This window comes from Aotus nancymaae, unplaced genomic scaffold (assembly GCF_030222135.1).
Source record: "Aotus nancymaae isolate 86718 unplaced genomic scaffold, 86718_ANA_hifiasm-v0.15.2.pri h1tg000124l, whole genome shotgun sequence".
Taxonomy (NCBI): Eukaryota; Metazoa; Chordata; class Mammalia; order Primates; family Aotidae; genus Aotus; species Aotus nancymaae.
In genome coordinates, this window is record NW_026988539.1 from 623,499 (window position 1) to 753,492 (window position 129,994).

General features: G+C 57.6%; 4 protein-coding genes and 1 pseudogene across 8 annotated transcripts; 2 read left to right on the forward strand and 3 right to left on the reverse strand.

The window, feature by feature from the left end:
- Window positions 1-9,837: 9,837 nt before the first annotated feature.
- On the forward strand, window positions 9,838-33,752 carry BTBD2 (BTB domain containing 2). The gene is made up of 9 exons (XM_064371228.1): window positions 9,838-10,255; window positions 21,976-22,095; window positions 25,344-25,500; window positions 28,031-28,136; window positions 28,651-28,848; window positions 31,325-31,517; window positions 32,072-32,159; window positions 32,345-32,491; window positions 32,582-33,752. Exons 1-9 carry the CDS (start codon window positions 9,849-9,851, stop codon window positions 32,741-32,743), a joined length of 1,578 nt encoding a protein of 525 aa, XP_064227298.1. The 5' UTR covers window positions 9,838-9,848; the 3' UTR covers window positions 32,744-33,752.
- Window positions 33,753-36,989: 3,237 nt separating this feature from the next.
- Window positions 36,990-75,270, reverse strand: CSNK1G2 (casein kinase 1 gamma 2). 4 transcript variants are annotated; one of them, XM_021676699.2, is made up of 13 exons: window positions 75,023-75,270; window positions 50,935-51,385; window positions 43,347-43,387; window positions 43,182-43,251; window positions 42,943-43,091; window positions 42,567-42,801; window positions 42,412-42,497; window positions 42,260-42,344; window positions 42,028-42,176; window positions 41,833-41,916; window positions 41,651-41,757; window positions 39,715-41,326; window positions 36,990-39,469 (listed from the first exon to the last, which is right to left on the reverse strand). In XM_021676699.2, the coding sequence occupies exons 2-12, from the start codon at window positions 51,119-51,121 to the stop codon at window positions 41,272-41,274; spliced, it is 1,248 nt and encodes a 415-aa protein (XP_021532374.1). In that variant the 5' UTR covers window positions 51,122-51,385; window positions 75,023-75,270; the 3' UTR covers window positions 36,990-39,469; window positions 39,715-41,271. The 4 variants fall into 4 exon arrangements, with proteins under 4 accessions (XP_021532374.1, XP_064227299.1, XP_021532372.1 ...); XM_064371229.1 differs by lacking the exon at window positions 75,023-75,270 and adding an exon at window positions 73,890-74,137 and having other exon boundaries at window positions 42,943-43,251; XM_021676697.2 differs by lacking the exon at window positions 75,023-75,270 and adding an exon at window positions 73,890-74,137 and having other exon boundaries at window positions 36,990-41,326; window positions 42,943-43,251.
- Window positions 75,271-94,329: 19,059 nt separating this feature from the next.
- Window positions 94,330-105,414, reverse strand: SCAMP4 (secretory carrier membrane protein 4). The gene is made up of 6 exons (XM_012436374.3): window positions 105,366-105,414; window positions 102,294-102,422; window positions 101,852-102,008; window positions 100,867-100,968; window positions 96,858-96,975; window positions 94,330-96,116 (listed from the first exon to the last, which is right to left on the reverse strand). The coding sequence occupies exons 1-6, from the start codon at window positions 105,370-105,372 to the stop codon at window positions 95,940-95,942; spliced, it is 690 nt and encodes a 229-aa protein (XP_012291797.1). The 5' UTR covers window positions 105,373-105,414; the 3' UTR covers window positions 94,330-95,939.
- A 1,524-nt stretch (window positions 105,415-106,938) lies between these two features.
- ADAT3 (adenosine deaminase tRNA specific 3) lies at window positions 106,939-115,045 on the reverse strand. Of its 2 annotated transcripts, none has more exons than XM_021676729.2 (2): window positions 115,011-115,045; window positions 106,939-108,366 (listed from the first exon to the last, which is right to left on the reverse strand). In XM_021676729.2, exon 2 carries the CDS (start codon window positions 108,349-108,351, stop codon window positions 107,296-107,298), a length of 1,056 nt encoding a protein of 351 aa, XP_021532404.2. In that variant the 5' UTR covers window positions 108,352-108,366; window positions 115,011-115,045; the 3' UTR covers window positions 106,939-107,295. The 2 variants fall into 2 exon arrangements, with proteins under 2 accessions (XP_021532404.2, XP_012291796.2); XM_012436373.3 differs by having other exon boundaries at window positions 106,939-108,541.
- An 875-nt stretch (window positions 115,046-115,920) lies between these two features.
- LOC105705938 (glutathione S-transferase Mu 3-like) lies at window positions 115,921-116,639 on the forward strand (annotated as a pseudogene).
- The last annotated feature ends 13,355 nt before the right edge of the window (window positions 116,640-129,994 follow it).

Here is a 129,994-nt window from a genome sequence, read left to right on the forward strand (position 1 = left end):
TGGCTCATGCCTGTAATACCAGCATTTTGGGAGACTCAGACAGGTGGATCACCTGATGTCAGGAGTTCAAGACCAGGCTGGCCAACATGGTAAAACCCCGTCTCTACTAAAAAAATACAAAAATTGGCCAGGTGCAGTGGCTCACGCCTGTAATCCCAGCATTTTGGGAGGCTGAGGCAGGTGGATCACCTGAGGTCAGGAGTTCGAGACCAGCCTGGCCAATGTGGTAAAACCCTGTCTCTACTAAAAGTACAAAAATTAGCCAGGTGTGGTCGCAGGTGTCTGTAATCTCAGCTACTCAGGAGGCTGAGGCAGGAGAATCAATTGAACCTGGGGGCGGTTACAGTGAGCCCAGATCATACTGCTGCACCCAAGCCTGGGTGATAAAAGCGAGAATCTGTCTCAAAAAACTAACAAACGGCCAGGCGCTGTGGCTCATGCCTGTAATCCTAGCACTTTGGGAGGCCGAGGTGGGTAGATCACCTGAGGTCAGGAGTTCAAGACCAGCTTGGCCATCATGATGAAACCCCATCTTGGCTCACGGCAACCTCCGCCTCCTGGTTTCAAGCTATTCACCTGTCTCAGCCTCTTGAGTAGCTGGGATTACAGGTGCTGGCCATCACACCCAGCAAATTTTCTGTAGTAGGGACAGGTTTTCTCCATGTTGGCCAGGCTGATCTCGAACTGCTGACCTCAGGTGGTCCGGCCGCCTCAGCCTCCCAAAGTGCTGCGGTTACAGGCGTGAGCCACTGTGCCTGGCTCCAGCAGCCTTTCTGTATGTAAGAAGTGTGGCCAGCTCCAACCCCACAAAGTGAGGCATTGCTAGGGGCGCAAGGATTCTCTCTGTGCCCAGGGAATGTGGCCTCGCCACGGAAAGCAGAGCCGCTGTGGTGGGCCAGCTAAGTCGATTTTCCGGAAAAAGCTAAAACCACGAAGAAAATTGTGCTGAGGTGAACTGCCTTGAGGCCTGCTGCGGCGAGGGGTAAGCTTGACCTGGGAGGAGATAAGCCCAGAGTCCGAGAAAAGATCAACAGGCCCATCCCCAGCGTCATTTTTTTTTTTTTGAGACAGAGTCTCACTCTTGCCACCAGGCTGGAGTGTAGTGGTGACATCTCGGCTCACTGCAACCCCTGCCTCGCAGGTCCAAACGATTCTCTTCCTCAGCCTCCAGAGTAGCTGGGATTACAGGCGCCCGCCACCACGCCAGGCTAATTTTTATATTTTTAGTAGAGATGGGGTTTCGCCATGTTGGCCAGGCTGATCTCAAACTCCTGACCTCAGGTGATCTGCCCACTGTGACCTCCCAAAGTGCTGAAATTACAGATGTGAGCAACCACGCCCGGCCAGATAATAATTTTATTTAGGCTGGGTGCAATGGCTCACGCCTGTAATCACAAGACTTTGGAAGGCTGAGGTGGGAGGATTGCTTGAGCCCAGGAGTTCAAGACCACACTGGACAATATGGTGAGACCCCCCCCACACCATATCTAGAAAAACTACAAAAATTATTGAGGTGTGGTGGTGCATGCCTGCAGTTCCGGCTACTCGGGAGGTTGAGGCAGGAGGGTCACTTGAGCCCAGGAATTTGAGGGTGCAGTGAGCTGTGATCACACCACTGTCCTCCAGCCTGGGCAACAAAGTAAGACCCTGTCTCCATTAATAATAATAATTAATGGCCAGGCGCAGTGGTTCACGCCTGTAATTCCAACACTTTGGGAGGCTGAGGCCGGTGGATTGCTTGAAGCCAGGAGTTTGACACCAGCCTAGGCAACATCGTGAGACCCCCCATCTCTTAAAAACATAGCCAGTCGAGGTGGCTCATGCCTGTAATCCCAGCACTTTGGGAGGCCGAGGCGGGTGGATCACGAGGTCAAGAGATCGAGACCATCCTGGTCAACAAGGTGAAACCCCGTCTCTACTAAAAATACAAAAATTAGCTGGGCATGGTGGCGCGTGCCTGTAGTCCCAGCTACTCAGGAGGCTGAGGCAGGAGAATTGCTTGAACCCAGGAGGCGGAGGTTGCGGTGAGCCGAGATCGCGCCAGTGCACTCCAGCCTGGGTAACAAGAGCGAAACTCCGTCTCAAAAAATAAATAAATAAAATAAAATAAAAATAAATAAATAAAAATAATAATGCAAATGATGATAATGAATTAAAGAGTCAACAGGACCACGTCTGCATAGGGTCTGGTACACAGTAAGCGCTCAATAACTGTGTTAAGGATTCATGTATTGCCCCAGGGCGGGGAGGATGCCAGCAGGATGTTCCCCCCACCCAGCCTGGAGAGACTCACACGTCTTACTTCCTGCCATTGTCACTAATCACCACGGGGATCCCTCCGGCTGGATCAGCCCCTTTCATTCTGGCCTTTAATTGTCCCTTTGCCAAAGGAAACCCTGTGTCCTGTCCTGGTCTCTGACTCACCCTGAAGAATGGGAAACCTGTTTAAGGTGAAGTGTGATGGAATCAACTCAGACGTGAGGAAGGACCTGCCTGGTTGGTTGAGGCTGGGGGAGAGAGAAGGGGAGGGAGGGTGGGAAGGCCGGCTTCCTCTGTCGGGGTGCCGTGGGGTTTCTGTTACATTCATCCCACCACCCCAAGGGAGACTCAGTTTCCCCATGTGAAGTGTGAGTGCAACAGCTCCAGCTCTCCCCTGCCTCAGTTTCCCTTTTTTTGAGACAGAATCTCAAAAAAACAGGTGGCATGATCTTAGCTCACCGCAACCTCTGCCTCCCGAGTAGCTGGCTACAGGCACGTCCCACCACACCCGGCTAATATTTTTTTTCCAGACAGAGTTTTGCTTTTGTAGCTCAGGCTGGAGTGCAATTGTGGGATCTCAGCTCACCGCAACCTCCGCCTCCCGGGTTCAAGTGATTCTCCTGCCTCAGACTCCCGAGTAGCTGGGATTACAGGTACCTGCCATCGTGCCCAGATAAGTTTTGTATTTTTAGTAGAGATAGGGTTTCACCGTGTTGGTCAGGCTGGTCTTGAACTCCTGACCTCGTGATCCACCCGCCTCAGCCTCCCAAAGTGCTGGGATTACAGGCGTGAGCCACCGCACCCGGCCAATTTTTTGTATTTTAGTAGACATGGGGTTTTACCATACTGGCCAGGATGATCTGCCCACCTTGGCCTCCCAAAGTGCTGGCATTACAGGTGTGAGCCACTGCGCCTTTTTTGAGATGAGGTCTCATTCTGTTGCCCAGGCTGGAGTGCAGTGGTGCAGTCATGACTCACCGCAGCCGTGACCTCCCATGCTCAGGTCATCCTCCAACCTCAATATCCTGAGTAGGTGTGCCTGCAGGTGTGTGCCATCACGCCCAGCTAATTTTTGTATTTTTTTTTTGTATTAGTAGAGATGGGGTTTCACCATGTTGACCAGGATGGTCTCGATCTCTTGATCTCGTGATCCACCCGCCTTGGCCTCCCAAAGTGCTGGGATTACAGGCTTGAGCCACCGCGCCCGGCCTCATTTTGTATTTTTTTGTAGAGACAGCGTTTCACTATGTTGCCCAGGCTGTTCTGGAACTCCTGCCTCTTGTGAGTCCCTTTTGTGAAGTGGCAGAAGGTACAGACCCCAACAAAAAGAGCTTGTCTGGACCAGATGCGGCGGCTCACGCCTGTGATCCCAGCACTGTGGGAGACCGAGGTGGGCAGATCATGAGGTCAGGAGTTCAAGACTAGCCTGACCAATATGGTGAAACCCTGTCTCTACTAAAAATACAAAAATTAGCAGGGCACGGTGGCAGGCACCTGTAATCACAGCTACTTGGGAGGCTGAGGCAGGAGAATCGCTTGAATCCGGGAGGTAGAGGTTGCAGTGAGCCGAGATCGCACCACTGCACTCCAGCCTGGGAACAGAGCAGGACTCTGTCTCAAAAAAAAAAAAAAGAAAGAAAGAAAGAAAAAGAGCTTTATGAGTCTAACATCAGAGATCCTGTAATCGATTCTTTTTTTTTTCTTTTTGAGATAGGGTCTTGCTCTGTTGCCCAGGTTGGAGTGCAGTGGCCCACTCTTAGCTGACTGCAGTCTCAACCTCCCCAGCTCAAGCAATCCTCCCATCTCAGCTTCTGCAGTAGCTGAAACCACAGGTTCATGAAGCCATTTCCAGCTAAAGTTTTTAAATTATCTGTAAAGACAGGGGCTTGCTGTGCTGCCCAGGCTGGTCTGGAACATCTCGGCTCAAATGATCCTCCTGACTCAACCTCCCAAAGCACGGGGATTACAGGCATGAAAGCCACTGTGCCTGACCCCAAATCAGTTCTTAAACAGTCTTAGAGTCCTAACGTCAGAAATGCTTTCCACAGAACGACAGGATGCAGGTGCTCAGAATCCAGTGCTCCGTATCTCGTAGCACCAAGGAACTGGGCTAGCGTGCAGCCTGAGTCACGCTTACTTAGACCTGTGTTTCTGTCCAGAGCCTAGCATGCAATTTGTGTCCACCCCGTGGGGGTGGTTTCAAAAGCAGCCATTTTATTTTGCTCCGGATTTTGTAGGTCAGGAGTCTGGGAAGGGCTCAGCGGGGTGGTTCATCCCACCTAGGCAGTTTGTCTCAGATCCACGCAGCATTGACTGAGGCCTCCGGGAAGGAGGATCCACTCCAAGGTGGCTGCTTTTTGTTTGTATTTTTCTTGTTGTGGGTTTTCTTGAGACAGAGTCTTGCTCTGTTGCCCAGGCTGGAGTGCACTGGTGTGATCTTGGCTCACTGCAGCCTCTGCCTCCCAGGTTCAAATTATTCTCCTGCCTCAGCCTCCCGAGTAGGTGGGACTATAGGCATGTGCTACCACACCTGGCTATTTTTGTTTGTCGTTTGTTTATTTTTGAGGCAATGTCTCACTCTGTCACCCAGGCTGGAGTGCAGTGGCGTGATCTCAGCTCACTGCAGCCTCTGCCTCCTGGGTTCAAGTGATTCTCCTGCCTCAGCTTCCCGAGTAGCTGGGACTACAGGCACCCACCACCACACCTGGCTAATTTTTTGTATTTTTAGTAGAGATAGGGTTTTGCCACGTTGGCCAGGCTGGTCTCGAACTCCTGACCTCAAGTGACCCTCCTGCCTCAGCCTCCCAACAAAGGGGCTTCTTCACACACGTCTGACCCCTCTGTGCTCTCTGGCTTCTCCCTGTCTTCATGGCTGGCGTGTTCCATCCTCTGTGGCTTTTCACGCACAGTGAGGTGGTCACATCTCTTGCACGGCACCTGGCTTCCAGAAGCACTAGTGGCCCCAGGGAAAGGAAGCAGGAACTCTGAGGCTGAGGACTGGCCACATCCCCTCCATTGTCTTCTCTTGGTCAAAGCTAGCTCACGTTCAAGGAGCTGGAAGCATGAACTCCGCCTCCTGAGGGAAACTAGCTCCCGAGGGGTGTGTTGGGGCAGCGTCATTTAGACCTCAAGTGGGAGATGCCCACCTGGCATCTGGTCTGCCTGTGCACACCTTACCATCCCATGACCCTGGGGCTGGACACAGGGGCTCACGCCTGTAATCCCAACACTTTGGGAGGCCAAGGTGGGAGGATCCCTTGAGCTCAGTAGTTCAAGGCCAGCCTGGACAACATGGTGAAACCTCATCTCTACAAAAAATAAAAAAAATTTGCCGGGTGTGGGGGTGCGCACCTGTGGTCCCAGCTGCTTGAGAGGCTGAGGCAAGAGGATTGCTTGAGCCCGGGAGGTCGAGGCTGCAGTGAGTGAGCCATGATTGTACCATTGTACTCCAGACTGAGTGACAGAGCAAGGCCCTGTCATAGAAAATAAAGAAGAAAGAAGGGAAGGGAGGGAGGGAAGAAGGGGCTGGGCATGGTGGCTCATGGCTGTAATCCCAGCACTTTGGGAGGCCAAGGTGAGTGGATCTTTTGAGGTCAGGAGTTCGAGACCAGCCCGGCCAACATGGTGAAACCCCATCTCTATTAAAAATACAAAAATTAGCCAGGTGTGGTGGCAGGCGCCTGTAGTTCCAGCTACTCGAGAGGCTAAGGGAGGAGACTCCCTTGAACCCAGGAAGTGGAGGTTGCAGTGAGCCGAGATCATACCACTGTACTCTAGCCTGGGCGACTGAGCAAGACTCTGTTAACAAAACACACACACACACACACACAATTAGGCATAGTGGTGCATGCCTGTAGTCCCAGCTACTCAGGACGCTGAGGTGGGAGGATTGCTTGAAACCACTTTGAACCACTGCACTCTAGCCCTGGAAAACAGAGCAAGACTGTGTCTCAGAAAAAAAAAAAAAGAGGCTGCGCACGGTGGATCACGCTTGTAATCCCAGCACTTTGGGAGGCTGAGGCAGTCAGATCACCTGAGGTCGAGTTCGAGACTAGCCTGGTCAACCTGGGGAAACCCCGTCTCTACTAAAAATACAAAAAATAGCCAGGCGTGGTGATGTTCACCTGTAATCCCAGCTACTCGGGAGACTGAGGCAGGAGAATCTCTTGAGCCTGGGAGGCAGAGATTGCGGTGAGCCGAAATCATGCCATTGCCCTCCAGCCTGGGCAACAGAGTGAGACTCTGTCTCAAAAAAAAAAAAGTAAAGAAAAGAAAGAAGGCCGGGTGTGGCGGCTCACACCTGTAATCCCAGCACTTTGGGAGGCCAAGGCGGGTGGATCACGAGGTCGAGAGATCGAGACCATCCTGGTCAACATGGTGAAACCCCGTCTCTACTAAAAATACAAGAAATTAGCTGGACATGGTGGTGCGTGCCTGTAATCCCAGCTACTCAAGAGGCTGAGGCAGGAGAATTGCCTGAACCCAGGAGGCGGAGGTTGGGGTGAGCCGAGATCGCGCCATTGCACTCCAGCCTGGGTAACAAGAGCGAAACTCCGTCTCAAAAAAAAAAAAGAAAAGAAAAGAAAGAAAGCCTGAGTGTCCTGGAGTCCGAGGGGAGGAAAGAGGGCCGTGGAAGGGAAGAAAATGACCGCCCACCCTCCTGGTGAAGGATGGTTTTATGGGCACAGCACAAGTCTCTGGAAATGAATGAAAATCCAGCACTCAGCTTGGTGACGAGCGCCCTCTAGAGGCCACACCGCATAGACGGGGCTGGAGTTGGTTCCAGAACCACAGGGGAAAACTCAAAAACACTCAAAACGCACTGCCAGGGACCAGAAAAAAAACAGCAGTGACAAGTGACAAGAAGGCTCAGCAAGCTTTCCCGGCCACCCCTGCGGCTGGGGTGGACTCATGTTTCCACCTTCACAGATAATCTCCATCTATAACGTCTTTAGGTCCGTGAGCTTAATCGAGGTATGGGTTACCTTCAGTGAATGCACAAATCTTAAGCGTAGTTTGGTGAACGGAGGCAAATTCATGAACCTGTATCACTCACACGCCTCTCAAAATCTCCACGTGGGCCAGGGGTGGTGGCTGATGCCTGTAATTCTAGCACTTTGGGAGGTCAAGGCAAATGGATCACGAAACCCTGTCTCTGATAAAAACATAAAAATGTCCAGGCGTGGTGGCTCACGCCTGTAATCCCAGCACTTTGGGAGGCCGAGGCGGGTGGATCATGAGGTCAGGAGTTCGAGACCAGCCTAACCAACATGGTGAAACCCCGTCTCTACTAAAAATACAAAAATTAGCTGGGCGTTGTGGCACACGCCTGGAATCCCAGCTACTCAGGAGGCTGAGGCAGGAGAATTGCCTGAACCTAGGAGGCACAGGTTGCAGTGAGCCCAGATTGTGCCACTGCACTCCAGCCTGGGTGACAGAGCAAGACTCTGTCTTAAGAAAAGAAAGGGCAAGCATGGTGGCTCACGCCTGTAATTCAAGCACTTTGGAGGCCAAGGCGGGCGGATCATCTGAGGTTGGGAGTTCAAGACCAGCCTGACCAACATAGTGAAACCCCGTCTTTAAAAAAAAAATAATAATAATAAATATTTTTCAATAAATTTTAAATAAAGAAAAAGAAAAAAGAAAAGAAACAGAAACACCTTTATTGATGAATGCATTGGTCTCTTCCCTGGTCAGGCATGGAGGTCTGAGACGTTTAAAAAAAAACAAAAGGGCCGGGCATGGTGGCTCACACCTGTAATCCAAGCACTTTGAGAAGCCGAGGCAGGTGAGGAGTTCGAGATCAGCTGGACAACATGGTGAAACCCCATCTCTACCCAAAATATCTCTACTAAAAATATAAAAGATTAGCTGAGCGTGGTGGCAGGCACCTGTAATCTCAGCTACTCAGAAGCCTGAGGCAGGAGAATTGCTTGAACCTGGGAGGCGGAGGTTGTAGTGAGCTGAGATCCTGCCGCTGCACTCCAGCCGGCGACAGAGGGAGACTTTGTCTCAAAACAAACAAAACAATATCACATTATCGCTTTGTTTTTTTTTTTCATATCCAATTTTATTTTCCTTTTTCTTTCTTTCTTTCTTTGAGACAGGATCTTGTTCTGTTTCCCAGGCTGGAGTGCAGTGGTGGGATCATAGCTCATCAAAAGCTCAACCTCCCAGGTTCAAGTGATTCTCCTGCCTCAGCCTCCTGAGTAGCTGGGACAACAGGTGTGTCCACCATGCCTTGTTAGTTTTTTGTTTTTTTTTTTTGAGGCGGGATGCTCGTGTTGCCCAGGCTGGAGTACAATGGTGTGGTCTGGGTTCACTGCAACCTCTGCCACCTGGGTTCAAGCAATTCTTCTTCCTCAGGCTCCCAAGTAGCTGGGGTTACAGATGCCGGCCACCATGCCTAGCTAAGTTTTGTATTTTTAGTAGAGATGAGGTTTCATCGTGTTGGCCAGGCTGGTTGGTTGGTTTGTTTTTTGAGACAGAGTCTTGCTCTGTCACCCAGGCTGGAGTGCAGTGGCGTGATCTCGGCTCACTGCAACCTCCATCTCCTGGGTTCAAGCGATTCTGGTGCCTCAGCCTCCTGAGTAGCTGGATTACAGGCACCTGCCACCAGGCCTGGCTAATTTATGTATTTTTAGTAGAGACGGGGTTTTGCCATATCGGCCAGGCTGGTTTCAAACTCCTGACCTGAGATGATCCGCCTGCCTCCGCCTCCCAAAGTGCTGGGATTACAGGTGTGAGCCACCGCGCCCGGCCTGGTGCCTCAATCTCTGTGGCATTTGTCCAGCTTAAGAGTACGTGTGTAGTAAGCGTTTTGGGGGAGTCCCAGCTCCGTCCACGCTGACCCGCCCCACATCTGGCCTGGAGACGGTGCAGGTGTCTGCAGAGTGTGAGTGCCTGTTGCCTGCCCCCGACTCCTCATCCGCCGCCTCCCAACCTCGGGCTGTGTCTCGGTACAGTGGAGCCCGCGCCACGGGGCAGCCCCACCACCTGGGTCCAGGGTCTGCAGTTTGCGCTTGGTCTTTGGGTGGGGGTTCTGGGTCTGAGGTACGCGATATAGAATCCAGGGTCTCAAGTCTAGGGTTCAGAGTCTGGGGTTTGGGATCCAGGGTCCGAGGCCTGGCGTCCTGCACTGAGGCCTGTGCTCCGGGGTTTAGGGTCGGTCTCCGGTCTGGACTCTGGGGCCTGGGGCCTGCACCGCATATTCTGGACCTAGGCATGGAGTCTGGGCTTCAGGTGCATGTGCTTAGTTAGGGAATGGAGCAAGAGGTCTTCCACCAGCCCTGCCCTGTGCAGGGCCCTCCTCCTCTTCACTCTCCTGCCCCTGCCCTCCCTCCTTTCCCCTGCAACCCCCTCCCCTCCCCCCTGCCCCGCCCCTCCTCTCACCTCCCCTGCTTTCTCCCTCCGCTGCCCCTTTCCCTTCTGCCCTCCCCTCCCCTTTGCCCTCCCTCCACCCCTCCCCTCCCTCCACCCCTCCCCTCCCTCCTCTCCTGCCTCCTCCCCTTCTCTCCTCCCCTCTCTTCCCTCCCCTCCTCCCTCCTCCCCTCCGTCCTCCGCTCCCCCGCCCGCGCCGCAGCGACAAGATGGCGGCGGGTGGGAGCGGCGGGCGCGCGTCGTGCCCGCCGGGGGTCGGGGTCGGCCCGGGCTCAGGGGGCGGCCCCGGGCCCAGCGCCAACGCCGCCGCCGCCGCCGCCGCCGCCCCGGCCCCCGGCAACGCCGCCGCCGCGGCCGCCGCCGCCCCCGGCCCCGCCGCGCCCGCCCCGCCCGCCCCGCCGGGCCCCGGGACAGACGCGCAGGCCGCGGGCGCGGAGCGGGAGGAGGCGGCGGGCCCGGGGGCGGCGGCGCTGCAGCGCGAGCCCGTGTACAACTGGCAGGCCACCAAGCCCACCGTGCAGGAGCGCTTCGCCTTCCTCTTCAACAACGAGGTGCTGTGCGACGTGCACTTCCTGGTGGGCAAGGGGCTCAGCTCGCAGCGCATCCCGGCGCACAGGTGGGCGCCCCGACCCCGCCCGCTCCCGGGCCCCTGCGCCCCTCGGACCCCGGGACCCCACCCGACCCGCTCCCGGGCCCCTGCGCCCCGGACCCTGCGCCCCTCCAGCCCCGCGCCCCACCCGGCCTGCAGCCTGGGCCCTGCACCTGGGACCCTGCATTCCTCTGTTCCCAGGACCCCTGCACCCCAAATCCTGCGCCCCTCCAGCCCCAGGCCCCACCTGGCCTGCGCCCCAGCACCTGCACCCCTATGCACCGGCCTGCAGCCTGGGCCCTGCACCTAAGACCTTGCATTCCTCTGTCCCCAGGACCCCTGCACCCCAAATCCTGCGCCCCTCCAGCCCCAGGCCCCACCTGGCCCGCGCCCCAGCACCTGCACTCTGGGACCCTGCACCCCCAGGCCCTTCACCCCTCCATCCCCCGACTCCACCCAGCCTGTTCCCTGGGCTCTGCACCCCTCTGTTCCCGCAGTCCTGCACCTGTCTGTCCCCAGACCCGCCAGACCAGGCCAGCACCCTGGGCCAGTGCACCCCTCCATCCCCAGGACCCCCTGGATCTTCCACCCCTGGCTTGCACCCCCAGCCTGTTCCCAGGATCCTCGGCCCTGCACCCCTGCTTTCCTCCAGCCTCGGACCCACCCAACCTACACTCCCGGATCCTTCGTTCCTGGGACCCTCCACCCTCAGCCTGCACCTGGGTTCCTGGGCCCGTCCATCTTTGAACCTCACCCAGTGTGCACCCCAGGACCCCAATACCCGATCCTCAGGACCCTGCTCCCACCCCCCACCGCCTGCACTCCCAGACCCCTCCGTCCCTGGGACCCTCACCCTCCCTGCACCCCAGGTCCCCAGGCCCCTCTACCTCTGGCCTGAACCCCCAGCTGCACCCGGGCCCCTCCATCCCTGGACCCAACCCAGCCTGCAGCCCTGGGTCCCCTCCATGGCCTGGCCCTGCACCCCACCCACCATCCCTGGGACTCCTGGGACCCTCCACCCCTGGGACGTGTACCTACATCTGCTTCTCCATCCCCAGGACCCCAACCCACTGTACCCAGGACCCGTGACCTCACATGACTGTTGTGGGGTCATCGGAAGTTGTGACTCCTTCCCTGCACCCAGGACCCCCCCCATCTCCAGGCCCTGCACCCCTGCCTGCCGAGCCTCTCCCCCTGGGACCCCCACCACTGACCCCTCCGTCCCTGTGCCTGGGACCCTCCTTCCCCAGGTGCGTCACCCCTGCTCACCGCCCCTCCACTCCACTCCTGCGGCCCCTTCGACCCCACTACACTCAGGTGCGTCACCCCCTGCATCCCAGGGCGGCAAGACTCCACTCTCACCGAGACCCCCCCTTCCCCATTCCTCACCACCTCAGTCCGTAACCCCCAACCCATGACCCCTGAATTCCAGGACGCCTCCACCCGGGGTCCTGCTGTCTCTTCCACCCCCACCCATGACCCCCAAGATCCCTGCCTCTTCCCCCACCATCCAGGGACCCTGCCACTCCCATCTGCACCCCTGTGACCCCAAACTCCCGGCTTCCAACACTCCCTGCATCATCCCCGCTGCTCCAGGCCCCCCCACCCCGCCGACCCCTACCAGAGACTTCCAAGCTCAGCTCATGATCTCAATCAGAGACCCTCAAGCCATGCTGCTCCCCTCCAGGGATATCCCCTCCCCACCCTGCAGGACCACCCTCCACAGCCCCTCCCACCTCCGCCAGAGACCCTACTTCAGTGGCCCTGCACCCTGCAGGACCCTGCCTCCCTGGGCCTTGCCACCTCCTGTGCCCCATCCCATGACCCCCTGCCACCACCCTAGACCGCGCCCCCAGACTCCCAGCTGTGAGCCCTTCCAACCCACAGACCCCCCAGCCCCAGGCCTCTTTTCTGGGAAAGAAGCTGGTTCTGTTCAGGCCCTGTCTGCTGGTGTGCCCCCGACTCCCGGGTCCCTCTTACCTTGTTCTCTGTTGGTGGGGGGCAGGGGCCGGGTTTTCGCTGTGGGGCCTGCAGGGGTGTCCTGCCCTCCCTTCTGACCTGGGGGGCTGTGTTAACCTTTTCTGGCGTCTTTCTGGGTGTTGATGGCCAGCTGGGTCTCCTCCGGCGGGGTCCTGCCCTCCCTTCTGACCTGGGGGGCTGTGTTAACCTTTTCTGGCGTCTTTCTGGGTGTTGATGGCCAGCTGGGTCTCCTCTGGCGGGGTCCTGCCCTGGGTGGTACTTAGCAGAGCTTCCTGCCCCTGGAGGGTCGCGCCATCCCTGTCTCTGTCGTCCTCAGGTGCTGGGCCTCTCCCCCTAGCTCGGAGGTGGGGGGCGATGGGTGTGCTCCCTCCCCCTGGGTGGTCGCGGTGCTCTGGGGGAGGGGCGGGTCGGATGCGGCAAGTGACGGTGGGGAATCCAGGCTTTCTGTGTGAGGGGCAGGTGCAGCCCCGGCACCGGCCGGCCTTGGGATATGTGCTTGATTACACTGGAGAATGCGCTGGCTGGTGGCAGAGTGGGGAGGATGGGGGCAGGGCGAGGCCCCCCGGAGAGAAGCAGGCGAGGGGTCCAGTCCCCCTCAGGGCTCAGGAGAGGGCAGTGAGGGGCCCAGCGGGAGAAGGCGGTGAAGTCAGGTGGGCGGGCCTAGAACAGCGGACCCTCCACGTGTGGGGTTAGGGGTGAGGACCCCTGCTCAGGCTAAATCCGAGGACAGCTTTCGACTCCCAGGAACTAACTAGGAATGGCTTCTCGCCGACCGGAGGCCTGGTGAGGACACGCAGTCCATCACACCCACTTCGTGTTCCCACAATAACGGAAGCTGGGGACTGGAAAAGATCACTCGGGAAAGGGTAACGGGCCGGGTGCGGTGGTTCACGCCTGTCATCCCAGCACTTTGGGAGACCGAGGCTGGCGGATCACCTGAGGTCAGGAGTTCGAGACCAGCCTGGCCAAAGTGGTGAAACCCCGTCTCTAGTAAAATACAAAAACTAGCTGGGCGTGGTGGTGCACGCCTGTTATCCCAGCTACTCGGGAGGCTGAGGGAGAATCACTTGAACCAGGAGGCGGAGGTTGTAGTGAGCCGAGATCGCGCCACTGCACTCCAGCTGGAGACAGAGCAAGACTCTGTCTCAAAAAACAGAAAAAGGACAGGCTGGGCGCGGTGGCTCACGCCTGTCATCCCAGCACTTTGGGAGGCCCAGGCAGGCGGATCACGAGGTCAGGAGTTCAAGACCAGTGTGGCCAACATGGTGAAACCCCATCTCTACTAAAAATACAAAAATTAGCTGGGTGTGGTGGCGCGTGCCTGTAGTCCCAGCTACTGGGGAGGCTGGAGAATCACGTGAACGTGGGAGGCAGAGGTGCAGCAAGTCGGCTTCGCACCATTGCACTCCAGCCTGGGCGGCAGTGGGAGACTCTGTCTCAAAAAAAAAACGGGGTAAAATCTGTGTGCTCTTCACATGGCGGAAGTGGTCATCATGCAGGCCTCTGTGCTTGCGCTCACAGGAGGGCTGAGGAGGAGGACGGGGCGTGTCTTGTCCGGGTGGCAGAGGGGGAAGGGGAGGCAGGAGAGGCTGGCACCCTCGGGGCAGCCTGTATCGAAAACTTTGGTGCCTGAGTGGACCCGTGCAGTTAAACCTGCCTTGTTCAAAGGTCATCTGTATGTCCTTAGCATTTCAGGAGGGCATGGGGACTGGAAATGGAGAGGGGGCCACTGACCTGGTCCAGAGCGACCCCCTGAGCAAGTGATGCTGTCGGGTAAAGGAGTGCCCTGGTCCAGAGCGACCCCCTGAGCAAGTGATGCTGTCGGGTAAAGCAGTGCCCTAGGCTCAGGGACAGAAGGCCAGAGCCCAGAGGAGCGGGGCAGGTGGGAGCCACAGCAAAGCCGGAGCAGGAGTGAGGGAGGCCCCGTGGCCCAGCATGGCCAGATCCGCTTCGAGGATGGAATGAGCTGTGGAGGGCCCAGGAGCGAGGCTGGGGAGTAGCAGCTGCAGCCTCCAGGCAGGAGACAGTGTGGGGGGTGGGAGGGGCTCAGTGGGGATGGCAGAAAGCGGGGGTAGAGGATTCCGGTCCTCTTTGGAGGAGGCAAGTCCCTGTGGCCGGGAGAGGAGGCGGCTTGGCAGGTGAGGTCATGGGGGGCTGCGGCGGGGGTCCCCAGACTTCTGGCTGGAGCATCACAAGCCAGGACAGGCTTGGGAGGGACAGGTACTGGCTTGGATGCGTTCGTGGCACCTGGGCACGAGAGTTCAGGCAGAGCAGTGTGTCCCAAGCTCCCTGTGCCTCAGTTTCCATGCCTGTGAAATGGGGTCACTCAGACACATCTGCCCCAGGGCTGTGGGAACAAACAGACCCTGTGCGGGGCTGATAGCCCCAGTCCAAACAGCGGATGGAAAACAGTAGTTAAGGCCAGGTGCGGTGGCTCAGGCCTGTAATCCCGGCACCTTGGGAGGATGAGGTGGGCAGATCACGAGGTCAAGAGATCGAGACCATCCTGGCCAACATGGTGAAACCCCGTCTTGGGGAAAAAAAAAGAAAAAAGAAAAACAAAACAAAAAAAACATTAGCTGGGCGTGGTGGCGTGCACCTATAATCCCAGCTACTCAGAGGCTGAGGCACTTGAATCCGGGAGGCAGAGGTTGCAGTGAGCGGAGACTGCACCACTGCACTCCAGCCTGGGCAACAGAGCGAGACTCCATCTCAAAAAAAAAGGCGTGGGGGGTCATCGGGAAGAACTGGGGGTGATGGGATAAAGCCTGGACTTTACTGAGGAGCAGGGAGGGGCTGGGGCCGGGCAGGCTGGGAGGAGAGCAGGTGGCCTGGGCTTGGGCGTGGTCTCTGGCTGGGACAAAGTCTGGCTGCGGATTTCGGGTGCAGGGTGAGCTGAGACGTGGCAGAGAGGAACCTGCGAGCAGCCTCGGCAGTGGCTGGAGTGTCTAGGACGGTAGCAGAGGGGTTGGCATGTGTGCTGGGGAGGAGGCCAGGGGTTGCACGCGGCTTCTGGCTGTTCCCAGTCCTGTATGCGCACCCCTGCCATCTCACCGCCCCGAGGCCTTGCTCTGGAGCCTGGCATGCAGCGGGCACTCAGTGACTGCGTTGAATGGCCTGCGGGAATTAAGCGTCTCTTTCCTCACGGGGCTCAAAGCACTGACGGTCTTCAGGGTCGCACTGTGGTAGATGTGCACATCGGCTGGTCCCATAAAATTAGTATATACATTTCCTTTTTTGTTTTTTTTGAGATTGAGTCTTGCTCTGTTGCCCAGGCTGGAGTGCAGTGTTGAGATCTCCGCTCACTGTGACCTCTGCCTCCTAGATTCAAGTGATTCTGGTGCCTCCCACCAAGTAGGTGGGAGCCAGCATGCCTGGCTAAATTTTGCATTTTTAGTAGAGATGGTATTTCCGTCATGTTGCCCAGGGTAGCAGTGAACTCCTGAGCTCAGGTGACCTACCTGCTTCGGCCTCCCAAAGTGCTGGGATCATAGGCATGAGCTGCCGCGCCTGGCCTAAGATATCTTTATTCATTCTATCATTGAACTGTCAGCAACGTACAGAAGTCTAGAAGTGGAACAGGCGCAGTGGCTCACGCCTGTCATCCCAGCACCTCAGGAGGCCAAGGCGGGCGGATCACCTGAGGTCGGGAGTTCGAGACCAGCCTGACCAACGTGGAGAAACCCCGTCGCTACTAAAAATACAAAATTAGCTGGGCGTGGTGGCGGGTGCCTGTAATCCCAGCTACTCGGGAGGCTGAGGCAAGAGTATCTCTTGAACCCGGGAGGTGGAGGTTGCAGTGAGCCAAGATTGCACCACTGCACTCCAGTCTGGGCAAAAAGAGCAAAACTCTGTTTCAAAAAAAAAAAAAAAAAAAACACTTTCTCAGCTGGTCTCACACATTCTCTTTTGAAGAATCGGTCACCCATCCACCCATCTGTCCACGCTGCAGACACTCACTGAAATACAGCACTGGTTACAGGAGATGAACATGACAAAAACATCTCCTCCTTTATGGAACTTATATTCTGTGTTTTATTTTATTTATTCATTTATTTTTGAAACGAAGTCTCACCTTCTTGCCCAGGCTGGAGTGCAGTGGTGTGATCTCAGCTCACTGCAACCTCCACCTCTTGGGTTCAAGCGATTCTCCTGCCTCAGCTGGGATTACAGGCCCCCCCCACCACACCCAGCTAATTTTTTTGTATTTTTAGTAGAGATGGGGTTTCACCATGTTGGTCAGGCTGGTCTCGAACTCTTGCCCTTGTGATTCGCCCACCTCGGGCTCCCAAAGTGTTGGGATTACGGGAGCGAGCCACTGTGCCTGGCCTATTTTATTTATTTTTAGGAGACAGGGTCTCACATTGTTGCCCAGGCTGGGGTGCAGTGGTGTGATCACAGCCCATTGCAGCCTCGAAATTCTGGGTTTACGTGATTCTCCTGCCTCAGCCTCCCAAAGTGCTGGGACTACAGGCGTGAGCCACTGCGCCTGGCCTAAAGGAGTTGTTTTGACAGCCAAATTCCATGGAATGTGTGGAGCTCCCTTTGTTAAGGCACTCCCTGGCGGGTCCGGGGCTTTTCCGCTTCTGAGCTACTGTGAGTCAGGCTGCTCTGAGCATTCCTGCACGAGGCTGTGTGAGCCCATAGAGTCCCTCTCTCTTGGGGAAATGCCTCGGAGTGGAAGGAGTGACCCTGATATCTAACGTTTTCTTTTTTGAGACAGGGTCTCACTCTGTCACCCAGGCTGGGGTGCAGTGGTGCGATCACAGCTCACTGCATCCTTGACTTCCTGGGCTCCAGCGATCCTCCCACCTCAGCCTCCTGAGTACCTGGGACTAGGGTGCACACCACTACGTTTGGTTGTTTTTTTTTTTTGAGTCAGAGTCTTGTTCTGTCGCCAGGCACCAGGCTGGAGTGCAGTGGCGCAATCTCGGCTCACTGCAGCCTCTGCCTCCCGGGTTCAAGCAATTCTCCTGCCTCAGCCTCCAGAGTAGCTGGGACTACAGGCATGCACCACCATGCCTGGCTAATTTTCGTATTTTTAGTAGAGACGGGGTTTCATCATGTTGACCAGGCTGGTCTCAAACTCCTGACCTCAGGTGATCCTGCCTTAGCCTCCCAAAGTGCAGGGATTACAGGTGTGAGCCACCGTGGCCAGCCTCGACATGGCTAATTTTTTTTTTTTTTTTTTTTTTTTTTTGAGACAGAGTCTCACTCTTGTTACCCAGGCTGGAGTGCAATGGCGCGATCTCGGCTCACCGCAACCTCCGCCTCCTGGGTTCAGGCAATTCTCCTGCCTCAGCCTCCCGAGTAGCTGGGATTACAGGCACGCACCGCCATGCCCAGCTAATTTTTTGTATTTTTAGTAGAGACGGGGTTTCACCATGTTGACCAGGATGGTCTCGATCTCTTGACCTTGTGATCCACCCGCCTCGGCCTCCCAAAGTGCTGGGATTACAGGCGTGAGCCACCGCGCCCAGCGACATGGCTAATTTTTAAGCTTTTTGTAGAAAACAAGGCAAGGCGTGGTCTCGGCACGTTGCCCAGACTGGTCTTCAGCTCCTGAACTCAGGGGACCCTCCCGCCTCGGCCTCCCGAAGTGGCTGTTTCTGCTGGTGTGGGGTAGCCCCTCTGGCTCTCTCGTGGCTTCTGTTTGCATGTAAAGGGAAATCTGTTTCTATTCCTCACAGTACTTCTGGCACCAAGTGTGTGGGTTTCCACACCAAGTGCTTTCCTCGGTCTGTGGATACCAGCTGGGATTCCCACGTGTAACTCACCTCCCCACCCGGACTCAGCACAGACCCTGCAGTTACCGGCCGAGCCCCGTGTCCCCACTTCAGATGCCTGTCACAGGGACGAGGCCCCAGGGGCCCACACTTCTCTCTCACTAAAATCAGGGGCCCCACAGCCCCGTCCTCGAGTGAGTGTGGTGATTAGCTGTAACGGCTCACAGAACTTCAAGAAACAGTTACCAGTTTGCCCGTAACTGCAGCTCTTTGGGAGGCTGAACTGGGAGGATGTCTCGAGCCCAGGGGTTTGTGAACTGTCTGGACAACATAGCGAGACCCTGTCTGTACAAAAAATTTAAAAATTAGCCAGGCATTTTGGTGCGTACGTGTTCCTAGCTTACCAGGAGGCTGAGGCGGGGGAATGGCTGGAGCCCTGGAGCTTCAGTCTGCAGTGAGCTATGGTGGCGTGACCACACTCTGGCTTGGGTGACAGAATGAGACCACAGCTGTACAAAATAAAAATGAAATAAAAATAAATGGAAGATTTAATAAAGGACACCTGGGCCAGGTACGGTGGCTCACATGTAATCCCAGCACTTTAGGAGGCTGAGGCAGGCAGATCACCCGAGGTCAGGAGTTCAAGACCAGCCTGGCCAAAATGGTAAAACCCTATTTCTACTAAAAATACAAAAATTAGCCAGACATGATAGTGGGCGCCTGTAATCCCACCTACTTGGGAGGCTGAGGCAGGAGAATTGCTTGAAGCCGGGAGGTGGAGGTCGCAGTGAGCCGGGATCGCAACACCACACTCCAGCCTGGGCGACAGAGCCAGACTCCATTTGAAAAAAAAAGGCCATCTTGCAGTCAGATAAAGGGGTTCACAGGGCGTAGTTCAGAGGGTACTGGAACACTGGAACCTGTGTTCTGTGGGCTGGGGCTGGGCCACCCTCCCAGCCCGTGGAGGAGGCCACCACCTTGGAAGCTCTGAGCCCTGTGGTTAGAGCTTTTCATGGTGGTTCTATTGCATAGGTGTTTTTTTTTTCTTTTTTTTGAGACAGCATCTCACTCTGTCGCCCAAGCTGGAGTGCAATGGCGTGATCTCGGCTCACTGCAATCTCCGCCTCCCAGGTTCAAGTGATTCTCCTGCCTCAGCCTCCCGAGTAGCTGGGATTACAGGCGCACGCCACCACGCCTGGCTAATTTTTGTATTTTTAGTAGAAACGGGGTTTCACCATATTGGCCAGGCTGATCTCAAACTCCTGACCTTGTGATCTGCCAGGCTCGGCCTCCCAGAGTGCTGGGATTACAGGCGTGTGCCACCGCGCCCGGCCCCCACCCTCCTTCTGTCTGTGAATCTGAGGACTTAGGGACCTCCGGGGAGTGGATCACACAGGATTTGCCCTTCTGTGTCTGGTTTCTCTCGTTGAGCGCGACGTCCTCAAGGTGTGTCCCGCCGTGTACCGCGTCAGCCTCACGCCCGTCGTGGCTGGGTGGTGGTTCGTGTCTGTCGATGGGTGCTGGCTGTTTCCCCCCGTTCGGAGTTGGAAGTGGGGCTGCTGCGAGCAGTTGTGGGTGTTTCTTGTGTGGCCGCATGCTCTCGATTCTTTTGGAAGGTGAACAAGGGGTTACAGACAGGTGAAGGGGGGCCGGCCAGGAGTGGGACTGGGGGCTCACCGTGGGCAGAGGAGGCAGTAGTGGTGCCCGGGGGTCGGATCCTGAAGGCCTGTGTGGGGTGTCTCCAGGGAGGGGCTCGGTGTTGGAGGCGCCCCCCGCCTTAGAGACCGGCAGAGCTGCCTGGGGATGCGCCCGTGTCGGGGTCGGGGCTGTGATTCCAGCCTGTGCACGGACGGCCCACGCCGGGCCCCCTTCAGCGCCTCCTGCTTTCTGCTTTTGAATCCTTGTCAAAGGTTCTCCCCACAGGAGACCAAGATGCGTTTTTAAATTAAGAAAGAGAAGACCCACGCACAGGCATTCTATTTCTGGAACGTCGCGTGGGAGGGAATCGGGTGTGGGTGATGGCGCTGCAGGGCCCCGAGGGCTGGTCGCCACCCCACCCGAGGACGCGGCTAGGAGGGCAGATGGGTGGGCGGCAGTCACAGCGCCCACACACTGGGGGTCAAGCTCAGTGGCTTCATCCTCTGCCAGTCTGGGAGCCCGGGAACGTGGGTCAAGGCGTCCCAGGGCGGCGCTCCCTCTGGAGTCTCAAGGGAGGATCCTCCTGCCCCTCCCAGCTTCTGGCCGTACCGCTCCAGTCCCCGTGTGCATCTCTGTCCAGCTGCCCACTCTGTTTCTTTCTTTTTTTTTTTTTTTGAGATGGAGTCTCGCTCTGTCATCCAGGCTGGAGTGCATGGTGCAGTATCAGCTCACTGCAACCTCCGCCTCCCAGGTTCAAGCGATTCTCCTGCCTCAGCCTCCTGAGTAGCTGGGATTATAGGACTGATTTTTGTATTTTTAGTACAGACGGGGCTTCACCCTGTTGGTCAGGCTGGTCTCAAACTCCTGACCTCAGGTGATCCGCCCGCCTCGGCCTCCCAAAGTGCTGGAATTACAGGCGTGAGCCTCCACACCTGGCTTTTTTTTTTTTTTTTTCCAGACAGGGTCTTGTTCTGTCCCCCAGGCTGGAGTGCAGTGGCATAATCTTGGGGGAGGCTGTGCAGGCCCAGCGTTTGCTGTGCTGGGAGCCCTGGAAGGGACAGGCGGGGAAGAGGTGACACATGGACCCCAAAGTCTGAGGCAGGTGCTGTGCTGTGTGCAGGCCGAGTGTCTAGGAACCCCCGAACCTCGAGTGTCTATGAATCCCCCCAAGTGTCTGGGCTGTCCCCAACTGAGTGTCTGTGCTCCCACCAAGTGTCCGTGACCCCCCACACTGTGTGTGGTCTCAGCCCCCTGGGAGGCCGTCGTGGGGCAGGCCCTGGGGACCGCACATGGACAGCACAGGGTGGTGTCCTGAGCCTGGGAGCCGTGGAGTCCTCCCTGTCCCACACAAGCCTGGCCAAACGTGGGTTCATAGCCAGCTCTGGTGGAGGCCAGGGAGGCACCAGCAGCCTCTCTGTGCCCACCGCGCCCTCTGGCCTGTAGCGATACTGACAATCCGAGGCGCTGGGTGGGCCCCGCAGGCAGCCTGCGCCCCATACCTGGCAGAGCCTCCGCTTTCCCAGCTGGGGCTGTCCTGCTGCCTCCCAGTGCTCCTCCCACGCTCCTGCTGTTCCCTGGGCCTCCATGTCCTTCCCCATGGGCGTGGCCGGCTCAGGTGACCCCACAGGGCTTCCTGGGTCTTGTGTTCCCAGCAGGACCACGCTCCTCTCTCTCTTCCCTTGCTCACTGGGGGCTGTGCGGCCGCTCGATCCCTGTCTGCCTCCCTCAGGGAGGCCAGGCCCTGTGCCTGCAGCGCACTCCCTGGGGAAGCGTGTGCCAGTGAGGGAGTGCATGAGCAGGAAGGTGATGGAGAGTGGATGAGAGCGTGAGTGAGTGAATGAGACTGAATGAATGAGTGATGAGTGCCTGTGGGAATGAGTGGATACATTTATGTGTAGGAATGAATGAATGAATGAATGTGAATGAATGGTGAATGAATGAGCAAGTGAGTGTTCGATGAATGAATGAGAGTAAGTGAATAAGAGTGAGTGCATGCCCATGGGATGAATGAGTCAGTGAATGCATGTGAGGATGACGCTTGAGTGCATGTGGATGAATGAATGAATATGAAGGAATGAATGCATGCATGTGGGAATGAGTGAATGAGTGCGTGCCTGACACCTTGAAGGACAGAGGATGGTGGGGGCTGGCAGAGCGTGAGGCCCTGTGAATCCCAGGGCACGGCCCCCACGGCCCCACCTGGCGTTGCCAGGTCCATCTGCGTCGCCCTCCTGCTGTCCCAGGCCCCTTCCAGAAACCTCTGACATCGGGGGCCCTGGCACACGCCTGCTGGGGGCTGGCGGGAAGCCCTGCTGGGGCGGTCACCCAGGACACCGGCCAGGTCCTCCCTGCCGTCGGGTGGCAGTCATGGGGTTAACCAGGAGCCCCTCTCTTTCACGCCAGGTTCGTGCTGGCCGTGGGCAGCGCCGTCTTCGATGCCATGTTCAACGGGGGAATGGCCACGACGTCCACGGAGATAGAGCTGCCTGACGTGGAACCTGCCGCCTTCCTCGCCCTGCTCAAGTAAGGCTTCCGGATGCTTCCTGCGGGGAGCTGGGCCCTGGGAGGGACCTCAGAGAACGCAGACCCTGGCTGACGACTGCTCAGAGCCCTGGGTCAGTGCGGAATTCTAGAACGTTCATGCACCGTCAGGGGTTCCAGAGGCACCTGATTTAGTTTATTATTTTATTTTATTGACATGGAGTCTCACTCTGTTGCCCAGGCTGGAGGGCAGTGGCTTGATCTCAGCTTAGTGCAACCTCCACCTCCCAGGTTTAAGCGATTCTCCTGCCTCAGCCTCCAGAGTAGCTGGGATTACAGACATGCATCACCACGCCCGGCCCATTTTTGTATTTTTAGTAAAGACGGTGTTTCACCATGTTGATCAGGCTGGTCTAGAACTCCCGACCTCCACCAGCCTCAGCCTCCAAAGTACTGGGATTACAGGCATGAACCACCGTGCCTGGCCCCATCGCTACTAAAAGTTTAAAAAAAAAAAAATTAGCCAGGTGTGTTCGCACACACCTGTAGTCCCAGCTACTTGGGAGGCTGAGGGAGGAGGATCACTTGAGCCTGGGAGCTTGAGGCTGCAGTGAACCGTGATCACGCCACTGCACTCCATTCTGGGTGATGAGGTGAGACCAGGTCTCTAACGTAAATAACAAGTGTTGGTAAGGCCGTGGGGAGATGGGAGCTGGTCCCGGCTGGGGTGTAACCGCTGTGGAAGGGAGTCCGGCAGTTCCTCAAAAGGCTCAGCACAGAATCTCCATGGGACCAGCAGTCCCGCTCCTGGCTCTATACCCAAAGCACTAAAAGTATGGCGAGGTGTGGTGACTTGCGCCTGTCATTCCAGCACTTCGGGAGACTAAAGGAGGGAGGATTGCTTGAGCCAGCAGTTCAAGACCAGCCTGGGTAACACGGCTAAGCCGGCGTCACCATGAGTATCCGCACTGTCACATTTCAGGGTTCCCTCCTGGGCACTGTTGATGCTTGGGGTCTGATCGTTCTCCGGGGTGGGCCGTCCTGGGCACTGAGCAGCAGCATCCCTGGCCCCCACCCACTCCATGCCAGGAGCTCCCCGAGTTATGACAACCACAAATGTCCCCAGACATTGCCCAGTGTCCTCGGGGGGCCAGGCTGTCCCACATGTCCCACATATGAGACCCCCCGTGGGTTAGGGCTTCCACGAACCCCCAAGAGACTGCCTCCCATGATCCAGGAGGCTGCCCACGTTGAAATCCATACCCTGAGTGGGGAGGGAGAGAGGAGGTGAGTCCCAGGAGCCGGGGTCCCCTGGTTTACGCCGTCCGTACCATCGGGAGTTTATCCTGGTGTCTGGTGTGAGCAGGGGGCAGGCTTGATTTTTTTCTGCACATAAATCACTGGAGATCTTACCTCGGCCCTGTGGACACGGGGACTGGGTCATTCTCTGGGGTGGGCTGTCCCGGGCATTGCAGGGTACCGAGCGGCATTCCTGGCCTGTACCCCCTCCAGGCTGGGAGCACCCCCAGTCCTGGCAGCCACAGATGTCCTTGGACATCACCCAGTGTGCACTTGGGGGGCAGGACCGCTGCCCTGTTACAAACAGAAAACGAGAAACGTGCTGGCACAGAAGGCGCCCCTCAGACCCTCTGCAGAGCGCAGGGGGAGCCACGGTTTCACCTGGGGAAGAGCCTGGGCACTGTCGTTTTTGGCTTCCTCGTTTCTGTGTCACCGCCTGATCCAGCTCTCACCTCACTTCAGCTCTTTTTTTTTTTTTTTTTTTGAGACAGAGCCTCGCCAGGCTGCAGTGCAGTGGGTGGCATGATCTTGGCTCACTGCAACCTCCACCTCCCAGGTTCAAGCGATTCTGCTGCCTCAGCCTCCCGAGTAGCTGAGACTACAGGCATGTGCCACCATGCCCAGCTAATTTTTGTATTTTTTTAGTAGAGACGGGGTTTCACCATGTTGGCCAGGATGGTCTTTTTTTTTTTTTTGAGACGGAGTTTCGCTCCTGTTACCCAGGCTGGAGTGCACTGGCACGATCTCGGCTCACCGCAACCTCCGCCTCCTGGGTTCAAGCAATTCTCCCACCTCAGCCTCCTGAGTAGCTGGGATTACAGGCACGTGCCACCGTGCCCAGCTAATTTTTGTATTTTTAGTAGAGACGGGGTTTCACCATGTTGACCAGGATGGTCTCGATCTCTTGACCTCGTGATCCACCCACCTCGGCCTCCCAAAGTGCTGGGATTATAAGCATGAGCCACCGCGCCGGGCCCCAGGATGGTCTTGATCTCTTACCTTGTGATCCGCCCGCCTCGGCTTCCCAAAGTGCTGGGATTACAGATGTGAGCCACTGCACTCGGCCTAATTTTTATATTTTTAGTAGAGACAGGGTTTCACCATGTTGGTTAGGCTGGTCTCATTCTTTTGACTTCGTGATCCACCCACCTCAGCCTCCCAAAGTTGGGATTACACGGGTGAGCCACTGCACCCGGCCTGTGCTTCTATTTTTTTTTTTTTTTTTTTTTTTGAGACAGAGTCTTGCTCTGTCACCAGGCTGGAGTGCAGTGGTGCGATCCTGACTCACTGCAACTTCGGTTTTCCAGTTTCAAGCAATTCTCCTGCCTTAGCCTTCCGAGTAGCTGGGATTACAGGCACGTACCACCACGCCCGGCTAATTTTTTTTATATTTTTAACAGAGACGGGGTTTCACCATGTTGGCCAGGATGGTCTCAATCTCCTGACCTCCTGATCCATGCACCTCTGCCTCCCAAAGTGGGATTACAGGCGTGAGCCACTGCACCCAGCCTGTGCTTCTATTTTTGATCAGCCCAACTTCTGATCTGTATTCAGTATGGTGTGGACCACTCGGTGGCAGATGGTAATAACGTCCACAATTATCCACGGTCCTAGCTGGCGTGTTGGGTTCTGTGATCCACCCAGAAGTGGTTGACGTTTTTAGTGGGGCCCGAGGTGTGGAACCAAGAGTTTCTCATGGAAAAGGTGTCCAAGGAGGAGATACCCAGCCCCCAATGGCTTTTCCTGGGGCATCCCGGGCAGAACAAGGCCTGCAGTGTAGACGCTTCCGGGTGTGTGCTGTAGACGGGTTCAGCCTCTTGCTTGTTTTCATGGGTGACTGCATTGCCGAGTCGTGTCCCTAGGTCAGAGGTCAACCTACGGGCTAATTCTGGAAGGTTCCTCGGGGAAGCTGACGTGGGGTCTTCCCTGACGCTCTCCCCTGGGGCCTGTCATGGCGGTCCCATCTCACGGCCCCCGCGTTGTCACTGCAGGTTTCTGTACTCGGACGAGGTGCAGATCGGCCCGGAGACGGTGATGACCACGCTATACACCGCCAAGAAGTATGCGGTGCCGGCGCTCGAGGCCCACTGCGTGGAGTTCCTGAAGAAGAACCTGCGAGCAGACAACGCCTTCATGCTGCTCACGCAGGTGGGTGGGGCCGGGGGCGGGACCGGGCACAAGGGGGTGGGACCATGCCACGCTGGGGGCGGGGCCAGGCCAGACCGGAGGCGGGGAGGGGTGGGGCCAGGCTGGGGACAGGCCCGGGCTGGAGGTGGGGCCTGGGGCGGGGACAGGCCCGGGCTGGAGGTGGGGCCTGGGGCGGGGACAAGGCTGGAGGCGGGGCCGGGGCGGGTCCGGGAAGCAGCCGGATTCCGCGTGGTAGTAAAATGTTTTGGCTGGGTGCGGTGCTTCACGCCTGTAATCCCAGCGCATTGGGAGGGCAGATCACCTGAGGTCACAGAGTTCGAGACCAGCCTGGCTAACGTAGCGAAATCCTGTCTTTACTGAAAATACAAAAATTAGCCGGGCATGGTGGAGGGTGCCTGAATTCCCAGCTACTAGGGAGGCTGAAGCAAGAGAATTGCTTGAACCTGGGAGGCAGAGGTTGCAGTGAGCCGAGATCGTGCTGCTGCACTCCAGCCTGGGCGACAGAGCAAGACTCCACAGCAAAAAATAAATAAATAAATAAACGGGCCAGGCGCGGTGGCTCACGCTTGTAATCCCAGCGCGCTGGGAGGCCGAGGTGGGTGAATCACAAGGTCAGGAGTTGGAGACCAGCCTGGCCAACATGGTGAAACCCCGTCTCTACTAAAAGTACAAAAAGTGGCTGGGCATAGTGGTGGGCACCTGTAGTCCCAGCTACTTGGGAGGCTGAGGCAGGGGAATCGCTTGAACCCGGGAGGTGGAGGTTGCAGTGAGCTGAGATTTCACCATTGTACTCCAGCCTGGGTGACTGAGACTCTGTCCTAAAAAAATGTGTTTTGGACTTTTCTGTAATACTTTTATTATTGGGAGGGCACTTCGGCTAATACCCTGCCATTACTTTTTGGGGTCCTTTCCAATGGCTAACCCTGGAAAGGGCCACAGCACTTTGGGAGGATCACTTGAGGCCAGGAGTTTTAGACCAGCCTGGGCAACATAGGGAGACCCTGTTTTTTTTTTTCTACAAAAAAATGTAAAAAACATTCAGACTGGGCATGGTGGTTCATGCCTGTAATCCCAGCACTTTGGGAGGCTGAGGCAGGCAGATCATCAGCGGTCAGGCGTTCAAGACCAGCCTGGCCAACATGGTGAAACCCTGAGTCTACTAAAAAAAAAAAAAAAAAAAAAAAAATCATAAATTAGCCAGGCATGGTGGTGCATGCCTGTAATCCCAGCTACTTGGGGGACTGAAGCAGGGGGACTGACTGAGCCCAGGGGGTTGAGGCTTCAGTGAGCAGAGATCACGCCACTGCTTTCCAGCCTGGGTGACAGAGAGAGATCCTGTCTCTAAAAAAATGTAAAATAATTTTTTTTTTTTTTTTGAGACGGAGTTTCTCTTGTTGCCCAGGCTGGAGTGCACTGGCACCATCTCGGCTCACGGCAACCTCCGCCTCCAGGGTTGAAGCGATTCTCCTGCCTCAGCCTCCTGAGTAGCTGGGATTACAGGCGCCTGCCACCACGTCCGGCTAAAAAAAAAGTAAAATTATTTAAAAAAAAAAAAAAAAAAAAAAAAAAGAGTTTTCCTTCTCTGAGGAAGTGTCAGGTAGACAGAGTATGGCTGAGAGTCTCAGGGGACCCCCGTGGGGAGGTCGTGGAGTCTGGGGAGGTCGTGCCGGCCAGGGATGCTGAGAGGAGGGCATGGGGCCAGGACAGGTGGGTGGCCTGTGGGAGCCCTGAGCTCCTGGTTGGGAGTTGGGTGCACTCAGAGGGTACAGTGGTGCCGGTCCTTTGATGGGCTTCGGGGGTCCAGCACCCTGGAAAAGACCCAGAACCTTCTCCCTCTCCATCCTGGCAGGTCAGATGCAGGGGATCCCGGACCCCCAGAGGGAAGGGTTTCTTGTTGGGGTCATCTGTAGTCGCCTTGCCATAGAGGCCCCCGCCTGACCTGAGAGGAGGCCGGAGCTCAGTCCCCGGGGTCCATCTCACGGCTTCCTCTGCCTCCCTGCCCCTAAAACCACCTCCAGCCCACTTGAGAGATGTCTTCAGGGTGAGCCCTGCTGGCACAGGCTCTTACAGTGCCTTCCATCAACGCAGCCTCAGTTTCCCTAGAGCACAGGTGACCTCCAGCTTCGCCACCTGTCAGGAGTCGTCTTGTAGTCCGGGAGCATTACGGGGTTGACCCCAGCCGTCTCACCTCCTCCTGTCACTCGGGGTCGCAGGCCTGCTGCCCCCCAAGAGCAGCCACAGCGTCCCTTTTGCCTAAAGCAGCAGGGACCTGGGTGTCTATTTCTTCCTTCCTTCCTTGACCTCTGAGGTCCTGAGAGGGAACTCCCGGACTCTCCCACCCCAGGTCAGCGGTCACAGGGGGCCCGGGCCCACGGCAGGGCCAGCCTGGTGGCTGAGCCACGGGTGGCTCCCGGCCACGCCCAGGAAGGCATGGCGGTCAGGGCCATGTCGGAGCCGGCTCCGCGTGGGGGATCTGCCGCGGGCTGGGTGCCGATGCTCCCCCAATCCCCCACTCGATGTCTCCCGCCAGGCGAGACTGTTCGATGAGCCACAGCTGGCTAGCCTGTGCCTGGAGAACATCGACAAAAACACTGCGGACGCCATCACCGCGGAGGGCTTCACCGACATCGACCTGGGTGAGGGCCCAGGAGCCCGGGCGTGGGGATCCCAGCCGGGCCTCGGCGGGAGGGTCTGGGGATTGACAGCGGGAGCTTTTGGCCTGGGGGTCGCTGGGGGAGCTGCCCGGGTGAGCTGGGGCGGGAGCTGGGGGCCAGCACAGCCCCAGGGGAGTCTGGGGCCTTGGCAGGAGGGCTTGGCTGGAAGGCCACAGAGCAGATTCCATCATCCCAGCTGGTGGTGACCATCTCGTCCTCTGATGGTCCATGGTTTTGACTTTGTTGCTGAACAGCTTTTGTCAAAGCTACTCAACTCTGTCCTTGGGGCTTAAAAACCACCACAGCCTAGGAAAATGAAGGGGTGTGGTCGTGTGTCGATAAAGCTTTATTTACACACACAAGCGCAGGGCCAGGTTTGGGCCACGGGCCGTAGTTGCCAGTGCAGCTGTAACCACTGGTTCTTGTCAGTCTCCCTGCCTCCTGCGGGGTGGGCACGCGGGCGTCCTGTTCATGCGGCCCCTTCCCCACCCCGCAGACACGCTGGTGGCCGTCCTGGAGCGCGACACTCTGGGCATCCGTGAAGTGCGGCTGTTCAACGCCGTTGTGCGCTGGTCCGAGGCTGAGTGTCAGCGGCAGCAGCTGCAGGTGACGCCCGAGAACAGGCGGAAGGTTCTGGGCAAGGCCCTGGGCCTCATCCGCTTCCCACTGATGACCATCGAGGAGTTCGCTGCAGGTAACAGGGCTCAGGGGCCCACGGGCTGGCTCGGGAGAGCAGTGACACCTGGTGGCCCTGCTGGGAACACAGACGGGCTCCTTGGTGCCCAGGAGAGCAGCCTCCGAGGTCGCTGCAGGAAACCTGGCGGATGCCTGAGAGCACAGAGATGGGAAGAAACCTGGCTTGTGCGGCCTCCGCAGGGCCGTCTGTTAGCCCCGCCGTGCGCATTGCCAGCCCCCTCCCTCCCGTGTCCGTCCAGCTGTGTTTTGGTGGCTTCTGCCCAGGAGGGAAGGGACTCCCTGGCTCGGGCTCTTGTGCTACCTGCCAGTTCAGGTGCCAGTGTCTGAGGTGAGCCCATGAAGGCTCCGGCATGGCTGGGGCAGCTGTTGTGCGCCCATGGGTGGGCCTCGAGGTCCCCTGCTGCAGGGCCTGGCCTCCAGGGTGACATGAGGGGCAGCCGTAATGATGGCTCCTGCCCTCATGTGGCTGTTCACTTCCTGGGGCCATCCAGCTCTGGAGCAGAACAGGCCTGGAAGGTTCCAGAAGGGGCTGGGAGACAGTCCTGTGGCTGATGCACTCACTGTCCGTCCTTTCCGAGGTCCACGCAGCCCCTGCTCTCCTGACCAAAGGTCACCAGATTTAGCAGCAGGGTCTCACTCTGTCGCCCAGGCTGGAGTGCAGTGGTGCAGTGACAGCTCACTGCAGCCTCGACTTCCTGGGCTCAAGTGACCCTCCTGCTTCAGACCCTAGCGGGGACTACAGGCACCAGCACTCCAGGCTTATGTTTGTATTTTTGTAGGGATAGCGTCTTGCTGTGTTGCCTGGGCTGGTCATGAACTGGGCTCCAGCCATCCGCCCACCTCACCCTCTGTGCTGGGATTACAGGCATAAGCGACCACACCTGGCCGGATACATCCTTTTGTAAACTACAGTTGTTGACTGGGCGTGCTCACTGACACCTGTAATCCCAGCACTTGGGAGGCTGAGGTGGGGGAAATCACCTGAGGTCAGGAGTTCGAGACCAGCCTGACCAACATGGTGAAACCCCAACTGTACTAAAAATACAAAATTAGCTGGGCACAGTGGCTCATGCCTGTAATCCCAGCACTTTGGGAGGCTAAGGTGGGCAGATCACCTGAGGTCGGGAGTTTGAGATGAGCCTGGCCAACATGGAGAAACCCTGTCTCTACTAAAAATACAAAATTAGCCAGGCGTGGTGGCACATGCCTGTAATCCCAGCTACTCGGGAGGCTGAGGCCTCTGCCGGGAGGCAGGTGAGCAGAGATCACGCCACTGCACTCTAGCCTGGCAACAGAGCAAGACTGTCTCAAAAAAAAAAAGGAAAAAAAAAAAAAGACCTCTCTGCAGCCCAGACTCTAAAGGCGAGTATGGAGAGAGTCATTTAAAATACAAATTAGTGGGGCATGGTGGTGCACGCCTGTAACTCCAGCTACTTGGGAGGCTGAGGCGGGTGGTTCACCTGAGGTCAGGAGTTCAAGATCAGCCTGACCACGGAGAAACCCGGTCTCTACTGAAAATATAAAAATTAGCTGGGTGTGGTGGTGGGTGCCTGTAGTCCCAGCTACTCAGGAGGCTGAGGCAGGAGAATCACTGAGCCCAGGAGGCGGAGGTTGTGATGAGCAGCGATGGGGCCATTGTACTACAGCCTGGGCAGCAAGAGCAAAACTCGGTCTCAAAAAAAAAAAGAATTCCTAATTCGTTTAACCCATAATCCTTGTTTCTCATGTTACTGAACCGGCGTCTGCACTGGGCTGGCTCACAGTGAGCAATGCAGAATTGAGCCCACGCTGCTTGATGAGCGATTGTCTTAGGCGGGCAGCACCGGGGGCCGCTGTGATTAGAACAGAGGGTGGTTGCCGTGTCCTAGCACTCCTGGGGTGGATGGCGGACCCCTGTTGTGCCCCTCCCCGCCCAGAGCCCCTTCACGTCCCACGCAGGGTCCTTCCACCTGTCACATCTCTGCACCTGGATTAAGAGCCTGGCTCCCGGAGCCTGCCTGGGGCGAGCTGGCCATCGCCCCTGGGGTGTGCGTGCTTTGGTAGGGGGGTGCTCGGGCCCACCGTGGAGAGGAACCCCTGAGCCACTTCTACAAGCCGGGGCTGTGGCCCGGGAGGTGCAGGCCTAGTGCAGAGCTGCAGTGCCCCTCCTGGCCGACGGCCCTTAGAAAACAGGCAGTGGAGACCCACCCACCGTGAAGTGACGGACGGTCCCTGCAGCAGGGCCAGACCGAGACTTCGCCCCTGAGTGAGCGTATCTGTCAGCCTCTGGTCTGTGCCCTGGGACCCCTCCCCGAAAGCCTCGGAGGACTGAGCAGGGGCCACGGCTGGTGGCAGTTTCCGCAGGGGGGCTGCCTGGGTCCCTGCACCTTGAAAGTCGGACACGGACATCTTAGCAGGAAGGATCGTGTCCTCCTGGGCATTTGGGGTCTGGGGGGCAGCCCAGCCCTCCCCTCAATGCCCTCCCTGTGCCGCAGGCCCTGCACAGTCAGGCATTTTGGTGGATCGCGAGGTGGTCAGCCTCTTCCTGCACTTCACCGTCAACCCTAAGCCGCGAGTGGAGTTCATCGACCGGCCCCGCTGCTGCCTGCGTGGGAAGGAGTGCAGCATCAACCGTTTCCAGCAGGTGGAGAGTCGCTGGGGCTACAGCGGCACCAGTGACCGCATCAGGTGGGGCTCGGAGTCCAGTGTGGGAGGACTCAGGGATGATGGGGCCTGGCATTGAGGGGGAGGCTGGGCATGGGGCGTGGGAGGACTCAGGGATGATGGGGCCTGGCATTGAGGGGGAGGTTGGGCATGGGGCATGGGAGGACTCAGGGATAATAGGGGCCTGGCATTGTGGGGGAGGTTGGGCATGGGAGGACTCAGGAATGATGGGGTTTGGCATTGGGGGGGAGGCTGGGCATGGGGCGTGGGAGGACTCAGGGATGATAGGGGCCTGGCATTGGGGGGGAGGTTGGGCATGGGGTGTGGGAGGACTCAGGGATGATAGGGGCCTGGCATTCGGGGGGGAGGCTGGGCATGGGGCGTGGGAGGACTCAGGGATGATGGGGTCTGACATTGTGGGGGAGGTTGGGCATGGGGCGTGGGAGGACTCAGGGATGATGGGGTCTTGGCCTGGGTGGGAGGACTCAGGGATGATGGGGGTGCGGTGGTGGGCTGGTGCCAGCTCCCCTGGGGCTGTCCCTGGATGGCCACATGGTCTCCTGTCATCTGCCACACAGGTTCTCAGTCAACAAGCGTATCTTCGTGGTGGGATTTGGGCTGTACGGATCCATCCATGGGCCTACCGACTACCAAGTGAACATCCAGGTACCAGCCCCAGGCCTCGCCCCACAGCCTCCAGGCCCCACTCCCCGCCATGTCCTCTCCCATCCTCCATGGAACCCTGGCCGACCCCCAGCCCTGGTCCCTGCACTGCCCACCCTGGGCAGGTGGGCTGGGCCTCGTGGGGTCCCTGCCGGCCCTCCCAGGCCTGAGCCTCCCCCTCCCCGCAGATCATCCACACGGACAGCAACACTGTCCTGGGCCAGAACGACACAGGCTTCAGCTGCGACGGATCGGCCAGCACCTTCCGAGTCATGTTCAAGGAGCCGGTGGAAGTGCTACCCAACGTCAACTACACGGCCTGCGCGACGCTCAAGGTGTGCCGCGGGGGTGGGGCCGGGGCCCGAGGCCTCGGGGCGGCCCCCCTGGCCTAGTCCTTGAGCTCACTGTACCCCTACCCCCTACAGGGCCCAGACTCCCACTACGGCACCAAAGGCCTGCGCAAGGTGACACACGAGTCGCCCACCACGGGCGCCAAGACCTGCTTCACCTTCTGCTACGCGGCCGGGAACAACAATGGGACATCTGTGGAGGACGGCCAGATCCCTGAGGTCATCTTCTACACCTAGGCCGCCCCACACGGTCCTTCCTCCACGGGGACAGCCTTGGCCCCAGGCCCTCAGCCGCTGCTGGGCTGCCCTGCGTGGGGCACGGCCCCGTGTCCCCCCGGCCACTGTCCACTCCACGCCACCTTTCTCAGCATCAGGAAGGGGCTTCCCTGTGTTCACCACCACGAGTGCAGCTGCTGGTTCAGGGCAGCCGGGGAGGTGGCGGGGCCAGTGGCCAGGCCCTGTGGAGACAATCCCTCAGGACTGGGGACAGGGCTGTGCCGGCCTGGGCCAGGCCCTGTGGGCCCGCAGCTCAGGGCACCTGCCCAAGTCGCCTGACCACGGTATGCGGCGCGCCTTCCCCACGATTCCCTTCACTGCACATTACAATGCATCTGCGATTCCCGTTTCCCTGCTGGGGGCCGGCCTGGGTGGCGCCACTCCTAGAGCCGCAGGTTCCAGACCTGGCATTCATTTTGTTCCTCTGTTCCTCCGGACACTGGGGTCCCACCTGTCATGCGCCTGGGGCCACCCGACCCCAGCCTGCAGGGTGATGCCACTGCCTGGAGCTGGCCCGAGTTCCGAGAGGCTTCAGAGTGGGGTGGCCCCTGCGGGCTATGCCCTGGACCAGGTGGGCAGTAGATTGCGGCTCCCATCCTCATCCACTTGATGGGCATGGCCCAGGGCCACCTCTGTCCAGTCTCCCTGGATGGGACCCCGGGTGGGACCCAGAACCTGTGCCCCAGAGCTCCCCTGCTGCAGGATGGGGCCCCGGCCGGCCCAACTGGGTCCAGGGGCACTGCTCGTCGCCTGTACACACTATTGCCCCAACCTGCCAGGTGCCGCGGGAGCCCCCCAGGTGCTGGGGACATGCTCTCCCCGCCCCAGGCCATGCCCCCACCAACCCCTGCGTGTTTCTGCCCTGTGACTCCTGGAACCTGCCTCCTCCCCAAAGCCATGGGGAGTGGGTATCCTCCTCAGACCACGCCCCCAGATGATTTTTTTTAAATAAAGAAACAAACGCACCTGGCCCATGTGCATGCGGCTTCACTCCCCTTCACTCTCTGGCCTGCCGTGGGGGCCACAGTGGGCTGAGGATGTCCTGGGCCCCGAGTCTGGTCTGCCAGTGCCGTGAGACCCCCCCTCCTTAACCTGCATGTAAGCCTGGGAGGTTGAGAGTGGTGACGGCACCACCGCCCTCCCGCCTGGGCAACAGCAAGACCCTGACCCAGCACGCCCCCTCCTCCAAACCCAAAGGCAATGGAAGTCTGTGGGGAGGTCCTGCTGGCTGCTGCGCACCGTGGACATGAGGGATGGAGAGGAAGCAGGGAGTGCCCAGTTCTGGCCTTGATGGCAAAAACAAAGACTCACGCTATCAGCTGCATCCTCAGGTGCACACGTGCAGGGCAAGACGTCAGGAAACCACAGCAAGGCCGTGCATGGCAGCTCACACCTGTAAACCCCAGCTCTTTGGGAGGCTGAGGAAGGTGGATCACCTGAGGTCAGGAGTTCGAGACCAGCGTGACCAACATGGAGAAATCCCGTCTCTACTAAAAATACAAAAATTAGCCAGGCATGGTGGCGCATGCCTGTAATCCCAGCTACTCAGGAGGCTGAGGCAGGAGAATCGCTCGAACCTGAGAGGTGGAAGTTACAGTGAGCTGAGACTGTGCTCCAGCCTGGGCAACAGACCAAGATTCTGTAAAAAAAAACCCAGCAGACAGTAGCTCCCGAAGACTGAGCAGATTTGCACAGCCTGTGCTGCCGAGCAGGCCATGGAGATGGAGCCCTGTGGGTGGGGGCCTTGAACACCTGGGGCCAGGCACGGTGGCTCACAGGCAACCCCAGCACTTTTCGGGCTTGAGGCAGGACTGCTTGGGGCCAGGAGTTCAAGACCAGCCTGGGCAACACAGCGAGACGTCATCTCTACAAAAACACATTAAAAGGAAACACCCTGGGTTCCTAATTAAGACACCAGCGGGGCCACACACCAGCAGCTAGGGCAGCGCCCCTGGGGAGGACAGAGCTAAAGCAAGCCCTCATCACTCGGCAAACACAACCCCGCTAGGGTCTCCGTGGGCTGCTGATACTCTGGCCCTGGCCAAGATAAAACACAGCCCTGTGAAGACCGCACCAGCACGAGCTCCCACCACTGGTCATTCACAACGTCCAGCATCCATTCCAAACTTAAAGGCCGGGCGTGGTGGCTCCTACCTGTCATCCCAGCACTTTGGGAGGACAAGGTGGGCGGATCATGAGGTCAAGAGATCAAGACCATCCCGGCCAACATGGCGAAACCCTGTGTCTACTAAGAATAGAAAAATGAGCCAGGCGTGGTGGCGGGCGCCTGTAGTCCCAGCTACTCAGGAGGCTGAGGCAGGAGAATCGTTGGAATGGGGGAGGCGGAGCAGTGTGCCGAGATCGCACCACTGCTCTCCAGCCTGGGCAACAAGAGCGAAACTCCATCTAAAAAAACAGAAAAATACCCAAGGTGAAGCCCAAGAGTGAAAACAATGGAACAGAATGCCATGTGACCAAGTCAGAGGGTGCAGCGCATGTTGAGTGCAGTCCCAGAAGGAGACCAGGCAGAAGGAGACTCCAGCTACAGCTGAAGAGGGGACAGCCAAGGGTTTTCCAAAATGAATGAAAGACGCTGACCCACACATGTTAAGAAACAAAACTCTGTGACCCAAAGTCGGGTTGAAAAGCATCGTATAAGTCAGAAGTCACAGGAAGCCAAACTGCTGGAAAACAAATGGAAAAATACCTCTTTTTGAGATGGAGCCTTGCTCTGTCACTGAGGCTGGAATGCACTGCTGTGATCTCGGCTCACTGCAACCTCTGCCTCCCGGGTTCAAGCGATTCTCCTGTCTCAGCCTCCCAAGTAGCTGGGATTACAGGCGTGCGCCACCACGCCCCGCTAACTTTGGCACTTTTAGTAGAGATGGAGTTTCACCGTGTTCGTCAGAATGGTCTCAAACTCCTGACATCGTGATCTTCCCATCTCAGCCTCTCAAAATGCTGGGATTACAGGCGTGAGCCACCACACCCGGCCAGAAAAAAAAAACAACAAAAAAAAACTTAAAAGCAGGCCGGGCGCGGTGGCTCACGCCTGTAATCCCAGCACTTTGGGAGGCCAAGGCGGGTGGATCACGAGGTCAAGAGATCGAGACCATCCTGGTCAACATGGTGAAACCCCGTCTCTACTAATACAAAAAAAAAATTAGCTGGGCATGGTAGCGCGTGCCTGTAATCCCAGCTACTCAGGAGGCTGAGGCAGGAGAATTGCCTGAACCCAGGAGGCGGAGGTTGCGGTGAGCCGAGATCGCGCCATTGCACTCCAGCCTGGGTAACAAGAGCGAAACTCCGTCTCAAAAAAAAAACAAACTTAAAAGCAGCCAGGAGAAAGGACTACCACGACGATACTGTGCTCTTCAAAAATGAAAGGAAGATGGTAGACTTAAACTCAACTATGTCAACAAATCACATCAAGTGTAAACGGATTTAAATGCTCCGATGAAAAGACACAGATTGTCAGATTAGAACAGGAACAGGAAGTCTGACCTTTATCAAACACTGCCCGACATGTGCAGAACACATGTCCTTTTCAAGTGCACAGGAAGCAATGACCATGAAAGGCAATGTTATAAACCATGATGCAGTTCTAAAGAAGAATTTGTGCAGAGCATCTTCTGTGGCTACAGTGGAATCAAACAGAATCAACTCTAGGAAGAAAAAAAGTCCCCAGATGTTTAAGAAACACTTGTACATAAATACAGGCTAAAGAAGAAACCATGTGGAAATCCGGAAATACTCTGACCTGAGTGACACTGAAATTATACCAAAACTTGGGGATCTTGCTAGAGAAGGGTTGAGAGGGATTTTTTTATGCATAGATTAGAAAATAAGAAAGGCTTAGGGCTGGGCACGGTGGATCACATCTGTAATCCCAGCACTTTGGGAGGCCAAGGCAGGCAGATCATGTGGTCAGGAGTTCGAGACCAGCATGACCAACATGGAGAAACCCCATCTCTACTGAAAATACAAAATTAGCCAGATGTGGTGGCGAATGCCTATAATCCCAGCTACTGGGGAGGCTGAGGCAGGACAATCTTGAACCCAGGAGGCAGAGGTTGTGGTGAGCCAAGATCGCAGCATGGCACTCCAACCTGGGCAACAACTGTGAAACTCCAACTCAAAAAAAAAAAAAAGGTTTAAGACTGATGGTCTAAACTTGCATCTCAAGAAACTAGAAAATTCATAGCAATTTAAACCATAAAAACAGTGGCTGACACCTGTAATCCCAGCACACTGGGAGGCCGAGGCAGGAGGATCACTTGAGCCCAAACTGGGCAGCATGGTTAGACTCCATCTCTACAAAGAATGAGAAAATTAGCCAGGCGTGGTGAGTGCCTGTGGTCCCAGCTACTCAGGAGGCTGAGGTGGGAGGATCACTTGAGCCCAGGAGGCCGAGGTTGCTGTGAACTATGACCACACACTGCACTCCAGCCTCAGTGACAGAGTGAGACCCTGTTTCAAAAAAAAGAAAGGAAAACAACTAAAAACGAGAACAGAGTATCAGAGGCCTGGGGAATAATACGGAATGGTCATCTATACAGTAATTGTAGTCCTGGAGAACAGAGAAAATGAAACTGAAATGTTTGAAGAGGTAACAGCCAGAGAGTTTCCAAACCAATGAAAGACATCAACTCGCAGATCCAGTAAATTCAGTAAATCCCAAACAGGATAAATGCAAAGAAAGCCATAGTCAAGACACTTAAACCAAAGATAAAAAACCTCTGAAAGCAGCCAGACAAAAAAGGTACATTACTTCAAAGGGGAAGACAATGGCAACTAACCTCTCAACAGAAATAATGGAACAATATATTTAAAATGCTGAAAGGCAACAAACAGAAACATTTTAAAAACTCTGTTGGCCGGGCGCAGTGGCTCACGCCTGTGATCCTAGTACTTAGAGAGGCTGAGGCAGCGGATCACCTGAGGTCAGGAGTTCGAGACCAGCCTGGCCAACACGATGAAACTCCATCTCTACTAAAAATATAAATTATCCAGGCATGGTGGTGCATGCCTGTAATCCCAGCTACTCAGGAGGCTGAGGCAGAATTGCTTGACCTGGGAGGTGGAGGCTGCAGTGAGCCGAGGTCACACCACTGCACTCCAGCCTGGGTGACAGAGCGAGACTTGTCACAAACACATACTTTGTCAACCCAGAATTCCACTCCCAGCAAAAACATCCTTATTAAGAAAGGTGAAATAAATATTTTTTCAAGGAATGAAAAGCCGAGATCATCTATGATTTGTTACCAACAAAGCTGGATCCGGCCAGGGGTGGTGGCTCGCACTTCCAATCCCAGGATCATTTTCCCACCTCGTCCTCCTGAAGTGCCTGGACAGCAGCAGCCAGACAGGAAACCCTATCTCTACTTACAAAAACATTGAAGGAAGTTCTTCAGGCTGAAATTATCCCAGAGGTAATCTCTGATCAGTAGGAAGAAATGAAGAGCGTCACAAGAGGTTAACGTGGGTAAAAATAAACACACATTACGGGTGATCCTTCTCCCCAAGCTACTGCCGGGAAAACCACCAGTGAGCTCATCCGATTTCCCTCTGGCCACCTGATTTTCGGTTACATTATTTCCACTGCATCACGTTACACTGGTACCTTTAAAACATTTATTTTGAGATAGGGTCTTACCGTGCTGGCCAGGCTGGTCTCCAACTCCTGACCTCAGGTGATCCACCTACCTCAGCCTCCCGAAGTGCTGGGATAACAGGTGTGAGCCGCCGCGCCCGGCCACAACGCGGGGTTCTTTTGCGCTCTGCAGCCTCAGTTTCCTGTGCTCAAGCGATCCTCCTACCTCAGACACCCAAGTAAGCTGGGACTAAAAGCATGTGCCACCAAGCCCAACTAATTTTTGTCGTGTTTTGTAGAGATGGGGTCTCTGATGCCCAGGCTGGTCTTGAACTCCTGGCCTCAAGCAAGTGTCAGGCAAGACAGTACCCTAGGCTGTGTCTTAAAGTTGATTTTTTTTTAAGAGTCTTGCTCTGCCTCTCAGGCTGGAGTGCAATGGTGGGATCTTCACTGCAACCTCCACCTCCCAGGTTCAAGCCATTCTCCTATGTCAGCCTCCTAAATAGCTGGGATTATAGGCACCCGCCACCACGCTGGGCCAATTTTCATGTTTTTAGTAGATACGGGGTTTCACCATGTTGGCCAGGCTGGTCTTGAACTCTTGACCTCGTGATCCACCCGCCTCGGCCTCCCAAAGTGCTGGGATTACAGGTGTGAGCCACCGCGCCCGGCTGACTGCTCTGGTTTAATTTTCTCAGGTGCACGTTGAACGTGGAGATTCGGGTCTTTTTCTGAACAGCCGCCTTGGGCAAGGGTCTTACCTGCTTGCTCCATTTCCCTTCTTGGAAGACTTGAAGCCCAGCTTTTCTTGGCCCCTCTTAGGGATCTGGTGCCGTGTCCAGCAGTCTCTCGTTTCACCTCGTCATTACTGCCTTCAGTGCCTTTCCTCCCATTTTCATGGGGGTCTCGGGCATCTTGCGATTTATTCATTTCCAAAACGGGTTTTTCTCTTTCCGACGTTTCCTTCCCGAATCCAATTCATTGTCGGCGGTTTGTCCACTTCTGTGCTTCTGCGTCTGATTTGGGATGGTTTTCCGGTCTCCAGTGCTTCCTGGGAGGGACCTGCGTGTCCCCTTCAGTTCACGGTGACTCATCTGGGCAGGGTAGACTTCCTTGGCTGTGCGTGGAGGAGGGTGGGAGTTTCCCCGCCCCCAGCCGCTGCCCCCTGCTGCCTTCACTCCCCTCAGCCTTGCAGGAGGTCAGGGGGTGGAGACGGAGACCCCACCCAGCATTTGGGGATTTCTGCCTGTATGTCCCTTGCAAACGCAGCTGCGTGCGGCTGCCAGGCATCGGGCATTGTTCAGGGAGAAGGTGCGGGACGAGCCGCCACGGTCCTCACCTGCCTGCCGGAAATCCCTCTGCTTTGCCGGGAGCTACTGCCGATTCCTGCACTGTGCCATGGGACCCCGTGCAGATGCTTGCTTCCCTGCTGTGTGAACAGAGCGAGTGGGGAGGCCTTCCGCTGTGAGAGGCGGCCGGGACCACCCCACCTGGGCCCCGTCACTGAGGTTTTCCGGGCCTCTGTGCAGCTTTGGGGAACGGGAACCAGTCACACAGTTGCATGTTTGTGACTTCCCCTTTCCATGGTCGGTGAAAATCGTCTTCTGCCCTCTCCCCAGACAGAGCCCAGCTCTCCCCTCTGCTTCCGTCTTCCTTACCTTCCAATCCGCCGCCGTCGCTCCCCGACCTGTCCCCTCCCCTGGGGCAGGGCTGGGATGGAGGCACTGTCTGCTCCAGGCCAAGCTTCTTCGTATAAAGTCCAGACACAACACTTGGGTTTGATTTCATTTTTTTTATTTTTTTAAAAAAGCCCCTAAATTCTATGGCTTCAAGGGAGCGTCAGAGAAACGTGAATGCCATTTCTGTACACTTGGTAAAGCAAAACCTAGACTCCCAGCCACGGCCCAGGCATGGCCCCAAGCTGCCCCACTCTGCCTGGCAGCCTCCAGGAGACCCCGCTGGGGACCGCCTGCCAGTCCAGGGTGCCCCCAGGCCCCTGCGCGCACACCTGTGGGGCTGGGCCGGGGCTTTAAGGCGTTTTGTCTTGGCCGCTGGCCGGGTGACGGAGCACAGAGGCAGGAAGCCCCGTGCCCACGCCCCACGCAGCACGGCCTGGGGCTGAGCAGGGCGACACCAGCCAGCTATCCCGCCCCGGGTTCTGGGCATCGGGGCACAGCCTCTGGGAGCAGGTGCGTCGAGAAGGACCCGCCTGGCAGGGCCCACGTGCCCTCGCCGGGGCCAGGCTGGGAAGAGGCTGCAGTGGCCGTGCCCGCGGCGCCCAAGCTTTGGTGCAGCATTTTGGTTGGAGAGCCGGCTTCAGCTGCGGCTCCCCCCCGCCTTCCCCTTTGGTTTTGGGGAGGCCTGCAGCACGGCCTCACCCCTGGCAGCAATGCCTGTGCCCCTCCCAGGAGGGCATGGGCAAGACGGCCCCACAGCACCCCTCCAGGCCGGGCCGGGCCTGCCCTCCCCTCGAGAAAACGGCCTTTGGATCGAGGGAGACAAGCTGGACATTACGACGCTAACGGGGGCGGCTGGCGGGGCCGAGCCTCAGCCAAAGCCCCCAGATCACACTACTCACTTCAGCAAAGAAACGGAGGGGCAGGCGTGGGGGCAGGGCGGGCCTCTGTTTTTTCTTTTCCTTGTTTTAAATAGTTAATGCTCTTGGAGGGGAGGACTAGACACAGGTGTAGGAATTTCGCCAAAGTCTTACGTGAAGGGAGTGACCCACGTCCCGGGGTGGGGCCGCCAGCCCAGCCAGGGCGGCCCCTGCAGTCTGCATCCTGGCTTCCAGCCAGGGTCTGGCCCTGGGCCGCTGTGGGTGGGCCCCGAAGGCCTCACACAAGCTCGAGCCCCAGGGGGCTGCACGGAGAAGATTCAGGGGGCTGCATGCGCCCGGTCACTTGTGTCGCTGCAGCGATTTTCTCTTTCTCCTCTTGAAGAAGCAGCAGCATCTAGGGAGGGAGGCGGCCCGGGGTGAGAGGATTGGGGGAGGCGGGGACGGCCCAGGGTGAGACGACGGGGGCGGCCCAGGGTGAGAGGACAGGGGGAGGCCCGGGGTGGGAGGATGGGGGGAGAGGCGGAGGCAGCCCAGGGTGAGAAAACGGGGTTGGGGGGGAGGCGTGGGCGGCCTGGGGTGAGAGGACCGGGGCAGGGATGGGGGCAGCCCACGTGTGGACGGAGGGAACGATGGGGGCATCCCAGGCCTCAGGCTCCCCCATCCTCATCGGGACCCAGGCCCCCCCCACTACCTCCAGGAAGCTGTCCCAGAGCCTTACTTGGTTTCATCGGCGACCTCCACCTCTGCAGGTGCCGTGATGGGGGCATTGGAGTGGCCCGCCGTGGGGTCGTCAGCGTTCAGCTCCCCGTTGGTGGAGTTCAGCGCCTGGGGGAGGGCAGTGAGGGGTCACACTGGCAGCCTGCGCCCCTCCCTGGGGCATCGGTCCTGCCCGGGCCTCACCTGGTTTTTGCTGTGTGGCTGGGCTTTGTCCCGGAGCTGAGCCTGGGAGGGCAGGTCGGTGTGGACGGTGCCGATGGGGGTCGGCTGTGGGTGGGAGAGCTGGGGTCAGGATGGGCTGCAGCGCCGCCTCCCATCCCCCTCAGGGCGGTTTCCTGCTGCACCGCCCGCACACACACGCCGGGGCCCCCCACCTACCAGGGGCTTCCCGGCCCAGTCGTACTCATAGTCGAACACGAAGCCGCTGCGGTCGAAGAGGTCGGTGAAGAGCTTGCGCAGGTAGTCATAGTCAGGCTTCTCGAAGAAGTCCAGGCGCCGCACGTAGCGCAGGTACGTGGCCATCTCCTCTGCAGAGACAGCGCCAACCGGGCCTCGGCGGGGGTGGGGGCGCAGGGTGGGGGCGCGGGGCGGGGGCGCCGGGACCCCTTACCTGGGAAGTTCTCGCAGAGCACCTCAATGGGCGTGGCGCGTTTGGTGTCCCCGATCTTCTGGTACCGCTCCTTGAGCGTGTCGGCCTGCGGAGGTCTGCGGTCAGCCCTGCTCCTGCCCCGCGCCCCACCCGCCCGACCGGCCCGCGCGCACCTTGAGCCCCTGCCAGGGGAGGCTGCCGCGCAGGAAGTACATGAACATGTGGCCCAGCGCCTCCAGGTCGTCGCGGCGGCTCTGCTCTGCGGGGACAGGGGCGCAGCCTCAGCGGGGCCCGGGCGCCCGCCCCCCGCCGCGCGCACGCAGCTCACCCTTGCCCAGGTGCGTGTTGATGCTCATGTAGCGCGCCGTGCCCGTCAGGCTCTTGTGCTCGCGGTACGGGATGTGCTTCTTGGTCTCGGGGTCGATGTACTCCTTGGCCAGCCCGAAGTCGATGATGTGGATGGCGTGCTGCCGCTTGGTCCCCGGGCGGCCCACCAGGAAGTTCTCGGGCTTCACGTCCCGGTAGATGAGGCTCTTGGTGTGCACGTATTCCATGCGCGTGATCTGCAGGCGGCAAAGCGGTGTCCGCGGGCCTGTGCCCGGCCCCCGCCGGCCCGCGTGCTCCTCGCTGGGCCCCGCCCACCCTCCTCCCTCCCGGCCCCGCCCTGCCCACCCTCCTCCCTCCCGGCCCCGCCCACCACGCACCAGCTGGATGGCGATCATCAGCACCGTCTTGAGCGTGAAGGTCCGGTCGCACAGGTCGAACAGGTCTTCCAGGCTGGGCCCCAGCAGCTCCAGCACCATGGCGTTGTACTTCCCGCACGGGCCGAAGTAGTAGACCTGAGGGACGCCCTCTGCGGCGGAGGACAGACGCACGGGCGTGCGGCAGCGGCCCCCTCCCTGCCCCTGCGCAGCTCCCGCCCCACCCGCGGGCTGCCCGGTACCTGTGGCACTGAGCTGCTTGTAGAACCGGTACTCCAGGTGCAGCTGTGGGGCCCGGGACTTGATCGGCTCCTGGGGGCACAGGTTGCAGTCACTGGGGGCCCTGGTCGCTGCCCAGAAATCCCTGGGGGTGCGTCAGCAGGGATGGGGTGGAGGGGCCGACTCACCAATTTGATAGCCACGTATTCATTTGTATAGAGATTCTTTCCTGTGGGGACAGAGACCATCAGAACCTCTTGCCCTGGGCTACCCAACCCGCCCACCACCAGGGAGGAGGCAAAAGGGACCACCCTCCAAAGAACTACCCTCACCCTAAAAGTACACTCCTGCCCAGCAGCCAGGCCTGGGCCCAGCCTGCCCGTGCACTGCCCTGGGGCCTGCCAGGTCCTCCCCACACCAGCACCTGTCCTGGTTCACAGCACCACAGGCCGGGGTATCTGCCACCCTCCCCCACCGTCCCCACCCCTCCCTAGCTGGGGAGGTTTCTCACGGCCTGCAGGGAGCCTCAGGGGCTCCACACTCCTCTACCCCTTTCTCAAAGACGCCCCCAGGGCATGGCACCTCCTGCAGGGGGAGGCCCACACAGGGGAGGCCCACACTGGCCCCCAGGTGAGCCCAGCACAGCTGGACAGGGACCTGCGGGGCCACCAGCCACACTGGACTTCCAGGGCTCGGTCCCGTCCCAGGAAAGTGCAGAAGGCAGGAGGCTGTAACTTTTTTTATTTGAGAAAGGGTCTTGCTCTGTTGCCTAGGCTGGCATGCAGTGGTAAGATGACGGCTCACTGCAGCCTCTGTTTCCTGGGCTCAAGCCATCCTCCCGAGTAGCTAGGATTACAGGTGCACGCCACCACACCCAACTAATTTTTGTGTTTCTAGTAGAGATGGAGATGGGCTGCTCCAAGTTGCCCAGGCTGGTCTTGAACTGCTGAACTCAAGTGATCCACCTGCCTAAGCCTCCCACTGTGTCCGGATGACAGGCAGGAGCCCCTGTGCTGGCCCAAGGCACAGCTTTTAACTGTTACAGCTCCTGAGGAAGGAGAAGGTCAGCCCTTCAGGCAGGGGAGCTGTGAAGGGGCAGCTGTGCAAGCTGGCCTGGGAGGGGGGCATGGCCCCGCTCATCGGCCAATGGGCCCACATGGCACATGGCCTGGAGGGCTCCCCAAGGCAGCCAGGCCAGGCAACATGCACAAAAGTGGCCGGCACCCACGTGGCTCCAGCTGAGGATGGCATTGGGGCCACAGCCACTGTCTGCTGGGCGACCTGTCCCAAGGCACGACAAGGCACCACGTGGGGCAGCCCCATCTCTCAAGCACTGGCCAGCTGGGTTACCGCGCTGGGTCTGCCATCAGCTGCCTCTGCCTGAGCAGCATTCCCTGCAGAAAGAGGCCTCCGCTTCCTCCTGCCCTGCTGCAGCTGGACTGGCAGGGTGGCCTGGAGACCCTGCTAAGTGGATGCAAAACCCCAAAGCCAGTGGCTGAGCGGCACACAGTCAAGACCTCACAGTCTGAGACTGGGGGTCCCACCTGGGCCCTGAGAGCCTCTTCCCCCTGCTAGTGCCCAGTCTTGGGCATGCCCTGCAGCACGGGAATCGCTGGGGCTCCTTCCGGCATTGCCCTGTCCGTAGCACTGCCCGGCTCTAGTTCAACAGTTTTAATCAGCTTGTCAGTTTCTCCAAACAGCCTCAAGAAGGTGGCATCTTGAGCACACAGGATCGTGAGGATGCAGGATGGCCACACTGGTGACCGGGCACCTCCTTCCAAGACTGAGACAGGGACCAGGGCGCCCCCCTCCAATACTGAGCCAGGGACCAGGGCGCCCCCCTCCAATACTGAGCCAGGGACCAGGCGCCCCCTCCAGGACTGAGCCAGGGACCAGGGCGCCCCCCTCCAGGACTGAGCCAGGGACCAGGGCGCCCCCCTCCAATACTGAGCCAGGGACCAGGCGCCCCCTCCAGGACTGAGCCAGGGACCAGGGCGCCCCCCTCCAGGACTGAGCCAGGGACCAGGGCGCCCCCCTCCAATACTGAGCCAGGGACCAGGGCGCCCCCCCTCCAGGACTGAGCCAGGGACCAGGGCGCCCCACTCCAATACTGAGCCAGGGACCAGGCGCCCCCTCCAAAACTGAGCCAGGGACCAGGCGCCCCCCTCCAATACTGAGCCAGTGTCCAGGCGCCCCCTCCAGGACTGAGCCAGGGACCAGGGCTGCTCCCTGCATTTCCAGAACAAATGAGTTCGCCTCCCATGTTTTCCCCCAACGTAACAAGTTATTAGAAAACTTTCCTCGTAAAACAGAAGGAGCCGTGCCCTCAACACCCAACGCTCACTGCCAAGGCCCCAGAACTGAATCTGCCACAAGGTTCCATCTCACAGCTGCCGTCCACCCGTCCGTCTTAGTTTTAGATAGATTTCAAAGCTTTTTCTTGAGTGTTGCTCTGTCGCCCAGGCTGGAGTGCAGTGGCGCAATCTTGGCTCACCGCAACCTTCCCCTTATGGGTTCAAGAGATTCTCCTGCCTCAGCCTCCTGAGTAGCTGGGATTACAGAGGCACACACCACCACGCCCGGCAAATTTTTGTATTTTCAGTAGAGATGCTATTTCACCATGTTGGCCAGGCTGGTCTCAAACTCCTGACCTCAGGTGATCTGTCCGCCTTGGCCTCCCAAAGTGCTGGGATGACAGGCGTGCGCCACCACTCCCAGCCAGATTTCGAAGTTTTAGAGCTCAGGACGCTGCCCCCTAAACCTTCCACCTGCACGTTCTTTCAGCACTTGTGTGTCCTTCCTGCGCTGCCCGTCGGAGGTGGGGGGTCACAGTGGAATGCCCAGAGCCGTCTGGTGAGCGCTGGCAGCTGCCTGCTCCTGTATAGTCCTGGTCCTGTTGAGAGGAAGAGCCCACGGCCCCCTACCCATCTCCCCTTCCCCGCCTGAGAGGCCGCCCTTGCGGTGGGCTCCTCGCCCTGGTGCATGGTGTGTGCCTGGTTGGCACTGCGCCGCAGCTCACAAGATGGGAGTGGTTGCCCATCTGCCCTTGGGGGACGCCCTGCTGTCTACAGTCCTGACTCTCCAGAGCAGAGCTGCGGCGGACGCGGCTGTGTGGCTCGTCCTGCGGGCAGCTGCCCCCTTCTCCGGCAGAGCGCCCGCCTGTGTGCGACGCCATCCCTCTGACATCTGTGGATTTATCATCCAGCTGTGGCTCCCTGACGGTCAGGCAGACGCTTGCTCCCCAGCCTGGCTGGCCTCATGTGCTTGGCAGTATCTTGTCTCAATGAGCAGGCCTTTTAAGCTCTGATGCATCGATGGTGATGCGGTCTTTCCCGGCTCTTCCACTCCGCTCTGTGGAAGAAACCTTCTTTGCCTGACCCCTGCCACTGTGTGCAGCCGGCACGTCAGAGACCTGGGTGTGGGCTGGGCATGTGCAGCGGTGTCAGAGGCCTGTGGATCTGCAGACTCCTGGAGGAGGTTGGGTGCTCGGGGCTCTGGAAGCCGAACGGCGCCCCCGGCAGCACTCTCTGTGCACGTGGAGGGCAGCAGAGCCTGCGAGGCCTGGCAGAGAACAGCTCCAGAGAGGCTCACGAGGTTCCAGAGGACACACGGGCGGGAGGATGCCACAGCACCAACAGCTGGAGTGAGGGGTCCTCCCCAGATCCTGACTTCAGCTGAGAACCCAGAAGGTCCAGACCTTGGTGCAGGGCTCCCTGGCCCTGGAGTCCCTCATGTTACCCTCGGCCCTGCGCCAACAACCCTGAAGCCAACCCTGACAGAAGCAAAGTGAGCCACGGGACAAACGCAGAGCCCAGCCCAGGAGATCACACTCTGCACACTTGACGGCACACACCACGGCCACACCCAATGAGGCTGTCCCACAGGTAAGGGAGGAGTGACCGTGACAAGGAAGAGAGTCGGCAGCAGCCCACACGTCACTTCACACAGTGCTGTGGCTTCGATGCATCCCCCAAGGGTCACGTGTTGGAAACTCGATCCTCAATTCAGCTCGGCTGGGGCCAGGGCCCGGTAGGAGGACCCGGACTGCTGCCCTTGCAGATGGTCAATGCCTCAGCATGGAGTGGGTTCCTGATTAAAGGGCAAATCCGGCCCCTCCACCACGGTAAGACACAGGAGGAAGGTCCCTGCCAGACGCCGCCCTCAATCTGGGGCTCGCCAGCCTCCACAACTGTGAGCCCATCAATTTCTGTTCATCATAAACGGCCCAGTCTGTGGCAAAGCAGCGCAAAGCGGACTACAACAGCAGACGCGTTCAAAGACTTAAAGGAAAAGATGGCCAAAGCGAACGCGCACGTGGGAAGCCTCGGCGGAGAGACCCAACGGAGAATCGGACGGGCTGAGAAATGCCACAAGCAACGCAGTCACGATGGCCTCCAGAGGCTGGGGGCTGCGGAGAAGGAGCGAACTTACAAGCAGCAGCCGCCGCCACACAGCCCAGCGCCAGCAGAGCACAGAGGCTGAGGCGGACAGCCAGGGCTGAGAGACCCGGGGATGGGGCCGAGCGCTCCTGTCACACACACAACCAGAACCCAGAACGAAAGCAGGGCTGGTCTGGTCTAAAACTCCGCAATCCAGCCAGACACGCTTATAATCTCAGCACTTTGGGAGGCTGAGGAAGGTGGTTCACGTGAGGTCAGGAGTTCAAGACCAGCTTGGCCAACAGAGTGAAACCCGGTCTCTAGTAAAAACACAAAAAATTAGCTGAGCATGGTGGACAGCGCCTGTAATCCCAGCTACTCGAGAGGCTGAGGCAGAAGAATTGCTTGAACCCAGGTAGCAGAGGTTGCAGTGAGCCGAGATTGTGCCACTGCACTCCAGCCTGGGCGACAGAGCAAGACTCTGTCTAAAAACAAAGCTGGCCGGGCATGATGGCTCACGCCTGTAATCCCAGCACTTTGGGAGGCTGAGGCAGGCGGATCACCTGAGGAGTTCAAGACCAGCCTGACTAACATGGAAAAACCCCATCTCTACTAAAAATACAGAAAATTAACTGGGTGTGGTGGCAGGTGCCTATAATCCCAACTACTCAGGAGGCTGAGGAAGGAGAATCACTCGAACCTGGAGACAGAGGTTGCAGTGAGCTGAGGCCTAGGTGGCAAGAGCGAAACTCCGTCTCCAAAAAAAAAAAAATAAAAGCAAAGCTAAGGTAGAAAAACGTTCCACAAAATAACGGCTCACATTTTTCCAAAGTTAATTTTAAAAAGTACAAACACAGAGCTCCAAGGAGTCAATGGATCCCAAGCAGGATAAAGTCAGAAAACCACACCTAAGAGCACAGTCAGCATTTTAAACCAAACATGAAACAGTGAAAGCAGAAAAGCTGACCCATTCTAGAACATTCTCAACAAGGGAACACTATTCAGCAACTGTGGGCAGTTCTCCTCAGAAGAGCCCACATCCAGAGACACCTGCGGCCCCTGCGCCAGGAACAGATGAAGAAGTGTGGGGTGTCCTTCGACAGACGGCCTCCCGGCAACGAGAAGCCACGACGTGCAGCTCCCGCGCAGCACACGCCACCAAGACACCAGGGTGAAGAGAGCGCAAACCACAGCTTCCTAAAAGCTCGCGCCACTCACGTGCCACTCTCAGCTGTCGCCGGGGACCTGCAACCGCCACCCAAGGGCCCACGTGGCCATCTGGGACCTCAAAGACATCCAGGGCCACTCCTCGGGCTACAGGTCGCGGGCTGTGCCAGGCGTATGTGCGGATGTGTGTGCGGATGTGCATGTGTGTGGATGTGCGTGTAGGTGTGTCTGCGGATGTGCATGTGTGCGTGTGTACACGTGTTTGTGGCTGTGCACGCCTGTGTGCGGATGTGCGTGTATGGATGTGTGTGCGCGGATGTGCGTGTTTGTGTACGCGTTTGTGGCCATGCGTGCCTGTGTGCGGATGTCCATTTGTGCACGTGTGTGGATGTGCGTGTGTGCCTGTGTACACGTGTCTGTGGCCGTGTGTGCCTGTGTGTGCTTTAGTGTGCGCATATGCATGTGTGGGCATACGTGTACACATTTGCATGTGGCTGCGTGTGTGAGCAGGGCTAGGAGACCACAGCTCCCAGCAGGGAAAGCTCAGTCTCTTGGCTGAGAAATGGCAATCAGGGCATCCCAAGCCACAGGCTGTTGGACAGGCAGTGAGGCTTTGTGGCCCACGCCCAGCCTCTGCGCACAGAGGTGGAATCCCAGCAGCTTCCCCAAGGGCTGGGGTGGGCTCTGGTTCGGGATGGGGCCTCAAACCGGCCTCCCGGGGCCCTAGGTGCAGCCAAGGGGAACAAGTGGCAGGGTGCAATGGCTCGTGCTTGTAATCTCAGCACTTGGGGAGGCCGACCAGCTTGGCCAACATGGTGAAACCCCATCTCTACTAAAAATACAAAAGATTAGCCAGGCATGGTGGTGGGTGCCTGTAAGTCCCGCTACGTGGGAGGCTGAAGCAGGAGAATCGCTTGAACCCAAGACGCAGAGATTGCAGTGAGCAGAGATCAAGCCACCGCGTTCCAGCCTGGGCGAAAGAGCAAGACTCCACCTCAAAAAACAAAACAAAACAGTGAAGCGGCCAACAGTGACCCCCAGAGCAGCCCTCGCCTGGGAAAAGCTGCTCGACTCACAGGACACACACTTCTGCCGCACTAACTGCCTGCTGAACCCCACTTCTGCCCACAAGTGGCAACTGCCATTCATCCCCGTTTAACAGGTGGGTAAACTGAGGCAAGAGGTAGGAAGCGGGGCCACAAAACATTCTTGGGGTCCAGGTGGCCACAGCCCATGCTCCTGCGCCCCTGGGCGGCTGCTCCTGAAGGTGCAACCACATCACATCCACTCCCTGGGCCTCAGTTTCCCTCATCTGACAGCCTCATCGGGCTGAGGGGCCAGATTCTGGTACCGCCTGCTGTGGGCGCCAATGTAAGGCTGATACACTGCTGTGGCCTCCTGGACCTGCCCATCCCTCACTCCCTCACAAGGACCCCGATTTCCACCACTACAGACACTGACTGGGGGTGCACTTGCGTCCCCCGGAGAACCCCAGTAAAAGATGCCACGTGCCTTCCCGCAGGAGCTCAGGCGTTTACCGTACATCCAGCAGCACCAAAAATGAATTTAACCAGATTTCCAGGGATGATCCAGCTCCCAGGCACAGCTAATCACGGACTGGGACCGGCCCCAAACATGCTCAGAGCTCCCCGAGGCCTGGTGGTCATCTTCAGGCACCCCCACCCTGGGAAGGCGGCCCTGGCCGGTGAGAGGCTCAGCCCTCAGCCCCCTCCTCACGCCCGCCTCTAGTAGACCCTGGCCCAGGGGGTGGGCAGGTGTGAGCAGACTGGATGGAGCCAGGTGGGCCAGGCACTGCCTTTCAAAGGGTGAAGCTAGGAGTGGCGCACAGCATCACTGCCACACGAGTCACTCCAGCCACCCGATGCCCACTCTGGGCCGGCCGAGACCTCCCACGAGCCGAGTGCCGGGCACGTGCCTGCGGTTAACGCCGGGGCTTCGTCCTGCGTGGACACGGGCAGTGGAAGTCATTCCTGACTTAGCACTCAGACTCCTCATGGCCTGGCCTGTTCTGGGCCACCTGCTTCCCAACAGAACTGTTTCCCAAAAAGGGGACAGGGCCAGAAACCCACCCTCCTCGCAGAACCTCCTTGCCAGGAAGTGGCGCTCACACCACGTTCGACCCACAATTCAACGCACCTGCCGGTGACCCGGGGCGGCCCCACCAGAGGCCTCCCGCCCCTGCCCCGACCCGCCACCGAGCAGGCCTCACCTAGGCGGAGCTCCCCGAAGTTGCCACAGCCAATCTTCTTGCCGACGCGGAAGTTGGGGCCCACCATCAGGACCCCCGAGCTGGTCCCCGAGCTCCGGATGCCGTGGCTGCTCCGGCCCCCACCGGCCTTGGACATTCTCCGGCCCTCCTCTGTCTCCCCTTTCCCTCCTTTCTTGTCAAAATCCATAAGTTTGTGATACCCTGGCCTCTCCACGGTGACTCTGCTGCCGTGCAAATCCCAAGTCCGTGGAAACCTGAGGTCCTGGCTCCTCTGAGGCTAGAACATCCCGGCGGCCGGCGGGCGGGCGGGGCCCGCAGCTCCCGGCTACTGAGACGCAGGCGCTCGGGCTGGCCAGGCTGAGGTGCTCATCTTGGTGGCCTTGGGGTCCCTCTCGGGGCCAGGAGACATTCTGCTGACAGGTCCCACCGCCTCAAAGCTCACGGTTCACAGCTGTGGAGAAACAGAGGCACAGGTGAGCACCAGTGTGGCCCCCGTGGGGTCGGGGCTGCAAAGCAACTGAGGACAGGGGGCTGCTATGCTGGAAGGGGCTCTGAAGGCCGGGGCATGACAAGCACCAGCCCTGTCCCAGAACCCAGCTGGGAAGCACGCACTGCATGACATCAGAGGCCAGAGGTCTCGACGAAAAGGGTGGGGCTCAGGGGCTTTCTGGGGAGCAAGAGAGGTGGGGGGGTGGCACAGGCGGGAGAGCATGCTGCCAGGAGGGCACGGCTGCCAATTCCAGGGGGAGGCCCTGAGGGTCCTGAAGCCGGGGGCAGTCCACTCCCAGACACAGAGGGGCCACACAACGGTCCCTGTCCCTAGGCCCCGGGCTGTCCAAGAAAGAGGGAGGGAGACAGGTGACAACAGGCAGGCCCAAGGCAGGGACACGGGAGCTACCGGGCTGCCCCTGCTAATGGCAGTTGGTGATGCTGAGGGCGGACCAGAGGGCAGGAGGCCCCGGCCCTGACCGAGGCTCGGGCTTCGTTCTCCAGCAGCCACTGGTGGAGCGGGGCAGGCTGAACGCCAGTCGGGGCTGTGATGATGCCAGAGTGGGTCCAGCCCAGCCCCTTCGGTGCAGAGTGGAGCTGGGGAGGGACCGGCGTGGCCTGAGGGACCAGTGGAGCCAAAGGTGACATAAGCAAGGCCAGACAGCCAACTTGCTACCCCAGGGGAAAGGACAGAGGCCTCTGGTCCTGAGAACGAATGCACAGTTCCCGCTCCTGGGATGGTGGGACCCCAGCCCACAGCCCCTCACTGTGTTCACACCACCTTAAATGCTCCCGAGCCCAGGGCCACCGAAGGCCCCAGAACCTGCTGCCGCCCACAGAGAAACGCAGGGTCTAGACGGGGCTCATGGCCGAGGGGACTCCGTGGGTTGCTCTCTGGAGCGAGGGGGCCAGAGGACCCCAGCTGGCATGGAGCCCACTCTCAGCACAGGCCCCGACGGGAGGCAGGACAGTTCCTGCAAGGAGCCTCGGGCAGCCTGGGGAGGGGCCCACCTGCAGAGCCAAAGGGCGTGACTGTGGTTTAACTGAGCTCTAGGGCACGGCAACCCCAGGGACACAGCTGTCACCTCCTGACGCCCTCGAGCCAGGAACCCGCCCAGAAGGCCGAGAACCCTGCACCTGGGGCCACCACAGGCCACCCGCCAGTCCGCACAGATCCGCCAGGTCCTCCCTCGCGCAGGCCACAGCTGCCCCCCCACCCCACCCTGGGGCTCCAGGCAGACAGAAGCCCCACCTTCATGAGAGAACAGGGGAACCAGAGTTGGCTGCTGTCCCCTCAGACGTGCAGGGGAAGAGGTGCCCTGCCAACCGGCAGGACGTGGGGGCCACAGGTGAGGAAGGGCAACCAGAGCACAGCTACTGTCAAAAACGGAAGGATGGGAGCTCCCAGCTGAACAAGTTACACGGGACAAAGGCACTGGCATCGAAAGCTGCTGTGCTGCACGCGGCCCCTGTGCTCCTGTCTGAGAAAGCCCCTGTGATCATCCCAGGCAGCCCTGAGGGTTCCACACCACAGTCAAGTCACTGAAATCTTCCAGTTTCCCAGTGCGCACAAGAGTCACGTTCCCAGCGTACCGTGGTCTAGGACGTGTGCGGTAGCACTGTCTGATTAAACAACGGACACACTTCAGTTAAGCCGGTGTGGTGCCGCAAGCCTGTGGCCCCAGCTACTCGGGAGGCAGAGGCAGGAGGATCGCTTGAGCCCGGGAGGCGGAGGCTGCAGCGAGCTATGATCGTGCCACTGCACCCCAGCCCAGGTGATAGAGTGAGACCCCATCTTAAATAAATACTAAAGAAATGCAGGTGCCGTACTGCTAAGCCACGGCGATGATCGTCGGAACCGTGCGTGAGCCCTCATCTCCCCGGAGGAGCGTCTCACCCGATGCGGACGGCGGCTGACTCACGGGGCGGTGGCTGCTGAAGGCTGGGGCAACTTCTTAAACTCTGACTACAGAAGAGTTGGCCACACGGACGGACTCTCCTTTCATGAGACTTCTCCGTGGGGCCGGCTGCCTGACAGCATTCACTACCCACAGCAGAACATCTTCCAGAACTGGAGCCGGAGCTGCTTTATCAACTGAGGCTGCGGGATATTCCCAGCCCTTTGTTCTCACGGCGACCATGTCCACAGCATCTGCACCTGGACTAGAGCGCATCTGAAGCAACTCCTCATGTGTGAACGTTTTCTCATGAGACCGTGGCCATTTGGTCACATCTCCAGGTTCTTCTAATTCTCGTTCTTTGCTGCTAAAATCTCTGCAGTTCCACCCTCCACTCAAGTCTTGAACCGTCACCGTGATCCTTGAAGACTGGGATCAACTTCTTCCAAACTTCCGCTGATGCTGACATCTGACCTCCTCCCACGAATCACGCGTGTTCATCATGGCATCTACAAGGGCAAATCCTTTCCAGGGGGATTCAATTCACTCAATTTCCCTAGTGCCACCAGAGGACTCACTCTCCACGGCACCTACAGCTTTACAAACGTATTTCTAAACCACGAGAGTTACAGGCTGGGCACGATGGCGCCTGCCTGTAATCCCAGCACTCTGGGAGGCGGACGCAGGTGGACCACTTGAGGCCAGGAGTTCAAGACCAGCCTGGGCAACACAGGGAGACCCTATCTTTACAAAAATAAAAACAAAGCCAGGCACATGGCAGTGCCCACCTGCGGTCCTAGCTACTTAGGAGGCTGAGGTAAGAGGATCACTTGAGCCTGGGAGGCGGAGGCTGCACTGAGCTGTGACTCTGCCATTCCACTGCAGCCTGGGAGACACAGAAAGACTTTGTTTCAAAAATAGTAAGACTTGGCCAGGCACGGTGGCTCAAGTCTGTAGTCCCAGCACTTTGGCAGGCTGAGGCAGGCAGATTGCTTTGAGCTCAGGAGTTCCAGACCAGCCTAAGCAACATGGCAAAACCCCACCTCTAAGAAAAAATGTAAAAATTAGCTGGGTGTGGTGGGACATGCCTGTAGTCCCAGCTACTCAGGAGGCTAAGGCAGGACAACTGCTTCAACCCAGGCGGTGGAGGCTGCAGTGAGCCAAGATGGCGTCACTGAACTCCAGGCTGGGTGACAGAGCGACACCTTTTCATTCATTCACTCATAAGTGACATGCCAAGGAGTCATCTTGGCTTCCGAGTCATTCATTCATTCATTCATTGATCCATGGACTGCAGAATGGATGCTGTGCCAGCAAGGACGGAAACACTCAGGTCGTCTGTCCGTCTTCATCAGGGCTCTGGGGCAACCAGGGCGTCCTCAATGAGCAGTCATGTTTTGAAAGGAATCTTTTTTCTGAGCATCAGGTCTCAAAGTGGGCTTCAGATATTCTGTAAGCCCGGTGTTAAACAGGTGTGCTGTCATCCAGATCCAGGCTGTTGGTCTATTTTTTTCTTTTTTTTGAGACGGAGTCTCATGCTGTTGCCAGGCTAGAGTGCAGTGGCGTGATCTCGGGTCACTTCAACCTCCATCTCCCGGGTTCAAGCGATTCTCCTGCATCAGTCTCCCGAGTAGCTGGGGTTACAGGTGCCCGCCACGACGGCTGGCTAATTTTTGTATTTTCAGTAGAGACGGCATTTCACCATGTTGGGCAGGCTGGTTTCGAACTCCTGACCTCCTGATCTGCTCCGGCCTCCCAAAATAATGGGATTACAGGCATGAGACACTGCCCCCGGCCTTGTTGTCCTATCTAGAGCACAGAGTGGGTCTGGCATCCTTCTCAGGGGCCCTAGGATTTGGGGAATGGTAAAAGCCATGGCCTCACCTGAAAGTCACCAGCTGCATTAGCCCCTAACAAGAGGGGGGGCCTCTCCTTTCAAGCCAGGGAAGCGCTTCTCCCACTTGGGGAAAGTCCTGGCGCCATCTTCTTCCAGCAGAAGGCTGTTTCTTCCACGCTGAAAGTCCGCTGAGCGCAGCCACCTCCATCAATGACCTTGGCTGTGTTGTCTGAATGCCGGCTGACGTGTCTCCATCTGCACCTGCTGCTTTTCACTTTCAACTTGGGTTTTTTGGTTGTCGTTTTTTTTTGACACAGGGTCTCACTCTGTCACCCACGCTGGAGTGTAATGGCGCAATCACAGCTTGCTGCAGCCTCAACCCCGAGCCCAAGCGATCCTCCCACCTCACCCTCCAGAGTAGCTGGAGCTACAGGCATGCACCACCATGCCCAGCTAGTTTTTAAAATTTTTTTTGCAGATGCTGGGCATGGTGGCTCCTACTGTAATCCCAGCAGTTTGGGAGGCCGAGGTGGGCAGATCACTTGAGGTCATGAGTTCAAGACCAGCATGGCCAACATGGTGAAACTCCATCTCTACTAAAAATACAAAAATTAGGCCGGGCATGGTGGCTTCTGCCTGTAATCCCAGCACTTTGGGAGGCGGACGCAGGCAGACTGCTTGAGGCCAGGAGTTCAAGACCAGCGCCTGGCCAACATGGTGAAATCTCCATCTCTATTAAAATAAAAGTACAAAAATTAGCTGGGCATGGTGGTGCGTGCCTATAATCTCAGCTACTCAGGAGGCTGAGGCAGGAGAATCACTTGAACCATGACTCGGGAGGCGGAGGCTGCAGTGAGCCGAGGTCATGCCACTGCACTAAAGCATGGGTTACAGACTGAGACTCCCGTCTCAAAAACACAAAACTAGGCAGGCGTGGTGGTGCATGCCTGTAAGCCCAGGTAACTCGAGAGGCAAGGCAGGAAAATCACTTGAACTCGGGAGGCGGATGCTGCAGTGAGCTGAGATTGTGCCATGGCACTGCAGCCTGGCAAAGGAGTGAGACACCATCTCAAAGAAAGAAAATAATCAATGGGCTACAATAAACTCACAACAGAGTATTATATATTTCATTTTCATGAAAAAGTTACAATAAACCACCATGTTAATCCCCGTCTCTGTGGATGGGCCTGTCCTGGATATTCCTTTTCTTTTTTTTTTTTTTTGAGACAGAGTTTCACTCTTGCTGCACAGGCTGGAGTGCAATGGCGCGATCTCGGTTCACCACAACCTCCGCCTCCCGTTTCAAGCAATTCTCCTGCCTCGGCCTCCCAAGTAGCTGGGTTGACAGGCACGCGCCACCACGCCTGGGTAATTTTGTATTTTTAGTAGAGACAAGGTTTCTCCACGTTGGTCAGGCCATCTCGAACTCCTGACCTCAGGTGATCCACCCGCCTCAGCCTCCCAAAGTGTTGGGATTACAGGCATGAGCCGCCACGCCTGTCCTGTCCTGGACATTTCATAGAAATGGGATCACACACTACGAGTCCCCTGTGTCTGGCATCTCTCGCTGAGCCTGACGTCCTCAAGGTGCGTCTGCGCCATGGCCTGCGTCGGGGCTGGGTCATGTTCCGGTGCGTGGAGGACCACACCACGCCACCTCCTCTGTTGACGTCCAACTGAGCTGTAGCCACCGTCCGGCTGCTGGACTCCGCAGCTGTATTTTGCACAGGCTTTTGTGTGGCCGTGGCTGTCCACTCCTCTTGGGTATGCAGCTGGGAGTGGCCTTGCTGGGTCGGATGGGAGCTCCGTGTGCGTCACTGAGGAGCTGCCCAGCCGTGTCCACAGCAGCTGGAGAGAGCTACACTCCACCCGCTGCGCCTGAGGGTCTGATTTCTACACACCCACCCACCGTTTCTGTGAGGTTTGGTTTCTGTTTTTGCTTTGAGACGGGGTCTGGCTCTGTCGCCCAGGCCGGAGCACAGCGGCGCCACTCAGCTCACTGCATGAGACGGGGTCTGGCTCTGTCGCCCAGGCCGGAGCACAGCGGCGCCACTCAGCTCACTGCATGAGACGGGGTCTGGCTCTGTCGCCCAGGCCGGAGCACAGCGGCGCCACTCAGCTCACTGCATGAGACGGGGTCTGGCTCTGTCGCCCAGGCTGGAGCACAGCGGCGGGTCTGGCTCTGTCACCCAGGCCGGAGCACAGCGGCGCCACTCAGCTCACTGCATGAGACGGGGTCTGGCTCTGTCGCCCAGGCCGGAGCACAGCGGCGCCACTCAGCTCACTGCATGAGACGGGGTCTGGCTCTGTCGCCCAGGCCGGAGCACAGCGGCGCCACTCAGCTCACTGCATGAGACGGGGTCTGGCTCTGTCGCCCAGGCTGGAGCACAGCGGCGGGTCTGGCTCTGTCACCCAGGCCGGAGCACAGCAGCACCACCTCAGTTCACTGCAACTTGTCTCCCAGGCTCAAGCAATCCTCTTGCCGCAGGCTCCCGAGTAGCCGACTACAGGCATGCACCCCTACACCTGGCTAATTTTTTTTTTTCGGTAGGGATGGGGTCTTGCTGTGTTGCCCAGGCTGGTCTCAAACTCCTAGGCTCAAACAATCCTCCATCTCCAGCTTCCCAAAGTGCTAGGATGACAGGCATGAGCTGGTGGCCCCAATTCTGTGCTTCTGGGCACATCCATGCTGGGGGTGTGCTTTGAATGTGCATTTTTCGGGTGACTCCTGGTTTTAGATGTCAGTTTTCTCCGCTGGACTGGGTCAGGGGTGCAGTGGTGCGCTGGTGCTGCAGATGAGGGAGGGGGCCAGAGACACTGATGTGACCAAGTGGCCATGGGTGAAGGGATGACAGTCGGTGCCCTTCACCCAGCTTAGCGGGCAGATTTCTCAAGCTACCAACTCTCCTGACTGTCCATACATCCAGAAACGCCCACACATGGCTAACCTAGTTTCTCTAAACCAACCCATATTAAAATTTAACTTCCTTCCTGGGTGTTTTGGGGGGGCAGTCTCCTCATGTGCCCTGGGAAAGGGATCCGTGAGACGCAGATCCCACCCCCGCCACAGCTCATCTCTCTCCCGTCACAGGGACAGGGCGCCCAGGCTCCGCTGTCCTGGTGTCCCCCACTGAGGCCCTGCTCCTGGAACCACCCACCAGCAGGGCCTTCTGGAGAAACGGACAGCATGGACTGGAGTAGAGGCCACTGGGCCCGCCCTCAAGGCTCCTCAGCATGGCTGGAAACTCGGGGTGACACGCACACCCCAGCCAAGAGGGCCATCCAAGGCAGCCCCACCCAATGCCTCTGTGAAGGGGAAGGAGCAGCAGCTCTGACGGCTGAGCCAGGCTCAGGTCCTCCACCTGCCACGGCCAGGTTCTGACCACAGGGACCGCCACACCGCCACGCCCCCCGACCACACCCCTCCACAGCCCCGAGAGCCACGGGGAACAGCCCACCAACGGCAAGAATGCCACAACCGTGATGGCCTGGGCTGGGGTCACACTGGGCTGTCCTGGTCACACCCTGCCCAACCATCCATCTGTCCTTCCACTGCAGCTGCCTCCAACCCCACCCAGACAGGAGCTAACAAGGTGGACAGGGAGACTTCTGCAGAGGACCACCATGGGGGGTGACGCATCCATGGGAGAGAAAACTGGAGCCTCAGGCCTCTCCCCTGCCCAACCCACCGGCACAGAACACTCTCCCTCTGGAAACCCTCTTGGGATCCACAGGAAGGGGCACTGAAACGTCCATGCCTGCAATTGTTTTTTTTGGAGATGCAGCCTTGCTCTGTCGCCAGGCTGGAGTGCAGTGGCACAATCTCGGCTCACTGCAACCTCCGCCTCCTGGGTTCAAGCAATTCTCTGCCTCAGCTTCCCAAGTAGCTGAGATCACACACATCCGCCACCAAGCCCGGCTAGTTTTTGTATTTTAGTAGAGACAGGGTTTCACCACGTTGGCCAGGCTGGTCTTGAACTCCTGACCTCAAAGTGATCTGCCCGCCTCAACCTCCCAAAGTGCTGGAATTACAGGTGTGAGCCACCACGCCCGACCTCTTTTTTTTTTTAGTTAAAACAAGAGTTTTACTCTGTCACCCAGGCTAGAGTGCAGTAGCGTGATCTCGCCTCACTGCAGCCTCCCCCTCCCAGGTTCAATCGATTCTCCTGCCTCAGCCTCCCAAGTAGCTGTGATTAAAGACACTCCCCACCACGCCTGGCTAATTTTTTGTATTTTTGGTAGAGACAAGGTTTCGCCACGTTGCCCAGGCTGGTCTCGAAATCCCGACCTCAGGTGATCCGCCTGCCTCAGCCTCCCAAAGTACTGGATGACGGGTGAGCCACAGCGCCCTTGGCCAGCCTACTGTTAGATTTTCCATCCTACCAGAAAGCAAAACGACACACTTGTGCACAGACAGGCATATGCAGACCCCAGGCACAGGCACATGGGGGACCCAGCAGTGCGTCAGAGCCCAGTGTGACAGGATGCTGGGTCCACTCGAGTAGCAAACATCCCCAGGGGACACTGCCTGGGAGTTGTCCCTGCCCGAGGCCGGCCTGCTAGCAAGGCACTGCCTGCCTTTCTCCACGAAGGCCAGAGGCCGCCTGAGAGGCAGCGTCCTGAGACACAGGCCTGGGCTCTCCCTTGCCAGAAAGCAGCAGGACGTTCGGCCATCTCGGGGGACGCACACAGAAGCAGGGGAAGCCAGGCGAGGTCTGGAGGCCTTCCCTGTGGGCGGAGGGCGAGAAGGCCCCAGATCCCAGACACACCTGTCTCCTAAGCAATCCCCAGTGCTGATGCAGACACCTGGCAGTGGGAGGGTCAGGACAGGCACCCAGGGAGGGCAGGGAAGCTCCACACCCCTACATGGGGCCCTAGGTGTGGGTGGGGGCTTCCGCCTGGCTGTCCCCAGGTCATGCCCTTTACAACAGCAGGTAAGAAACTCTCCCTCCCCAGTTCTTAAGAGTCCTGCTGGAGGATCATGAGCCCAAACGGGGGGTCGTGGGAACTGCAATGAGTAGCCAAGGGGTGCAAGGACCCAGGGAGGCATCAAAGGTGGGGGAGGCCGGTGCTGGGGGACCACACCCCAGCCTGTGGGGTCTGTGCTACCCTGGGCAGGCGGTGTCCAGGCAGGAAAGACATCCCGATGTCACATCAGGAGAAAGACATCCCGCCCACCCTCTCAGTGATCTGTGCCCCAGGGCTCCGGCTCCTTTCTAGACAAGAGAGTGAGGATGCTCACAGGCATGGAGAGGGAGCCGCCAAAACCGTCAGCGAGGCCAAGAGGCTGGAGGCCATCGAGCAGAGCCTCCAGAGCAAACACCACGGACTCCACCTGGAGAACGAATCCATCCCTTCGTGCAGGGAGGATGAACTGTTCTCAGTCAGACAGCATGGACGGAGCCGCAGCCTCGAGAAGGGCTAAAGGCGCTGAGCTGTGGGAGTCACATGGGTGGTGGGGACAGCCCAAGAGTCACATCTCAATTATTAATGTGAAAACCAACTTGCACTCTGGGAGCGAACGGAGATGTGGACTGGGAAGCCATGTGGGGAGGGGACGCTCAGGACCCGGAGCCAAATGCCACACCCACACTCACCACTGGCTGCTGCGGCCCGTGCCTGGCAGAGCTGAGGCCCTCTCCACCCTCCCACTCGGAGCACCCGCCCCGTGTACCCTCCCTGCCGAGTCCTGCAGGGTGGCACTGCCGGGCTCCCATTCCCCCACATATATGCTCGGTCACCCAGAAATGACCCGGCAGCCCTTGTTCCCCCCACATATACACTGGGTGCCCAGAAAGGACCGAGTGAGGCCCAGCAGCCTCTGGGGGCCGCTGAGGAGGAAGCCGTGCTCGGACAGGCGCCGGGCACAGGGTTTGGCAGGAACACTGGGACTCCCGATCCCCTCAATTTCAGGCAGGGCAGACAGGGCCCTCAAGGACTGGCCCCCGCGAGGCTGCGCTGGCTTCCAGGCCTGCAGACCTGCTCAGAAGCCACCTGCTCGGCCACTGCTGTCCCTCAGGAACCCCATTAGGAAGCGAGCAGGGTGGTCACTACGCGTCCCAAAGCCCCACTACGGGATGAGACGGGCGTCTGCCTCCAACCTCTCCCTGCGCACAGGGGAAGCACGGGGTGCCATGAGGCTGGCTCTGCTGTGTGCCCGGATCCCCAGGAAGCCCTCAGCCTCGGCCGTGCCACACACACAGTGCCCGCCGAGCATCCACCCTACTGTGTTTCCAGGGGAGATCCGGCAGCTGCTTGGAGGTGAACAGTGGCCCTCAGAGGCCCCTCTGTGCCCACACCCGCAGCAACCCGGGGTCCCTTATACCCTCATCTCTGCCTGTGTGATGAGCCATGAAAGTGGCCCAGAGTGTGGAGTCTGCCCGGGGCCCTGCAGGGGCAAAGGCAACGTTCGACTCCCTCGGTGAGGACAAACACAAAGCTGAGACGGAGGTGCCTGCACTCACCGTCCCTCCTGACGGCAGACCCCAGGCCCTCCACACACACACGCCACCCAAGCCGCGAGGGGCAGCCCCATTCTCTTCCAGGCTCAGCACGTGGTTTGCACAAGTGCGCAATGCATCCTGGGACACCTCTCCCCGACTCTGCTCCCACCTGTGTTGCTGACGTGACCTCCCTACGTCCTGGGACACCTCTCCTTGACTCTGCTCCCACCTGTGTTGCCTACATGACCTCCCCACTCCTTGTCCTTGCCCCTCCCGGCCGCGGGGCCACCCGCCTGCTCTCCATCTAGGCTGTCCCTCCTGACGCAGTGGCCCTCAAGCCTGCGGGGCTGCCTGGAGGGAGGTGGGGTCTGCGTCCAGGTTGCTTTTCTTCCTAGCCGTCCCTGGATCACCCTCTCCACAGTTGGGGGACCCCCAGGGCCCAATCCCACCCCCGGGCTCCGGGTGGCACCGTTTAAATGACGCATCAGGGTGAGACCGACGAACGCGGGCACCACCACCAGCCTTGCCCCTGCAGAATCCCCCGCCTGCTCCCTCCTTCTCGCCTCCAGGTGAGCCGCTGGCTTGGTCGGGTTCTTCCACTAAGTAACCGTGAGTGATGGCCGGGCGTGGTGGCTCACGCCTGGAATCCCAGCACTCTGAGCAGCCAAGGCAGGCAGATCACCTGAGGGCAGGAGTTCGAGACCATCCTGGCCAACATGGTGAAACCCCATCTCTACTAAAAATACAAAAATTAGCCGGAGACAGTGGCGTGTGCCTGTAGTCCCAGATAGTCAGGAGGCTAAGGCAGGAGAATTGCTTGAGCCTGAGAGATGGAGACTGCAGTGAGTGCGGATTGAGCCACTGCACTCCAGCCTGGTGACAGAGCGAGACTCCGCCTCAAAAAAAACCCAAAGAAACCATGGTAACCGACATGTGATTAATGGTCTGAGTTAACTCAATCAACCACCGCCCAGTCAGGTTCAGCGAGGCTGAACCCTCAATTCCGGAAGGAGCCTCCTTGGGCTCTCTGGGGCATCCTCCTGGCCCCAAGGCAGAAGCTTCTAGATAGTCATCTCTTCACAGCCCCCAGAGATGCAGGCATGACCTGTGGCCCCGAGTCTCCTGCTGTCGCGTCTGTAACAGCCGCCTCCTTCAACACTCCCTCATCCCCAACACTCAGGCCACCAGGTGGGACTGAGCATGCCCCACCCAGCCCCTTTGCGGAGAGTCAACGCCAACCTCTTCCGGGAGGAAGAGCCCAGGCCACAAGGGTGAACGCTGCACCACGGTTGCCGGGTCTGAGGACAAAGAGTGGCCTCATGGGCCACGATGTGTGGTCTTCTGTTTTTTGAGACAGGGTCTAGCTCCGTCGCCCAGGCTGGAGTGCAGTGGCGAGACCTCGGCCGGCTGCATGCAACCTACGCCTCCCGGATTCAAGCGATCTCCTGCCTCGGCCTCCTGAGCAGCTGGGACCATGGGCTTGCGCCCCCACGCTGTCTGGTCTTGACTCAGCTACGCGCACTCCGGCTTTTGCAGAGAAAAAGCACCAAATCCTCATCCCGACTGCAACTGCAGACAAGCCCCAGCCCCCGAAACCACTGAAGTGGGCGCTGCTCTGCCGGGCCCAGGGCCCCACTGCTCCTGGCACCCCCCGGAAGCCTCCCTGTGCCACCCTAAGCTTCTCATCCAGGTGGTGACCGTCACCTCTCGGGTCCTGGCACCCCTGCCCCGCGACCTGGAGTCGGGGGTATGAGAAAGGCGCAGGCCCTGCACTCAGGGACCCCACCGTGTGGAAGCTGGGGTGAAGGCCCGCCCTGGGGGTTCTGCTGCTCGGACACAGCCATCTCAGGTGTTGCGGCCCAGGCAGGTCGGGGCTGCCACTTTCTCTCTGGGTCCCCCTGGATGAGCACTGGCCTCCCTCTCCCCGGCCTCAGGGCCAGGAGTGAACCCTGCTACGCCCTGCAGAGCTGAGCACTGAGGGCCAGAGAGCCGCACACACGCACACTCACCCCAGCTTCCCAGACGGAGCCCAGGACCGGGCTGCACCGCCTCAACAGCTCCACGGACAGCCCTGGGGCTAGCGGGGGCACAGGGGTCCACTGAGCACTCCCTGCACAACCAGGGCAGGCCGCACCTCCAAGCACCTCACCACAGCCTCTCTGAGGAGGTCACGGCCAGCAGCGGTGCGAGGGCCCAGCCACACCCCCACACAAGCCTGACACGGACGGAGAAGCCCCGGCCCTAGGAGTCGCCCCCGCCCCGAGGAGCCCCACCTGCCACACACCGGACCCGTGGAGCTTGCCTGGGCACACGCCCACGCTGAGGAACCGCGCCTCAGCCTCAGCGGGTTCCGTTTCCCGTGCAAAATGGAATGCTGCTTGCACAGCCCCCGGCCCGCGTTCCCCACCTTAGGAGGGGCCCCGACAGTCACCGCCTGCACCCTCAGCCCTCACAGCAGCAGAGGAGCAGTCGGAGGACGGGCAGGGAGCAGGTGCCAGCTCCCCTACCCACACCAACAAGAACCACCAACCCAAGATTCAGCAGCTTCTGAGGGCGCACACCGTTCAGGGCACTCCCCGGAGGCAGCTGCCACTCAGTCAGGACCCAGCACCTGTCCGTCACCAAGGAGGAAGACCCTGGCCTCTCCCGGGACGCGCCGACCCCCAGGGGCTGCCCGAGGGAAGCCGGAGAAGGGCCTGGAGGGAAGTGGGGACACGAGGGCCGGGCACCCACTGTGCCCATGCTGGCTTGCGTGTTGGGGGCCTGCCCTGCCATACCCAAGGCCCACAGTGAAAAGCAACAATCCTGGGGTGGAAGGAGGGGACGCTGATCCTCACCCAGCCTCCACCCAACCCACACAGCCGGTGCCGCTCAGGGTGGCACGCCAAGGACGGCTCCCGGGCACCAAAGAGGGGACAGCAGCCAACCCCACAAGGGGTTGCTCTCACCACGTGGCTCTGGGGCCAGAGGCGCCCCTTCCCCAGCCCCGGCCTCAGGCCGCTACCTCCTCTGTTCTTCTTGGGGTCCTCCATGTGGTCTACATCCAGGCCAGGTCCCCGGGGAGGGCCCCGGGAGCCCCCTTCTCTGTCTCCACTGAGTGATGTCACAGACCCTGGCTGACATCACCACACAGCCTCAGCCCAGAGCCGGGGTGAAGCTAAGGGAAGGCGGGGACCTCGCTGGGCTGGCAGGCACAGGCCACCCCCCTCCAGTGCCCTCATAGGCACCTAGACTCACATGGACCCAGCCGTGGACCCTTCTAGGCAGCTCTGGGCCACAGGGGCTGTCCACTGTGGGCTGGGTCCCCCACAACCCCGATTCATCTGCACCCCAAGGAAAGGGAATGAGGAGTTGCCGCACCCCAGGACCCACAAGCCCCAACACCAGGGCAGTTTCTGCATACCACCTCTAGTCCCAGGGCCACAGTAGAGCAGGGCCAGGCGCAGCCGGTGACTCAGGGCAGACGGAAGGGCACCCTCCAAAATGGAGGGCTGCAGGAGCTGCCGCCGGCTGGGACAGTCCAACCTCAGGCTGCCCTAGGCCGGTAGCGGGTTTAATGCATCAGGTGTGAAAGAGAAACACCCACAAATCAGGGAAAAAAAAGCGGGCGCTCACCCGGCGCCGCACACATGGGGCAAACACCACCGGTGGCCTTGGTGGGGGGCGCCGTCCCTGCAACTTCTCCACAGAGGGGCGATTTTCCCAAAACTCAGACTATGCAAACAGAGGCGAGGCTGCCATGGGCTCCAGGGCCTCAGACGCCACCAACAAAATCAAAGCGGAAGTGTTCGCAGCGAATCTGTCACACAGACGGCCTTCGAGTGAGGGCACCCCCATCCAGGCCACCACGGTGCATAGGACCCCAGGGGGCAGGGGTCCGCCGGCCCAAGGTGGTGCCACAGACAGGCAGGGGGAGCACACGGGCAGAGTCAGACACCCCACTAGGAAAGAGAGCTCCATGGCAGGCCCCGGGGCGGGTGGGACCCTGGGCAGCTCCCATCGGAACCCTGCTGCGTCTGGAGGACGGGTTACGCCCTTCCAGAAGCGTAACCTCTGGAAGGGCGTAACCTCGGACAGGACAGCTGTGAAAAACCTGGGTGGCGCGTTTCTACATTTCCTTTGGGTTTTTTTTTTTTTGTCCGAGTCTCGCTCTGTCCCCCAGACTGGAGCGCCTTTTCCCATCATCATGTGGGAACCGCCATTTGATGTCCCGCCTCGGTTTCCCTCCACCCAAAGGAAGTCACATGGGTCCCCGGCTCCTGCCTGTGTGATGATCCCCACGAGGGCTGCAGGGGAGGGCACAGCAGGGTTCAGCTTCATTCCCCGGGGAGTCCCCGGCAAGAGTGCTTGGTCCTCGGGAGCCGCCCAGGTCTTCACCATCCCCTGGCCTCCATCAAGTCCCGCATGACGGCTCCAGGACCCGTGCGCCAGGCAACACCTGCTAGACACGAGCCCCTCAGAATCAGGCCTGTATTCACCTCGAATTTGATCAAGGCCCTTCGAGAATTGGGTTTTTTTAAAATCATCTTCAAGTATATCGTTATTAAAAGGAACACACACCGGGTGCGGTGGCTCACACCTGTAACCCCAGCACTTTGGGAGGCCGAGGCGGGTGGATCAGGAGGTCAAGAGATCGAGACCATCCTGGCCAACATAGTGAAAGCCCGTCTCTACTAAAAATACAAAAATTAGCTGGGTGTGGTGGCGTGCACCTGTAGTCCCAGCTACTCAGGAGGCTGAGGCAGGAGAATCACTTGAACCTGGGAGGTGGAGGTTGCAGTGAACCAACAGTGAGCCAAGATCGTGCCACCACACTCCAGCCTGGTGCGTGGCTACAGAGTGAGTGAGACTCTGTCTCAAAAAAAAAAAGAATACACTTTGGGAGTCTGAGGCGGGAGGATCATCTGAGGTCAGGAGTTTGAGACCAGCCTGGACAACATGGCGAAACCCCATCTCTACTAAAAATACCAAAATTTGCCGGGCGTGGTGGCAGGCACTTGTAATCCCAGCTATAGAGAGTGAGGCAGGAGAATCACTTGAACCCGGGAGGTGGAGGCTGCAGTGAACGAAGATCATGCCACTGCACTCCAGCCTGTGTGACAGAGCAAGACTCTGTCTCAATAAAAAAAAAAGTTGAGGCCGGGCACGGTGGCTCACACCTATAATCCCAGCACTTTGGGAGGCCGAGGCGGGTGGATCACGAGGTCAAGAGATCGAGACCATCCTGGTCAACAAGGTGAAACCCCGTCTCTACTAAAAAATACAAAAATTAGCTGGGCTTGGTGGCGCACGCCTGTAGTCCCAGCTACTTGGGAGGCTGAAGCAGGAGAATTGCTTGAACCCAGGAGGCAGAGGTTGCGGTGAGCCGAGATCGCGCCATTGCATTCCAGCCTGGGTAACAAGAGCTAAACTCCATCTCAAAAAAAAAAAAAAAAAAAAAAAAATGTTGAGCTGAGCACATGGCAGCGTCTTGCCATCCATCACCTGGGCAGGCACAGCGCTCACAGCCACGGATGTGGAATGTTTGATCCACTGCCGACACACACATCATCAGCACATTGGCCTCTGCCCACGCTCCTCACCGTCTCCCTGAAGCCCTCGTCCAGCACTGCACCCACTGCCCACCAAGGAGCCAAGGACGAGAGGAACCCGGTTGCCAGAAGAGGAGGGGAGTGGTTGCAGCTGTGCAGAGATCCGGTCCCCAGACCTGGCAGGGGACCCAAACGGTGCAGGTGTCATGGACAGTGGTTGGCGGCTCCTCGAACGGTCACACCTGGAGTCACCATGGGACCAGTGATTCCACTGCTAGATGTCCACGCAAGAGAACCACAACCACACGGACATGCAGGAACTGTACACAGATGCTCACAGCAGCCAACACGTGGACGCCACACAAACACCCACCACGTAAATAAGCGCGTGGCCACCCACACACTGCAGCGACTCAGCCACAACAGGAGCGAGGCTCGGACACGGGCGGATGCACCTTGAGGACGTCACACTCAGTGAGAGACGTCAGACACAGAAGGCCACACCCTGTGTGATTCCACCCCAGGAGGCCCTTAGAGCCCTCAGTCTCAGAGATGGAAAAGAAAGTAGGATGGGGTGCTAAGGGCTGGGGGCGCAGGGGAGTGGGCATTTCATGGGGACGGCGTCTCAATTTGGGAAGATGGGAAGGTTCTGGAGAGGGCGGTGTGGAGGGCTGACTGTGATGGGGACAGGCTCCCTGGGGAGGGGCTGAGAACGCTCTGGAATTAGGGGTGGTGGCTGTACACAGAGGACCCTTGACCAAGGCGGGTGTGTACTGACACGTCCACTCAGATGCAGATTTTCTTCAATAAAGGTTTCCCGAGGGCGCCAGCCTCTCCCGCCTCCCTTCGGCTCTGCCGCCTGAGGTAGCGAGACACACCCTCGGCACCGCGGCCTTCCACGTGAACGCGACGAGGACAGAGGCTTCCGTGGGCGTCATGGGCACCGCAGGAAGAGCAAGCAGGCTCCTCACGCTCCTCTCGGCACGTCCTGGGCTCCGGCTTCCTCACTGTGAGAACGCAGCGCCCGACACTCGCGGAACTCCAGGCGCGCGTGCAGGGACCCGTGTCTGCCCGAGGCCTCGGTCGCCGGCAGGTGCTGCAGGGCTCGAAAGCTGTGCGAGGGTGCTTTACCGCATGAGGACTGGCGCCCTAACCCGTCCTGCTCAAAGGGCAGCTGTGCAAACACCACTCACTTGCCCACGCCGGGGAATTCCCCCGAATAGGGATGTTGACACTCAAAAAAGTAGTTCGTGCTCTAAGGACCAACCCAAGTAAGGCTGTAAGAGAACGGTGAGCTGGGGCCGAGACGGGGTTGTTATTTTTTGAAGCGGGTCTCACTCTCATCTCCCAGGCTGGAGTGTAGCAGCGCCATCTCAGCTCACTGCAACCTCCACCTCCCAGAGATTCTCCTGCCTCAGCCTCCCAAGTAGCTGAGATTACAGGCGCCCAACACCACGCCCAGCCAAGTTTTTTATTTTTAATAGAAACGAGGTTTCATCATGTTGACCGGGACGGTCTCAATCTCCTGATCTAGTGATCCGCCCGCCTCGGCCTCCCAAAGCGCTGGGATTATAGGTGTGAGCCACCATGCCCGGCTGGGGTCACTAATTTTAAGAAAAGCAGCGAGCCCAGCTCTGGCCAGCACCCCGGGGAAGAGGGGGCAGGGAATGGCTCCCTCAGGAGCAGGATCGAGTCTGACACCAGGGCCAGGCGCCTGCCAAAGCCACACCTCCTGCTCACAGGGCCAGCATTTAACCGGCTCTTCCGAGGCAAGGCCCGTGAAGCCTTCAGAGGAACTGGGGCTGTGCGCCCACAGGAAGCAGAGGCCAGCGCCGCGGCAGGAGGATGGTGAGGCAACTCACCCTGGAGGCCCCAGGACGCCACCACACCCATCGCCAGGGTCCTGGCCGAACTCCGAGGGGCAGCGGGGTCCCTGACAACTTCCCCTGGGGCGACCACAGCCCACCCAGGATTCAGGCATCGAGCCCCACACACACACCACGAGCCCCAACACAACGCCCCTCTCCAAGGTTTACAGGCAAGACTAGCGGGATGGCACGGCACACACACACCTGTGCAGACCCCAGCACACACGCGCGCACACACACATGCACGCATCTGTATGACCCCCACAGCCGCCCGGCCTGACTGGCGTGATGGCACAGCACACACACACACCTGTGCAGACCCCAGCACACGCGCACACACACACATGCACGCATCTGTATGACCCCCACAGCCGCCAGGCCTGACTAGTGTGATGACATGGCGCAAACACCTGTGCAGACCCCAGCACACACACACACACACACACACACACACACACACAACCCCTGCAGCCACAAACCCTGGCCCAGCCTACGTACAGGCTCCAGGCCCCGACTGGATCCCCCTCCAAACACTCACCCTCAGGAACTCAAAGGCACACCCAGCCACTCAGAGGCACATGCGGTCCCCTCCCTGTCCTCACGCTGGCCCCGTGCGCTGCCCCAGGTTCCCATCCCAGTAAGTGTCCGAAGGGAGAGCCTGGGCGTCTGCCCCAGGACCACTGGAGCAGAAAACCCAGAGGGGCACGGCCGCTGGGATGGGACAAGGCCTCGCACACTTGCCATCTTCCCTGTGGACAGGGGTCACATGGGGAAGGGCAGAGGTCACCGCAGGCCACAAGAGCATCCAGGGGTCACCTGGGAAACAAGGCCCCTAAGGAGGCCGGGCCCCATGGGCCACACCGCCCACAGCAGCGCGGCCAAGGCAGGAGGACTGGCTGTCAGCCTCCCGGGTGGGGACTCTCCAACGGTCCAGACAGAACTTGGATGCCTCATTCCGGAGGGGGAAGTTTCTGGAAAACTGAGGGATTACCTTTAAGCACAACTTTTTTCAAGGCTCCAAGGACAATTACGCATCAACGGAAAATCGCTGGTAACAACGAAAAAGTCTCTTGGATCTTCTCTGCCTTTTAAGTAGCGACAGGGTCGGGCGCGGTGGTTCACGCCTGTCTTCCCAGCTACTCGGGAGGCCCGGTGTTCAAGACCAGCTTGGACAACACGGCAAAACCCAGTCTGCACTAAAAATACAAAACCTAGCCGGACATGGTGGCAGGTACCTGTGATCCCAGCTACTCAGGAGGCCGATGTGGAAGAATTGCGTGAACCTGGGAGGTGGAGGTTGCCGTGAGCTGAGATCGCGCCACTGCACTCCAGCCTGGGTGACAGAGTGAGATTCTATCTAAAAAAAATCAGTAAATAGCGATGGGCCTGGCCTGGCCCGGGACCCCAAGCCTCACGCCATCTTTCCTCCTGCCGTCCTCACCTGCACCCGCTCCTCTGAGGGGCCTGAGACGCGGAGGCGAGGCAGCTGCCCCCACAGGTGTGGGGTGGGAGTGACCTCCCGGGACAGGCCCAGGGACGTGCTTCCCACCTCTTCCGGGAGCACGCGTGTGGCCTCTGCATCTGGATGGAGTCTGCCGTGACAAGAGTCACGCCCCATGGGTCGCAACAGCCACAGCAGCATGTCTCGTCCCACTCCCCTGGGGGACTCCTGGGCTGCCTGTCCCACTCATGACCGACAGCCTCGGTCCTTACCCCATGCCCTCTCCAGGGAGGCCAAGGCTCTACCCCAGCGCAGCCAGAAGTACAGCAGATGTGGATCAAGGGACAGCTGGCTGTTTCCTGGGATTTTTTTTTGAGACAAAGTCTCGCTATCACCCAGGCTGGAGGGCAGTGGCGCAATCTCGGCTCACTGCAACCTCTGCCTTCCAGGTTCAAGTGATTCTCCTGCCTCAGCCTCCTGAGTAGCTGGAATTACAGGCGCATGCCACCACACCCAGCTAATGTTTGTATTTTTAGTAGAGAAAGGGTTTCACCATGTTTGCCAGGCTAGTTTTGAACTCCTGACCTCAGGTGATCCACCCGCCTCAGCCTCCCAAAGTGTTGGGATTACAGGCGTGAGCCATCGCGTCCGGCCAGAGCTGCCTGTTTTCAACGTGATGTGACCTGAAACTGTCTTGGGCCTCGTGGTGCAGGGAAGCCTCTGGGCCGCCCCAGGAACACAGCTGGGGGTGACAGGAGGGGCCCTGGACAGGGCGGGCAAGGGGCTGCCCCGATTCCCTGTGCGGGAGACACACTAGAGGCTCTGAGCAAGAGACAGCCCCACACCTGAGGCATGTGCCCTGAGCAGTCAGTGCTCCGGGGCCAGGGCCGCCTTAGTGGGGGAGGGGCTGCGGAGGGACCTGAGAAGCGGCTCCCTGTGGGCCCAGCATGGAGCTCAGGGTGCCCCTGCAGAGGGCGTCCCAGCATCTTACAGGCATAGGCTGGCACAGGGCCCCAAGCAGCGGTGGCGGCCAGGGACTCTGGGCAGGGGGAGAAGGGGTTGTGGATCCTGGAGGACTCAGAACCCAGCAGGGCTTCAGGACAGTGCCTGGGCGATGGCCGGCTCACACTGGCCAGCTGGGGTATGTCCTGCCTTGTCCTATGCCCTCGCTATGATGTAGGTGGTGATGGGACAGAAAAAGGGCAGGCAATACTGGGGTACTGGCGGTCCCTGCCCCACCACAGGTGGGCTGGCCCAGGGGAGGAGGCACACTGGGCCCCCCCTGCCAGAGGGGAGCTTGTGAGGAGGCCAGGAGCCAGGCAGGGCTGCCTGCAGCGCGCTGGGTACGCTGTTCTGGTGGTCCCGGCTCCCCATGAGTCCTCGCTGAGGGAGCACAACGGGGTGCCCCACCCAGCCAGGCCAGTCGAGCTCCTGGACAGACCAACCCAGCAGACAGCTGCACCCACGCGCCAGTCACGGGCGGCACGGTCACCTGCATCCAGAGCCGGCACTCAGAGGATAGGAGAGTGGTGAGGCACACCCTCTGGCTGCAGGGCCATCGCCCCTCACTGCCACTGCTCCCACTGGCACGGTGGGTGACAAGAGGCGCACGGGCGTGGGAGTCAGCCCTTGGGAGATGCAGCTTCCCCTCTACCCAAGCAGGCCAGGTAGGCCTCGACTTCCTCATCTGTAAAATGGATGCTCCACCCACCTCTGGGAAGCCCCACAGCACTGGTCCCATGAGAGCTCCCGAATGAGGAAAAGGCCGACTCGGAGCCGGAGACCTGGAGCCTCCCTACCGCAGGCCTCCTGCCGGCTCCAGCCAAACCCCGGCTGTGCAGGCACCGACGGGTTCTCTCACGTGGCTGCCGGGGAGCACTCACAGACGGCGGGATAGAGAGGCAGACCCGGCACGCTTGATGCTCAATCCAGCACGAGCCCTAGCTGGACACGGGACTCAAGGCTGACCTAGGACGAAGCCCACGGCCGCCCGCCGCCGCCACCAGCACACTCACCGGGACTCGGGCCAGGACCACCTTCACATGGACTCTGTGTTCCCTCCGGGTTCAGGGAAAGACAGCCCCGCAGGCTGGCCTGCCCACCGCCACCCAAGGCCCACAGCCCCTGCCAGGCTGTGCCCAGCACTCGGCCCCAAAAGCACCCACAGCGCTGCCTGCAGCCACCACCTGCCCTCTGCCAGGCCTTGTTCAAGGCCTTGATGGACTATGAGCCCCTGGGGGCCTGGGGCAGCTCCGTGGAGATGCAGAAAAGAGACGAAGCCAAACCCGCAACAGGATCCCCCTCTCCAGACGCCCTCGGCAACACCGACTGTCCCCAAGTTCAGCTTCCATCCCTCCCAGTGGCTCTGCAGACGTGTCTGGTGGGGGGCCTGCCTCTCAGATATGCATTGACCCCCCCCCCACAAACACAGTGCCCGCCCCCCGACTGCCACACCACGGGACTGCCCCAAATCCCCAAATTAATGGCTGGAGTACTACTTCCCTGAAGCCTGGGATGAGCAACAGGGAGACTTTCAATTAAAAACCCTCACCTACTTCCTTTGTAACCCAGAGTAATTACTGTATCATTAAAGAGGAGGAGGAGAAGAAAAGAGGAAACCAAAATCAGCAATCCCACGGAACTTGTCTGCACAAAGCGCTGCACCATGGCGGGTCATTCTACAAATGGCATGGCCTCTCAGACCGGCCCAGAGCCCGGGAAACGAGGCGCTGGTCCCGTAGCCTCTTTAGAGGAACCAGAGAGGAGGGAAATCAGACAGGAAGCCCCTTTACACACAAGGAGGGCCGACTGCACAGCGGGCACAGTCAATTCAGAGGACCGCCGAGGTTTCGCCTCCCACGGGGGTGGAGGGAGTACAGCCAGCTCCTCCCACATCTCATCCTACCTGCCTGCGGCAGGGTCCTGCAGGACACACAGCTGGCCTCTCAGCCCCTGGACCTGGCCCTCCCACTGGGACCCCACCCCAAACCCGGCTACCCGGCATGCAGGCCTCCCATCCCCTCCCATCTGTGAAGGAGCGGCTCTCAGAGCTCACTGTGGGGGGCTGAGCAAAACACTCTGGGCCCTGGAGACGTCAAGGCAAGCGTGCGCGTGCCTGCACACACTCCCGGGGGCTGCCTGCCTGGGAAACTCATCAGTAGGCACGGCCGGGCCCAGCCCAGCCCAGCGCGTTTTGTTCTGGTGGTGGAGACACAGGGAAAAAGAAAACAAGCTTCGCCGGTGACAACCGCAAACTTCCCCCTTCGGAACCTGGGGGCCCTGGCAAAGTCTGTCCTCTGCCCAGAGGCACCCCAGGCCGGGCTGGGCTGTGCAGGGCAGAGGAGCCCGGGTACTTCCATCCCCAGCTGCCACCCCCCAGCCCCCTCCCTAATCCGAGCGCCTTTCCACGGCATAACTGGGTTTTCCCCCAAGACGGGAACCTTTGTACCTTCCGGATCAGCTCCCACTCCCAGGAAACACCAGCGAGGCTCCTACACGTCCTGGGGTGGAGAGGCAGACCCTGGAAGGCAGAGCCCCACCAGATGGACGTGTGGACAGCCCCGGAGCCCTGGGACGCACGGTGGAGTGCAGCGGGGGAGAAGATGCTGGACTCCACCTACACAGACAACCCTCCGGCCGTTTCCTGCAAACAATGCCATCCGGAGGCCACAGGAATAAGAACCAGCTGTCCCAGAGCCATTCTGGCTCAGGACACAACAGTCCCCGAATGCCTTCTCAGCCCCCACGCCCCCCAACAGGAAAGTCTTCCCCCAAGAAAGTTGGAAGAGAGGAGCCGCGCAGGGATCGGGGATCGGCGTGACCACCGCAGGCCCCGCTCAGACATCTCACCCTCCCTCCCAGATCCGTGCGTTTCCGGAAAACAAAGCCGGTAGCCAGAGCGGAAGGGGGAGGGGGCAGCGAGCCCAGCCGGGAGTTCCCGGGCAGTGCCGCAACAGGTCCCCGAGGATCGGACCCCTTCCTCCCCCCAGCACTCCTCTGCTCTCCCCCTCAAGAGCGTCAGGACTACAAAGTGTGGAGGGGGGCACAGCTGCGTGGGGAGGGGCCAGGCCACGGCAGGAGGTAGCGACGGGGCCAGGTGGGCAGGGGCATCGAGACCAAAACGCGGGAGGTGTGAGGGATACGGGTGAGTGGGCGGTGGGCTCGAGCACCGGGTGGGGGAAGAAAGCAGGAGGTGGGGTGGGGGCTAAAGGCTCAGCAAAGGGCAGGAGAGTTGGAGGACGGCAGTCACCGGGTCGCAGAGTGGGGGTGACTGGGGCCGCGGGGGCAGGGTCTGGAGTGTGAGGGTCACTGGGGCGGTGGAGTCCTGAGTGTGGAGATCAGCGTGGAGCTACCTCCGGAGGTCCTGAGCGTGGCGTGGGCGGAGTGGGGGGCGCTGGGGTCCCGAGTGCAGGGTCAGAGGGGTGTTGCGGCGGTGGGGCCCTGAGTGTGGGGCTCAGCGTGGAGGGCTGTTAGACGGGGTGGGCGATGGGGTCCGGAACGCAGGGGGCAATGGACCCAGTGTGGGGGCGGGGGCGCCGGGGGTCATTGGGGGCGCCGAGGGCCGGGCGCACTCGTTGTTACCTTGGCTCCGCTGTGGCCGGGCCCGTGGGCAGCGTCTGGGCGGCCGGCCCGGGCTCAGCAGCGCGGCGAGGACCCCCGCTCCGGGCCCCGCGCCCGCTCGCGCTCCGGCTCCGGCGCCCGCTCGGGCCCCCGCTCCGGCTCCCGCGCCGCCTGGGCCGGCCTCCGCATGTTCGGGGCGGGAGGCGCCGGGCTCGCCGCGCTCCGCCGCGCCCGCTCCGGGGCCCGCGCGCCTTACGCCGCCAGCGTCTGCCAGCGGGGGGCGGCGGCCATACGCGCCTCACTGCGCAGCCGCGGCCAGGGCGCCAGGGGCGCGCGCCGCCGACGTCACAGCGCGGGGAGGGGCCAACGCCAGGCAGGGCGTCACTCGCGCCGCTTTGCGACAGCGGGTGGCGCCGCACGACGGCCACCGCGCTTTGCGGCCGCTCCGGGACCGCCGGACCGCTGCCCGCGGGGAACACCGAAAGCGCTCGGCCGCGGGGGCGCGCGCAAGCGGGAAAGGCGTCGAGAGGTTTCCACACCCTCCTGGGGGTGGGGCTTCTGCCGCCCGCACCGCCCCACCCGCCGTTGCCATGGCGACGCGTGGCTGGTCGCCCTGGCACCGCCCCGCCCCGCCGCGCCGCGTGTGTGACGTCACGGTCTCGCCACCTGACGTCACGGGCGGGCGGCGCCGCGGGGCGTTGCCTGCGTGGGGCGGTGGCGGGCGAGGCGCGGCGAGACGACGGTCTGTGCGCGCGGGGCTGCGGGGTTTCCGGGGCAGGCGCTGGAAGGTGCGGGCGCCCGGCCAGGAAATGAGCTGATTAAGGGCAAGAGGGTTTTCCATCTGGCTTTCCTGGGCCAGGAGGGGAAAACAGTTCTAGAATAACTGCTCCGTGTCCAGGGGTACAGCAGCGGTGGCGTGGGCGGCCCCGGGCCCGCGGCCGACAGCGGGTCAAGTGCACTGCGGGGCCTGCCATGCCACGCATGCGGCTCTGCGCGTGGAGCCCGCTCCCTGCCCGTGCGCTGCCTGCCTCCCGCCTGCACCGGGCAAGAAACATGGGGAGGGGACCCCACAGGCCCAGGCCCCGCACAGGGAGGCCCTGTTCCGCCCCATGACAGGGCCTGGAAGGAAACCAGCAGCTGCAGAAATGGTTCCCGGCCTCCCCACATCCCCCACGCACCTCCTGGTGGGGCATTTTTAAAGTCCGAGGAGACGCATTCATTCAAACATGTATTAAGTGCCTGTCAGTGGCTCTGAGAATAGAACAGTGAGCTAAACTCTTGGCATCGTTTCCCAGGGAGTCCTTGGTCCTAGGGGGAGGAGACAGCCCTCTGATGATTTCAGATGATGTTACAAGGTAGGATGTAGGGCGGGCACGGTGTAATCCCAGCACTTCGGGAGGCTGAGGCAGGAGGACACTCGGTTGAGCCCAGGAGGTCAAGACCAGCCTGAGCAACAGAGTGAGACCCTATCTCTACAAAAAATACAATTAGGGTGTGGTGGTGCATCCCCGTGGCCCCAGCTACTTGGGAGGCTGAGCCAGGAGGATTGCTTGAGCCCAGGAGATCGAGGCTGCAGTGGGCTGTGATTGTAACACTGCACTCTAGCCTGCCTGACAGAGCAAGACTGTCTTAAAATAGTAATATTAAATGAAATCCCAGTACTTTGGGAGGCTTTGGCAAGTGGATCACTTCAGCCCAGGAGTTCGAGACCAGCCCAGGCAACATGGCAAAACCCTGTCTCTACAAAAAATACAAAAAATGGGCGTAGTGGCATGCATCTGCAGTCCCAGCTGATTGGGGCGCTGAGGCAGAAGGATTGCTTGAGCCCGGGGAGGTTGAGGCTGTAAGAAGCTGTGATCAGGACGGGCACGGTGGCTCATGCCTGTAATCCCACTACTTCAGGAGGCTGAGGCAGGCAGATCACCTGAAGTCAGGAATTCGAGATCAGCCTGGCCGACGTGGCGAAACCCTGTCTCTACTAAAATACAAAAGTAAGCCGGGCTTGGTGGTGCACGTCTTTAGTCCCAGCTACTCTGGAGGCTGAGGCAGGAGAATCACCTGAACCCGGGAGGTGGAGGTTGCAGTGAGCTAAGATGGTGCTATTGCACTCCAGCCTGGCGACAGAGCCAGACTCCCATCTCAAAACAAACAAACAAAACCCAACACGATGGTATGTGGCACAGTGCCTGAGGGAAAGACACCTTCTCTGGCTGGCTGGTGAGGGAAGACCGAACCCTAAAGGCTAAGCTAGATGTGCTAAGATTGGGAGGAAGATTTCATCTCCTATGACAGTCCTGCGGCATTCGAGCCAGACAGGAATGCAAAGAAAAAGGGAGGAGAAATCTACCGGAATGGGAAGGCGGAATGGCAGCGCTGTACGGGCTGCACTGAGCTCTGGGAGATGCATGGTGCATGTTGTCTTGCGGCAATGTGAGAGGCAGGCAGTCCTCCCTGCGCCCCTGTGCTCCGACAGCCTCACGTGGAGTGCGACTCCTTGGAGAAGCTCTGGCAACCACCCCTGCTATCCTTTGCCCTACCTCAGGGTTCCCTCTGTCCGGATCCACACTGTGAAGCAGTGCGTCTATTTCATGTCAGTCTCCTCCAGCCAGGCCTGTAGGACCCAGCAAAAGGGCTGGCACACAGTAGGCACTCAGTCTAAATGCGGCAGCCGTATGTGGTGAGTGAATGAATGAATGCATCAACGCCACAGACCTCCCGGAATTCTCAGAGCCCAGGTTCTGGTTCCTGAGACTCCCCTCTCCTCTCCCACTCTTCTGTTTCTGAGACAGGGTCTCACTCTTGCCTGGCTGGAGTGCAGGGGGGCTACAATCATGACTCACTGCAGCCTCGACCTCCCAGGCTCAAGTGATCCTCCTACCTCAGCCTCCCAAGGAGCTGGTACTACAGGTGAACACCACAACGGTCTAATTTTTTTTTTTTTTTTTGAGACGGAGTTTCGCTCTTGTTACCCAGGCTGGAGTGCAATGGCGCGATCTCGGCTCACCGCAACCCCCGCCTCCTGGGTTCAGGCAATTCTCCTGCCTCAGCCTCCCCAGTAGCTGGGATTACAGGCACACGCCACCATGCCCAGCTAATTTTTTGTATTTTTAGTAGAGACGGGGTTTCACCGTGTTGACCGGGATGGTCTCGATCTCTTGACCTCGTGGTCCACCCGCCTCGGCCTCCCAAAGTGCTGGGATTACAGGCGTGAGCCACCGCGCCCGGCCCGCTAACTGTCTAATTTTTAAATTTTTTATAAAGATGGGGATCGGCCAGGCGCGGTGGCTCACACCTGTAATCCCAGCACTTTGGGAGGCCGAGGCGGGTGGATCACAAGGTCAAGAGATCGAGACCATCCCGGTCAACACGGTGAAACCCCGTCTCCACTAAAAATACAAAAAATTAGCTGGGCATGGTGGCGCGTGCCTGTAATCCCAGCTACTCGGGAGGCTGAGGCAGGAGAATTGCCTGAACCCAGGAGGCGGGGGTTGCGGTGAGCCGAGATCGCGCCATTGCACTCCAGCCTGGGTAACAACAGCGAAACTCCGTCTCAAAAAAAATAAAAAATAAAAAATAAAGATGAGGATCTTGCTATGTTGCCTATGCTGGTCTCGAACTCCTAGCCTCAAGTGATCCTCCCACCTTGGCCTCCCAAAATGCTGGGATTACAGGCGTGAGCCACTGCACCCCTTGGCTTCTCTCCCATTCTTTTTTTTGAGACAGAGTTTCAGTCTTGTCACCCACGCTGGAGTGCAGTGGTACAATCTCGGCTCACTGCAACCTCCACCTCCCAGGTTCAAGCGATTCTGCCTCAGCCTCCGGAGTAGCTGGGACTAAACACGAGCACCACCAGGCCTGGCTTACTTTCATATTTTTAGTAGAGACGGGATTTCACCATGTTGGCCAGGCTGGTCTCGATCTCCTCACTTCGGGTGATCCGCCCACTTTGGCCTCCCACAGTGCTGGGATTACTGGCGTGAGCCACTGCACCCCTTGGCTTCTCTCCCATTCTCAACCTTCAGGAACACCTGCTTTCAAGCACTCGTGCCCTGTCTCGGGTTCGGAGCATGGGGATCTCAGGTTTGTGTACTTTTTTTTTTTTTGAGACAGAGTTTTGCTCTCGTTGCCCAGGCTGGAGTGCAGTGGCACGATCTTGGCTCACCGCAACATCCGCCTCCCGGGTTCAAGCGATTCTCCTGCCTCAGCCTCCCGAGTAGCTGGGATTACAGGCGTGCGCCCACACACCCGGTTAATTTTGTATTTTTTGTAGAGACGGGGTTTCTCCATGTTTGTCAGGCTGGTCTCCAACTTCTGACCTCGTGATCTGCCTGCCTTGGCCTCCCAAAGTGCTGGGATTACAGGCGTCAGCCTGGCCTGGTATGTGTACCTTAATGGTGAGTTCCGGCTGTGTCCCTGTAAAAGGGTGTAACTGAAACAATGCACACAGTGAGGCCAGGCTGGGGCTGTGCTAGCCAGAAGCTGTGTGACTGTGGGAAGCTCACTCACCCTCTCTGGCCTTCTCATCTTTGTGTGTAAATTTGGGATGATGGCCCCCACAGGTATGTCATGGGAATTCACGAATGAATGAATGCAAAATTGTCAGCATGGGACTTTCAGCCTCAAATAAATAAATCGATTTCATTTGGGATCTTTTTTTCTTTCTTTTGAGACGAGTGGAATCTCAGCTCACTAAAACCTCTGCCTCCTAGGTTCAAGCAATTCTCCTGGCTCAGCCTCCCAAGTAGCTGGGATTACAGGTACCTGCAACCACACTTGGCTAATTTTTGTATTTTAGCAGAGACTGCATTTCGCCATGTTATCCAGGCTGGCCTCGAACTCCTGACCTCGTGATCCACCCGCCTTGGCCTCCTGAAGTGTTGCAATTACAGGCGTGAGCCACCTTGCCCAGGCTCACTTGGGATCTTTGAAAAAGCAAATAGCCTGTCATGCTGTTTGGCTTTTTTCTTTTTTGAGAGAGAGTCTCACTCTGTCGCCTGGCTGGAGAGCAGTGGCATGATCTCGGTTCACTGCAACCTCCCTCTCCCAGGTTCAAGCGATTCTCCTGCCTCAGTCTCGTGAGTAGCTGGGATTACAAGCGCATGCCACCGCACCTGTCTACTTTTTGTATTTTTAGTAGAGATAGGGTTTCACCATGTTGACCAGGCTGGTCTTGAACTCCTGACCTCAGTGATCCACCTGCCTCGGCCTCCCAGAGTGCTGGGATTACAGGCGTGAGCCACTGTAGCCAACCTTGCTTTCTCATTTTTAACTCACTTCTAATGTGGGCCACGTGTTCCTGATTCATTTCAGCTGTAATCATGAGGACATCATTGGGGACAGCTGGGAGGTGGGTGGGAACAGCCCCCTTGGGGGTCTTTTTTTGAGACAGGGTCTTTGTCACCCAGGCTGGAGTGCAGTGGCACCATCTCAGCTCACTGCAGCCTCTACCTCCCTGGGCTCAAGCAATCTTCTCATCTAAGACTCCCGAGTGGCTGGGATCTCAGACACGCACCACCATGCCAGGCTAATTTTTTTTTTTTTTTTTTTGAGACAGAGTCGGAGTCTTGCTCTGTGGCCAAGCTGGAGTGCAGTGGCGAAATCTCGCCTCACTGCAACCTCACCCTCCGGGTTCAAGCGATTCTCCTGTGTCAGCCTCCCGAGCAGCTGGGAGTACAGGCACGCACCACCACGGCCAGCTATTTTTTATTTATTTTTATTTTTTGTATTTTTAGTAGAGACAGGGTTTTACCATGTTGGCCAGGATGGTCTCGATCTCCTGACGTCGTGATCTGCCCGCCTCGGCCACCCAAAGTGCTGAGATTACAGGCGTGAGCCACCAAGCCCAGCCAGCCCAGCTAATTTTTTTTATTTTTTGTAGAGAGAGGGTTTTGCTATGTTGCCCAGGCTGGTCTCAAACTCCGAAGCTCAAGCTGTCCACCTGCTTTGGCCTCCCAAAGTGCTGGGATTACAGGTGTGAGCCAACGCACCTGGCACCCTTTGATGTCTTAACCAAATAGGAACATTGTAAGGATAACAAGTTGTCCGCTCCTCTAGAGAGAAAAACAACCATCCAGCCTCCCAGAAAATCGCAAACAGCTGTAGGTTTTGGAGAGCGAAAGGGAGGAAGCGCCCCCTTCTGTTCTATTCCTATACTCACGTACGAGGCGCTCACATTTGCAATCCTAGCATTGAAGGAAGCCAAGGTGGGAGGCTCCTGTTAGGCCAGGTGTCCGAGATCAGCCTTAGTGAGGCTAAGAACCCAAAATGAGAATTCATCTCTACAAATAATTTAAAAATCAGCGGGGCGTGGTGACACGCGCCTGCAGTCCCAGCCGCTCCACGAGGACTGCTCGAGCTCAGGAGGCTGAGGTTGTAGCGCACCGTGATTGCATCTGCACTCCGGCTGAGCAACACAGCAAAACCTCGTCTCTAGAAAGAAAGGAAGGGGCTGGGTGCGGCGGCCCACGCCTGGCATCGCAGCACTTTGGGAGTCCGAGGCGGGTGGATCACGAGATCAGGAGTTCGAGACCAGCCCGTCTTTACTAAAATACAAAAATTGGCTGGCCGTGGTGGCAGGTGCCTGTAATCCCAGCTACTCAGAAGGCTGAGGCAGGTGATTCCTTGAACCTGGGAGGCGAAGGCGGCAGCGAGGCGGGATCGTGCCACTTCACCCCAGCCTCACACACACAAAAAAAACCAAACAGGCCCCTCAGCAGACACCAAAGCTGCCCACACCTTGGTGTTGAACCTCTGGCCTCTCCAGAGCTGTGAGAAATAAATTTCTGTGGTGCCTAAGCTGCGTCACCAGTGGGATTTTGTTAGAGATGCCACTAGCCCGACACCCCCACACCCTCTGCCAGGAAGGCCCCCCTCCCACTCTAGCCCCATTCATCCTTGAAGGCCCAGCCTCGGGGTCGCTGCCTCTGGAGAGCCTTCTGGAAGCTTCTCTCCTTTGGCTTACCTTGTGGTCCTGGCACGTGTGACAGCTGCAGGTGTCCCCACAGCCCTGTGGCCTTCTCGGAGCCACTCACTCTGAGGCCAGTTGGCTGGAGGGTCAGGAGCTGGGGGCAGGGCTGCAGCAGCCCGACTCGGGCATCGCAGGAAGCAGAGCTAGGTCGGGTCGCTGAGGCGCCTCGGGCTCGTGCTGCCGCCCTGTGTCTTCCTCCTGCCGTTCACCCTGGGCCTCCATTCGCCGTCCGACCCCAGGAGGAGAAGCACACGGGGCCCTAGGGGGCCATGGAGCCCGGACAGGGAGGGACCCTGAGTGCTGAGTTCACCTCGTGGAGTGGGTCCCACGGAGCTGCCTGGGTCGCCGGCTTGGAGCAAGAAGTAAATGTCCACGGTGCCGGAGCCTCTGAGCCAGGCGGCCGATTCGTGACAGCAGCTGGGCCTCATCGCGCACGCGCTAATGCACAGGTGCAGCCCGTCACGTGTGCGGCGCTGTGAAACTCACCTGTCGGGCGAGGCCGCCTTCAGGCATGGCTGCATCCAGGGGCGGCCCAGGCTCAGTGCCTGTGGCCTTTCTCCTTCTCCTCGAGTCTCTCTCTCTCTCTGTCTGTCTCTTTATCTGTCTCTCTGTCTCTCTTTTTTTTGAGATGGAGCCTTGCTCTCTTGTCCAGGCTGGAGTGCTCACTATTCTTTCTATGTCTCTGCCTCTCCCTGGCTCTGTCTCTTTATGTCTCTTCCTTCCTCTGTCTCTCTATCACTGTGTCTCTGTCTCTCTGTCTCTCAGGCTGTCTCTTTGTGTCTCTCCCTTTCTCTTCCTCTCTATCTCTCCCTATCTCTGTGTCTCTCCCTTTGTCTCCACTGTGTCTCATCTCTGTCATCCTCTCCCTCTCTATATCTCCCTCTGTCTCTCTCTCCATCTCTCTGTCTCTGTCTCTACCTCCCACCTCTCTCTGTCCCTGCCTTTCCCTCTCCCTCCTTCTCCATCTCTCTTTGTCTCTCTCTCTTCCTTTCTCTCCATCTGTCTCTATCTCTCATCTCTCTCTATCTCTCCATCTCTCTCTGTCTCTATCTCTCCATATCTGTCTCCGTCTCTCCATTTGTCTCCATCTCTGTCTCTCCATCTCTATCTCTCCATCTCTGTCTCTATCTCTCCATCTCTGTCTCTCCATCTGTCTCTATCTCTCCATCTGTCTCTCCATCTCTGTCTCTATCTCTCCATCTCTGTCTCTATCATCTCTTCATCTGTCTCTATCATCTCTCCATCTCTGTCTCCCTCCCCACATCTTTCTCTGTCTCTACCTTTCCCTCTCTCTCTCTCTCTCCCTCTGTATCTCTCCTCTCTGTCTCTCTCTCCCTCTCCTTGTCTCTCCGTCTCTGTGCCTTGGCTTCATTGTTTCACTACAAGCTTCCTCTGTCCTTGGCAGAAGGTGTGGCTTAGTTTAGCAACCCCGAAAGAAACAGAGCTCCTTTCTCTCAGGATCCTTATAAAATCCTAGGAAAGGACCAGGCATGGTGGCTCACCCCTGTAATCCCAGCACTTTGGGAGGCCAAGGCGGGCGGATCACGAGGTCAAGAGATCGAGACCATCCTGGCCAACATGGTGAAACCCCGTCTCTACTAAAAATACAAAAATTAGCTGGGTGTGGTGGCGTGTGCCTGTAATCCCAGCTACTCAGGAGGCTGAGGCAGGAGAATTACTTGAACACGGGAGGCAGAGGTTACAGTGAGCCGAGATCACACCACTGCACTCCAGCCTGGCGCGTGGCGACAGAGCGAGACTCTGTCTCAAAAAAAAAAAAAAAAAAGAAAGAAAGAAATCCTAGGAAAGTCTCTTATTGTCTGGCACAGGCCCTTCCTGGATGACTGGCCAGTGCTGGGTTAGGCCACATCCTGGTGACCACAAGGCCAGGTTCCATGAGGGGTGGCCCCTTGGGAACACAGGAGTCAGGTGGGCCAGGCCCCCCACAGCAGGAAGAGTGGGTGCCAGAAAGGGGAAGGAGCAGAGCAGATGACAACAGCTGTCTGGGACTCGGGACCTGGCTGCTGTATTCAGAGCAGCTCCAGTTACAAAGGGCTTTCCCGCCTGGGGTGGCTCCGCGCCCAGTCCTGGCCCCGCCAGCCTCAGTGGCCTCCCTGCGAGGGGACAGTCCTGGCCATCATCTCCTGGTCTAGCCCTGGACAGCAGAGATCCAGTGACTCATGCCCTGGGCTGAAAATGGACATGACCTTGCGATTTTCCTGAATTTGCTCCAGCAACCAGAGACAATGCTAATTCCCAGGGAGGGGAGGAGGGATCTGCCCTGTGGCTGCCCTTGAGCAGGTCCCCGGGCCTCAGCCTCATCTACAAAAGGACAGAGTTGAACACAGATTGAACTGCCAAACTGCTTTCCTCCTGGTGCTGCTTGATTGATTGGTGATGTCTGCCTTGTGCAGGGGAGGGAAGCAGTCTGGGCATCGCTGGTTGATTGGTGATGCCTATCGTTGGTTGATTGGTGATGCCTACCCTGTGCACAGGAGGAAGAAGGGCAGGACAAACATCATTCATTGATTGATTGGTGATGTCTGCCTAGTGCAGGGGAGGGAAGCAGTGTGGGCATCGTTGGTTGATTGGTGATGCCTACCCTGTGCACAGGAGGAAGAAGGGCAGGACAAACATCATTCATTGATTGATTGGTGATGTCTGCCTAGTGCAGGGGAGGGAAGCTGTGTGGGCATCGTTGGTTGATTGGTGATGCCTACCCTGTGCATAAGAGGAAGGGAGGCAGGACAGACATCCTTCACTGATTAATTGGTGATGCCTACCCTGTGCACAGGAGAAAGAAGGGCAGGACAAACATCATTCATTGTTTGATTGGTGATGTCTGCCAATGTTGTCATGTTGCCCAGGCTGGTCTCGAACTCATAACCTCAGGTGATCCACCTGCCTAAGCCTCCCAAAGCGCTGGGTTTACAGGTGTGAGCCACCACACCCAGCCTGATTCTACAACTTTTTTCTGTTTCCCCATTTCAGATCATTCCAGAGCTTTCTTTTGTTTATTTATTTATTTATTTAGAGATGGAGTTTCGCTGTTGTTACCCAGACTGGAGTGCAATGGCGCAATCTCGGCTCACTGCAACCTCCGCCTCCTGGGTTCAAGCAATTCTCCTGCCTCAGCCTCCCGAGTAGCTGGGACTACAGGCACGCACCAGCATGCCCAGCTAATTTTTTTTTTTTTTTTTGTATTTTTAGTAGAGACGGGGTTTCACCATGTTGACCAGGATGGTCTCGATCTCTTGACCTTGTGATCCACCCGCCTCGGCCTCCCAAAGTGCTGGGATTATAGGCGTGAGCCACCGCGCCCGGCCTCTTTTATTTTTATTTTTTTTCTGTAGACGAAGTTTTGCTCTTGTCACCCAGACCGGAGCGCGGTGGCGTCATCTCGGCTCACTACAGCCTCTGCCTCCTGGATTTGAGCACTTCTCCTGCCTCAACCTCCCAAGTAGCTGGGATTACAGGCACCCACCATTCCCAGATAATTTTTGTATTTTTAGTAGAGACGGGGTTTCATCATGTTGGCCAGCCTGGCCAAACTGGCAAAACTCTGTCTCAACTAAAAACACAAAAATTAGCTGGGTGTGGCCAGGCGTGGTGGTTCACACCTGTAATCCCAACACCTTGGGAGACCAAGACAGGTGGATCACCTCAGGTGGGAAGTTCTAGACCAGCCTGACCAACATGGGGAAACTCCATCTCTACTAAAAGTACAAAAATTAGCCGGGCGTGGTGGTGCGTTCCTGTAATCCCAGCTACTCCGGAGGGTGAGGCAGGAGAATTGCCTTAACCTGGGAGGCGGAGGTTGTGGTGAGCTGAGATCGTGCCATTGCACTTCAGCCTGGGCAACAAGAGCAAAACTCCGTCTTAAAAAAAAAAAAAAAGAAAGAAAGAAAAGGAAGAAAAAATTAGCTGGGTGTGGTGCCAGGTGCCTGTAATCCCAGCCACTCGGGAAGGTGAGGCGGAGAATTGCTTGATCCTGGGAGGCGGAGGTTGCAATGAGCTGAGATCGTGCCACTGCACTCCAGCCTGGGCAACAGAGTGAGACTCTGTCTCAAAAAATAAAAAATAGGCCGGGTATAGTGGCTCACACCTGTAATCCCAGCACTTTGGGAGGCCAAGGCGGGTGGATCATGAGGTCAGGAGTTCAAGACCAGCCTGGCCAACATGGTGAAACCCTGTCTCAGGTAAAATACAAAAAATTAGCTGGGCATGGTGGCAGGCGCCTGTAGTCCCAGCTACTCAGGAGGCTGAGGCAGAATAATCGCTTGAATCCAGGAGGTGGAGGTTGTAGTGAGCCAAGAACGCACCATTGCCCTGGGCAAAAGAGCAAGACTCCAGTCGGACGAGGCAGTGCACACCTTTGATCTCAGCTACTTGAAAGGCTGAGGCAAGAGAATGGCTTTAACCTGGGAGGCAGAGGTTGCAGTGAGCCCAGATTGTGACACTGCACTCCAGCCTGGGCAACAGACCGAGACTCCCTCTCAGCAACAAGAACAGCAACAAAAAAGCTTGGCATTGTGTGTTCATGCTGGGAAATCTTGAAACATAGCAGACGTATCACATTCGCCCTCCTAAATTGCTGTTGGAAGACACCGGCTCCCTTGCTTGGAAGAAGGATTTAGCTGTGGGGTTTGTGGAGGCGTAGGCAGGGTGAGGGGTGCCAACTCGGGATGACACAGCCCTGGGGTTGGCAACAGTGGGGGGCTGCAGGTGGAGGACAGGGTGCAGAGAGGGAACCCATGGACAGGCCATCCTGTAGAGGGAGGAGTGAGGCACCAAGGATCTTCCTCCCCCTCCCTCCCCCTCCCTCCCTCTCCCTTCCTCCCTCCCCCTCCCTCCCTCAATCTCCCAGGCCCCAGCCCCCAGTGCAGGCCCCGGGGGGCGAGATCCCGCTGGGTTGCAGCTGAAGCCAGAGGGCTGAGGAAGTGTCCCTGCAGCCCCCAGGCCTGGCTCCAGGCTCGGAGCTCAGTGGGAGATGGAGAGGGAGCCTGGAAGGCCCGGCCCAATGAAGCCATCACAGACAGTCACTCTTGTGAGTGACACCCACCCTGGGAGCCCCCCACCAGAGGCAGCGGCCATGGGGGCCACAGCCATGCCCCTGCTGCCCTGTGACCCTGAAGGGGACATGGTCACTCAGAGAGGTGCCACATCATGCTGGCTGCACCTTGTCCAGAGGCAGGCGTGGCCCTCCCCATGTTTCCCCCCACCCCACCCCGAGCTTTTTGCCCAGGCTGGAGTGCAGTGGCTCGATCTCGGCTCACTGTAACTTCCACCTCCCGAGTTCAAGTGAGTCTTCTGCCTCAGCCTCTTGAGCAGCTGGGATTACAGGCGCCCGCCACAACACCTGGCTAATTTTTGTATTTTAATAGAAACCGGGTTTCACCATGCTGACCAGGCTGGTCTTAAACTCCTGACCTCAGGTGATCCACCGGCCTCAGCCTCCCAAAGTGCTGGGATCACAGGTGTGAGCCACCGCACCCGTCCTGGACACCCTGTTTCCATCTAGCCAAGCAGCGACCACGCTTTCCCCTGGGAGGACCAGAGGCCACAGTAAGACAGACGTGACGTTGAATCCACACTGGGGGGCGAGGGTGTCCTGCAGAGCCATTTCTGGGGACACAATGCAGCACGGGGTCTCAGGGCAGGGACAGTCAGCTTCACATGAGGTAGCCGGACACAGCTCGGCTGGGCAGAACAGAGCTGCTCGGGGAAGGCGGGCATCGAGGAGGGGGTCACCAGGGGATCTCAGAGACAGGGCAAAAAGAGAGCACTAGCTGCCCTTGGGCAGGACAGCAGTGGCTCTAAGGCTGACAGATCTGCTGTGCTATTCTGTGAGATCCCGGCAGGGCAGTTTCCCCGTCTGCAAAAACTGGCTCCACGATGATTTCTGCTGTCATTCATTCCTTCATTTGCCCAGCTTTTCACCAGGGGCTGGGTGGGCAGACAGAGGGTCTTGAGTCTCCAAGGAGGAATACGGGAACACAGAAATGACTGCACAGTGGGGTTGGGCACGGTGACTCACACCTGTCACCCCAGCACTTTGGGAGGCTGAAGTGGGTGGATCTCATAAGGTCAGGAGTTCAAGACCAGCTTGGCCAACATGGTGAACCCCGACTCTACAAAAATTAGCCGGGCATGGTGGAAGGCGCCTGTAATCCCAGCTACTGAGGAGGCTGAGGCAGGAGAATCGCTTGAACCTGGGAGGCGGAGGTTGCAGTGAGCCGAGATCACACCACTGCACTCCAGCCTGAGCAACAGAGCCAGACTCCATCTCAATAAATAAATAAATAAACAGGCCGGGCGTGGTGGCTCACGCCTGTAATCCAAGCACTTTGGAGGCCAAGGCGGGCGGATCACCCGAGGTCGGGAGTTCAAGACCAGCCTGACCAACATGGTGAAACCCCGTCTTTAAAAAAAATAAAAAATAAAAATAAATAAATAAATAAGGTGTGATGGCTCTTGCCTGTAATCCCACCACTTTGGGAGGCCGAGGCAGGTAGATCATGATGTCAAGAGTTCAAGACCAGCCTGGCCAAGATGGTGAAACTCCGTCTCTACTAATTAGCCGGGCGTGGTGGTGCACGCCTGTAGTCCCAGCTACTGCGGAGGCTGAGGCAGGAGAACCGCTTGAACCCAGGAGGCAGAGGTTGCAGTGAGTCGAGATTGCACCACTACACTCCAGCCTGGAAGACAGAGTGAGACTCCTTCTCAAAAAAAAAGAGAAAGGATTGCACAATGGGATGGGACATGGTCCCTCAGCACCTGAGTGAGGAACTTCAGGGGTGCTTTGCGGGGACAGGCCCGGGTGGGTGGGTGGGTGGAGCGGGTGCGGTCGCCTCTGCTAAAGTTCCTTTTTTTTTTTTTTTCTGCTTTTCCCAAAAGCAATAGAGTTTCTATTAGAACCTGAAGTCCGGGGAGCCAGGGCAGGGCCCGTCCGACTGGCGCCCTCTGGCGGCCGAGCGGAGGACGGCGGGGTCGACAACCCCAGGGAAGACAGGGAAGAGACTGGGGCGACAGTTTGCAGAAAGAGGGCCGTGGTATTTAGGACGCGCAGCAGAGGCTGGGGTCCCAGTCTGTACCCTGCAGCACCTGTCACTCCTGAACATGTAAACGCACACCCGCATGCAAACACGGATCAGCGGCGCAAACATCTGCTCATTCTGGTTCTGGGGCCGCAAGTCCCAGAGGAAGGTGTGGGCGGGACTGGATCCTTCTGCGGCCGAGGGGACTCTGTCTCAGGCCTCTCTGGCTCCTGGTGGTGGCCCGCGTTCTTGGCTTGCGGAAGCTTCACCACGCTGTGTTCTGTATGTGTCTGTGTCCAAATTTCTTTTTTTTTTTTTTTTTTTTTTTTTTTGAGACGGAGTTTCGCTCGTTACCCAGGCTGGAGTGCAATGGCGCGATCTCGGCTCACCGCAACCTCCGCCTCCTGGGTTCAGGCAATTCTCCTGCCTCAGCCTCCTGAGTAGCTGGGATTACAGGCACGCGCCACCATGCCCAGCTAATTTTTTGTATTAGTAGAGACGGGGTTTCACCATGTTGACCAGGATGGTCTCGATCTCTTGACCTCGTGATCCACCCGCCTCGGCCTCCCAAAGTGCTGGGATTACAGGCTTGAGCCACCGCGCCCGGCCTTTTTTTTTTTTTAAGATGAGGTTTCACCATGTTGGTCAGGCTGGTCTTGAACTCCTGACCTCAGGTGATCTGCCCGCCTTGGCCTCCAAAGTGCTTGGATTACAGGTGAGCCACCGCGCCCGGCCCTTTTTTTTTTGAGTCAGAGTCTTGCTCTGTCAGCCAGGCTGGAGTGCAGTGGCATGATCTTGGCTCACTGCAACCTCCACCTCCCGGGTTCAAATGATTCTCCCATCTCAGCCTCCTGAGTAGTTGGGATTACAGGCACCCACCTGGCTAATTTTGTGTATTTTTAGTAGAGACAGGGTTTCACCATGTTGGCCAGGCTGGTCTGGAACTCCTGACCTCAGATGATCCACCTGCCTCAGTGTCCCAAAGTGCTGGGATTACAGGCGTGAGCCACCACACCTGGCCTTTTTTTTTTGAGACAGGTTCTCGCTCCGGCACCCAGGCTGAAGTGCAGTGGCCCCCCAACAGCTCACGGCAGCCTCAACCACCTGGGCTTAAGCAATCCTCCCACCTCAGCCTCCTGAATAGTTGGGACTGCAGGCATGTGCCACCATGCCCAGCTAAGTCCTGTATTTTTGTGGAGATAAGATCTTGCTATGTTGCCCAGGCTAGTTTCAAAATGGTTTCAAGCAATCCTCCCACCTCAGCCTCCTGAGTAGTTGGGACTACAGGCACATGCCACCATGCCTGGCTAATTTTAATTATTATTTTTTTTTGAGACAGAGTTTCACTCTTGTTACCCAGGCTGGAGTGCAATGGCACGATCTTGGCTCACCGCAACCTCCGCCTCCTGGGTTCAGGCAATTCTCCTGCCTCAGCCTCCTGAGTAGCTGGGATTACAGGCACGCGCCACCATGCCCAGCTAATTTTTTGTATTAGTAGAGACGGGGTTTCACCATGTTGACCAGGATGGTCTCGATCTCTTGACCTCGTGATCCACCCACCTCAGCCTCCCAAAGTGCTGGGATTACAGGCTTGAGCCACCGCGCCCGGCTAATTTTTTTTGTAGAGACAGAGTCTCACTATGTTGCCCAGGATGGTCTTGAACTCCTGAGCTCAAGTGATCCTCCTGCCTCAGCCTCCCAAATTGTGGGAATTACAGACGTGAGACACTGGGCTCAGGCCACGTTTCACATTTCCCCTTTTATATAAAGGAGACCAGTCACATTGGATCAGTGCCCACCATACTCCGGAATGAAGTTATCTTAACTGTATCATTCCACCTTCAATGACCAGATTTCCAAGCAAAGTCACATTCTGAGGTTGTGGGGTTTAGGGTATGAACATATGGACGTGGGGGAGCACAAAATTCAGCGTGTAATAAAGCAGAAACATGCACTCACACAGATGCACGTACACACAAACATACGATACACGAGCTCCAGCATCCGTGCCCTCCACCTGAGGGCGAAGCCGAGCCTCCCCAACCCCCATCCCATTTGCAGGGGAGTTGGAGTATAAATACCCCAGCTCCCTCACCCACAGAAGACAACTTGAGCCAGATCCTCAGAAGGACTGACCTCCTGGGGCCTGGAGCTGTAATTTCCCCGTTCATTCCTCCCCGCAGGCCGCTCCCCATCTCCATGCCCCTTGAGTACTTCCTGGGCTCACATCCCAGGTAGGCCATTTGCCCTCAATCTTTGTCGAGGCCAAAACACTCTTTTGTAATGGAGCTGACGGGCCATCCCTGTTGTCCTCTATGAAGCCAGATGTTCAAGAGACTTATAGAAACTTGAAAAACAGTGCCACCCACCCCGTTTAAAAAACGCATTTCAGGGCCGGGCGCGGTGGCTCACGCCTGTAATCCCAGCACTTTGGGAGGCCGAGGCGGGTGGATCATGAGGTGAAGAGATCGAGACCATCCTGGTCAACATGGTGAAACCCCGTCTCTACTAAAAACACAAAAATTAGCTGGGCATGGTGGCGCGTGCCTGTAATCCCAGCTACTCGGGAGGCTGAGGCAGGAGAATTGCCTGAACCCAGGAGGCGGAGGTTGCAGTGAGCCGAGATCGCGCCATTGCACTCCAGCCTGGGTAACAAGAGCAAAACTCCGTCTCAAAAAAAAAAAAAAAAAAAAAAAAACGTATTTCAACTTCGGAGGCCAAGGCGGGCAGATCACCTGAGGTCGGGAGTTCAAGATCAGCCTGACCAACATGGTGAAACCCCGTCTTTAAAAAAAATATAAAAATAAATAAAAAAAAATAAAAAACGACGTATTTCAGCCAGGCCAGGTGGCTCACGCCTGTAGTCTCTGCACTTTGGGAGGCTGAGGCGGGCGGATCACCTGACGTTGGGAGTTCGACACCAGCCTGACCAACGTGGAGAAACTCTACTGAAAATACAAAATTAGGCCGGGTGAGGTGGCTGGTGCTTATAATCCCAGCACTTTGGGACGACGAGGCGGGTGGATCACGAAGTCAGGAGATAGAGACCATCCTGGCTAACATGGTGAAATTCCATCTCTACTAAAAATACAAAAATAAATAAATAAACCGAGGCCGGGTGCGGTGGCTCACGCCTGTAATCCCAGCACTTTGGGAGGCCGAGACGGGTGGATCACGAGGTCAAAAGATCGAGACCATCCCGGTCAACATGGTGAAACCCTGTCTCTACTAAAAATACAAAAATTAGCTGGGCATGGTGGCACACACCTATGGTCCCAGCTACTCAGGAGGTTGAGGCAGGAGAACTGCTTGAACCCAGGAGACGGAGTTTGCGATGAGCCGAGATTGCGCCATTGCACTCAAGCCTGGGTAACAAGAGCGAAACTCTGTCTCAAAAAATAAAAAATTAAGAAATAAATAAACCAGGCCTGGTGGCACACCCCTAGTTCCAGCTACTTGGGAGACTGAGGCAGGAAAACTGCTTGAACCTGGGAGGTGGAGGTTGCAGTGAGCTGAGATTGTGCCACTGCACTCCAGCCTGGGCAACAATAGTGAAACTGTCTCAAAAAGAAAAAGAGAAGAAATTTATTTGAAAAAAATATTAACATGTAATTTTTTCTTTTTTTGAGACAGGATCTGACTCTGTCACCCAGGCTACAGTGCAGTGGCATGACCTTGGCTCACTGCAACCTCCATGTCCCGAGTTCAATCAATTCTCCTGCCTCAACCTCCTGAGTAGCTGGGATTATAGGCGCCCGCCACCACATTCAGCTAATTTTTGTATTTTTAGTAGAGATGGGGTTTCACCTTGTTGGCCAGGCTGGTCTTGATCTGACCTCAGGTGATCCACCTGCATTAGCCTCCCAAAACGCTGGGATTCCAGGCATAAGCCACTGCACCCGGCCCCGTGCACTTTAAAATCAGTTTTTCAGCTGGGGGCAGTGGCTCAGACCTGTAATCCCAGCACTTGGGAGGCCGAGATGGGTGGATCAGGAGGTCAGGAGTTCAAGACCAGCCTGGCCAAGACAGTGAAACTCTGTCTCTATAAAAAAAAAAAAATCAGTTTCTTTTCTTTTTTCTTATTTTATTTATTTTTTTTTTGAGACGGAGTTTCGCTCTTGTTACCCAGGCTGGAGTGCAATGGCGCGATCTCGGCTCACTGCAACCTCCGCCTCCTGGGTTCAGGCAATTCTCCTGCCTCAGCCTCCTGAGTAGCTGGGACTACAGGCACACGCCACCGTGCCCAGCTAATTTTTTGTATTTTTAGTAGAGACGGGGTTTCACCATGTTGACCAGGATGGTCTCGATCTCTTGACCTCGTGATCCACCCGCCTCGGCCTCCCAAAGTGCTGGGATTACAGGCTTGAGCCACCGTGCCCAGCCTTATTTTTATTTTTAAAGACGGGGTTTCACCATGATGGCCAGGCTGGTCTTGAACTCCTGACCTCAGGTGATCCACCCACCTCAGCCTCCCAAACTGCTAGGATTACAGGCCTGAGCCACTGCGCCCGGCCATCAGTTTCTTTTCTTTGGGGTCAACGTTTTCACAGGCTGGGCTGGGAGGATTGCTTGAGCCCAGGGGGTCGAGGCTGCAGTGAGCTGGGATTCCAGCCTGGGCCACTGCACTCCAGCCTGGGCCACAGATAACTTACTTTTGTTTAAAAAAAATTCGCTGTGCGTGGTGGCTGATACCTGTAATCCCAGCACATTGGAAGGCCGAGGCAGGCGGATCACGAGGTCAGGAGATGGAGACCAGCCTGGCCAACATGGTGAAACTCCGTCTCTACTAAAAACACAAAAAATTAGCCAGGCACAGTGCCATGCACCTGCAGTCCCAGCTACTTGGGAGGCTGAGGCAGAATTGCTTGAACCCTGGAGGCAGAGGTTGCAGTGAGCAGAGATCGCGCCACTGCACTCCAGCCTGGGTGACAGTCTCTCAAAAAAAAAACCAAAACATCTAATTTTGAATGGGAAGAAAAGTAACAGAAAAAGTGAGGCGTGGAGGAGAGTGTTGGGTGCCGTGCAGCCGCAGCATGAAGAGCGCAGCCAGCCAGTCCGGACTCCACGTTTAGGGCAGGGTGAGCGCCGGGCACACTGGCTGAGGGAGCCTCGGGCCCGGGGGGAGGAGGCGGCGCTGCAGGCCCACCCCCGAGGCCAGACCCAGGGATGCCCAGGCTGCACCCTGCCCGAGGCCAGGCGCTGCAGGGTCCTTCTGTGGAGGGGACGGCCTGAGGGAACACGGGTACCCACGCTTATACCGAAAATTCGGCAGGTCCCTGGGTCTGGTGCAGAGATGCATTTATTTCCAGGATATTTTCACATTACAAAATCCCAAAAAGGCCTCGAGGGGCCACACCGCGGGGGAGGCGGGGCGGGAAGCGGGGCGGGCCTGCCAGAGGGGCTTGGTCTGCATCAGCGCAGCCAAACACAGCTGTGAGGCTGGGGAAAGGGGGCCCTTGGCAGGGGATCGGCCGGGGACAGGACCTGAAGACCCGAAGCATGGACGTGGGACCTGTGGGTGCTCCATCCTGGCTGCCATCACCCTGAAACCACGGCCGCCTCCGGGCACCCAGCAGCATTCTGCACCAACAAGGGGACCGGCCCACGTCTGGGGAGGCCCAGGGCAGCGGCGTCCCATGGCAACAGTGTCCTGGGGGTGAACGGTGGTGAGGGGCGGCAGCCGGGAGTGTCCCCAAAGCCGTGCCCAGCGAGTGCAGGAAATGATGAAGGAAAAGTTTTTTTTGGCCCAACCGTTGTGAATGGTGCTGTGGAAACGCCCCGTGGAGGGTGGAGGCGTTTCTGGGGCAGTCGGGGGGACAAGGGGAGAAGACAACTGTGGCCGCTGCCAGACCCCTCCATAAGGCACAGATTTGACGGGTCCCCTCTCCTCATAAGAGGCCACTCCAGGCCAGGCACGGTGGCTCACACTTATCATTCCAGCACTTTGGGAAGCCGAGGCGTGTGGATCACCTCAGGTCAGGAGTGATGACCACCACGGCGAATCCCCGTCTCTACCCAAAATACAAAAGTTAGCCAGGCGTGGTGGCGCACGCCTGTAATCCCAGCTACTCCGGAGATGAGGCAGGAGGACCACTCAAACCTGGGAGGCGGAGGCTGCAGTGAGCCAGATCGTGCCACTGCACTCCAGCCAGGACAAGAACGAGACACCCTCTCATGAGAGAAAAAAAAAAAGGTCGCTCCCGCAGGGCTGGGCTGCTGGGAAAGCGGCCCTCTGCAGCTTGCTGTGCTCCCGGCTTGGCCTGGGCCCTGAACTTGGGGGTGCGGACAGAGGGCCTGTCCGAGGTCCCTGGTTCAGGGGCAGATAGGGTGGCCCAAGGACACCCTGGACCAGGAGCTGCCCAGGTACAGGCAGTGTGGGGAGGAGCGAGGCTGGAGCGCAGGGATGGGGGATGCTGGCACAGCCCTCCTTCGCTGTGGGGACCGGGAGCTGCCCGCCAGGCCTCTTCTTCGTTTGGGCCAAGGGCGTCTGCTCTGGTTACGGGTGGGCAGCTCGTGCAACACAGTCCCCCACGAGACCGTCCCCAGCCTCGGCACCAGCAGCTCCGGAAGAGTGGGAGGGCGGCCAGCCCGCTGCCACCTGTCCCCTGGGGTCTGGCTGCTCAGGCCTGGAGACCTCAAGACAAGGCCGTGGCGGTCGTACAGTGGACCACAAGGTGACCACACGATTCCGGGAGCAAGAGTGTGTCCTGTGGACGGCAGAGGCCGGAGGCCGCTGGGCAGTGCTTTCGAGGATCTCCGCTCTCGGATGAGATGAACATGGGTTCTGTGGTCCTGGCAGGAGGGGCGTGGTCCATGGCCACCATCGGCTTCCACCCTCCCCGAGGGGAGGATGGGCCCCAAGCACTCCCAGCCCTTGGGAGCGAGGGCAGCGGCAGGAGTGAAGGGGAGGAGGTGGTGGCGGTGGCGACTCACCCTAAGGCCACTGGCCGCCGCCCGGGTAGCTGGGCACGGTGGGGTACTCGGGCAGGCTACTGCCTGAGAAGTTGTTGTACTGGGCCTCCCTCGACGGCGGGTTACGCCACGTGCCTGTGCTCCACTCCGTCTGTGCCTTCTGGAAGCTTCCACCAGCTCCTCGGTAGATCCTGTGCACCTGCAGAGATGGAGGTAGAGAACAGGGAGGTAGAGAACAAAAAATGAGCACGGGGCTCACGCATGTAATCCCAGCACTCGGAGAGCCTGAGGCGGGCAGACTGCCTGAGTTCCCGAGTTCGAGACCAGCCTGACACCTCATCTCTACTAAGATACAAAAAATCAGCTGGGCGTGGTGGTGCACACCTGTCACCTCAGCTACTCAGGAGGCTGAGGCAAGAGAATGGCTTGAACCTTGGAGGTGGAACCTGCAATGAGCCAAGACTGTGCCACAACACTCCAGCCTAGGTGACAGAGCGAGACTGTCTCCAAAACAAACAAACAAAATCGGTGTTTGGCTGTAAATGGACGTTTGTGTTCTCAGCCCAGCTGAACACTTGTGCATCTCTGATGGACCCTGCGACTGGGAACCCGCACGGCCCCGTCCTCACGGACAAGAGGCTCCAGCCCCGGCTGCTCCTGCACATGGGGTTCACAGGCAGCCCCTACCTCCCTCCGGGGTCTGCAATCCCGGCATGAGGAAGCACGGGCCTGGCCCCATAGGAACCCGGGTGCTGGGAGTATCCCTGGGAGGTGACAGTGCCTCCCACTGTCATCCCAGCTTGCTGCTGGGGATGAAGTGCGTCCTGCGTGACAGCACGAGGAGAGGACCCAGCTCCCCGACATTCACCACCTGGGACAGTTGGGTGACAAGTTCATGGAGAAGGAATAAGGGGTGAACGTCCCAAAGCCAAGGACTCACCTTCATGATAGCGATAGCCATCATGGCTGCCGACACGGAGAACATGATGGCCGGAAGCAGCATGACCACGGAAGCGCCCACGCTGGTCTGGAAAAACCCGATCGCTGACAGCCAGCCACTGCAAGAGACAAGACTGTGTGTGGGAGCCTACACACCCACCAGATGGAGGCCCAAGGTCCTCCCTATGTAAAGAGCTCTGACCAATCAACAAGGAGCGGACAGCTCACACAGCCACCACTGAGTTGCCAACAAACACAAAGTGACACTGAGAGCCACCAACTTCGACGTGTGAACGAGGCTTATTCCACCACGATCTCAGCAGCAAGCAGCCCATGCAGGGGGAAGGACAGACCAGGGCTTCCCCATTAGTTTCCCGTGGTCAGTCCAGTGGACACCACCAATGGAAAGACTCATTCCCATGGTCCCATAGAGCCTGCTGCTAAGAACCGCCCCTACCGCACCTGCTTCTAATAAGAAACTGCGGAAATCCCACCAGATCGGGCACTGAGGGGCCATTAAAAACAGGAGGGAGGCTGGCGCTGGGGCTCATGCCTGCCTCTAATCCCAGCACTTTGGGAGGCCAAGGTGGACGGGTCACCTGAGGTCAGGAGTTCAAAACCAGCCTGGCCAACATGCTAAAATCTCATCTCTTACAAAAATTATAAAATAAAAAATTTTAGGCCAGGCGCGGTGGCTCACGCCTGTAATCCCAGCACTTTGGGAGGCCGAGGCAGGTGGATCATGAGGTCAAGAGATCGAGACCATCCTGGTCAACATGGTGAAACCCTGTCTCTACTAAAAAAAAAAGTACAAAAAATAAATAAAAATAAAATAAAATAAAATAAAAAATTTCAGCCGGGCCTGGTGGCTCACACCTGTAATCCCAACACTTTGGGAGGTCGAGGCAGGTGGATCACTTGAGGCCAGGAGTTGGAGACCAGCCTGGCCACCGTGGTGAGACCCCGTCTCTACTAAAACCAGAAAAATTAACCAGGCATGGGGCACATGCCCATAATCCCAGCTGCTAGGGAGGCTGAGGCAGGATAGTCACTTGAACCCAGGAGGCGGAGGCTGCAGTGAGCCGAAATCACACCATTACACTATAGCCTGGGCAACAGAGCAAGATTCTTGTCTCCAAATAAAAGAAAAACACACACACACAAAAGCAAGCACTGCTTTGCTCAGTCACTGTGGGACACTGCGAAGGCTGGCCCGCCTGGGTCCCTACGTGCGGGACCAGCTTCTGGGCATCGCACTTGCCTCTGAGACCTGGGAGGCAGAAAACACAGTCATCTTGAGATTTTTGTCTAAACGGGTGATAAAACCACAGGGTTTAAAATTCAGGAAACTGAAAGAAAGGCACACCGCACTCTCTCCCCCAGCACACAGCAGCCCGCAGGACCCACACGCCCCAGAGGTGTCCAGGGAACTTATGCAGACAGGTCTGTGTGCCCACTGTGTGACACACACAGGCAGCGAACCCAGCGCTGCTGCCAGCAAGATGCCAGCCCATCCCAGGCTGATGAGCTCGGCGCTCCACAGCAGGGCTGCACAGGCTTCATGGGCTTTGGGTCATTCCTTTCTCTCTTTTTTTTTTGAGACAGAGTCTCGTCCTGTTGCCAGGCACCAGGCTGGAGTGCAGTGGCACAATCTCGGCTCACTGCAACCTCCGCCTCCCAGGTTCAAGCAATTCTCCTGCCTCAGCCTCCCGAGTAGCTGGGACTACAGGTGCACACCACCGTGCCCAGCTAATTTTTGTATTTTTAGTAGAGACGGGATTTCACCATGTTGGCCAGGCTGGTCTTTTTTTTTTTTTTTTGAGATGGAGTTTCGCTCTTGTCACCCAGGCTGGAGCGCAATGACGTGATCTCGGCTCACCGCAACCTCCGCCTCCTGGGTTCAGGCAATTCTCCTGCCTCAGCCTCCCAAGTAGCTGGGATTATGGGCATGTGCCACCACGCCTGGCTAATTTTGTACTTTTAGTAGAGATGGGGTTTCTCCATGTTGGTCAGGCTGGTCTCAAACTTCCGACCTCAGGTGATCCACCTGCCTCGGCCTCGCAAAGTGCTGGGATGACAGGCGTGAGCCACCGCACCCGGCCTCTTTTGTTTTTGGAGAGACAGGGTCTCCCTGTGTTGTCCAGGCTGGTCTGAACTCTGGCCTCAAGCAGTGATCCTCCTGCCTTGGCCTCCCAAAGCGCCGGGACTACAAGCGTCAGCCACTGTGCCTGGCCTCTTTCCTTTTTCAAAAAAATAGACCTCTGTTTGGGGATTTTAGATTTACGCAAAGCGGCAGACGCATGTGGGGCTCCTGCTTCCCCGCCAGCTTCGCACTCGCCAGTGTCTCCAGCCCCACCTGCAAGTGTCAGGACTAGGGAGGCGCCGGGCAAACCGTCATCCAGGCCGTGCGCTCTGTTCAGAGGCCGCAGCGCCTGCCGACCTCTGCTTCCTGGTGGGGTCCGCCAGGGCCTCCGTGCACGTGTGGCCTCCAACTGTCTACGCAGCTAGGCCGCGCTAGGGCTCATTTATCTGGAGTCTCCAGCCCTCTGCAACCACAGCTGCTCCCCTGGCTCATGGCCCTGGGGGTGTGTTGCCCCTGGGGAGGGGGCAGTGGAGAAGCCGCCCGGGGCAGGGGGGTGTGGCTGTCCCCTCGCGTCCCACAGCAGCGCACTGAGCGTGGGACCTCACTAAGCCAACAGCGGACGTGAGGCCGCTACACATTGTGATTCGATTTCTCTCACTGCGAGCAGGTGGGCTCTCCTCTAAGGATCACTCAGTTTCTTTCCTGAGAGCATCCACCTTCTGTCCAACTCAGGCAGGGACTGCAGGCCCCAGCCTCTCCCGTGACCTGCGGGAGATGACCCCAGGCTCCCACGACAGGAGCCGAGTCGCTGCTACTGCACCTCCATGAGGGCCAAGGGCCGAGGGGGCAGGGAGGCCTCTGAGGGTCACACGTGGGCGCTCACCTCATGCCGGGATCTCAGGACCACCTGGCACGGGCACAGGCCCATCCACCCGGCTCAGTCTGGGGAACTTGGGGAGGCAGCAGGCAGGAGGCACCGGCACCCAGGGCAGGGCCAGTGTGAGCCGAGCCGGCAGTGGGGAGCTTAGGGGGACTCGGAAGATGACGGGCGGGGCCTTGACCTGCAGCCATGGACTCTGGAGACAGGAACGCCCCCCAGAGACTGGCAGAGCTGGGAGCCCTGGGGACACCCTCATTATGACCCTGACTCAGATTCCCGGGGCGACATCACTCAGGCTCTTGGGGTGGCGGGTAATAGACCAGCCTCAGCGGCCTGTCCGGTGCAGGAGGGGAGAGGCCTGCAGATCGAGGGCCGCTGAAGGGAGAGGAGACACTTTCTCTGGGTTCTGATTTGTGCACGGGCAAGACAGGGCTGCGGTCTCATGGGGCAGGGACCCCCGAACAGCAGCTCGCTAACTGGAGCCCAGGAAACCGAAGGCGCCCTCGGCTCCGTGATCGGCGTCACCCGTGAGGAGCTCCCGCCTCGCTAAGGACGAGGGAGACGCGCTGGGAATGACGGCGGGAGCAGCCGCTCTGACCAACTGTGGACTCCAAATTATTCCAAAACAAAAAGCCTATTTAAAAGGCCAGAAATTTAAGACGCACACATCAACGCTTCTGGGCGCCCGGCAGAAGAACTCACAGAACCACCACTGTAGTTCTCTACGCTGATGTCAGTGTCTCAGGCGAGGCAACAGCCCCGGGCTGTGAGTGAGTTTTCACGTGTTTTTCGAGTCTTCCTCCTCGTGATTTGAACAGAAACATCGGCAGCCGGGAGTCAGCTCCCAGACCCCGGACGCGGGCAAGATCGACACCTGCGAGGCAAGCCTGGCTGGGCGCCGGGGAGGACGCAGGCGCTGCCGGGCAGGCGTGGAGCCCTCCCTGGGAGAGCACGAGCAAGTCCCGCGGCCGCCGGTGTTCCCAGCAGGCCCACGACCCCACAGGGGAGCAGCATCGCATCCGCCACGCCCGGCAGAGAGAGGCTTACCACGCGCCCCAGCCGGAGAAGCCAATCGCCTGGATGACGGTCAGGACAAACTGGGCTCCGAAGATGAAGAAAAACGCCATGAAGTTAAAGGAGCTGTCGGCTCTGGGGAGGGACAGAAAACACGATGGTTACCGCGTCCCTCCCAGACGCACCCAGAGAGGAACGTGCAAGCCAGAGCCGGCAAGAATGGAGGCTCTGTTTTATTCCTTTGCATTTTGTTTTGTTTTGTCTGGTTTAAAGACGGGGTTTCACCATACTGGTCAGGCTGATCTCAAACTCCTAACCTCCTAATCTGCCCGCCTCAGCCTCCCAAAGTGCTGGGATTACAGGCGTGAGCCACCGCACCTGGCTTCTGTTTTTTTTTTTTCTGTCACCGCGCCTGGCTTCTCTTGTTTTTTTTTTTCTGTGCAGAGAGAGTCTCACTCCATCACCCAGGGTGGAGTGCAGTGTGGTATCTCGGCTCACTGCAACCTCTAATGGGATTACAGGCGCCTGCCACCACACCTGCCTAATTTTTGTATTTTTAGTAGAGACGAGGTTTCGCCACGTTGGCCAGGCTAGTCTTTTTTTTTTTTTTTGAGATGGAGTTTCACGCTCGTCCCCCAGGCTGGAGTGCAGTGGTGTGATCTCGGCTCACCGCAAACCTCCCCTCCGGGGTTCAAGTGATTCTCCTGCCTCAGCCTCTCGAGTAGCTGGGATTACAGGTGCCCTCCGCCATGCCTGGTTAATTTTTTTATTTTTAGTAGAGACGGGGTTTCAGCATGTTGGCCAGGCTGGTCTCAAACTCCTGACCTTGTGAAACCCCCGCCACGGCCTCCTAAAGTGCTGGGATTACAGGCGTGAGCCACCGCGCCCGGGCAAAATTACTAAAAAGCAAAACAAAACAGGCCGTAGTTGGCTCTGGCTTGTGGGCCGTAGTCTGCCACCCTGGATGTGAACCGCCCTTCACACTGGGCAGAGAAGGGGCAGGTGCAGCTCTGCTCACCGGAAGGCCTTGTAGACGGGCCGGAACCAGCACACGTAGCTGCAGGGCGTGAACAGGAGCAGCCACACGATGGCCAGGCCGAAGTTGGACGCCGGGCCTCCGGCGATCAGCCATGCCAGGCAGGCGATGAGGTTGACGCCGAGGGTGGCACAGTAAACTGCAAGGAGAGCGGGAGGAGGGTCGAGTCAGGCGCGGGAGGGCGCAGCCGCGGGAAGGCACGCTGCTCAGCTACGGGGCTCCGGCACCTGCCGTCCGCCTCCCCAGCCTGGCGACCCCACGTCGAGGATGGACACCGGGGCCCGAGGCCTGGACAGCGGCCTCCGTCACCGCAGGGACCACCGGGCCCAGAGACCCCACCAAGCTGCCCCTGCCCGAACGGCGCTCCCTCCCTCCCCGCCTCCCTCGGGCAGCCCCGCCTCTGCCTCCCGCCCCAGCTGCTCACACATCCACAGCCGGTAGATCCGCTTCACCAGGACCTGGTGCTCCACCGGGATCTCGTCCGAGAAGTTCTGGTAGAAGCAGGGCTTCAGGGGGATGAACCTGGGCAGCGGCGGGAAGTTGTTCTCCTTTTCTGTCGGGACAGAGAACCCACGGACACAACCAGATTGTCTCCTTTTGTTTTTTTTAAACAGAGTCTTGCTCTGTTGCCCAGGCTGGAGTGCAATGGCCCGATCTCGGCTCACTGCAACCTCCACTTCCCAAGTTTAAGCACTTCTCTGCCTCAGCTCCCAAGTAGCTGGGACTACAGGGGTCCACCACCATGCCCAGGTAATTTTTGTCTTTTTAGCAGACACAGGCTTTCACCATCTTGGCCAGACTGGTCTTGAACGCCTGACCTCATGATCCACCTGCCTCAGCCTCCCAAAGTGCTGGGATGACAGGCATGAGCCACCACGCCTGGCCCCAGATTTTGTCTCTTGAAGGCGGCCCGACCTCGTCCATGAGACCCATGGCTGTGTCGCCTCTCATGGCAGAAGGGACTCTACAGCTGGGATTGAGAGAAGGACCCTGAGACAGGAGAGGAGCCGGATGATCTGGGGCCCAGTGTTCTCACAGCAGCCTCACGAGAGGAGGCAGGAGGGTGGGACTCAGAAAGAGCCTGGAAGCGGCTGCGGCTGCGCTGGGGATGTGAAGGGGGAGGATGGGGCCCCGAGCCAAAGGATGCAGGTACCTTGGGACACTGGGAAAGACGGGCACCAGATTCTCGCCTGGAGCCCCCAGGAGGACCCAGCCCTGTCTACAGCTTGATTTTAGGATTTCTGGTCTCCAAACTGTCAGGTAACAGATTTCCTTGTTTTAAGAAACTAAGTTTATGAAATTGTTTTAAATTTAGGTGCCACCCTTTACGCAGTGCCACCCTTTACGCGGGGCCACGCCCATCCTGCAGCCCTCCGTGTTTAGCCTGGGTGTGGCCACAGCAGGCAGGGGAGGCCAACAGGTGTGCTCAGTGGGCCAAGTCCACAGGCTGCAGGGAGGCTATGGCCAGGGGACACATCTGTTCCCAGGGGCTGGGGTGAGAGAGCGCCACCAACTGGAAGGCTTAGTCAACAACAACTGCCCACGTGCGGGTTCCACCTGTGATGCCAGCACTCGGGGAAGCCGAGGCAGGAGGGCTGCAGGAGCCCAGGAGTTCCACATCAGCCCGGGCAACCTAGTGAGACCCCAACTCTACAAAAAATACAAGTTAGCCAGGCGTGGTGGTGCGTGCCTGTGGTCCCAGCTTCTCCGAAGGCTGAGGCGGGAGGATTGCTTGAATCCGGGAGGTTAAGGCTGCAGTGAGCTATGGTCACACCAACTGAGCCACACCCTGTCTCAAAACAAAACAAACACGAAAGCAACACAACAGAAACGCATCTGCTAACAATTCTGGAGCCAGAAATCTGAGATCAAGGTGTCTCGGGGCCGCGCTTCCTCTGGAGGCTCAGGGAAGGAGCTTTCCTGCCTCCCCCAGCTTCTGCGGCTCATGGCCGCATAGCTCTGGACTCTGCCTCCATCTCCATGACCCCTCCTGTCTCTTCATCTCTTTCATTTTTTTCAGACGGAGTCTCGCTCTGTTGCCCAGGCTGGAGAGCAATGGCGCAATCTCGGCTCACCACAACCTCTGCCTCCGGGGTTCAAGCGTTCTCCTGCCTCAGCCTCCCAAGTAGCTGGGATTACAGGCGTGTGCCACCATGCCCAGCCAATTTTTGTATTTTTAGTAGAAACGGTGTTTCACCATGTTGGTCAGGCTGCTCTCGACCTCCTGACCTTGTGATTCACCTGCCTCAGCCTCCCCCAAAGTGCTGGGATTACAGGCACGTGCCACCACAGCCGACTCCAACTCTTCTTATAAATATACCAGGCACTGGACTGAGACTTCGCCCTGCTCCAGGACCTCATTTTTTTTTTCTTTTTTTAAAAGACGGGGTTTCACCATGTTGGTCAGGGTGTTCTTGAACTCCTGATCTCAGGTGATCCACCGCCTTGGCCTCCAAAGTGCTTGGATTACAGGTGTGAGCCACCGCGCCCATCCCTTTTTTTTTTTTTTTTTTTTGAGTCAGAGTCTTGCTCTGTTGCCAGGCTGGAGTGCAATGGCGTGATCTCGGATCAGTGCAACCTCCGCCTCCCAGGTTCAAGCAATTCTCCCGCCTCAGCCTCCCAAGTGGCTGGGACTACAGGCACCCACCCCCATGCCCGGCTAATTTTTGTGTTTTTAGTAGAGACGGGGTTTCACCATGTTGACCAGGATGGTCTCGATCTCTTGACCTCTTGATCTGCCCGCCTCGGCCTCCCAAAGTGCTGGGATTACAGGCGTGAGCCACCGCGCCCGGCCTATTACTTCATCTTAACTCCACCACATCTGCAAAGGCCGTGTTCCCAAAGGAGCTCCCAATCACGGGTTCCAGGGGTCAGGATGGGAACAAACACAGCCTCTGGGGGACTCAGCACGGCCTGGGAGACCCCTGGGAGCTTCTGCTGAGCCAGCACTGCCTGCGGAAGCATCCCTGAGAACCCACTCCAGCCAGACGGTAGGAGGCCCATCCTCAGGGGCTCCACCCGCAGCGGGAGCTGACAGTACACGAGCGGGTGAGACCCGCGGGCACCAAGACAGCGGGCACCGGCGGGCTGTGCTTCGGGTGGTGAGGCGGGGAAGGGAGTGCAGTGAATTCTGCTGGGTGGGGCATCCAGGACGAGGGCATGGCAGCGCAAAAGCCTCGGGGTGAACCGCCAGGCCCAGAAGCAGCAGAGACTCCGGAAGAAGGCAGAGGTGAGGTGCCCATGCTGAGGCCCACCTGGCTTCACTCACACCCCTCCTGGCGTCAGAGCAGACGACACAGGTGGCTCCATAGCCCCGTCCCGACCCCCAGCAGAGGCAAGAACCCGGCTGTGCTGAGCTGCGGGGCCAGAGAAGTCAGAAGCTAGGCGGGCCAGGAGGACCCTGCATGGCCATGGCCAGGACCGAGGGCTGCCGTGGGAACGGCTGGCGTCACCCTCCCGCCCACACTGCTGGGGCTGCCAGGCCGGCAGGACTCACCTGACATCTCTTCTTCGCCGACCGGCGCGGGCTGAAGCCTGCAGCCGCCTGGAAGAAGACGGTGACAGTCAGGGAACCCTGGGTCGGCCTGGGCAGGGTGTTAACCACCCACCGTGGCTGGAGAGCCCCTCATCGTGCCCTGTACTCTGGGCACAGCAGTGGGCTGCGCGGGTGCCACAGGCCTGGCCTGACCCGATGTGTCGCCCCACGGGTTTCCCCACTCGCCTCGAGTGTGCACCGTCCTTGCTGGCAAAAGGGGAAGGGCCGGCTGCAGCCCTCCCACCCACCGCCCCAGCCAGGATGCCCCTCCCCGCTGTCCTAGGCCCCCACGTGCCCCAAACCCCGGCTTCAGCCCACAAGGGATGGGCGCTGCAAGGCCTGGCTTCCCAGAGAGTAACAGAAACAGCTGCCAGCTCACTGCTGTGTGACCTCAGGCCAGTCACACCACCTGTCTGGGCTACAGTTTCCACCCCGTGAACGTTGCAGGGCCTAGGACCCCATCACATCCAAGTGGCCCTGTGGCCTTTCTGAAAGGGAACCCCACAAGCACATGCACCAGAGCCACCTGACCCCAGCCTGCCGGTCATGCACGACGGAGTGATCTAGCTGCTTCTATGGTCCTGGTGGCGGGCCTGCCATTGGGAGTGGGCCAGGCCAGCAGGGAAATGCCCAGTGCCTGTCGGGCATCACAGCCCATCAGGGTTGGAACCATCCCAGATCCTGGCAGGGAGCAGGCCCAAGGGGGTGGACACGGGCCGGAGCTGCCTCCCACCCACAGGCCAGGTGAGGAGGTTCGGAGGAACTAAGGCCTCCACACACAACCCATCTGGGGAGGTGTCACTGGGGGGTGGGGCGCCCCAGGCTCTTGGGACAGGACATTCTGTCCTCTGTCTGCCTCCCACCTCTCGCTCCCTCCTTTCTGCCTTCCTGCCCGTCAGGGGAAGGAGCTGAGCCCTGAGCACCAAGCACAGAGGAAGACCAACCGCTGCCCCCACCACTGGGCACGCATCTGCAGCTCCCACCTCCTCCCTCCATGCTGTGGCTCCAGCCACATCAGGGACCCTCCAGCCCGCCTCAGTCCCAGCCCCAGGCACGGGGTCCCCCACTGCAGGTCTGGCGGGCTCCTGGTCAGCCGCGCATTCTGTCAGCCGCACCAGCCCCCCACACCGAGCCCCCGCCTGCCGTACCCCCTCCCCCACGGGCTGGGGGCTCAGGGCAGGCCTGTGTGGGGGCTGAGCGGCACCCTCGTGGTCATGCGACGGATGCTGCCAGGTGGACAAACAGGTCCTGCTCCACGTTCTGCAAACTCGGCTCCAGCCCTCGCTGTGCTGTGACCGGCTGGCATCAGCCCTTTGGCGTCCCCTGTTGCCACTTGTGTAGGACACTAAATGCCAGGGCCCCTCCTTCAGGTCGGTGGCCTGTGGGCTACGCCTGGTGTCCACGCATCAGGCCCAGGCACTCCTGGAAGGAGACAGCAGCTGGGGACCCTGCCCTACCAGGAACCAGTGGAGGCCTCTGACCACGCAGCTCAGCAGGCCCCCTCCGCTTGGCCACCAGGCCCAGTACAGACCTCACCCCACCAGGGAACCTGGCCACCAAGGCACACGCCAGTCAACAGACACCCACTTGGTTTTAGGCTGTTTATTTTCCCATCAGAGCTGTTTCCTGGCCCGAGAGACAGAGGGGACACAAAGGCGGGGAGGGCACCCGTGGAGATCTCCACAGGCCAGTGTGGGGGTGAGCCAAGGACTAAGTCCAGGAAAGCTCACTCCGCAGCTCAACACGGAAGGCAGCCCCTGGGGTCCCCGCTGGAGGCAGTGCGTCCTTAAAATCCACGGAAAGACTTGCGCCAAGGAGGTCGAAGCCCAGGAAGTGCAGGAGAGGCGCCCCACGCAGGGAGCACGAAGGTCCGGAGGCAGGAGGGCAGCGCCTACGTGTCGGGGTCCAGCCGGCGGCACTGCTCCTCCAGCACGCCGCGGAACACCTGGAAGCGGTGGTTGAGGTCCGGCCGCGCGTGGATGCGGAAGCGGGTGCCCAGGGCGCCGTCGGGCGAGGGCGCGCCATAGAAGACGCGCAGGATGCGGGAGTGCACCAGGGCCATGGCACACATGGCGCAGGGCTCGCGGGTCACATACAGGTCGTAGCCGGTGCACACGTAGGGGAGGCCGTCCTCGTCCGTGTCCAGTTTGCGCACGGCGCCTGCGTGGACGCCGTCGGGGGCGGTGGCCGGGGCGAAGGAGCAGGCGGGGAAGGGCGCGAAGTCGTAGGTGCCGCGGCCCTGGCCGCGCGCCACGAGGTCCACGCACACCATGACGGCGTGCAGGAGGGGGCTGGCGGCGCTGCTGCAGTCGTGGGCGGTGGCCAGCACGTGGTCCAAGGCCGGATCCACCACCACGGCCCCCACAGCCCGCAGGCCCCGTGCCGCCGCCCACCGGGCCGCCCGCACCGCCCGCTCCATGTGGCTCTGCATGGTGGCGCGCTCCTGCGTGGAGAAGAGCCGCCCGGCCAGGGCGCTGGTCACCTGCTTGTCCTCGTGGAAGGACGTGGGCCAGTGGGCGCGGGCCTCCTCGAACTGGCTCCTGGTCAGAGGCGGCCGGGCGGGCACGGGCACCAGGAAAGGCTGCCCCAGGCCACGGGGGTCCACGGCCGGCTGTGGGAGGAGCTCGGCCAGCGAGCGTGGGCAGGAGGCCTGCCCGGCCAGACACAGCAGCATCTCCAGGGCGTGGGGGCTGCTGGCGTCGCGGTTGGGCCGCACCCGCTTGAGGTGAGGCTGGGCCGGGAGTGGGTGCAGGGCCGACACCTCCTTCAGGAGGCGAGAGGTCTGGCGCTTGTCCAGGATGGGCGCGGCGTAGGCCAGCACCAGCTCCACGTCCCCCGCCTGCTGCTCAGACAGGACTGGGAGGGCCTGCCACGGTGTGGGCTCAGGCTCCGGGCTCCGGGCCTCCGTGCGCTGGGGCTGCTCCAGGAGGCCCCGGGCGGGCTCCATCCTCAGCGAGGCTGACTGTGGGAAAGAGACGGGAGCAGGGGATCATCCGGCGGCTGCGGGCGGCTGGGGGTGCCAGGGAGTCCGTCCCAGGAGGCTGTGACTCCACGAGGTGGGGCGTGAAGAGGCAAGTCCCAGGGCTACGGCCCAGGTCACCGCATCAGGGCTGCGCTCACTCATGTCCTGCTAACCCCTGGTTTGCACAGAGTTTAAACGGCCTTGGTTTTCAAAAGTCAAGACGTTATTCACCTACTATAAGACAAGTCATTTTCTTTCTTTTTTTTTTTTTTTGAGACGAGGACTCCCGGTCACCCAGGCTGGAGTGCAGTGGCACGATCTCGGCTACTGCAACCTTTACCTCCTGGGTTCAAACAATTCTTATGCCTCAACCTCTCGAGTAGCTGGGATTACAGGCACACGCCACCACGCCTGGCTAATTTTTTTATATTTTTAGTAGAGACGGTGTTTCACCACATAGTTGAGGCTGGTCTTGAACTCCTGACGTCAAGTGATCCACCCACCTCGGCCTCCCAAAGTGATGGGATTACAGGTGTGAATCACTGCACCCAGCCGAGACTGGTCATTTTCAAGTGTGCAATTCATGGCTAGGTGTGGCGGCTCACACCTGTAATCCCAGCACTACGGGAGGCTGAGGTGGGAGGATCACTTAAGCCCAGGAGTACATGACCAGCCTGGGCAACATAGCAAGACCCCATCCCTACTAAATATCAAAAAATTAGGTGGGTGTGGTGGTGCACACCGCTGGCTCTCAAGTCTCAGCTACTCAAGAGGCTGAAACAGGAGAATCACTCAAGGCTTCGGTAAGCTACAGTTGTGCCACTGCACTCCAGCCTGGGTGACAGCAAGATGCTGTCTCAAAAAAAAAAAAAAACTGCTGAGCGTGGTGGCTCACTTCTGTAATGCCAACACTTTGGGAGGCTGAGGCAGGCGGATTACAAGGTCAGTCAGGAGATCGAGACCACCCTGGCTAACAAAGGGAAACCCTGTCTCTACTAAAAATACAAAAAAAATTAGCCAGGCGTGGTGGCAGGCGCCTGTAGTCCCAGCTACTCGGGAGGCCGAGGCAGGAGAATTGCTTGAACCTGGGAGACAGAGGTTGCAGTGAGCTGAGATCACGCCACTACGCTCCAGCCTGGGCGACACAGCGAGACTTTGTCTGGAAAAAAAAACAAAACTCAAAAGCCACAAACAATCAAGTGTCCTATTCTGTGGTTCTTAGTATGCTTGGAGTTGTGCAATCATCACCACTATAAAATTCCAGAACATTCCATCACCTCCAAGGAAAACTTGTCTAACTACCCGCAGCACACAGCAACCCAGGCAACCACTGATGTGATCTCCGCATCTCCAGATGCCAGAGCCTGGAAGCACAAGCCGTCGACAGGCAGTGCCTGGCTTCCAGACACAAGAGCCACGTGGCCAGGACTGAGCGTGACCCTTGGTCCTCTGGCCGCAAGGTGCAGAATTCCACCAACACCTGCGTGAGCTGGAATCAGATGCCTCCCCCGCTGAGCCTCCAGATGACTACACAGCCCTGGCTGACACCAGGGTTCCAGCCCGGTGAGACCCCGCGCAGAGGACCCAGCCACGTCGCACCCAGGCCCTGACCCACAGAACCAGGAGCTGGTGTTAAGTGTACAGATGCGCAGTCTGCTATGCAGGGACAGAGAACAAGCATGCCAAGTGCGGGGGACACGGGGCCACCTCCCAGAACAGCACAGTCTGGCCCTGACACCAAATGCCCACCACCGGGTGGTTTTTGAAAACACTCGCCCCGCCCCAGTCAGCCAAGAGCTGGGAAAATAAAGGCCTCGGAGCACAGGCCACGGACCGTAAGCCCTGGAGTGCAGCCCTCCCCCGGTGGGCCCGGCTTCCCATCCCTTGACCATGTTCCTGCAGCCATGGTGGGCCCCGGCTGTTGGGCAGGGCAGGTAGCCACCTGGGTGTCCCTGCCTACTCAGTCACAGAGGAGGCCCTGGTTGGAATGGGGCTGGCAGGAAGAGCTGGGAACATCCCCGGGGCTCCTGCTAACATCCCTCACTGCCAGGCACTGTGCTAAGGTGGCTCTTAGGTGAGAACCTCTGGCCTGACATCACCAGCACCGTTACCATCCCTGCCACCGGCACAGGTGAGGACGGGAGGCAGTGGGGGCCTCCAGGGAAGAGGAAGGGCTGGAGGGGGCCCCTGGCTCTTGGGATCCTTCACCAGAGGGAAGCCTGCCCTAGCGGGGCAGACAGCAGAGCAGAGAGGCAGGGGCGGGGATAGGCAGCCTACAGGGACTGCTCACGGCCCCGGGGGGTGGTGCTTCTGGGTCCCAGATCTTTGCCATCCACCCCACCTGACCATCCCCAAACCACCGTCTGGGCTGGCCAGCCTTCTGCTCCCACAGACTCATACCACAGGCCTGAGGCTGAGATTACAGGCATGAGCCAGCACGCACAGCACACGTTGTTTTTTTTGTTTTTGTTTTTTGAGACGCCGTCTCACTCTGTGGTCCAGGCTGAAGTGCAGTGGCGCGACCTCAGTTCACTGCAACCTGTGTCTCCCACGTTCAAGTGACTCTCCTGCCTCAGCCTCCCGAGTAGCTGGGATTACAGGCGCCCACCACCACCCTCGGCTAATTTTTTGTATTTTTAGTAGAGACAGGGTTTCCTCATGTTGGCCAGGCTGGTCTTGAACTCCTGACCTCAGGTGATTCGCCTACCTAGGCCTCCCGAAGGGCTAGGATTACAGGTGTGAGCCGCTGCGCCTCAGAGGTGCTGGAGTTCACCTCGGATGATCTGAAAATGACTCTGGACAATCCTGAACATCATGCCCGCCCGGACCACACATTCCCACTGGTGTGGACAGATCCTCCCGCAGACAGGGATGTGTCTGAATCACTTTGCAACCGCGCGGCTGTGGGCGCTACTCCTCGTGATGCCCTACCCAGTTTATGCATCAGCCGCCGGGGCACCCCACAGATGGGGGACCAGCACGCAGTGTAACTCCGGACAGTGGCCTTGGACGGTATGCTGAAGCGGCCCCAGCACTGCCTGAAGCTCACAATTGCAACACAGCACAGAAGCGGAGGTGCAGGGGGAGCCCTGACTGCAAAGCTTGGAGGTGGTGCCAGGTGAGGCCCACGGCAGCCGACTCACTGGGCCCTCCAGACCTGGAGAGGGGGCAGCCACTGGGATAGCGCAGGCTGGGCCCGCCACACCCTGGACGGGAGGTAAAACTCCTGGGACCAGCTGTGCACCATGGTTCACGCCTGTAATCCCAGCACTTTGGGAGGCTGTGGAGGGCAGATCACGAGGTCAAGAGATTGACACCATCCTAGCCAACATGGAGAAACCTGGTCTCTACTAAAAATACAAAATTAGCCAGGTATGGTGGAACATGCCTGTAATCCCAGCTACTCAGGAGGCTGAGGCAGGAGAATACCTGAACCCAGGAGGAAGAGGTTGCGGTGAGCCAAGATCACGCCACTGCACTCCAGCCTGGGCAACAAGAGCAAAACTTTGACTCAAAACACACACACACACAAACTGGCTGAGTGTGGTAATGGCACCTGTAATCCCAGCTACTCAGGAGGCTGAGGCAGGAGAATCACTTGAACCCAGGAAGCGGAGGTTGCAGTGAGCCGAGATGTCACCACTGCACCACTCCAGCCTGGGCAACAGAGCGAGACTCTCAAAAAAAAAAAAAAAAAAAAAAAGTCCCGGGTAGGCACAGAGCTTAGGCCGACTGACTGTCCCGAGGCAGGACGGCCTCAACTACCAGTGCAGCTCCTAGCCACCACCGTGGCCCAGGGCTTGAGGCACGCCTGCAGCGACTGCCCCAACAGAGGGGGCCACCTGACCCTCCCCTACCACACCCAGCCAGAAGAGACCTCCCAGGAGTGCAGGCCACCCGGGTCCCAGCAGAATGCATCCCCCAGCCTGGGCTGGCTCTGAGCAGGGATGCAAACTGCCAGAGCTTCAGGCAGGTGAGTCAGGCCCTGGGTGGGGACAACCCTGGCGAACTGGAGGCTGGGAGGCCCTTATCTAAGCCCACAGATGAGGATGCCAAGGTCAGCACTGGGATCTGGGTGTGTCTGCCCAGGAAACACACCTGGTGTTGGACCTGCCCTAGAGGCGCTGAGCCCAGCACAGTCACTTCCAGGCTTCGAGGGCTTAGGCACCAGTCCTGACCCCTCCAAGTCTCAGCTTCCACCCCTGCGAAATGGGATTCCCGCTCTGCCTTTTTTTTAAGGCAGGGCTGTCAAAAGCTGAAGAGAAAGTGGGGGAATGGAGGCGGCTGACCATCTCCAGCAGAGTCCAGGAAGGCTCCACAGAGGCAGTGACCCACAGCCTGGCCTGGAAGGCTGGGGAAGGCAGGGAGAGAGCACCGAGAAGGAGGACATAACGCTCACTTCCAAGGCATGCCAAATAGTCTGCATGACGTCTTGTTTCTTTTTTTTTTGAGACAGGATCTCGCTCTGTCACCCAGGCTGGATGGGATCTCGGCTCACTGTAGCCTGCATCTCCCAGGTTCAAGTGATTCTCCTGCCTCAGCCTCCTGAGTAGCTGGGACAACAGGCACGTGCCACCACACCCAGCTGATTTTTTCTGGGTTTTTAATTTTTTTTATTTTTTATAAAGACCGGGTTTCACCATGTTGGTCAGGCTGGTCTTGAACTCCCGACCTCAGGTGATCCGCCCGCCTTGGCCTCCAAAGTGCTTGGATTACAGGTGTGAGCCACAGCACCCGTTTGGTTTTGTTTTGTTTTTTTTTTTTGAGACAGAGCCTTACTTTGTCGCCCTTGCTAGAGAGCAGTGGTGCAATCTTGGCTCACTGCAACCTCCACCTCCCAGGTTCAAGCAATTCTCTTGAGGCATCAGCCTCCCGAGTACCTGGGATTACAGGTGCATGCCATCGTGCCCAGCTAATTTTTTTTCTTTCTTTCTTTCTTGTGTATGTTTTTAGTAGAGATGAGGTTTCACCATCTTGGCCAGGCTGGTCTTGAACTCAACCTCCCAAAGTGCTGGGATCACAGGCATCAGCCACTGTGCCTGGCCTAATTTTTTATTTTCGTAGAGACAGGGTTTCACCGTTATCAGCCAGGCTGGTCTCCAACTCCTGACCTCGTGATCCGCCCACCGCGGCCTCCCAAAGTGCTGGGATTACAGGCGTGAGCCACTTCGCCCAGCCTAGGACTTGTTTCTTTACACATATATATTTTATTTTATTTATTTTTTATTTTATTTTATTTTTTGAGACGGAGTTTCGCTCTCCTTACCCAGGCTGGAGTGCAATGGCGCGATCTCGGCTCACCGCAACCTCCACCTCCTGGGTTCAGGCAATTCTCCTGCCTCAGCCTCCTGAGTAGCTGGGATTACAGGCACGCGCCACCACGCCCAGCTGATTTGTTGTATTTTTAGTAGAGACGGGGTTTCACCATGTTGACCAGGATGGTCTCGATCTCTTGACCTCGTGATCCACCCGCCTCGGCCTCCCAAAGTGCTGGGATTACAGGCGTGAGCCACCGCGCCCGGCCATATATATTTTATTTACTTATTTTGAGACAGGGTCTCACTCTGCTGCCCAGGCTGGAATACAGTAGTGCCATCAAAGCTCACTGCAGCATCAACCTCCTGGGCTCAAGGAATCCTCCTGCCTCAGCCTCCCGAGTAGCTGGTCCACAGACGTGCCACCACGCCTGGCTAATTAAAAAAAAAAAAAATTTTTTTTTTTTTTTTTTTTTTTGAGAGGGAGTCTTGATAGGTTGCCCGGGCTGGAGTGCAGTGGTGCAATCTCGGCTCACTGCAATCTCCGCCTCTCAGGTTCAAGCGATTCTCCTGCCTCAGCCTCCAGAGTAGCAGGGATTACAGGCGCGCACCACCACGCCAGGCTAATTTTTGTATTTTTAGTAGAGACGGGATTTCACCACGTTGGCCAGGCTGGTCTCGAATTCTGGACAAGCAATCCACCTGCATTGGCCTCCCAATGTGCTGCGGTCACAAGCATAAGCCACCGCGTCCGGGCATCCTTGTTTTCACGGCGTGGATCCTGTTTCTGGCCACTCTACAAGGAGGCCTTCTCTGCATGACAGCAAGGAACCTCGGCCCTCGGGGTAGGGTGTGGGAGAGGGCTGGGGGGCCGCGTGACAGTAAAACCTTAAAAACCCACACTCTAGGTAACGATGAGGAATGATGGTCAATTTGGGGATGTGCAAAGGACTAGGGAAAACTCCACCTAAAGGCAAACTCGAGCTGGGGACGCGGGACGCGAAGGCGGAGGAAACCCGCGAGCTTGCAGTCCGAAGGCAGGGGACTGGCGGCCATAACCTGGGGCAGGGCCACCGGAAGCAGCGGGGCGCACGGGGTCTTCCGCCCGGGCCGTAGGGGCGCGCACGCGCAGAAAGGCGCTGGGCCCGGGGGCAACGCTGTCCTGAGGCCCCCCCGCCCCCGCCAGGATTGCGCGCACGCGCACCCGCGCCGCCTCCCCAATCGCCTACCCGCCGCCTGAGACGTGCGTGAGGCTGGCCCGAGCCTTTCATTTTCTCCCGACGGCCGGCCGGCGCCCCTCACCGCCGAGAAGTCCCCATGTCCACCCATACTCCCCCTCCGTGGGAGCCTAAGCGTGGAGAACCCGAGACCTCGGAGCCGCGCGCTTACCTGAGGGATGCGAACGCTGCGCTTCGCCAAGTCTTAGCAACCGGCCTGCCCCGCCTCGTCTCCGCCTGGAGCCGCGGAGCACGACGGGAGCGTAGTTCCAGGGGCGGGGTCGGCGCGAGGCAAAGGTGGGGTCAGGACTGCAATTCCCAGCATGGACTGCGCGTCGCCCCCTCGCCCCGCCTCCCCGCCCGGCACTGCGCTCACATGACCTTCCGAAGACGGGGCGGGGCGGGGTCGCTGGGCTGAGCAAGCTCTGAGTTTACCGGTTCGAATCCCATCAGTCGGCTTGGGAAAACTCGGAACCCGGGGATCTTTGGGAAGTCAGCAGAGTGGGGAGGATGAAGTAGAGGCGGGGGACGCGACACCCATCCTCTGAGACCGGGATGGGGCCAGGTTCCAATTCTGCCTGTTACTGAACTCCGGATCTGGGAACTGGGCCCCGTTCAGGCTTGAGTTTTCCCATCAGTACCACAGGTGAAGGGGACCTCTTGCATCTCCTGGGCCAAACATGCACACTTTTTTTTTCTTTTTCTTTTTCTGTTTTTGAGACAGAGTCTCACTCTGTCACCCAGATTAGAGTTCAGTTCTCGGCTCACTGCAACATCCAGTTCCCGGGTTCAAGCGATTTCTGGCTAGTCTTTTTTTTTTTTTTTTCTAAAGACGGGGTTTCACCATGTTGGTTAGTCTGGTCTTGAACTCCTGACCTCAGGTGATCCACCTGCCTTGGCCTCCAAAGTGCTTGGATTACAGGCGTGAGCCACCACGCCCAGCCCTAGTTTTTGTATTTTTAGTAGAGAAGGGGTTTCACGGCTGGGCACGGTGGCTCATGCCTGTAATCCCAGCACTTTGGGAGGCCGAGGCAGGCGGATTACCTGAGGTCAGGAGTTCGAAACCAGTCGGCCAGAATGGTTAAACCCCCGTCTTTAAAAAAATAATAGAGTCCTCGAAGGCTAGCAAGCTAGCATCATGTCGTGCGAGTCGTCTATGTTTCTGGGGTACTGGGATATTCGCGGTCCGACTGCTCCTGGAGTTCACGGATACCTCCTACGAGGAGAAACGTTACACGTGCAGAGAAGCTCCTGACTATGATCGAAGCCAATGGCTAGATGTGAAAATCAAGCTAGACTTGGACGTTGCTAATCTGCCCTACCTCCTGCATGGAAAGAACAAGATCACCCAGAGCAATGCCATCTTGCGCTGCATCGCTCGCAAGCACGACGTGTGGTGAGACTGAGGAAGAAAAGATTGGAGTGGACATCGTAGAGAGCCAAGTAACAGATTTCCGCATACAACTGATAGAGCTCTGTTACAGCTCTGACCACGAAAAACTGAAGCCTCAGTGCTTGGAACAGCTACCTGGACAACTGAAACAATCCTCCATGTTTTCGGGGAAATCCTCATTGGTTTGCAGGGGAAAAGCTCACCTATGTGGACTTTCTCACCTGTGATATCTTGGATTAGAACCGTATATTTGAGCCCAAGTGCCTGGATGAGTTCCCAAACCTGAAGGCTCTCATGTGCCGTTTTGAGGCTTTGGAGAAAATCGCCGCCTACGTATAGTCTGATAACTTCTTCAAGATGCCCATCAACAACAAGATGGCCCAATGGGGCAACCAGCCTATATGCTGAGCAGGAGGCAGACCTGCAGTGCTTCCTTAGTTTCATCCCGTCCCTAAGGGGTCAGCACTCTTTCTTTGCTCTTTTCAATAAATAACATTTAGGTTAAAAATAATATGCCGGGGCCGGGCGCGGTGGCTCACGCCTATAATCCCAGCATTTTGGGAGGCCGAGGCGAGTGGATCCCGAGATCAAGAGATCGAGACCATCCTGGTCAACACGGTGAAACCCCGTCTCTACTAAAAATACAAAAAATTAGCTGGGCACGGTGGCGCGTGCCTGTAATCCCAGCTACTCAGGAGGCTGAGGCAGGAGAATTGCCTGAACCCAGGAGGCGGAGGTTGCGGTGAGCCGAGATCGCGCCATTGCACTCCAGCCTGGGTGACAAGAGCGAAACTCCGTCTCAAAAATAATCATCATAATCATAATCATAATAGAAGTTGGAGAAGGGGTTTCACCAAAACACGCACATTTTACAGGCAATTTGTTAGTGGTTCCATTTGAACAAGTTTAACCAAGTGGTTTTCAACGGGAGAGTATCTGTCATCCCCTCCCCACACAAAGGGACAGTGCTGGTTGTAAACAGCTCAAGCTCGGATGCCCAAGGCTTGACAAACCAGTAAGGAGGAAAAACTGCAGTGAAAGGAAGGTGACTTCATTTTGGAGTTCGCAAGGGGGAAGCAGCCAGCATGGGCTTCCAGAAACCCCTTCAAACTTTACACTAGGGCGAGGGGCTGACAAAGGGGAACTTGGAAGGGTGGGTGTGCAGGAGAGGTGCTGCGTGCAAGCTCTGCGTGCTCATGAATTTTGGTGGCTAAGGGTGTGGGCTGGCCTCATCCTAATAAGGGTGGGGTTACAGATTGCCTGAAGGAATTCTCTGGGATTTTGCGAGTGGGTCTCTGTGCTTGGTCTGTCTCAAGGTTGCCTCCTGGAACTTTGAAGTAATCACATAATTAGATACACGCTTACGGTTAGGTAAACTTGCAGCTTACGGGAGTTTATGGTGAGAAAGGGGAGGACGTGCTATTTCAAAGAAAGTGCACTTCAGCCGGGCGCGGTGGCTCACGCCTGTAATCCCAGCACTTTGGGAGGCCGAGGTGGGTGGATCACGAGGTCAAGAGATCAAGACCATCCTGGTCAACATGGTGAAACCCCATCTCTACTAAAAATACAAAAAATTAGCTGGGCATGGTGGCGCATGCCTGTAATCCCAGCTACTCAGGAGGCTGAGGCAGGAGAATTGCTTGAACCCAGGAGGCGGAGGTTGCGGTGAGCCGAGATCGCGCCATTGCACTCCAGACTGGGTAACAAGAGCGAGACTCCGTCTCAAAAAAAAAAAAAAAAAAAAAAAGAAAGTGCACTTCAAAGCTGGACGCGGTGGCTCACGCCTGTAATCCCCGCACTTTGGGAGGCCGAGACGGGTGGATCACGAGGTCAAGAGACCATCCTGGTCAACATGGTGAAACCCCATCTCTACTAAAAATACAAAAATTATCTGGGCACGGTGGTGCACGCCTGTAATCCCAGCTACTTGGGAGGCTGAAGCAGGAGAATTGCTTGAACCTGGGAGGCGGAGGTTGCAGTGAGGCAAGATCGCGTCATTGCACTCCAGCCTGGGTAACAAGAGCGAAACTCCGTCTCAAAAAAAAAAAAAAAAAAAAGACTCAGTCTTGCTCTGGTTATCCAGGCTGGAGTGCAATGATGCAATCTCGGCTCACCGCAACCTCTGCCTCCCAGGTTCAAGCAATCCTCCTGCCTCAGCCTCCCAAGTAGCTGGGATTACAGGCACCTGCTACCATGCCCTGCTAATTTTTGTATTTTTAGTAGAGACGGGGTTTCACCGTAATGGTCAGGCTGGTCTTGAACTCCTGACCGCAGGTGATCTGCTGGTCTCGGCCTCCCAAGGTGCTAGGATTACAGGCGTGAGCCACCATGCCCGGCCAACGTTTTCCAGTGTGTTTCAGGCCAGACTTGGCTATAGGGAGACATCTGTGGTTGTCAGGATTGGGGAGGAGCTCCTGGCATGGAGTGGGTGGAGGCCAGGGACGTGCTCAGCCCCCAGTGGTGCCTAGGACAACCCCACCCAGAGAAGGATCCCTCCCAAATGTCAGCAGTGCAGAGCGGGAGACCCTGTGTTAATGATTTGGGAAAACAATAACATTCACCCTCTGCTCACAGTAGACACCTGAATAAACTCCCGAAGGGGCAAGCTATGTAAACCAGGGGGACCCGCAGCTCCTGGGACTCTTCTCCTCTCTCCCAACTCAGGGTGTGGGTTTCAATGTGTGCTGCCTCCTGGGACCTCAGCAGGGCAGAGGATGGTGGGACGCAGGGTCTCTTGGGGGGGGTTCCGTGGAATCACCTAATACAGGTGTCCCTAGGGGACACCGGGCGATGTCTGGGGACATTTGTGGCTGTCACGACTGGGGGTGCTCCCGGCATGCAGTGGGTGGAGGCCAGGGACACTGCTCAGCTCTGTGCAGTGCCTGGGACGGCCCCGCCCCAGTGCCAACTGTGCAGACGCTAGGAAACACTAGTTTAACTCCGTTGCTCAAATGAGACGGTCAATTCATGTTTAAGGAAAATCAGCTGCTCTTTTTCCATCTTCTGTCCGAGTCCTTGGGTACAATGCTGCCTGACTCCAGCGAGAACCCAGGAGCTCCCTGCCAAGGTCATCAAGCGTCCTTGCTGGTATGGGATGGCTGGTGGAGGACCCTTCTCCTCTTGTCTGTAGCTGCTCTTCCCCCAGCTCCTCAGTCATCCAGGACCCGGACTGTGGTGGGGGGGCCCATGAGTTTTTCCTGGGAGTGTGCTAAGCATCGCCTGGTCTCCAGACATGTTCATGGATAAAACAGAACTCCAGGGACCGGGCGTGGTGGTCACACCTGTAATCCCAGCACTATAGGAGGCTGAGGCGGGCGGATCACGAGGTCAGGAGTTCAAGATCAGCCTGACCAATCCCGTCTCTACTAAAAATAGAAAAATCAGCAGGGCATGGTGCTGCACCCCTGTAATCCCAGCTACTTGGGAGGCTGAGGCAGGAGAATCACTCTAACCTGGGAGGCAGAGGTTGCAGTGAGCCGAGAATGCACCATTGCACTCCAGCCTGGGCGACAGAGCGAGACTCCGTCTCAAAAAAGAAAAAAACAAAACAGCACTCTAGGAACCTATCTCCCTCTCAGCTAGTTGCTTTTTTTCTTTTCTAAATAAAAACTAAGACTGCTGTGAGTTTTACTTTTTCTTTATTTAGCTTAAATACACATCTCTCCATCCCTGGATGTGTCACGCAAAGTAGCCAAGAGCCTCTGTTTTCCTGATTTGTTTAAAACAAAAAAAAAAGACAGCCTTTATTTGGTAAGTCATTAAATCCAAAGCCTAGATTTTCTGCTTCTAAAAAAAAATGAATCTAGGCCAGGCGTGATGGCTCATGCCTGGAATTCCAGCACTTTGGGAGGCTGAGGCATGAGGTTTGCTTGAGGCCAGGAGTTTGAGACACACATCGCCATCTCTCCCAAAAAAAAAAAAAAATGAAGAAAGAAATTACTGGGTCCAGTGGGGCACTGCTGTCATACTCAGGAGGCTGAGATGAGAGGATCACTTGAGTCCAGGAGGTCGAGGCTGAAGTGAGCTCTGATTGCACCACTGCACTCCAGTCGGCTAATTTTTGTATTTTTAGTGGACGGGGTTTTACCATGTTGCCCAGGCTGGTCTCAAACTCCTGACCTCTGGTGACGCACCCAACTCAGCCTCCCAGAGCGCTGGGATTGAGCCACCACGCCCGGCATTCTTTGGGTTTTATCGTTTTGCTTCGGGGCTAAAGCTAGTTTGAGTGATGATTTCAGCCTGTACTGATAGGACCCTGTTTTTGTTTATTTGTTTGTTTGTTTTTTTTATGTTTTTTTTTGAGACAGAATCTCCCTCTGTTGCCAGACGCCAGGCTGGAGTGCAGTGGTGGGATCTCGGCTCACTGCAACCACCACCTCCCGGGTTCAAGTAATTCCCCTGCCTCAGCCTCCCGAGTAGCTGGGACTACAGGTGTGCGCCACCACGCCCAGCTAATTTTTGTATTTTTAGTAGAGACCAGGTTTCACCATGTTGGCCAGGATGATCTGGATCTCTTGACCTCGTGATCCACTCGCCTCGGCCTCCCACAGTGCTGGGATTACAGGCGTGAGCCACTGATCCTGGCAGGACCGTTTTTTTTTTTTTAATTGACATTGTTCTTTATCCAGAACCTTTCAAAAGTAACCTGATCCACAGCTGGGTGGGCTGGCTCACACCTGTAATCACAGGGCTTTGGGAGGCGGAAGCCGAAGAATTGCTTGGATCAGCCTGGGCAATATAGAGAGACCCTGTCTCTTCCTTTCTTTCTTTCTTTTTTTTTTTTTTGAGACGGAGTTGGCCGGGCACGGTGGCTCACGCCTATAATCCTAGTACTTTGGGAGTCCGAGGCGGGCAGAGCACGAGGTCAAGAGATTGAGACCACCCTGGCCAATATGGTGAAACCCCATCTCTACTAAAAAATACAAAAAAATTAGCTGGGCGTAGTGGCGTGCGCCTGTAGTCCCAGCTACTCAGGAGGCTGAGGCAGGAGAATTGCTTGAACCCAGGGGACAGAGATTGCAGTGAGCCGAGATTGCGCCACTGCACTCCCACCTCACGCCTGACGACAGAGCGAGACTCTGTCTCAAAAAATAAAAAATAAAAAATAAATAAATAAAATAAAATAAGGCCGGGCGCAGTGGCTCATGCCTGTAATCCTAGCACTTTGGGAGGCCGAGGTGGGTGGATCACCTGAGGTCAGGAGTTCAAGACCAGGCTGGTCAACATGGTGAAACCCTATCTTTAAAAAAATAAATAAATAACGCAGAAGGCTGAGGCAGGAGAATTGCCTGAACCCAGGAGGCGGAGGTTGCGGTGAGCCGAGATCGCGCCATTGCACTCCAGCCTGGGTAACGAGAGCGAAACTCCGTTTCACACACACAAAAAAAACAACAACCAAAAATGCATCGAAAAGAGGAGAGGAGCTCCCCCGCAAACCCTCTCTCTGTCTCCACATGGCTGGGCCCAAAATCAGTATCAACTTTCCCGTCACCACGTTGTTCAGCTTGTGTTTCTTTACATCAGCATCCCATTAACTGTCTGATTTTTCTTTTGTTTTTGTTTGTTTGTTTGTTTGTTTTTGTTTTTTTGAGACAGAGTCTCGCTCTTGTTACCCAGGCTGGAGTGCAATGGCGCGATCTCGGTTCACCGCAACCTCCGCCTCCTGGGTTCAGGCAATTCTCCTGCCTCAGCCTCCTGAGTAGCTGGGATTACAGGCACGCGCTACCATGCCCAGCTAATTTTTTGTATTTTTAGTAGAGACGGGGTTTCACCATGTCGACCAGGATGGTCTCGATCTGCTGACCTCGTGATCCACCCGCCTCGGCCTCCCAAAGTGCTGGGATTACAGGCGTGAGCCACCGCGCCCGGCCTTTTTTTTTTTTTTTTTTTGATATGGAGTCTCGCTCTGTCGTCCAGGCTGGAGCGTAATGGTGCCATCTCGGCTCACTGCACCCACTGCCTCCCAGGTTCAGGTGATTCTCCTCCCTGAGTCTCCTGAGTAGCTGGGATTACAGGTGCCTGCCACCACGCCCAGATAATTTTTTGTATTTTTAGTAGAGACAGGATTTCACTGTTGGCCAGGCTTGTGTTGAACTCCTGACCTCAGGCGATCCACCCACCTCAGCCTCCCAAAATGCTGGGATTACAGGCGTTAGCCACCGTGCTCGGCCTATTATTTTCATTTTAAAACACAGGAAACAGAAGTACAGCCTCCTAACCATGCAGCTATCTTTCCTCACATCCACTGCCCTGTGGGTTATTTTCTTTCTTTTCTATTTTTTTTTTTTTTTTTTTTTTTGAGACGGAGTCTCATTCCATCACCCAGGATGGAGCTCAATGGCGCGATCTCCGCTCACCGCAACCTCCACCTCCAGGGTTCAAGAGATTCTCCTGCCTCAGCCTCCTGAGTAGCTGGGATTACAGGCACCCACCACCATGCCCGGCTAATTTTTGTATTTTTAGTAGAAACGGGGTTTCACCGTGTTGGTCAGGATGGTCTCGATCTCTTGACCTCGTGATCGCCGCCTTTGCCTTCCAAAGTGCTGGGATTGCAGGTGTGAGCCACCGCGCCCAACCCTGCGGATTATTTTCTGTTTATGGGGAGGTTATGAGGCTGTGTCCCCTCTAGCTCACCAACACCCCAGGCAGGGTTCCCCATCCCTCTAGGTCTGCGTCGTGCCTGAAGCATTACTAAAAACAGGGCACTGCCCTTCGAGGCAGACTGCACGTGCAAGCTGGGAGTATTCTGGGGCCAGACTCGCACCCACCCACAGGGCAGATGGTCCAGCTGCTTCTCGCCAAAGCCCCGGCCAGGAGGGATGGGGGTGTCCGCCGGGAGCTCCTTTGCAAGCGGTTTATTTTCACTCTCTCCTGGCATAACCTTTTATTTTATTGTAGGGAGAGGAAGTCTTACTGATCTCAGTGTCTGCTTCGCCGGGGCAGGGCGTTTTGGCGTTTTTTTATTTTTTGAGATGGAGTCTTGCTCTCTTGGGCAGGCTGGAGCATAATGGCACGATCTTGGCTCACTGCAACCTCTGCCTCCCAGGTTCAAGTGATTCTCCTGCCTCAGCCTCACCACCATTTTTGATTTTTAGTAAAGACAGGGTTAATCATGGTGGCTGGTCCGGTCTCAAACTCCTGACCTCAGGTAATTCACTTGCCCCAGTTTCCCAAAGTGCCAGGATTATAGGCGTTAGCCGCTGTGCCCGGCCCTGGTGGTTTTTGTTTTTTTTTTTTTGAGATGGAATCTCACTCTGCCACCCAGGTTGGAGTGTAATGTGTAATGGTGCGATCTCAGCTCACTGCAACCTCCACCTCCAGGGTTCAAGAGATTCTCCTGCCTCAGCCTCCTGAGTAACTGGGATTTAAGGTGCACACCACCAAGCCTAATTTTTGTGTTTCTGGTAGAGACAGGATTTCACCATGTTGGCCAGGCTTCTCTTGAACTCCTGACCTTGTGATCCACCTGCCTCGGACTCCCAAAGTGCTGGGATTACAGGTGTGAGCCATGGCACCTGGCAGTGTTTTTTTTGTTTTGTTTTTTTTTTTTTCCGACAGGGTCTGGCTCTGTCACCCATGCTGGAGTGCAGTCGTGCAATCACAGCTCACTTCAGCCTTCACCTCCTGGGCTCCAATGATCTTCCCATCCAGCCTCCCAAGCGGCTGAGAACACAGGTGTGCCCTGTCACGTGCGGCTAATTCTTGTTGTGGTTGACATTTTTGTAGAGACGAGGTGTCTCTGTGTTGCCTGGACTGAACTTTGGTTCTCTGTGATGCCCCTGTTCTCCAGCACGCATGAGTGCAGGCTTGTTGCTGTTATCCTGGCCAGGCAAATGGGATCACCCCTGTCTCCCCTGGGAGCCCTGCACCAGCCTCCCAACCCTCCCAAGATCAAGCGGGCACGGTTGCCACCTACCGACCAAAGGCAGCCACGCCGGGTCCCGGGGTTCTGGCCGGATGCTGGAAGCACACACTCAGAGCCCTTCCCAGAAGGTCCACACCCACCATGTTCGGCTGGACGGGCGACAGTCCTGGCAGGAGAACCAGAGAACAATCACACTCCCCGACCAGCAGCGCAGAAGTGAAAAAGCTCTGCTAACTCTGGGGACAAACATGGAGTCTGCCCCCCGCTCACACCGGACCCCAGGATCAACTTCCAACGGGGCAGACGGTGTGAACCAGGGCACTCACTTCCCCTCTCACTCCCCACGGAGGAAGTGAACTTTCTTTCTTTCTCTCTCTCTCCTTCATTCCTTCATTCCTTCCTTCTTTCTTTCTTTCTTTCTCTTTTCTTTTCCTCCTTCCCTCCTTCCTTCCTCCCTTCCTTCCTTTCTCTCTCTCTCTTTCTTTCCTTCATTCCTTCCTTCCTTTCTTCCTTTTCTTTCTTTTCTTTTTTTTTTTGAGATGGAGTCTCGCTCAGTCACCCCAGTCTAGAGTGCAGTGGCACAATCTCGGCTCACTGCAACCTCTGCCTCCTGAGTTCAGGCAATTCTCCTACCTCAGCCTCCCGAGTGGCTGGGACTACAGGCGCGCGCCACCATGCCCAGCTAATTTTTGTATTTTTAGGAGAGATGGGGTTTCACCTTGTTGACCAGGATGGTCTCGATCTCTTGACCTCGTGATCCACCCGCCTCGGCCTCCCAAAGTGCTGGGATTACAGGTGTGAGCCACTGTGCCTGGCCCCCTTTCTTCCTTTTCTTTCTTTTCTGTCTTTTTTTTTTTTTTTTTGAGGTGGAGTCTCGCTCAGTCACCCCAGTCTAGAGTGCAGTGGCACAATCTCGGCTCACTGCAGCCTCTGCCTCCTGGGTTCAAGTGATTCTCCTGCCTCAGCCTCCTAAGTAGCTGGGATTACAGGTATATGCCACCATGTCTGGCTAATTTTTGTATTATTAGTAGAGAAGGGGTTTCACCACGTTGGTCAGGCTGGTCTTGAACTCCTGACCTCGGGTGATCCACCTGCCTTGGCCTCCAAAGTGCTTGGATTACAGGCGTCAGCCACCACGCCCGGCCTGCCTGCTAATATTTTTTAAACTTTTAACATTTTTTGCAGAGGCAGAGGTCTCTCTTTGTTGCCGAGGCTGGTCTTGAACTAGGCTCAAGTGATCCTCCCACCCTTAATCCCAAACTGCTGGGATTATAGGCATGACCCAAGGCACTTGGTGTGGAGCTCGGGAGTCTCTCTCCGCGGCCCAGGCTGGAGTGCAGTGGGAGCTGATCACAGCTCATCGCAGCCTCAGACTCCTGGGCTCAAGCCATCTTCCCACCTTGGGCTCCCAAGTAGCTCAGACCATAGGCATGTACCCCTACACCTGGCTAACCGGAAAAAATGTTTTTTATAGAGATGGGGGTCTCGCTATGTTGCCCAGGCTGGTCTCAAACTTCTGAGCACCAGTGATCCTCCTGCCTTGGCCTCTCAAAGTGTTTGGATGACAGGCTTGAGCCACTGTGCTCGCCCCTACTCCCCCAGACAGAAGTTTTAAATAGATTATTAGGTTCAAGTGATGTTCTGAAGGTGGGCCCAAATCCAATCTGACTTGTTTCTTTTTAAGAGGTGATTGGCTGGGCACGGTGGCTCACGCCTATAATCCCAGCACTTTGGGAGGCTGAGGCGGGTGGATCACGAGGTCAAGAGATCGTAGACCATCCTGGTCAACATGGTGAAATCCCGTCTCTATTAAAAATACAAAAATCAGCTGGGTATGGTGGTGCGTGCCTTTAGTCCCAGCTACTCAGGAGGCTGAGGCAGGAGAATTGCTTGAACCCAGGAGGCAGAGGTGGTGAGTGGAGATCGTGCCATTGCACTCCAGCCTGGGTAACAAGAGCAAAACTCTGTCTCAAAAAAAAAAGAAGAGGCGATTGGGCCGGGCCAGGTGGCTCATGCCTGTAATCCCAGCACTTTGGGAGGCCGAGGTGGGTCGATCACCTGAGGTCAGGAGTTGAAGACCAGACTGGCCATCATGGTGAAACCCCCATCTCTACTAAAAATACAAAATTAGTCAGGCGTGGTGGTGTGCACCTGTAATCCCAGCTACTCGGGAGGAAGAGGCAGGAGAATCGCTTGAACCCAGGAGGTGGAGGCTGCAGTGAGCCGAGATCACGCCACTGCACTCCTGGTGACAGAGTGAGACTCTGTCTCAGAAAAAAAAAAAGTAAATAAAAAAAAAAAGACATTGTTAACAAACAGGTGTTAAAAAAATACAAAAAAGTAAGACAGGCCGGGTGCGGTGGCTCACGCCTGTAATCCTAACACTTTGGGAGGCCGAGGTGGGTGGATCACCTGAGGTCAGGAGTTGAAGACCAGACTGGCCATCATGGTGAAACCCCATCTTGTAAAAAAAATAATAATAATAATAAAAAATAAGACAGCTGGGGGCCGGGTGTGGTGGCTCGCACCTGTAATCCCCACACTCAGGATCACCTGAGGTCAGCAGGTTGAGACCAGCCTGTCCAACATGGTGAAATCCCATCTCTACTAAAAATACAAAAATTAGCTGGGCGTGGTGGCGGGTGGCTGTAATCCCAGCTACTCGGGAGGCTGAGGCAAGGAGGATCCTTTGAGCCTGGGAGGTGGAGCTTGCAGTGAGTGAAGATCACGCCACTGCACTCCAGCCTGGGCGACAGAGTGAGACTCCATCTCAAAAAAAAGAAAAGAAAAAAGTTAAATAAACCCAATTCCTGGAAAGCTGGTGTGAGCAGAGGGTGCTGGTTGTGTGGAGGGGATGGGGCTGGATGTCTGCAGGGAAAGTCTGTGGGAGGGTCCCCTGCCCCTGCCTGTCCCCTCCCTGCCCTCTGACCAGGGGGTTGGGTGATGCTATTTTTAAGTCCCCCCAACTTCCTTCCCTGTCATGTCAGAAACCCATTTCCTGAACGGGTCACACTCTCTCCCCTGTGGGAGGGGTGTCCCTCCCAAGCACCCACCGCCCCTGAGCCTGAAAGGCGGCCTTCCTGTCCTTTCCCCACAATAAGCCTGGCTACAGAATCTTTGAGGCCAAGCTTAGAGCGACAATACAGGGACTAGAGAAAAATTTTTATGAATTTTTTTTTTTTTTGGAGACGGAGTCTCACTCTGTTATTCAGGCTGGAGTGCAGTGGCGTGATCTCGGCTCACTGCAACGTCCGCCTCCCAGGTTCAAGCGATTCTCCAGCCTCCCGAGTAGCTGGGATAACAGGTGCCCGCCACCACTCCCAGCTAAGTTTTGTATTTTTAGTAGAGACGGGGTTTCGCTGTGTTGGCCAGGCTGGTCTGGAACTCCTGACCTCCCAAAGTGCTGGGATTACAAGTGTTAGCCACTGTGCCTGGCCTGGAATTTTATTTATTTATTTATTTACTTTTTTGAGAGACAGAGACTCTGTTGATCAGGCTGGAGTGCGGTGGTGGGATCCTGGCTCACTGCAACCTCTGCCTCCCGGGTTCAAGGGATTTTTCTGCCTCAGCCTCCCAAGTAGCTGGGATTTCATGAGCCCACCACCACACCCAGCTAATTTTCATATTTTTGGTAGAGACAGGGTTTAACCATATTGGCTAGGCTGGTCTGGGACTCCTGACCTCGTGATCCGCCCACCTTGCCCTCCCAAAGTGCTGGGATTACAGGTCTGAGCCGCCGAGCTCAGCCCCATTCTTTTTTTTTCTTTTTGAGACTAAGTTTCACTCTTGTCTCCCAGGTTGGACTGCAGTGCTGCGATCTAGGCTCACTGTACCCTCCGCTTCCCAGGTTCAAGTGATTCTCCTGCCTGAGCCTCCTGAGAAGCTGAGATTACAGGCACAGGCCACCCACCCAGCTAATTTTTTGTATTTAAAAAAAAATTTTTTAATAAAAAAAGATGGGGTTTCACCATGATGGCCAGGCTGGTTTTGAACTCCTGACCTCAGGTGATCCACCCACCTCGGCCTCCCAAATTGCTAGGATTACAGGCGTGAGCCATCATGCCTGGCCTAATTTTTTGTATTTTTAGTAGGGATGGGTTTCACCAAGTTGGGCAGGCTGATCTCGAAAGCCTGACCTCGTGATCCACCCGCCTCCACCTCCCAAAGTGCCAGGATTACAGGCATGAGCCACTATGCCCAGCCCCCATTCTTTTAAGTATACACTGAAAAGTTTAAATGTTAGAGTTTAATTGCAAAGCTTATTTATAAATCTAGTTTTAGGCCAGGTACTGTGGCTCATGCCTGTAATCCCAGCATTTTGGGAGACCGAGCTGGGCAGCTCACCTGAGGTCAGGAGTTCTAGACCAGCCTGGCCAACATGGTGAAACCCTATCTCTACTAAAAATACAAAAATTAGCCAGACGTGGTGGTGGGCACCCGTAATCCCAACTACTTGGAAGGCTGAGACAAAAGAATTGTTTAAACTCGGGAGGCAGAGGTTGCAGTGAGTCAAGATGGTGCCACTGCATTCTAGCCTGGGCAACAGAGGAGATTCCACCTCAAAAAACAAGAGAGTAGGGCCGGGAGCAGTGGCTCACGCCTGTGATCCCAGCACTTTGGGAGGCCGAGGCGGGTGGATCACGAGGTCAAGAGATTGAGACCATCCTGGTCAACATGGTGAAACCCTATCTCTACTAAAAATACAAAAACTAGCCGGGCATGGTGGTGCACGCCTGTGGTCCCAGTGACTCGGGAGGCTGAGGCAGGAGAGACACTTGAACCCTGGAGGTGGAGGCTGCAGTGAGCCAAGATCGAGCCACTGCACTCCAGCCTGGGTGACCGAGCGAGACTCCGTCTCAAAAAAAAAAAAAAAAAAAAAAACAAGAGAGAATCTGCAGGTGATGAGTATGTGGCGGAAAAGAAGAGGGTGCTGGGATAGAGGTAATGGGGTGGAGGTGTGCGTGTGGCTGGGATGAGCTGGGGGTGGTTACAGGGAGCTTGTGGAGGATGCACCCTTCCAGTACAGCCTGAGGATGGCGGAGGAGGGAGCCGTGGGGCCATCTGGGGAAGGCACTCCAGGCAGGAGGCACAGCACGTGCAAGGGCCCTGAGGCAGGAGCCCACTGGCCAGGCCAGCATAGCGGGCAGAGCGCGAGGGGAAGAAGAACCAGTGGCTGCCTCCATTTTGCTCTTTCTTTCTTTCTTTCTTTCTTTCTTTCTTTTTTAGAGATGGGGTTTCACCATGTTGGCCAGGCTGGTCTTGAACTCCTGACCTTGTGATCCACCCACCTCAGCCTCCCAAAGTGCTGGGAATACAGGTGTGTGCCACCACACATGGCCTCTTTTTTTTTGAGATGGAGTCTTGCTCTGTCACCCAGGCTGGAGTGCAGTGGCACCAACTCAGCTCATGGCAACCTCTGTCTCCCAGGTTCAAGCAATTCTCCTGCCTCAGCCTCCTGAGTAGCTGGGATTACAGGCGCAAGCCACCACGCCTGGCTAATTTTGTGTTTTTAGTACAGACAAGGTTTCTTTATGTTTACCAGGCTGGTCGTGAACTCCTGACTGCAAGTGATCCTCTCAGATCGGCCTCACAAAGTGCTGGAATTACAGGTGTCAACCTCTGCACCTGACCTCATTTTTATTATTACTTTTTTTTTTTTTTTTTTTTTTTTTTTTTTTGAGGCGGAGTTTCGCTCTTGTTACCCAGGCTGGAGTGCAATGGCGCGATCTCGGCTCACCGCAACCTCCGCCTCCTGGGTTCAGGCAATTCTCCTGCCTCAGCCTCCTGAGTAGCTGGGATTACAGGCATGCACCACCATGCCCAGCTAATTTTTTGTATTAGTAGAGACGGGGTTTCACCATGTTGACCAGGATGGTCTCGATCTCTTGACCTCGTGATC

What these genes read in the sequence shown, in the direction of transcription:
- BTBD2 (XM_064371228.1), top strand. Translation starts at nt 9,849, where the DNA reads ATGGCGGCGGGTGGGAGCGGCGGGCGCGCGTCGTGCCCGCCGGGGGTC. An exon ending in CAGCGCATCCCGGCGCACAG is followed by an intron (nt 10,256 to 21,975) that starts GTGGGCGCCCCG and finishes CTTTCACGCCAG; the next exon opens with GTTCGTGCTGGCCGTGGGCA. An exon ending in CATCGAGGAGTTCGCTGCAG is followed by an intron (nt 28,849 to 31,324) that starts GTAACAGGGCTC and finishes CCTGTGCCGCAG; the next exon opens with GCCCTGCACAGTCAGGCATT.
- CSNK1G2 (XM_064371229.1), bottom strand. Translation starts at nt 51,121, where the DNA reads ATGGATTTTGACAAGAAAGGAGGGAAAGGGGAGACAGAGGAGGGCCGG. An exon ending in AATACGTGGCTATCAAATTG is followed by an intron (nt 43,252 to 43,346) that starts GTGAGTCGGCCC and finishes CTGTGCCCCCAG; the next exon opens with GAGCCGATCAAGTCCCGGGC. An exon ending in CAACACGCACCTGGGCAAGG is followed by an intron (nt 42,498 to 42,566) that starts GTGAGCTGCGTG and finishes CTGTCCCCGCAG; the next exon opens with AGCAGAGCCGCCGCGACGAC.
- SCAMP4 (XM_012436374.3), bottom strand. An exon ending in CCCGTCTACAAGGCCTTCCG is followed by an intron (nt 100,969 to 101,851) that starts GTGAGCAGAGCT and finishes GTCCCTCCCCAG; the next exon opens with AGCCGACAGCTCCTTTAACT. An exon ending in TTCTCCGGCTGGGGCGCGTG is followed by an intron (nt 96,976 to 100,866) that starts GTAAGCCTCTCT and finishes TGTCTCTTGCAG; the next exon opens with TGGCTGGCTGTCAGCGATCG.
- ADAT3 (XM_021676729.2), bottom strand. Translation starts at nt 108,351, where the DNA reads ATGGAGCCCGCCCGGGGCCTCCTGGAGCAGCCCCAGCGCACGGAGGCC.